Raw genomic sequence first — 144,179 nt, 5'->3', positions numbered from 1 at the left:
AACTAGTGGATAGAAAAAAGTTTGGAGAAGGAAAAGAGGTACATAATTGGGAGGGTCTAGGATGCACTTTTATCAATAATTATTTCCTTTGAAGTTTAAATGTAAAGCATAAATTCCTATAAATTTTGGAAAATACTCAATGCAAAAGTAATTTCATTATCATCACTACTAGGAAGGAATAGATGAGGAAATTTGAAGCAAGATTAAAGAAAAATAATAATGTAAGACATTCAAGTTTATTATCTTGAGGATTTATCCCAACTCATGCGTTTGGCTGTCATAGTAAAGACATTAAGATGACCTTCTTTAGATGGGTTGCATTACAAGGGTTTATAAGTGTATAGGATAGTAAATCTCACAACGCTAAAAATTAGTCTAAACACCTAGGAGGATTGAAGCATCCAATAACAACGATGACCATAACAAAGAGAGTTTTTTTTTAGGTTGGGGGTGTTCTTTACACCTCATGGCCTAAAAAGGAGGACTTACATACAAGTAAGAAGGTGCTTTAAGTGTGGCAATAAGGGCCATATGTTTTACCCTCTTTGTGCTTTAAAAGTGTGGTAATAAGGGCCATATGTTTTACCCTCTTTGGAGATATATAAGCAAGTAAAGCCCAAGATACATATTATATTGGATGTCATTAGAAACTCGAGACAATTAGAAAAAAAGAGGATGGCATGGGTAACTAGAGATAATTGGAAGAAAAAAGGAATCTTTATTGAACGAAAGAGACTCCTCTACATTCTTTAACCATTAAAATTAAGCATTTTTCTATGAAGATTCATTTGTGAACACCCCTCCTATGTTGGTATTACAAGTTGGGCCAAAAAGATCAATCATCTCAAGGAACTAATTAGTGAGATCCTTCTATTGGTAGATTGACGATGCCTGAAATACCATTGCACAATGTTGGTAATTAGTATCATGGGTGATTCCATATTAAGTACTAACGGGCTAGTTTTATTGGTCTATGTGAATTTGGGGCCATGCTAGTGTTATTGGTATGGCATGGCAAGTAAGTCCATAATGTTTCTGAGCTAGTGTTATTGGTGTTTATGTTTGTTCCCATCATATGCCATCATGTTGGGATTAATTTGTGAGAAGTCAAATAAATTGTATGTAACCAGCATGGTTGTATTGTTGAGTAATAGGGGATGAGCACTACGATGGAGCCAACTAGGACGTCATATGGGTGTTAGGTTATGCATAGCACAAATCTATCATGTTCTTAAAGCCCTTAAACTACACAAGCCTTTGTATTAAGGTTTTAAGCACCTAGTTTGCCTAAAGTTCCTTGCTTTTTCTTTTGCTTCCTTTAAGGGTCCTTTGCACCTAGTTTGCCTAAAGTTCCTTACTTTTGCTTCCTTTAAGGGTTATTTACTTTGAAGTTTAAATGTAAAGCATAAATTCCTACAAATTTTAGAAAATACTCAATGCAAAAGTAATTTCATTATCATCACTACTACAAATTCCTTTAAGGGTTATTTACTTTGAAGTTTAAATGTAAAGCATAAATTCCTACAAATTTTAGAAAATACTCAATGCAAAAGTAATTTCATTATCATCACTACTAGGAAGGAATAGATGAGGAAATTTGAAGCAAGATTAAAGAAAAAAAATTTGCAAGACATTCAAGTTTATTATCTTGAGGACACATCCAACTCATGCGTTTAGCTATTATAGTAAAGACATGTAAGATGACCTTCTTTAGATGGGTTGCATTACAAGGGTTTATAAGTGTATAGGATAGTAGATCTCACAAAGCTAAAAGTTAGTCAAAATGTCTAGGAGGATTGAACCATCCGCCGATAACAACAATGACCATAACAAAGAGAGTTTTTTTAAAGGTCATTAAAAGATCCATCATCTCAAGAAATTAATTAGCGAGATCCTTCTATGGTAGATTGGCGATGCTTGAAATACCATTGCACAATGTTGGTAATTAGTATCATGGGTGATTCCATATTAAGTACTAACAGGCTAGTTTTCTTGGTGTATGTGAATTTGGGGCCATGCTAGTGTTATTGGTATGGCGTGGCAAGTGAGTCCATAATGTACACTGAGCGAGTGTTATTGGTGTTTATGTTTGTTCCCATCATATGCCATCATGTTGGGATTAATTGTGAGAAGTCAAATAAATTGTATGTAACCAGCATGGTTGTATTGTTGAGTAATAGGGGATGAGCACTACGATGGAGCCAACTATGGGTGTAAGGTTATGCATAGCACAAATCTATCATGTTCTTAAAGCCCTTAAACTACACAAGCCTTTGTATTAAGGTTTTAAGCACCTAGTTTGCCTAAAGTTCCTTGCTTTTTCTTTTGCTTCCTTTAAGGGTCATTTGCACCTAGTTTGCCTAAAGTTCCTTACTTTTTCTTCCTTTAAGGGTTATTTACTTTGAAGTTTAAATGTAAAGCATAAATTCCTACAAATTTTAGAAAATACTCAATGCAAAAGTAATTTTATTATCATCAGTATAGGAAGGAATAGATGAGGAAATTTGAAGCAAGATTAAAGAAAAAAATTGCAAGACATTCAAGTTTATTATCTTGAGGACTTATCCAACTCATGCGTTTGGTTGTCATAGTAAAGACATGTAAGATGACCTTCTTTAGATGGGTTGCATTACAAGGGTTTATAAGTGTATAGGATAGTAGATCTCACAAAGCTAAAAATTAGTCTAAACACCTAGGAGGATTGAACCGTCCGATAACAAAAATGACCATAACAAAGAGAGTTTTTTTAAAGGTTGGGGGTGTTCTTTACACCTCATGGCCTAAAAAGGAGGACTTATATACAAGTAAGAAGGTTCTTTAAGTGTGGCAATAAGGGCCATATGTTTTACCCTCTTTGTGCTTTAAGTGTGGTAATAAGGGCCATATGTTTTACCCTCTTTGGAGATATATAAGCAAGTAAAGCCCAAGATACATATTATATCGGATGTCATTGGAAACTCAAGATAGTTAGAAAAAAAGAGGATAGCATGGGCAACTATAGATAATTGGAAGAAACGAGGAATCTTTATTGAACGAAAGAGACTCCTCTACATTCTTTATTGAACGAAAGAGACTCCTCTATATTCTTTGACCATTAAAATTAATCATTTTTCTATGAAGATTTATTTGTGAACACCCCTCCTATGTTGGTATTGCAAGTTGGGCCAAAAAGATCCATCATCTCAAGGAATTAATTAGCGAGATCCTTCTATGGTAGATTGGCGATGCTTGAAATACCATTGCACAATGTTGGTAATTAGTATCATGGGTGATTCCATATTAAGTACTAACAGGCTAGTTTTATTGGTGTATGTGAATTTGGGGCCATGCTAGCGTTATTGGTATGGCGTGGCAAGTGAGTCCATAATGTACACTGAGCTAGTGTTATTGGTGTTTATGTTTGTTCCCATCATATGCCATCATGTTGGGATTAATTGTGAGAAGACAAATAAATTGTATGTAACCAGCATGGTTGTATTGTTGAGTAATAGGGGATGAGCACTACCATGGAGCCAAACTAGGACGTCATACGGGTGTAAGGTTATGCATAGCACAAATCTATCATGTTCTTAAAGCCCTTAAACTACACAAGCCTTTGTATTAAGGTTTTAAGCACCTAGTTTGCCTAAAGTTCCTTGCTTTTTCTTTTGCTTCCTTTAAGGGTCCTTCGCACCTAGTTTGCCTAAAGTTCCTTACTTTTGCTTCCTTTAAGGGTCCTCAGCACGTAAGCCTTCACTTGAACTTTAGCTTCCCATGAAATTTCTCCTTAATTACACCTTGGCTCTGATACTACTAAACGAGATCTTTGTACAAGAAGAAATCTCTCACCACACTCTTACCTTTCAAAGTAGAATTGAACAACCATGGGCAAATAAATCTATCATTGCACACGGGTATTTTTTATATTTCCTCCAAAATAGTATAAGGAGACATTATTAGATTATCTTAGAAATTTGGGCTTATCCTTTACAAACTAACCATAAGTAAACTAAGGTTGAAACCATAAATAATAGAACTCATGTATGGATAAAATATAGCATACCCCAACTATATAAAATGGGCAGTGGACATAATAACAAAATGTCAACACAAGGCTAAATAAATGAAGTAAGTTTGCATGATACCACAAATGATAAATGAAGTAGCTCCGCATGAGGCTAAATAAACGAAGTAACTCCACACAATACCACAAATGATAAATATGTGCTATGCACAACCCTGCACTCATATGACATCCCAGTTGACTCTATCATAGTGGTCAGCACCTATTACTCAATAATACCAACCACACTAGTTACATATAGTCAATTGGACTCCTCACAATCAATCCCAACACACTATATGACATGTAGAAGAATAAACATCAATAACACTAGCTCAGTATATAACATTGAATCACCCACAATACCAATAACTCTAGCATGGCCCTAGATGTGCATACACTAATAACACTAGCCCGTGTTAGTAACATGGATTCACCCATAATACTAACTCCTAGCATGGTGCAATTGTATTTCAAGTGTCCCCAATCTACCATTGAAGAAAGCAGGGAACTCTATCTCTCAAAACAGTGCGTATCATAATACATAATGGAATTGCTATAGGCATCAAGATCTAATACATAAGGTGTTTAGAAATGTCTTGGGGGTCCCATATAAGTAAAAACATGACCATCTTGTGTGTATAGATCTCAAGAATCAAGCTCCTAAGCAAAAGACACCATATTTGTGAGTTTTCTTAATTAAAAATTTAAGGATTAAGCTTGTTAATCAAGGCTTATACTTGTACGGCTTTAAAAAAATAGCCTTTTACATTGTTTAGGGGCCCCACAATTGTGTCCTTTTCACCATTGGGGACTAAATACAAGAGGTTAATCTCGCATACAATTTTTGCATGATCTTGATGCTACCTTAATAAGGAAAAATATATTCGAAAAGCTATAAATCATCTCAGCTTTTCGAGTAGCTGTCTAAAGGCTGATTTCTTACATTATTACAAGTTCCTTGAAAGAAAATTTGACTTTTATACCACTCGGATCATGTTATTTGGAATTATTGACACTCGTCTTACGTGCTGCTACTACACCAAGCCTCTGATGGTTGTGGATGTGGTGTGGACCCTTCGATAGGAGGTAGTTGTTAGAAGTGGTTTGCACCCTATGATTGGTAAAATGAGTGCCATGACCCCATAGAATTATTAGCATGGGTAGATAGAGGTTTGGGATATCTTGGCACGATAGGGTATTATGCCTGGATCTCAAAGAGTAATGCCTAGAAATTGGCTTTTGCTTGTGAATACGTCAACTAGGGCAAGTTTTTGTTGGTGTTAAATTGGAGTCAAAGTAGAGGATTAAGCATGGAAGCTTGTTGGAGGTACCCCCAAGGTCGAGGGTTATCCAAGTGACGGGATGCTTGCACTCTCACCATGGTCCCCCCCAATCTAGAGATGTACGTGAAGGGTTGGCGTCGATATAGTTTTTTTTAAAACCTATTTTGTTTTTAGATAGTGTCTAGGAGCTAGCACAATCTTGTTAGGTAGGAAGTTGTGATGTACGTATGCTAGTCTAAAACGTTGTGTGGTGACTTGGGTGATGGCGTCTACTACACCACCAGTAGTTGAGGCCATCACCCTAGTCACCATACAACATTATAGACTAGCATACATACATTAGAACTTCCTATCTTGTTAGATAGGAAGTTGTGATGTACGTATGCTAGTCTAGAACATTGTGTGGTGACTAGGTGACTAGAACATTGTGTGGTGTACGTATGCTAGTCTAGAACATTGTGTGGTGACTAGGTGATGGCCTCTAATACACCACCAGTAGGCACACAAGAAGAAAATGTATAAGGATCAGAACTAGGGGACACTAGGATCCTAGCTCAAAAGGCACCAATCAATCAGGAATCAATCCAAACGGAAACCTTTACACTCTTCAATCCGGCTCGACTGTCACCTCCAATTGTCCTCTCTAGTCATATCAAACTACTAAGACATCTGATCTTTAGTCTAAAGGCCTCAACGACTTCCTTTGACAACCTGAATTCCCCCCAACCTCACACAGCACTGATCAAATTCTAACTGTAGTCTAGACGGATGCCTGCTGTTGCTGCTGCTGCCGATCCCAGTAAGAAACACATCCGCTTGACTCTCACAAAATGCCTTCCAACATCAGCCAGCTTCGAATATTTGACCCATAACCTTTAGAACTTGTCAATTCTTCTGACACCTTGCTGACACTAGTTTCACCTAGTTGTCTATAAACTGATTTGGAAGATTGACATGCAGAATCCGATCCGATATGAGTCCTCCTAGCTCTCTTATTGTCATCCTGTTTCATCTTACCTCAATCCTTCTACCCCCCCATAACCACGCTAATCACCTTCCTTATGCTCCATGGATCTTCTGCTGACATCAATCTGACTGGTCTTAATGGATACCGATTCGTCAACAGAGACAGAACCAGCCGACTCAGATGCCTTACCTAGATCAAAAACTTTCCCTTACTTGTTTTGCTAAATCTTCCTAATTTTATGGAGATATGACATCAAATACTCTTTGTTGTCCACACTTGACTTACAATGGACTGATTTGACTGATCTGATATCTGATATCTGATTGTTGATTGCTAGACAGTCTGATAGCTGACTCAACTAGATTAGAATTCCTTAGCTCTGAATCCTCTAACACCTCTAAACCCTCTAACACCTTAGCTCTAAACCCTCTAACACCTTAGCTCTAAACCCGCTAACACCTTAGCTCTGAACCCTCTAACACCTTAGCTCTGAACCCTCTAACACCTTAGCTCTGAATCCTCTAACACCTTAGCTCTGAATCCCCTAACACCTCTAGACCCTCTAAACACTCAAACCACACAAAGACACAACCCTATAGACATCCAGCTGATTATAATCAACTCACAGTCGACTCTGAATGATCAACCAACCTTCAAACCCAACTGTTTGAGTGCTAACTTTTGGCAGTCTTCTAACTCCCAGACTAAACTCAAAACTACTTCCTTTGAATCCAAAAGGATCATAACAACCCTTTTACCTCACCAGTTGATCCTCTAGATGCACAACTGACTCTAGCTAACACTCTTTTAACCCTATCTAACTATATTCTCTCAATAGAAGTGGATTGTTTACAGCTATGAGTCAGCTCTGACTCTCAGAACATCAGACACACACACATAGTTGTTCTGCCTCAACAAAGTTAATCAAAATAACACAAATCAAGCTCCATATCAAAAATTCTCATCAGACTTAACACGAATTCAAGCTTTGAACTCTCAGCTTTCTTCACAAAAACTAAGACTGGCTTGTCTCAACACCCCTGAGACAATGGGTTCAAACATATCAAAAGAACACACTAAAAGCTTGAGGATCTTTCACACTGATAGACCCCACCGACTATTCAATCTACAATGAATCCAACCCCCAGTGAGACTATTCAAGCTATAATGAATCCACAAGCAAAAACTGCAGGCCTTCCCTAAATAGACAGAATTTAGCACTCAGATGACTGCAACAACAATTGAGCAAGAATTGAACTATTTTACACTCAGCTGACTACAACAACAATTGAGCAAGAATTGAACTGTCATGTCTCTAATAGAGTTGCTATAGAAAAATCAAAGAGAAACCTCCTCCAACTGATTCTTTGGTCCACGACGCAATCTATGACTGCAACAACAATTGAGCAAGAATTGAACTATTTTACACTCAGCTGACTGCAACAACAATTGAGCAAGAATTGAACTGAGTCATGTCTCTAATAGAGCTGCTATAGAAAAATCAAAGAGAAACCTCCTCCAACTGATTCTTTGGTCCACGATGCAATCTCTGCTTTGATTTATCCAAATTCACCTCCATTGCATTGAACTTCACTCTATAACTGTCGAATACTAAAAGACCTTCAATCAGCAAAGTAGTCTCTTCATTGTAGTCACTCACTTCTCTCACTCTTCACTCTCTTGTTTCTCTTCTTATGTGCTCTCTCTACTATTGTTTTCCACACTATGAAAAACTTCTCAATTTCCCTTCATAGGTTCGTCCACTGCCCCGCCGCCTTTTGGATTGTTGTGTCGCTGGCTTCCCACAATCGACCATACACCTTCTATTTTTATTTTTTTGCACCTGCACTTATCCACTCTGGTTTCCATGCGTTGTTTTTCTATCTAGGATTCATTTCATCCATCTTATGTACATTAGATGTTCCCACATATCATGTTTGTTTTCATCTCTAGGCTCCTCTCACATATTGCCCCAACCCTTCAGTTGAAAGTATTTCATAGTGTGTTTCTAGCTTCACATGATTCTGATGTGATATGGCCTCAACCTTAGGCCATGTATCTGTCCTCCCAAGTCTTGCAACTGATAAGTTCCATTAGGAAACACTTCATGCATAATAAAAGGTCCTTCCCACTTGACTCTGAACTTGGTCTGAAATGTAGTATCTAGCTCAGAACCCTTCTTTAGATCTTTGCTTCCCAATTTATCATTAAATATTTCAATCCTCCTCTAATGAACTGATCATTTCATACCATCTGTTAGCTTCCTCTCTGTCCCAATAGTAAAGAGTATAAACTGTTCCATCTCTTTCTCTCTTGTTCCTCTTGGGGCATATTGTGTTGTAGCAAAAAATCAAGTGATGGAAGCATCACATTCACTGGTAATGTATAGTCTTCTCCATACACCAAATGATATGGGGTGTACCCTGTTGCATTCTTCTCAGATACCCTAAAAGCCCATACAGCTTTGTCCAAGTACATGTCCCAAGTGATGGAAGCATCACATTCACTGGTAATGTACAGTCTTCTCCATACATCAAATGATATGGGGTGTACCCTGTTGCATTCTTCTCAGATACCCTAAAAGCCCATACAGCTTTGTCCAAGTACATGTCCCAATCATTGGGGTGGTCTTCTACTAGTTTAAACAAAAGTTTTTGCAAAACCCCATTAAAGATTTCAACCAGTCCATTACATTAGGAATGGCTCTAGCCACCTTGTCAAGTAGTTCACTGCAGTGATGATATAACATTTTCTACTTCTAGTTCCTAGAAGAGGCCCTACAATATCTATTCCCCATTTCTCAAAGGTCCCATAGCTCACAATGTGATGCATGGGTTCAAGAACCAACACCTTCTTTTGAAAAGCTTGACATTCATGACAACTTCTGCACTAATGTTGGATGGCTTTGTTCATACTTGGCCACATAAGTTTTGATGTCAATACCTTTATTTTTGTAATGTTAGACCCATAGTGGCCTCCACAACCTTCTTCATCACACGCTTTAAAACAATCTTATATTTCATCCTCAAATAAAACCATTCTCAGAACACCTTATGTTCCCTTATGATATGATATGTCACCAATCAATACATATCTCATTGCTCTTCTGATAATTATCTTCCTTTTTGAAACATCCAATCCTCTTCTTGCAAAACCTATCAGAAGGACCTACTCCTCCTCACAAAAGGATTCTCTACACCCTGGTACACTGGTCCTTTGATTATCATAGCATGTAAATCCTTGGAGAAAACCTGCATTGCTAATTCATGTGCTCTCATGTTGTCTCCCCTGGATACATGCCAGATTTAAAAGACCTAGAAACAACTAAGGAGTTTCCTCACCTTAAAAAACCATGTTTTCATCTCGTCTTTATTCACTTTCCAGGTACTGTCGTGTACATGCCTTATAACAAGTAGAGAATCACCCTTTATAACCAGTTTTTTCACCTTTCTTTGTCTACTCTCTTCAAGACCCAAACTGGCTACAATACTCAACCTCATTATTGCTTTAACTTGTATCTCCCGACTGGCAGACCATAGTTCTTGACCTTGTCTCCTTACAAAAGCAAACCTAGCACCCCCTTTACCAAGACTCCTTTTAAAAGCCCCATCAAAGACCCCTTTACCAAGACTCCTTTTAAAAGCCCCATCAAAGACCCCTTTACCAAGACTCCTTTTTAAAGCCCCATCAAAGAACAGAGTCCTATCTATATCCTGCAGTTCTTCATGCAACCTGTGGTTAGGAACCACCTGCTTTTCAATATCCTTAATGGGTCTGGGCTTCACCTGTACCTTTTTATAGGTTAGCATGTCTGCCATATGAGCCCTCACACACACTTCCTTAATAAAGCTCATGTCAAACTCCTTGAATCACATGATCCACTTTTGTACCTTCGGGTTATCACCACAGATACTTCATTACATGAGGTAGAAGATTACAAGAAGTCAGAACAATAAAAGTTCTATAAATCAAACAAGGCTTCAATCTCTTTGTGGCATATACAAGTGTCCAAACTAATATCTCCACCTTATGCCAAGACTTTTCCATCTCACCTATTTCCCTGATGATATAAAAAGAAGGTCTCCTATATGACTGCTTTGTTTCTTTTTGCATCAGTATTGTTCCCACTGCATGTTTCCCAACACTGAGACTCGGATAGAAGGGTTGGCTCCAATATGGGGGCATCATTGTTGGTAGGGTAAACAACTTATCTTTGAGACTCTTAAAAGCATCCTCTTCTACCTGACTCCACTTAAAAGGATCCTACTGACTAGCTTTTTGCAAAGGGTAAACATACTCAGCCACCATACATAAATATCTAGATAGATTCCAAAGCTTTTGAACAAAGCTCATTAACTGTTTGGTTTTCCTAGGGCTTTCCATCTAGTAGTAGTAAAAACTCTACCTTTGAAGGATCTCGAGCTATTCCATTCTCACTCACCTCATGTCCCAAGAGAACTACCCTTGCCCTTTCTACCTTGCACTTTGCTAGGTTAAGCTGGTGGGCACCATCGTCTCATCAAGATTTCCTGATCTAAAATTTCATCTTGAAAGGGAAGAGGGTAATGATGTCTCTTTGTAGTAGCATTCAATGGTTTGTAGTCCACATAGATTCTCCACTTATTACCCTTCTTAGGAAAAGTCACAATAGGAGACACCCACTCTAAATCATGAACTAGATAAATAAAACCAGGCCGTAACAACTTTGTGACCTCTGTCTCTAAAATTTGCCTCTGTATTGTCCCTAATCTCCTTAATTTTTGAGCTATTGGCTTAGCTGCTTCCTTCACTTTCATCTCATGAACACCTAGTTATCTACTATAAACTGATTCGACAGACTAACCCACAGAATTTGATCCGATGAGTCCTCCTAGCCCCCTTATTGTCCTCCTGTTTCAACTGACCTCAATCCTTCTACCCCAGAACCATGCTAATCACCTTCCTTATGCTCCGCGGATCTTGTGCTGACATCAATCCGACTAGTCTTGAATGGATACTGATTTGGCTAACGAAGACAAACCTAGCCGACTCAAATGCCTTACCTAGATCAGAAACTTTCCCTTACTAGTTGTCTAATCTTCCTAACCCTTATGCTACCCTAATTTTATGGAGATATGACATCAAAAACTCTTTACTATCCACAGTTGACTTACAATGGACTAATCTAACTAATCTGATATATATGATTATTGGACAGCCTGACAACAACTAACTCAACTAGATCATAATTCCTTAGCTCTGAATCATCTAACACCTCTAAACCCTCTAAACACTCAAACTACACAAAGATACAACCCTATAGACATCCCCAGTTGATTACAATCAACTCACAACAACTGACTCTGAATGATAAACCAACCTTCAAACCCAATTGTCTAACTGCTGACTTATGATAGTCTTTTGACTGTCAAACTCAACTCAAAACTATTTCCCTTGAATCCAAAAGGATAATAGCAACCTTCTACCCCACTAGCTGATCCTCTAGATACACCAACTAACTGTAGCTAACAATATTTTGACCCTATCTGACTTTATTCTCTCAATAGAAGTGGATTGTTTCAGCTATGAGTCAACTCTGACTCTTAGAACATTAGACACACACACACATAGTTGTTCTATTTCAACAAAGTTAATTAAAATACAAATCAAGCTCCATATCACAAATTCTCATCAAACTTAACACAGATTCACTCTACACCTGTTGAATACTGAAAGACCTTCAATCAAGTAAGTAGTCTCTTCACTGTAGTCACTCACTTCTCTCACTCTTCACTCTCTTGCTTCTCTTCTTTCATGCTCTCTCTGTTATCGTTGTCCACACTAGGAAAAAATTCTCAATTTCCCTTCATAGGTTTGTTGTCGCCTCGTCGCCTTCTAGATTGTTATGTTGCTCGCTTCCCATAATCACCCGTACACCTTCTATTTCTGTTTTTCTATACCTGCACTTATCCACTCTGGTTCCACGTGTTGTTTTTCCATCTAGGATTCATGTCATCCATCTTATGTACATTAGATATTCCCACATACCATGTTTGTTTTTAGCTCTAGGATCCTCTCAAAACGTCAATGTACACTCAGCTTGTGTCAGCCAGGTCAACGTCATATGAAATCAATCTAACAGATGTGGATAAGTGGGTGAATAATAAGTTGGTCATGTTGATGTGAGGGGAGATCCAAAATAGCAAAGGCGTCAAAAAATGAAAGAGAAGGGGGAAGATCAAAGATATCGAGCGGCAATCCTTTTTTGAAGGAAGGAAGGAAAAATCATCTCTTTGGATTTTTCTATAAAAAGGCTTTGGATGAGGGTCACGGAGACATCAACGCTATGAGAGTGGATACACAGCCAGTTGTTGATGGGAGACGACGAGAGCCAGACATGAAGAACATAGCGACAGAAAGAGAGTGAGAGGGTTCTATTCTTTGTAAAAAAACATATATAAATATATGTTGTGTGGCGTTTATGGTTTTTTAAAGGTTTTTGAGTAAGATGGTCAATGAAGGAAATGCAACAATTATGGCATAATTTAAAAGGATGTTATGTTGTCTCAATCTTTTCTCTTTCATTGTGTGTCAGCGCAATCATCTCAACAAGGAGAGAGTTTAAGAGCCTGATTCAATCTGTCTATCTTGCCATCTAGTTGATGAGTACTAAGTGTCTTCATGTTTATTTAGCTTTTCTAAGAATCTTTATGTTTCATGCTGAGTTGTCAAGGATGTCTGACTTTGGTGAGTAGCATGTTGCTTGTTGATTTCCTATGAGTCAGGAGCTATTGGGTCAAGGAGGACCTAGTTGTCTATGTTTTTAAGTGGTTGTCTTTATGAGTGGAGTCAGTTGAAAGGTGTTAGATGAAAGGAAAGAGCAAAGTAATTCACCATGAGAAGAGAGTCTAGAGAGAGAAAATCTTGTAGCTTGTCAAAGTAGGAAAGCATTCAGATCAGGAGGTTTCTGGATTAGGAAGGCATTGAAGTAGTGGTGGATTAGGAAAGTATTCAGATTAGGAGGTTTCTGGATCAAGAAAGAGTTGAAGTAGTGCTGTGACTGAAGTAAGATGAGTTAAGAGGAGGGCTAACGAAACTAGGGTGGATTGGTCAAAATCAGAAAAAGTGTCAGAATCAAGAGTTTTCTGGGTCAGATTTGTACACCACAATAAGTCTCTTAGGAATTATCTGAGAAAGAACTAGTCGAAGCTAGGATGGTCATATTTTAAGCCAGACTGTTTGAAGTTTGAGATGTTGAATTAGAAGCTAGTGAGATGAGAGCTGACTGAATTAGTGCTAACTAAAGGGGGAAACATCTAAATCAGTGCTGTCTAAATCACAGTTGTTGACTAAAGGAAGTAGTGAGTGAATGTAGTTGACTAAAGGAAGTAGTGTCTAAATGTAGCTAACTAAATGAAAGCTGACCAAAGTGAGCTAACTAAATCAATGTTGATTGAAGCAAAGTTGATTGCAGAAGCTAACTAGAGAGAGAGCTGGCTAAATCAAAGCTATTAGAAGGAAGAGTCAGTTTAAAGGTCTCACATTAAGAGCTATCAGAATAAGGTGCTGACTGAGTTAGAGCTAAATGAATGAGAAAGAGTCAGGAGTAGAGAGTGAGACTGAAGAGTGCTAACTGGGACAATGATTGAAGGAGGAAGTGACAGAATCACAGCTAACTGAAGTGGGCACTCAGTTCTGAACTATCAGCTCAGAACTGTCCAAAGCAAGAGCTAAGAAAGAACTATCGGAATGAGTGTCAACGATCAGAATGAGTGTCAACTAAAGTAGGAGACATTTGGATCAGTGCTATCTAAATTATAGTTGATTGAAGTAGGAAGACTCAAGAACAGAGCTGTCTGAATTACAAAATGTCAAGAGAGGAGTTATCTGAAGCTGTTCAACTTAAAAACTATTCAAATAAAAGCTATCGAATTAGAAGCTGTTCAAATTAAAAACTATTCAAATCAAAAGCTATCGAATTAGGAGCTGTGTGAACTATCAGATCTGAAACTATTTGGATCAAATATTATTATAACTTAAGCTGTTTACGTCAAATAATGTCAAATTAGGAACTAGTCAAAGCTAAAGCATTCGCATAGCAAGAGCTATCTTAATCAAAAAAAGGATTTGAAGAGATTTAGGAGCTTACTAAATCAAAACTGGAGTTGTTGAAGTCAGATATTGCCAAATTAGGAGCTAGTCAAAGCTGAAGCATTTGGAGAAGGAGCTCTCTAAATCGGGAAAAGGATCTCAAGATTTTTAGGAGCTGACTGAATCAGAAAGGTGTCTGAATCAAGAGCTGTCACAATCAGGATATGTCTAGAGATGCATTTAAGCAAAGACCATTCAGACACCTTTCTTACTAAATCAGAAAGGTGTCTGAATCAAGAGCTGTCACAATCATGTCTAGAGATGAATTTAAGCAAAGACCATTGAGCTGAAGAGAAGCAAGCCAAGACCTTTATTTGTGTGAGTGTTGTTTGTTGGGTGTTTAGGGGTGGTGTCTTGTATACATGATCTCATCTAGCCTTCTTGCGCAATGCTAGCTAGCTATAGCTAGTGTGGGAGTTAAAAAATCTATCATAGACTGGTGCCCCCACTCCAGATGGCTCTAGATTAGGTTTAATTTGTGTGAAGAAGCTTGTACTATGGAGCACAGGTATATGCGGACCTATTTGGGAATTCCTTTGTTCTTTGGAGAGGAAGTGAAAGATGCACAGACATTTTTAGGAAATGTGGTTACTTCATGTATTCTGAGCAACAAAGATACACCAACAAATAGGAGGACTACCTTGGTTTTGGGAATGAGGAAAGAGGCTAAAGAATGGGATAATATTTTGGATAGACAGGTACAGTAGGATCAGTTGGAAACATCTTTCAAAGCTCATTTTCGCACTTGTTTTTGCAAGGGAAGAGATACAAAAATCTTATGGCAAAAGATTCTTGACCTGAAAAAGGAAATTGGATGAGTATGTTGAATATAAATTTTGAGGTTATGGGGCAAGTGGATCAGGGCCTTAACTAATCTTGGAGAGGTGGAAGATTTTTTGAAAAAGGATAGGTTCATTCTAGGTCTACATCCTCCTGAAAGTTAAAGTAGAAGAGGTTGAACCTGCTAATTTTGAAGAAGAAGAGTCTAGAGCCTTATCTAAGGCAAAGAAGTTTAAGAATAGGAAATACATGCAAGGGGCAATGGAGGATGATGGACCATCAACAGCAAAAGGGGGGGAAGTAAAAATAGAAGTCAAAGGAAGAGTAAGGTATGCAAGGAGGACATCCACATGTAGTGCAAACAATTACTCCTGAGGTAGTTGATAGGTTAAATGAGAATATGCATAATCTATCTATTAACTTGGCATAGGGCATAATAATGAGAGAAGGTGAAAGCAGAGAAGTAGGTGGAACACGTAGAAGTAGAGAAGTAGCCATGGAAAGAGGCAGAGGAGGCATCCCTAATTTGCAGTGATGGAATTGTGGGGAGTTAGGACGTGGTATGTATAATTGCCCTTGGCTTAGAATGGAGCATGTTCAAGATTTCCTAGCTTATTCACAGGTTGTTCCATAAGCACCATAGATTTCAACAAGGGGAAATCAGCAAGTACAAGGAGGAAATCAGCAGGGTAATCCACAAGCTCAAGAACTACACAGGAAACAGGAGAGAGGGTAGTGCACTTGGTTGAGTTGGAGAAGCCAAATGAAGCAATGGAAGATGATCTTTCTATGTGTTCATCCATAGATACAATGGACAAAAGTATGTCACACAGCTGAACATGATTGTAAGAGTTTAGATTAGGTGGGTGGTTTGTTTGAACTTTTTCCTATGGAAGAAGAAGATGTGTTGGGTGATGTCTACCTTAATAAGGAGGATGTCAATGTGGGATCTATGTGATAGTAAATTGATGAATGAAAGCATGGTTTCTGAGTAATTGTGTGAAGTTAATGGCTTGTTTGATGAGGATGGTGACAACAATAGTCATGGTGAGTCCATGTTAGAGATGGGGTCTAGTGTAGAGGTAGGGCCGATGGAGCCTTGTGTGTGTCTGCACAAGAAAAGATGCCCATGGTAATGGAAAGCCAGGTGATGTCAGATTTCTCATCAAAGAACAATAGCCATGAGTTTGGTAAGAAGTATGGAGAAGGAATGCATCTTGGAGCTATGTGCATTGTTATGAGAATGTTGAAATAGGTAAGCCAAGTAACCAAGACATAGATGACAAACTTGACATGCTATTGGAGGATTTGTTGGCCATGGAATCTTTGGTCAGAATGAATACATGTGGTAATTATGAAAGCAAAGATCTAGGTACCTGCATGGATGTGATTTTTAAGGAAGCTTTCAATGATGCTGAATATTTGGTCATAATGAATACAAGTGGTAATTATGCAAGCACGGATCTAGATACCTGCATGGATGTGATTTTGAAGGAAGATTTCAGTGATGCTGAATATTGTGATGAATTTTGTGCAAGCCAACATGAAGAAGCAATTATTGGGATAGGTAACCACGTGGTGAAGACAAAATGCTTGCATGTGAAAAAGAATACTCATGATTTGTGTGGTTGTTCATATGGGTTGGACACACAGATGAACCAAATTCAAATATGCTTCTAGAGACGAGGCATTGTATGACTTGATGACCTATGAGAACAGGATGGGGATCACTCCTTCTCTTCCTGTGTAGGATGAGGATGCTTTTATGCAAACTTAAGTGAATGTGAAAGTGGATTTCAAGAGAATGCGAGAATGAAAACCATTTTGGATCATGCACAACAGAACTTTATGAGTTTGGATGGGTAGAATATGTTTGATGAGGTGTTTGATGAGCATGAATATGATGCTATATTTGTTTAGGAAAACATGATGTTTGAAGATATAGACTTCTTAAAAGATAGGTATATGGATATGCCATTTGACCCTATAAGAAATGGGTACACCTATATGTTGCAGATACCTCATGAGAGTAATTATTCAGCATATAATTTGGAATTATTGGCTATTGTGCATGCATTGCGTGTATGGATTGCGTGTATGGAGGCATTATCTCCTTGGAGTTAAGTTTCAGTTTGCAAACTGATCAATCTGCTTTGAGGCATTTGTTTAGCCAAGTGGAATTGAATGCAAAGCAAAGAAGGTGGATAGAATTTTTGTAAGAATATGAATTTGAAATCACTTATAGACCAGGAAGAGAAAACAAAGTGTCCGATGCATTGAGCAAAAAACCAGAAGTTGCTTTAGTGAGTGCAATCATTGTCATATATAATAGTTTGGGAGAATAGGTAAAGAGTGAAATCCCAAGAGATTCTTTCTTCAAAATAGCTTTTGTGAGTTTGACAAACAAATATAAGTCACAAGAGAAAATAGATGCATTCGTAAAGTATGAAGTAATTGATGGAATATTATATTATGAGAAAAGTTTATGCATACCTGATGTTGTGGAGATCAAGAGAGCAAGTTGATGCATGACCTTCATGATATTGCCATAGCAGGACATCTAAGATTTCAAAAGACATACACTAAGGCTAGAAAGAGTTTCTTTATGTAAGAATGAAAGCTTATGTAAGGGATTATGTGGTGAAATGTCTAAAGTGTCAACATGTGAAATCTGAGTATGTAAAGAAACCAGGCTCTATGTTACCATTAGATGTGCCAGAGATGAAGTGGCAATGTATATCAATGGACTTTATTACTAGGCTACCAAGGACTAGAGGAGGTTATGACAACATTTTTGTGGTGGTAGATAGGCTTATAAAAGCCGCTCATTTCTTGCCTATCAAGAGTTCATATACTGCTATGGATGTGGCAAATGTGTTTGTGAAGAATATCTTCAAGTTACATGGTATGCCTAAAAGTCATTAGGAAAAAAGGGAGCTCATTTTGGGGCCTTTTACGGTTTGGAAAAATAAGCTCTCAACCAATCAACAGAGGGCCAACGTAACGTTGGAAATTCACAAAAATAAGAGAAAATAGATAAAAGAAACAATATTTTATGTAGGTACAAGCGTGCTACATTAATGTGGAGATTGGTTTTTTATTCTCACAAGATCTTTGGACATGAAGATAGAATCTAGTCTGACATTTTCTCTGACAAGGGCCTTCCCGCTTCCACCTTCCTTTGAACTTTGAAATGTTGTGTTGCCTTTCCTTCGAAAGGTCTACCATTCTACACCACTGCCTCATTGTGCAGCAACCTCTTCTTTTCCAAAACTGCTCCCTTGATCCTGTTTGGCTTAGAGTAAGATGTTTCTTGTCAACTGTCTGTCTGTCCACTTTCTCTTTCTTGAAATTTCACTTTGTTATCTTGTTTACATTACTTTGCTGTGGTTACAGATTTAGAAGGTCTCCATGGTGAATAAAAACTATGGCCGTTCTTGTGGAAGACGCTCTGTGGATGATAATGCTATGAAGGCAGAATTATACCATACATCTTTACCTCGTCGACTTGCTTTTTCTATTTCTTCGGTAGAGAATTCAAGTACAGTCAAAACGGAAGGAACTTGGGAAAGGTTTAGTGTTTCGAAAGGAGCATGGGTGCTCATGCAACCTAGCAAAAGAAAGAGACCCCAGACAAAAAACATTTTCTTGGCGTCATGGAAGGGAAGAGTACGAGATTTTAAAATCACCAGAGGGAAGATATCGGTGAAAGAAGTTTTGATTCAGCATGTGTACATGCATAAAGAACTTGTCTTGTGAGACTATCCAAATGATCTTCCGTAACACAGGCCTAATTGTATATTTTTCTATTGTGGTTTTGTTCTTTATGAGGTGTATGGATTTTTAAGATAAAGCTTCTTTCTTTGCTTATTAACATTCTTGTGTTATTTTATTTCAGATTTATACCCTTCATCGTATGAGACATGGCAAAACATCAATTGTATTCTGGGATTTATAGATGTTTTGCATGGAGGATCGATAGGAGAACAACAATACCAAGGTCGATGTGCAACAGAGCTAGCTCGATCGGGTATATTTGTTACTGATCATTTTTATCAGTATGGTGTGTTAAGAAAACAAGACCTTCCGGCATGGAATTCAGTGGATTGGCCTCTCCCACATTTTAGTGTACAGAGGCATATAGGGCCAAGCTTTTCAAAGAAGTACAGAAAGCTCTGAGGCCCAATATTGCCACAAGGATAATAAAAATTTCTTTATGCATGCCTCTCACAGTTTTTGTAGACTTGTTTAATACCTTTCCAGTGAAGGTTTCAAAAACAATGTTCACAGTTAAAGCAATAAGTCTGGCATGCATGCCATAATTTTTGGATAAAGGTTGGGATAAGAAGACATGTAGTTCAGTGTTTTGTGAGGTTGTCCAACCTTCTATGCAACTGAAGTACATGGTTGCATCACAAAATTTTATTTTTTCTTTTTATTATAAGCGTAGTCGAATGCTAGGTACAAAACTAGTCCCAATGGATCAAGATGAAGATTCTTTTGGTGCAGAAAATAAACTTCTTGATATTGATGTTGTTGAGAATGGTGATGTGCTAGTCAATATCTCATTAAGACAATGTTGCTCCCTAGCTCAATTGCGCAATGACATTCTATTTGAGACAGAAGGTTCTATTTCAAAGGACTTTTTATTTATCTACAATAAGAAGGTATACCATCTGACTTTTTATTTATCTACAACAATAAGAAGGTATACCATCTGACTTATCCTAGTCTCATTAAGCACTGCTCTTAGTTTACTTTACCCTATTGTTTCATATTGCTTTTTTGTAGGTGCTCAAAAGAAGAGAGAGTTCAATAAAATGCAAAGATATTGAAAATTTAAAAATTGAGATAACACAGACTCCATAAACAAAGGTATTATATTCAATAAAGTAAAATTTTGTACATAAGTGTTTAATTATATATGTAGAACATATTCTTGACAACCATTTTCTATTTATCTACAGGCTGATCCAGAGGCTGCTCTACATGGTCCAAGCTCACCGTATCATCTTTTTTTGGAGAATCTATTTTCTACTGCTCCATCCTGTCGTGTACAATCTCTTGGTGCTGCTCCATTGTCTCCTCTACTGCCCCTGGAGCATCTGCTTGTTGCTGTTGCTCCATCTTCTCCTCAATAACATCAGTAGAGTAGATCCTTGTTCTTGTGGCTTCTCCTCATCAACACTAGGTCCTTAATCCTGTGGCACCACATCAGCATCATCTGTGTCATCAAGGTGTATGACACCTTCTCGGACTTTAGAGCTCTCACCCAACTCGACAGTAGCTGGTACAATAGGCTTGGGGAAGGCATACTTCAAAAACTTCCAAATTGTATCAGCTCTGAAACTACATACATAGTTCGAGCTGAAGCTATCTTCTCTCATCAGCAATGAGATATGATGATTTAGAACACTTTGTACCAATATCAGTTATTTTAAAGCTAAATGAAAATTATTTTTCCTTACAAGCTCTGGCTGGCCTATCTCGAAATAGCTTGAAAGTATATATTTGGCACTAATCAGCACTCTCCAGTGTAGCTACTTGAATCATCTTGTTGTGGTGTCTGGACAGTTGGAAAGATATGTTAGAAACTGTTAATATCTGAACAAAACAAAATTATTCAATAAGTTCAAAGGCATAGCATGAAATAGACATCAATAGAGGGAACGACTTTCTACCTCTAAATCTATTGGCTCTATTGAATCCAAAAGATTGACATTAGGAGGACAGTGATCCAATGCATCTAGAAGCCTTCTAATACAACTGCAATACATATAATTGAGTTAGTGTGCATTAAATCAAAATAATGAAGTTTAAAGTTAAAAATAGCACACACACCACTTACAATTTCAGCTCTCTGTGTGTGTTTCTAAGAGAGTTGAATAAAAAGCATTGCTTTTGCTGGATGTCAATAGAAGCAAAGCTCCAGTGATCACTGCATAAGGAAAAAAGCATTAAGAAATCAAAGGCTACAAGAGTTCTCAATCTTGAAGAAAAATCCCAAAAGAAGCAGTCACCCACATACTTGTTATGGTATGGAAGTAGCAAAATATCGACCATATCAAAATCGCAATGTTTGAAACAATTGAAAATATCCATGGGAGTTTCCTTTAGATCTCTTAACTTGAAGGAAATTGCAGGATCAATAATATGAACTGTATGCTGTACAGCGTGGTTAAGCCGGCTTCTCATCATGCTACATTGGACCAAACAATAATTAGGGTAGGGTGTAAAGGAGGAGGTACAATAAGGATTGTTTTACAAACAAATGTAAAATAAAAGACACTTACTAGAGCATTGCAAGAATGATAGTATCTGAGCAATACTCATTCTTATGAGCCAATGCTGCCAAGCATGGTTTTGTCAAGTCAAAATTATTCTTTGAAGTTTCATCCTCAATATAGACAACTATGTTAGGGCCCATCTCCTGCAACCTTCTCTGTATCTGCAGGCAGCTCCATCTGTACAGTCTCCACATCTATAGCAGATTTGGATTCTTTTATTTGCTGCTTGAGTGACTCCTCATAAGCAGCTTTCCCTCTGGTGCTCTTTGAGTGGGTTACTTCAATAACCTTAACCTCATCTACCTTCAACTTTCTTGTAGGTGGAATTAATAATATGTCTCTCATTTTTATGTCCTGCCATTCCACAGGATGGACCAACTTGTCATACCTCCATCTCACTTTGGACAAAGTGTTGAAGTCTTTGGCCATCAGAGTTACCCTGTGAGCATGGGCTGCTACCAGCATTACATCTTCAAAATATTTCTCTAAGTAATCCTCTGCCATTTCCTGTAAGGAAAGAATGGCAGTCCTGTTCCACCTGAAACCAAGGTGCCAACTATCACATATGTCTCTCACTAGTCTCTGAAAAGGTGCCTTGGGTATTGCAAAGCCTATAGCTTTTTGTTGCTTCCTGATCTCCTTTAGCACACCTGCACCATGTTTCAATCTCTTGGACTTTTGCTGGAGTAGGCTCATTGGCTTCCCCTTCTTGCCATGTGCAACTCTTCCCTTTGGCTAGCTGCCCCAGCTGCTGCTGCTGCTGCAAGCCCTGGCCCCTTGCCAGCCCTCCTTGCAGCAGTTGACTTGGTTCTTGGAATGTAGTCGTTTTTTCACACGTGTGGATGGGACCCAGATCTTTTGGAGTTTGAAACTTGGCAGGTGTGAATGGCACTTTTTGCCTTGGAACTTGTGCCAATCATGATTTCATAATCAGATCCATTAACACTCTTCCCTCCCCGTCTTTCATCCCTGCCAGCATCCTCCCATCATCCTTTTCCTTCCCCCTCTGATCACTTCCTACCCAACACACTCCATCCACATTGCAACCTGCCTGAAAACTACTACCACTGCCAGATCTCCAGGTTACCTAGGCTGCAGCTCAACTCTGGAAGAGAGCAGAAGAATCACCAATGCAACTCCAACAGCATGGAAAAGGAAAAGAAAGGTCGGAGATCTATATTCTTTTCAATGTTTTTTGATATATATTTCTTCCATCCATAGAATACTTGAATCTTACTGCCCAGGAATCTGATACATCACCCTAGGATTTGATTGGAGGTGGATATCAATAGGACCTAGAAGTTTGCAACAAAATGCGAGGAGAGTGCTTTACATTTTCCAAATGGCCCTATATCGCGTTTTCCTACAAATTCGTGTATTAGTTTTGGTTTTCATTTCTTCCTCATTGTTTTGCTCTCTTTGGCCCTGGGGAATTCTTCCTAGTATCATCTATTGTCCAGGACATTGTAAGATGATCCTAGCATTTGATTGGAGATGGATGTCAATAGAAATGGAGAATTTGCAACAAAATGCGAGTAGAGCACTTGACATTTTCCAAATGGCCATGCATCGCGTTTTCTTGCAAATTCCTGTGTCCCTTTTGGTTTTCACTTCTTCCTCATTGTTTTGCTTTCTTTGGCCCTGGGGATATCTTCCTTGATGATGAGAAAAGTTTTTGCTTTGGAACAGTTGATTCTCAGGCCCCTCCTTTCAAGAGGAAGCAGGACTTTTCTGCTGTTATAATTAGACCACAGCAATCACCAGGTGATTCATGTGTGATCATGAAGAGAGTTGTTTGGTGATATCCTATACATTCCCTGATTGCATATGTTAGCATATAGAATTCATGATATATAATTTTTTGTTCAGGAAAAAGCAAGAGACTGGAGCAGAAAGGTGAGTCTTCCCTTTCAAAACAAAAGGAACCAGAAGAGGACAAATCTCCAGATTTGCTCCTATTTGACTTTCTTCACAAGTGCAAGGCTCAGAGGAACTTCCACATATACCATAGTATTTTCAACAGGGAGTTCACTATGAGCTCTGTACTGGAGCATCACATAGATTTTCTCTCAGACCATTGGGATACCTTCAAACAACTGACAGAGGCAGGAAGAATTGTGGAAGGTGAAAAGGTTTTTGTGCATATAAATCATATTGTCTCCATTGAATGACAGGCTGAGGTACCATGTGAATATAAGATTTGATAGCCTGCCTGAGGAATATAAATTCAGCTGTAACTTGCACACCAGAAAGTGTAGAGTGCTTGAGGAAACCATGGCATTCCTTATGTACATTGTCTTCCATCACCACTCTCTAGAAGAGCAAGGGCAGGAGGCTGAAGAAGAAGACACATCTGTAGTAGAGGAGAAAGAGGATGTTCCTGTGGCAACAGAAATGGCAGAGCAGGAAGAAGATATCAACCTCCAGGATGAGGGGCTGCAAGTGGCTGCTCTTGACCTTGTTAACTGAAACTCTTAGGGCAGCACAGCCAGTTGAAGATTTTGATGTTTAGAGCAGCAACTATGCAGTGCCCATGCTTCTAGATGTCTTGATTGGTGGTAAAGATTATGTTTTCCTCCATGATATAGAGTGTATGTTCAATTTGAGGGAGGACTATGCCATTTCCCTTATTGCCCAGGCTTCAAGGCTTGACAAGGAGGTTGGCATAGAGGATGACCATTCACTACTGGCTTTGGAAACAACTTTTGATCCTGCAAAGGCCCTTACTATTTGTTTCAAAGAGGCTGAAAAGTTCCAAGAGCCAGATGAAGCTACCTTCCAGCTCACACAGGAAGCTATGAATCTCTCAGCACTATACAAGGGAAAGCTTAAAGAAGAGGCTGGACTGGAGGGGAGAGGAATAAATCTTAAAGAAGAGGCTGGACTGGAGGGGAGAGGAATAAATCTTTGGAAAGATGAACAACTTATTGCTGATGAAAATGAGAAGGTATGATCTTGTTACTTCAAATCAAATACTTTATCTTGTGTTTAAATGTTTTGTAGTTGTGTATTATTGTCTCACTCCAATCTTTTGATATGTGGCAGCTACAAGTTGAGGATGACACATTCCTCTAGAGAACAAGTGGAAGCAGGCCGACTGGGTTTGGCAAAATGTCAAGCCTAGCTCATTATATTCATGATCTAGGCAGTGCTAAGATCTTGATTTACCATAGGCAGTTGAGCAACAATGGGGAAGCCATTGTTTACTTCTTTAAATGTTTGTCTAGGATTTTAGGTGGACATGATCTTCCATGGCAAAAGGAAAAGATCATTTTAATAGAGAGGTTGTCTGCCATAGATATATTTGGGGATTATGTGAATAAGTAGGCCTCTAGGGCCTCTTACTTTTTGTCTTACACTTCTTATGCATTAGTATGTGGTGTTAAGGAGCCCAAATGTCTGGAGGGCTATGGAAAGCACAAGCTCATAAGGTTTCGAGAGCCACCCATGATTGCATCAGGCCACACAATCCAAGAAGAAGAGCACGTGGAGATAGCTGAAGACAAGGATACCCCTCCCAAACAAGCAACAGAGGCAAGCATTGATAAACAGACAGTCGACATCAAGCCAACAAGGAAGAAAAAGAGTCCAATCAAGTTCAAAAGGAGAGTTCCGACTGGCAGGCCCTGGGAGTAATAGGATTTAGTCATCAAATATAGCACAAACATTATGTTGAAGTTGAACTGATTTGTACAAAGTCTTTGATCCTCATCAGTTCCTTGTCCGTACGGACGATCAGTACCCTTTTGCATTTGTCCCATCACCGTACGACACTTCAGTACTCTTCCCACACTCAATAGCTTCTAAAAGCGTTTGACACTCAGTACCTTATTGGTAAGGATCAATAGTGTGTCTAGCATAATTAAGTAATATTGATTGAATTTTTTGTGTGTAGCTCATGGATGTATTGATGCTTGTTAATATAGATCACATGTTTCACAAAAGAAATACTTTTGATGGAGTCTCAAAACATATAGGCATAACACCAAGAGTCACTTGTTCCACAGAATAAAAATCTGATTGAGTTTGAAAACATGTGGACATAACACCAATAAGTTACAAACTGCTATTCATGTTTACTTGTCCATTTATGGTTTCTAAATATCTTCGAATCCCTCCATTGTCTATGTCTCTCTGCTGCCATTGAATTGTCCAAAGTTTGTCTTCGTCTTTGCTTTTGGGCTAGAGTAAAAGCAAGCTTGACTTTGGAACTAGCAACTTTTCTTTTAGCATGCAGCCTCTGTAGAATGCCTCGGTAAAACCATTGGAAGACTTCCTTCAGACTATTTGCCTTTTGACTCCCTCCGTAGTGTTGTGTGTGTCTGAAAAATGCATTACGTGCCATGTAGTGAGACTTCTCCATGCCTTGGGTAGACCAAATTGCTGGGCATCTATACTTTTTGACAAAATAGGGAAGGTGGTTGTAGATGATATGCTATTTTCACAGAGACATAAGAATGCATAGTAAGTTATAAAAAAAAAGAGGATCACACTTAAGTAAAAGAAGAAGACAGAACTTTACCATGTAGTGAGTTATATTGTAGGCTGTCCACGCGTCTTTCATTGACTTCCCAAAATGTTTAATTGCCTCTTCAAAGTTCTTGTAATCACTCTTTGTCCATGTTACATTGTCACAGAACATGAAGAGTTGATCAAGAGACCTCCACACCTCTGCCTTCACATTTCGTGCTTCCCCATCTGCCTCATGATCTTTCACGGCATTATGGACTTGCTTCCACAATCCATAATTAATCCTTGAAACTGTTCTACCTTGCCTTACTTGCTTACTACTGTGTTTGGGTCGAGACAAGAATCTTCTTGCCTTAACACCACCAATAGAGGGCTTGATTGGTACCTCGTTGCCATTGGTAGACTTTTTAAAATCCTTTGTGATATGAACATCACCTCCATGCAGACCTATATCGGATAACACTTTTTCCAATGCTTGAAGAGCATCCTTTCTATTTTTTTCGGGATGGAGTTTCCAAGCAAATCCAATATACAAAAATACCAATTTCTCAATAATTCGACATAGAGCATGCAATGTGCATATGTGAACATTACATAGTGGAATGTGAATGGCCTTGAAGTTAGGGTCAACTTTATCTCTATTAGGTGCTCTCTTCTACCATTTGGAATCCATTACTTGAGCTGATTCTTTGCAGTAAAGACAAGGAGACTTTGAGTTGCCTCCTTTACTAACGTTATACATGCACTTAAGTGTTTTAAGATCCCCCGCCATGTGCCACTCTACTTGAAAATCACCTTTTCCTGCAACATGGAGATTCTCTCCTTGCACTTGTCTTTTAATTATTCTTGGTATTTCCGTGTGGTGAAACACCCAATCTAGTGTTTCATGGTCTTCTGTCTTCACCTGTGATTATAGAAAACAAAAGTCTTATTATAAAAGATTTGAAAACAATGACTAAAATCAAGTACGAAACAAAAAATGATCATACCTGGAACGAGCCTAACCACCATATGTGTTTCTCCGACTGCACACTAAAATACTTCGAACTCGCTTCAGTTAATGATGTATCAAGTGCTCCATTCATCAATGTAATAGTAATCCTTTCCATTTTCTTTTCCTTTACAACCTCACACTCATCCAGTTTGATAACAAATTTCAAAATGCCTTTGCACTCCTCAAATGTTATTCCATAAAACTCGACCATTCTTCTTTGAAGTTGTTGTAGATCTACAAATATATTGTTCCAAGGGTCATACACAGTGGTTCCTTTACCACCATGAAATATTTCTTCAATATGGATATATTGTCCAATAAACTCATCTATACTTTCATTCAAATGACCTCTTATCCTTCACACGGTTGCTGGATTTGGCAGTAAAACTCGTTTAATCCTTTGATCTCTCAAAGTTGAGGATATCGCATGGAAAATCGAACTATATCCCTTCCTGCTAACTCCACTAACATCAAGAGCCTCTTGGATTGTAGTACCATCAACTTGATTATTGGATATAAAGTCCTCTACAACATTGCGTTTGATTGTTTTGTATTTTTTTTCTTCAGTCAAACCTTTTGCTACACCACAAGAAAGCAATCCTTTCATTTGTTTAATAGGAAGAAGTTTGGGATCCACATTTTCTTTTGCAAGCTCCAATAGTTTCCTATAGTAACAACACAATATGCCTATATTATTCAACACCTCCAATCTTGTTTTGCGTTAATAGACAAAATAGATATAGTCATTTGAGAGCCTTTTTTAGTATAAAAAATGAAAAATTTCAAACTAGCCTTGCTTTCTGAATTCTTCGCTTGCATCCACCAGTCCCAGCCTTCAAATTTGTAATGTTTTTAATCTTCCTGCTTTGTTGTCTGTCTCCAAGCACGGTTCTCTTCCTTCTTGCTCTTGTCAACTCTTTTTTACTCTTTGAATGCTCCTCAATTTCATTCTGCAACTGCTGCTCCAATTTTGCACGAATGGCTATCTCTTGCATCCTGGCCCATCCTGGCCCCCTTTTCTTGTAGGTACATCATTTTACTGTGCTGAAATATAACCAAAAAGTCCATTTTGTCCATCGCCCAAGAGTCGCTCAAAGTCATCAAAAGAGTTATGCAGACAAGAAAACAAAGCCAAGAGAATTCAATGAGGGTGAAATGGTATTCTTAAAGGTGAAACCAAAGAAGAGTTCTTGAAGACTTGGAAAGTTTAAGAAATTGGCACCTAGATATACAGGACCTTACTTAAGAAGATTGGAACACAAGCTTATCCCCTACAACTTCCAGAAGGAGTTAAAGCACATAATGTATTTCACATTAGCTTACTGAAGAAGTATGTGACTGATCCAAATCACATACTTGGTGACAGTACAAGAATGCAAGAAGTGGGAAATTTTGAGATAGAACCAAAGACAATTTTGGACCGCAGGGTTAGAAAGCTTAGACATCGGGACATAGTTGATCTCCTAATAAAATGGAAGACTTAACTAGTTGAAGATGCCACTTGGTTGTCCAAGGATCATGTGAGGACTCACTATCCTCAGTTCATGCGTTTAAGGGACAACACTTTTTTTTAAACTCGGGAAGAATGTAACGTACTCATATGTATGTATTTTTTGGTCCCATTTGACTCGGTAATTTTTAGCATCTACATTTAATGTTAAAAAGTGGGAAATAATTAGAGGACATAAAAGATTAAGTTTGGTCACAAAATTAGTAATTTTAAAGATGTCGATTTTTGGTCGATTTTGGGGCTTTTTATGTATGTTTTGTGGTGTCATTTGTAAGCGATTTCTATTCTATACTTAACCATGTTAGATAATGTATAGGAGGGGCATAGTGAGTAGTTTAGCCTAAAGGAAACTCATATGGGGGTTTATATAGTAAATATAACCACAACGGGCACCCGAAACAGGGCCCGAAGACCAAATTGACCCTTAATTTTTAGTAATGGCCTCACATGAGGGGGTAGATAACTTATTTGTCGAAGAGAAGTACTAAATAAAGTTAGTTCATCATATGAATAACAAATTCTGTGTTTGGATGATTTAGGGATTCCGCACGGGGTGGCCGGTATTCGCGAAACGAATCCAACACCATTTTCCAGTGTTAAAAAAAAACGTATCATCTCTAATTTGGTTCAAGATCATGTTTTTAGAAGGGATTTCTATCTTTATTGTTTTCGTGTATGATAATCTACTAATTCTCGTGGGCTGTTATTTTTGGCTTCTTCTAGAGCCTTGAGGTGATTTTTGTGCAGGAGAGAGAGAGAGAGAGAGAGACAGAGAGACAGAGAGACAGAGAGACAGAGAGAGAGAGAGATTTTGAGATTCAAGCCGGCCATCCTTAGACAGAGAATGCCAGACGGAGGATGAGATTTAGAAGAGGCATACCCAGGATAGCTGCGACGTCTAGTGTGGAGGTTGGGTGGATGGGAGTCGGAGAAAAGATCTAGGTTGGCTAGATCTTTTTTTTGGTGATTCTCTGTTTGATTTTCAGATTTTGTATTGGTGATTATTCTGTTACTTTGGATTGCCAATGATTATCATTTATTGAAAATCTCTTTGTTTTTTGAAGTATGATGTGATTTTTTTCTGTAAATCTTGAGAAATTTTGTACATAGATCATGGAACAAAATATGGGTATGGTTCACTTGGTATACCTTGCCGTTCCTCTTGAGAATTCCATTCTCAATGGTAAATCTACATTTACGAGACATAAATCTAGCGGAGCTGATTCCTCATCTACTTAGCTAGCCTTATTCCATAACGATTGAACATACGGATCCATCTTTTAAGCTTCACGTGTTCTGATCTCATTCTTGATTATACTAAAACTCATTTGATACATTATATGAGATAATGCATCGGCAACATTATCTTTTCGTTCTCTATACAAGATTTCAATGTGAAACTCTCGCATCAATTTGGCCTATCTTACTCGATGGCCGAATGCATCGGCAACACATTCTCTTTTCGTTGTCTATACAAGATTTCAATGTGAAACTCTTGCATCAATTCGGCCTCGTAAATATGGTTGATTATAAAAATACTTCAATGTATCATGACAACTGTATACCTTAAACTTAGCTCCATACAAGTAATGCATCCATAGCTTGAGTGCATGTATAACTGCATATAATTCAAGGTCATGTGTGGGCCACTTGCATTACGAGCTATTGAGTTTATTACTTTCAAAAGCCATTGGTTCCTTCTTGGCTCAACACAACTCCTATGGCAATGTTGCTAGCATTTGTCTCAATGACAAAAGGAAATGATGACAGATCCACGATCTTCAACATAGGTGTAGTTGCAAACACGTGCTTTAATTCATCAAAACTTTGTTGTTGAATGTCAATCCATACATAAACAACAATAGCTTGCAACAAGTTAGTTCAATGGTGCTGATATTTCAGAGTAGAAAATAATAAACTTTCTATAAAAACCAGATAGTCCTAAGAAAGATCTGAGCACTGTAATGTCCTATGAAACAGCCAAGCCAAGATTAGTGCTACTTTCTTTGGATCCATCTTAACATCTAGTGCCGATATAATGTGTCCCAAATACTCAACTTCCTCTTAACATAGGAAAGTATTTTGTTTATTGGCATAAAACACATTTTCCATGAGCATGCCAAATACTGTAAGCAAGTGTGGTTTGTGCTCCAGTAGAGATCTATCATCAAAAAAATCCACCATAAATTTACCCATAAATGGCCTAAAGACATCATTCATTAACATCATAAATGTGGCTAGCACATTAGTAAGCCCAAATGGCATTATAAGGTACTCATAATAATGACCAAAACAAGTACGAAAAATAGTCTTAGATACATCTGCATCTTTAATACAAATCTGATGATATCCACTTTTTCAATCTATCTTGCTTAAGACCTTAGCTCCTCCTAGAGTGTCTATCAAATCATTGATCCTTGGCATTGGATATCGATGTTTTACAGTAAGTTTATATAAGGCTCTGTAATTGATACACATTCGTCGATAAGAACCATCTTTCTTCTTAACTAGCAAACTGGAGAAGTGAACAGTAAGAAACTGGGGTGAATGAGTCCTTTTGCTATGTACTCCTCAATCACCTTCGACACCTTGTTCTCCTAAACCAAACTCATTTGGTATGGAGTTCTATTAATAACAATCGCACCAAACACAAGCTCTATTCAATGCTCCATGTTTTTGTGCAGAGGCAAAGAAGAGGGCAGGTTGAATTTGAAAACATCAAAAAATTCCGTCAAAACTTTCTTTTACAAAGATTTTGTGGCATTACAAGTTGGAGTATCGCCAATTGCGCAGCTTCTATAGCTTACTTCTGTAACAATTGGTATTAGAGCTGGAGTAAGCTACAGAAGCTGCCCAACTGGCGATACTCTGAGACGGTCACCACCATCCGCTCTGCCAACATGCACATGTGCTACTGCCTGCACACCTTCACCCGCTTGCACATCTCCGTTGCGTACACATCTTTAGCTCACTGTCTCAGTCGCCTTGTGCTGCTTCTTGTAGCATTATCTCTAGGCATAGAGAACCCACAAGAACTAGAAGAGTATGGTAAACACCATTTGTTAAGGTATAAACGAAAGCCAGAACCATAGGAATTACAAAAGTCATTAGAATGGAAAGAGACATTGTAAAAGACATATATTACATCTATTTGTCCAATGATGATTAACAAAAATCTTTTGTTCTCTCCATTTGTTTTGTGCTTGTATGGCATCTGAGTTTTTAAATGCTTCGGAATGCTTCAATCTCTTCCTTTCCATATCTCCGAGTGTCTACATCAGTTTGGATGACTTCAATGGTTCCTTTTTGTGTAGTTGTTTGAAGTATGCTTCTATAGAACCATTGGAACACTTCTTGTAGGTTGTTTGCCTTACTTTTTCTACCACCATGTTGTGCGTTCCTAAAATATGCGTTTCGAGCCATATAGCGTGATTTCTCAAGCCCTTGTGTGTTCCAAATGCTAGGATCTCCATACTTGTTGATAAAGTAAGGCATGTGGTTGTAGAGAATATGCTGCATAATGTAAGTTGTATCTAGGACTAGGAAACAAGAGTAAGCTAGAAACATACCATGTAGTGTGTAATGTTGGTGTCAGTCCAAGTAGCTCTGAATGCTTGTAAGTTGTCTTGAAAACTCTTTCTGTCTTGCTAGGATGGTAGAAATGAAAACAAAACATCAAACGGTGATGACGTCGGTGGCAACAAAGTTGCTAGAAGAGAAGCGAAGGCTTGGCTGCTATCGTGTGGCTTGGCCACACGATGTGCAGGCGATGGCCATAGCAATGGCAGCAACCAATGGATGTCGACGGGCAGCAGTAATGGAACGACAGCTCGACAGACGTCGATGGCAATGGAATTTCGGAAAAAATCGTTGATCTCCACACCTTCTCCTTGTTGAAAGCAAGCTCATACCTGCTGAAAGTCTTCCCCCATAGCCAAGAACCAAAGGCTAGGATCTGATACCAAATGTCAGGCAACCAAGATCTCTCTATATCAAGCCTCATGCAAAAAAACGTGAGAGAGAAGAAGATGAACTTAAGAATAGCAAAAAACAAACCTAGCTTGGCATACCATGTTAAACCACCCAAACATTATATATACTAGTGACCTCGAGCATCCAGTGTGTACCTTCTTAGCCACACACCATGCTCATGTACCCCCTGTGTCCCCGCTGGTACCCCATGCTACATATTAGTGGGTCTTTGGCCTATAACCATCATCTAGAAATGTTACCCATTCAACTTATTATTATGTGCAATAGTATGTCACCACTGGTTTTCCCACACAATGTTCGCATGTCTCACGCATTATTGGTGTGTAAATCCCACGTAGCAGTGTGTACGCATCCCATGTTTTGCCACGTGTAAGGGTCATAGCATAATCCTTCACCTTTGAGCATACTCCGTGCCATCTTCACAACTGTGCGATCCTTGTGCTCTTCTGTAACACCATTTTGTTGTGGAGTATGAGCAACTATCAAATCCCTATTGATCTCATGCTCCTTGAAATAGGCATTAAACATGTTTGATGTGTATTCTCCTTCTCAATGTGATCGAAACTTCTTCAGTCTCTTTCCTGGCTCATTCTCTACCAAGATATGCCATATTTGAATTTTTCAAAAGCTTCAACCTTATCCTGAAGAAAATACACCCACATCTTCCTACCTAAGTCATCAATTAGTAACAAGAAGTAGGAAAAACTACCCAATGGAGTGGTTGAGATATACCATATTTGAATTTTTCAAAAGCTTCAGCCTTATCTTGACGAAAATACATCTACATCTTCCTACCTAAGTCATCAATTAATAACAAGAAGTAGGAAGAACTACCCAATGTAGTGGTTGAGATTTTACCACAAAGATCTACATGTACAAGCTCGAGAGGAGCCTTTGCACGATTCTTGCTTTCTTGTGAAAATGCACGTTGATGCTGCTTGCCCATCATAAAAGCTTCACACACATCCCACATCTCTGAAAACGCTGGTAGATGTAGCACAATCCTAGATCTTTGCATCTCTTTTAAGACTACAAAGCTCAAGTGCCCAAATTTCTCATGCCATAGCTTGCTTATCTCTCGACATGGGCTTGGGATATACAATTGCTAGCTCATAAAAGTTGTTGCAATGGATTCCTCTCCCAACGAGATTGCCACTATATATGTGATGACTACACTAGCCTTATCAAAGAGAACTTTCAAGTCATGGTCAGTTATGACCGCAACAATGGACAATAGATTCCTCTTGATGTCTGGCACGAACGTTAGACAACTTCTTAGTAACATCATTGCTATAAAAAAAAGAAATGGTACTTGAATCCATTGCTTGACATTTGGCATCGTTCTCGACTACTTTCAGGATGGACTCCCCCATAGGCCCTTTTGATTGGTCATACATCGGGATGCTCCACTATCGATGATCCATGAACCATCGAATGTTGAAGAATGTTCTACCTTTGCAGATATTGCTTCTATTACCACTAACAACTCTAATTTTGCTTAAGCATTGTTCTTAGACTCTCTCTCTTCCAAAGCTTCAAAGTGCCATTCTTCTCATTTTCTTCCTTTAGTCTACATGATTTGATCATATGACTAGTGTTATATGTACATTATGTGTGCTATGTTATATACACATTATGTGTGCATATACTAGGAGGCTAACCCACATTAGGCTTGTGAGCATGGGAGCATGGGAACAAGCTCTAGTGGAGCATGGGTTAGGACTAACCTTAAGGATTAAGGTTAGGGTCAGGCATCCAAGGGTCACACATGAGGAATGGAAAGTCAAGAGTCACTTGAGGGCCCTCCTATATAATAGGGACATGGGGCACACTCAAGGGGGCTTGGGAGGCTTGGAGGCTTGAGGCTTATGCTATGGTCTCTTGTGTAGAGATCCATATCTATTCATCTACCATTTCACACTATAGCTACATGCTATTGGATTGGAGTTATACCTCTTGATGGTATGGGACATCAAGGTAGAGGTATGATGTATTTCATTTATTATTCATGTGTGCATCCCTTGGTGGTTGGGTGGTTGAGTTTATGCCTGATTTATGCATGTTTATGCATAACAATTATCTAGAGAGATCTTAGGGTTTTAACAGTGGTATCAGAGCAATCTCTATTTAATTGTTGATTTTTTTAGTAAATTTTAATATTTACTAATAAAAATGTTATGTTGTTGATTTGTGTTGATGAATTGCACGTGGATCATCGATATGGTGATTGGAACGTGTGTAACTACAATTCAATGGACGAATCGACGTTGCGGGGAAATACCGTGAGTTAATGCTATTTTTCTCTATTTTTATGGTTAAAATCAAGCATTAATGGAATTTTTTTTAAAAATACCATAAAGTTTATGGTGGATATTTTTGAGAGAATGGATTCCCTAAATTTCTAGAATTTTTAGAAATTTTATCCTAATTTTTAAGGAATTTTTTGAGCATTTTTATGATTAAAAATGTATTTTTATACATTTTTTGCGGGTTTTTTCCGCGGAAATGCAATCAAATTTCTGTCAATTTCTACTGAAATTCAGTAGGGGACAGCGTGTTGATGCATGAGATGCTCTCCCGTGTGCGTGGGACTCTCTCCGCCTCTCAAATCTGATTTTTCCTTCTCTTTTCCGTGAGAAAATCTCTTTAAAATTATTTTTTTTAACATTAATCATAATTAATGATAATTATGATTAAGATATGTTAATTAAAAAGTTAATCAAAAGATTAAGTTAATCTTTGATTAACAGAGAAAAGAGTAGAGAAGAGAGGGAGATGTTGGAGTGGGTATGAAGAGGATAGAGAGAAGAGAAGGGAGAGGAGAGGATTATGCTACCTGCACGCACAGGCGACGGGGGGCTGCGCAGCAACAGCCGGCGGGCAAAAGTCCTAAATTTTTTTTTAAAAGCTTTAAGTTAAAAATGCTTCTAAGTTTTTTTTTGGGGAAAAAAACTTTTCTTTAGAAAAAGATATATTTTTCAAGATATTTTCATTTGGAAAAGCTTGGAAAAAAAACCAGAAAATGTGAAATTTGAGATATTTGAGATAAAAATCTCTGAAAATTTCTTCTTGAAATTTTTTTGGCTTTTCATCTTCCGAAAAACCTTTGGCTTTCCGTTTTCCTGAAACCTTTTGGTTTTCCGAATTTCGAAAAAACTTTTGACCTTCCGTATTCCAGAAACCTTTGACCTTTCACATTCCGAATTTTTTTTGTCTTTTCATTTTCCCAAAACTTTTGGCTTTTCGTATTCCGGGAAAAGCATTGGAATTCCGAAATTTTTTGACCGTTCGTATTCTAAATGCGTTCGGGGTATTTTAAAAATTTCAAAAAATTCCTAAAAATTAGTGGAAAATTAGACAAAGGTTATTTTAAATTTTGGAAAAATGTGGGGTTGGTGTTTGGCATGTGGTGCGTCCATTCGGGCGCCCATGACCATTCAAATTCCTTTAAAAATATATTTTTTGACCCAAAAAATTAGAAAAATCCATTAAAATTGAAAATTTTCATTGGATTTGAGAATTGTCGGGCGGAATTGGAAATTTCGTGAACGATGGGATTCTCAGGGAAAATTAGGAATATTCTAGATATTATATTTAGAAATCCTGAAAATTGGTATTTTAAAATATCAATGGTATTTTGGCAAATTAAATTGCTAAAAATTTTCTGGAAAAATATAGGTTTGGAATGCCATGAGATAGGTTTGGTGGAATTCAAAATTATTATATTTTGAGGCCCTATAAATTAGGAAAAATTAGAAAAAAAAGTCATGATAATTCTTTTTCTTGAGAATTTAATATTTTTAAGGATTATTTAATGTTGAAGTACGTTTCCTCGTGCTGACATTAGATAGATGCGGGTTATTCGCATATTTTTAATACGATTATACCTCGTATTAATGGATATTTATGTTTGGATTAATTCTAAACGATGTATTCATGATTTTTTACCATGATTTAGCCATTCTTTTAGGACATGTTCCTTAATTTCTTTTGATGGCTATAATTTTCGTTCAAAGTGTGTTTCACCTTTGACACTTTTCCATGATAATCTATTTTAGCACTTATTAAAGTGTGGTTTGTGCTTAATTTCTTAAGCCTCTATCATGGGTCAGTTGATCGGTTTGTTTTGGTGGATTTTTATTGGATGTTGTTTCCAAGTTTTATACGGACTCATCAGGTTCTGCCTAGATCACTTGTGTCTAGGGGTTTTCTTATTGAGTGCTACACACATGTGTTTCACTTTCTTACTTTGGAGTTTTATTTGAACAACATAACGTTCATATACTCCGGATTGATGAGTTGGCCACCAATTTTAATGCTTCTTTTGGCATGATTTATGTCCTTTAGATGGTATGCATTGATTTTTATGATCAACTATGGTTTTTATGGATTTAAGGAGCTTCTATGCTTTTATCCATGGTTTTATAAGGATCTTTTGATCTTTTGAATAATTACATGTGCTTTGAAGGTAGCATTTGCCTTCGTTTTTTGCACGTAATTTTGGAGTATATTTTTTGTACTCTTGTATATATTCCAACTCGGATACCTAGTTGCTTATATATCTAGGTGAGTTATTTGTCTACCCTAACTTTATTGTGTTTTGGGTAGTTATCATTAGAAAGGCGCCAATAATTCAATTTCTTTTCTAAATGATGTACTCATCAGAAGGATTTATTCCTTGATGTAGTCTCAAGTATATAGAGACAGGTTTTAGTATGTGAAAGTCTGGATAAGGCCATCTTATTCCTTTTATACAGGATTTTATTCATATTTTCCTAGACGGGATACTAGGGAGTTTCAAATTGTTAAGGTATGTATGGGTGGTATCATGGTGGAATGGGACGCTAGGGATCCCTCACATATATTATCGTATGGGATAATTTGGGCTCAAGATTGTTGCTTTGCTTACATCACTTAGCATGTTGACCTCAACATTCAAAGACAATCTTATTTTCTAAATTCACTAGAAGTTATAGTGTGGGCATTCTCTAGATAAACTTCTTTTATCTACAGCCTACATGTTTTGATGAGGGTAATCTCCGGCATTTTCACTTGTTGAAATCTCTTTCTTTAGAGTTCAAACAAGTTTATCTTGTTGTGTTCGGATAAGGAAATTTGGATTCTTCCTTTGCTGGCATTTCTTTCTCTAGTTCCGTACTTTAGGTGATTTACACAATCAACCTGATAGGTTTACGGATGGACATATGTGACTCATCGAGACGTTGATGACTCTATGTTGATATGGGTAACTCGAGACGTCGATTATTCCATATGCAGATGTGGGTATGTCGGGGCGCCGATGAATCCCTGGTTTCTGCTGTTATAATGCCATGCTTTCCTACTTTATTTCGAAAGGTTTACAACGAAAAAGTTACTTTGAATGTGAATTGTTCTGATCATCCGCAGTAGTCTGATGGGCAAACAGAGTGTATGAATCAGATTGTAGAGGATATGCTTCGTGCATGTCTTTAGAAAATCATCATATTGGGAAATATCTTCCAATGATGGAATTTGCCTATAACAGTTCTAAATTTATGGCTATTATTTTAGTCCGTGCATACTTATGTATGGGTATCAACTCAGGGCACCTATAACAGTTCTAAATTTACGGCTATTATTTTAGTCCGTGCATACTTATGTATGGGTATCAACTCAGGGCACCTATTGATGTCAGTCTTAAGGACATCGAGCTTGATGCATCGAGGGATTTCTTGCGAGATATGTAGGAAATTCTGACCGAAGCTCGGGATTCTATCAGGAGTGCTCATGATAGGGCACGATTTTATGCTCATAGGGGACCATCTCGGTCTTTTGAACCAGGAGCGTTGGTTTATTTTAATGTTCCTAAAGATTTTCTAACTTTGTCAATGGGAAAATGCTCGAATTTATCTCCTAGATATTGTGGTCCATGATTTTGAGTTATATATCGGATTGGCACGGTTGCATATGAACTAAAACTATCTCCAATTGTTAGAGTTCATCCAGTCTTTCATATCGATAGATTGAAAGGGAAATTGGGAGGTGATGATGACACGGTCACTCCTCAAGAACTCGTTGAAGTCGATGAATTATCCTATGTTCCACATAAACCTGATAAGGTACTTGAATTCAGGGAAAGGAAACTTTGTAGTTGACTAATCCCTGAGGTTAAAATTAGGTGAAAAGATAGGGAAATTGAGAATTCGACTTGGGAGTCGGTTGAGATTGTTCAACGCAGTTCTCCTTCTTTTCATTGCAAGAGTGCAATGTTTTGAGAGAGGGGAAGTATGTTATATGTACATTATGTGTGCTATGTTATATACACATTATGTGTGCATATACTAGGAGGCTAACCCACATTAGGCTTGTGAGCATGGGAGCATGGGAACAAGCTCTAGTGGAGCATGGGTTAGGACTAACCTTAAGGATTAAGGTTAGGGTCAGGCATCCAAGGGTCACACATGAGGAATGGAAAGTCAAGAGTTACTTGAGGGCCCTCCTATATAATAGGGGCATGGGGCACACTCAAGGGGGCTTGGGAGGCTTGGAGGCTTGAGGCTTATGCTATGGTCTCTTGTGTAGAGATCCATATCTATTCATCTACCATTTCACACTATAGCTATATGCTATTGGATTGGAGTTATACCTCTTGATGGTATGGGACATCAAGGTAGAGGTATGATGTATTTCATTTATTATTTATGTGTGCATCCCGGACTCGGGGGTGGTTGGGTGGTTGAGTTTATGCCTGATTTATGCATGTTTATGCATAACAATTATCTAGAGAGATCTTAGGGTTTTAACAACTAGGCTTGTTGTAGTAGAAACACTTTGCCTTTGATTTCTTCTTCTTCTTAGAAGCATTAGGGTTACCGAAGCCCTTCCCCTTGCCTTTCTTTGCATTTGTGGAGAATGCAGCATCACTACCATCTCTAGCATTCAAGCACATCTCCTTCTCCACCAACATTGTGCCAAACTTCTCAAAAGTAAGAGGCAGGTTGCACACCTGTCCCTTACATATTGCTAGTAATGTTGAAAACAACAAAAACATGTATAAATTATCATAAACAAACCCTTGACTTTTTACCAAAAGAAAATGAACGCCCCATGTCTTTCCTCTTACAAGCCCAACAACTCATTACATGTGGCATTCTAGCTTTTGCCATATGCTAATACATGCCTTGATGGCTCTTGCAACAAGGCATCCATTTCTCACATATTGTCTTGGATGCTTTTATACTAACACATGCATTATGGCTATTGCAATAGAGGAGGAGGAGTATCAAGGAGGGTTCTTTTTTAATTCATGCTTCTTATTCACTGCTGGATTAGTTAATGCCCGTTTTGCATGCATTAATCCATTTCGCACAATATTGCCTTGGATGCTTTATGAAATTCACATAACATGATACGATCCACCTTGACCCTCACTTAGGGTGCTCTTAAAAGTCACCTTGTCAAACAATTTAGTATATGCATAACACAACCTGGAAGGATTATAAACTCAATAGAGAGCATGTAAGCCATGGTTTATAGCAAGGAAAACATCCCCTTTTAAAAGAAGGGCTACAAATCCTAACATAAAGCACTTTGGCTATAGGGTATGCACAAAAGACACATTATATCCCATGGCCTCACATATAAGAAACTCATATGTATCACCTGCTTGTTGAGGGTTAAAAAATTAGGTTTAATAAATAGGTTTTTCTATAAATCTATATTTATCTTTTGCATGTATTTGTACTTGCAAGGTGAACATTCAATATCTTTACTGAAACTCAAACACATTAAAAGTTGATAAACAACATACCTCATGCAAATGTAAAGACTGCAAGTAGCTTTAGTTTAAAAACCATCTCCACTACACTAAGGGATCTCATACATTTTTTCCAATGATGCCCCTTCCCTCTAAATACAAGACCCATTTGGTGTTGTACCACGTGGAGAGCCACCGTGTGCTTATTAGTTTGAAGACTCGTGACCCAAGCATTGTTACACAATGGCACTTGGAAAACTTGCAAAGAGGAACACATGAACAATCATTGTGTCCGTTGCAAAGGGTTGCTTTTCTATGGAGGGCTTTAGGGATTGATTCTACACACATACTACCCCAAACTATATAGTCAATAGCCAATATGGCACCAAAATGTTTTTTTTTGCATTTCCATTAAAAAATTTGTATGAATATCTAGTCAATAGCCACTATACATAGTCAATAACATCACTCCAAGAGAAAAAAGATATTGATTTAACGAGTTTTTTTTGCAAGAGCTTGCTGAGAACATTATAAACAAAATTATAAACAACATAAAGGACTGTTAGTTGACCTGACGTCCCTGTGAAGACAACTGAGGTTTAGGCCGTGTTCAGATAAGGCGGCAGCCAAGCTGCCGCCAGCCCTGCGCTCCAATCTCAGAGTGCCCCATGGCACCTCTCGTTCATACTGGGCGGTGGAAATCCACCCCCCTTGCCACGTGATGGAAGAACGATGTTGATGTTGTGCCGACCCCCCCCCCCCGCCGAAACCATGTTCCACCCTCCACCTCGATTTTTTTGCAGGAGGAGCCCACCTTTCCCAACGTCTCAATTCTCAACGTCCAAATTTCCAACGTCCCAATTCCCAACGTTCCATTTTCCAACGTACAAACCCCCCCTCCCCCCCCTCACACCCTTCAATTTCCTATAAAATAAAGGGTTTAGGGTGAGATTTTGTACCCTCTAGAATTTCCAGAGAACATAAGCTTCACAAGTTCCATTCTCCAAGGTGCTTTTGCATGCACTTCAATCATGCTTTCTTTTTATCCACCCATTTACCTTTCTTTTAATGTTTTTGTGGTACACTTGCCATGCCTTTGACATTGTGTGCTTATGGTTTTCTTTTAGGGGTGTGCGAAAAGCGCGGGAGGCAACGTGAAGCGAGCGTATAAGGTGACCCCTCACAAACCGCATTTCCATTATCATGACTTATCTATGTGTTTTTAATTTATGTGGTGCTAATATTCTCTTCGTGTTTGATGTAGGTACTATGGATTCCAACACGAGCCATGAATTTGATTCATCGCAACAACGAGGCGACGATGATCCTATTTTCTCCCAAACTTCTCTCCCGCACTCTAATTTCTATTCATTTCCCCATCCTCCTTTTCATGTGCCACCTCATGGCTTCCAAGCCATGCTCAATTCTCCTTCCTTTTCTCCAAACTCTCCCTTCATGTTTCGCCCCCCCCATTCACCTATGGTAGCGCACGATCATCCCCCCTAGGTATCCCAAACATGGGTTCCATTCCCAATTCCCCAGGAAGCCAACCATCACCCAACTCGCTCAATAACCCCCCTTTATCTTCTCAACCAAAGCGAGTTCGTGGCATGAGGAAGGAGCCTAGCGATGAGGAGATTGTGTCAGAGACCCAACCTGCGCCAAAGAAACCCAGGAACTCCAAAAAGAAGGTGGTGGTGGACTTGGGGGAAGATGACGACAACGACAATAAGAAAAGCAAGTGGCAAGACTTTTGGGTTGACCAACTCATTCATGTCAGGGGGGGCATGAGTGAGGAGTTCAACAATCCTGGGAAACAAGGGGTCAACTTGTGGGCAAAGGTGGCCACAAAGCTAGCCGGCATTAACCCTGATTTCGATAAGGATAGTGAAAGTTGTCGCAAGAAGTGGCAAGCGGTGCTAGCAAAATATAGAGTGGACAAAGCTCACAACTCGGTATCTGGCAATGACACGAGGCACACATGTAAATGGTTCGATGTGGTGGATGAGTATTACCACGATAGAGCCACGGTCACTCCTCTTAGCCACGCTTCTTCATCAACAATGGATGATGCTACTTTCCCCGGCGGTGACAAGGATGAAGTAACTATAGCACTAGATGACGAGAAGCCACAAGCACCCATGTCCTCAAGTCGTCGAGTGACTCCCAAGTATGAGGAATCTTTGGCCACAATGGCCGATACTGGGAAACATCTATTGGACCATCTCAAGGAGACCTCTAGCCAAAATGTTGCCTTGGAGAGGGAGCGACTGAAGATATTGGCAGGATTGCATGCCACAATGAGTGAATTCCTTAAGGAAGGAAGGGGGGGCAACAAGTAGCCTTGGCGGAGGAAATTCTTGTTATTATTCTTGTATGAGTTTATAAAGTTTGGGATCTCGACGTTGCTTTGTTCCTATGCGTTGTATGGATTTATGAATGTTTCTAAGCTCCTAAGAAGCCATATAAGCTGAGAATTTAATATGTATCAACTTGTTTTGGATTTGCAGGTGACAATGGGCATGTCCAAAGACATTGCACTCTATTGTGCGTGGTTGTGTTCTATAGCGATCTATGAATTGCTTAAAGAACCAAGCATGCACAATGATGAGTGCATAGTGCAGACTTGGTTGCATGTTACCGAATGCATGGCACGATCTGTGAGGTTGAGGAAGATTGCGAACCGTAGGAGGGGTCATGAACACAGACAAGCGTGGGCATATCCACGGCCTCAAGGCTTTGTAAAATGCTATCTCCTAAGTGCTTATAGTGCTACCATGTTCAAGCGGCGCCTTAGGGTTAGCAAAGAAACCTTTCATTACCTTTGTGGGAGTCTAGCACCATTCATGCAAAAGAAAACCACAAACTTCCGTGTGCCTGTGTCTATTCAAGATAGGGTAGCCATTGCTCTAAGCAGACTTGCTACAGGAGATGGACTATTGGGCCTTGGTGACACCTATGGTTGCGCTAAGAGCACATGTTGTGAAATAATCCTTGCATTTTCCAAGGCAATTGTGAAATCGGGTCTCCGGAATATGTACATAAGATGGCCTTCAAGATCTCGGCTTGCAACTTTAGCACGAGAGTTTGAGGCACTTAGGGAATCCCCTACGTCGTTGGTGCGATAGATGGTTCTCACATCCCCATCATTGCACCCCGAGACAACCATGTTGACTACTTCAATCGGAAAGGGTTCCACTCTATTTTGCTACAACTAACAGTAGCCGCCAATTGCTCAGTATGGAATTATGATGTCGGTTGGGCCGGATCAGCGCATGACTCCTTGAACTTCTCCAGAAGTGATATAGGGCAAGCATGTGCAAGGGGCGAGCTGGGTAACTATTGTTTGGTTGGCGACTGTGCTTACCCCGCACGGCCATACATGTTAGTGCCTTTCAAAGGATGCAAGGAAGGGTTGACACGTCTAAAGTACCATTGGAATTTCATTCAATCGAGCACAAGGATGCCAGTTGAGAGAGCGTTTGGTATGCTCAAGGCAAGGTTTCGCATCTTGCTAAAAAGATGTGACATGAATCTACGTCATGTCCCAGATCTTGTTGCGGCTTGTCTTGTGCTACACAACATTTGTATCCAACATGGAGAGTCTTTTGATATGGAGTGGGTACGTGAGGCGGAAGCAGAATTGTCAGCATGCTCTGGACGTGTAGAAGAGGATCGAAGAGCAATAGCTACCTCCATGAGGGAGCTTCAAGCAATACGTGAAGTTGACATAGAGGATGCAATGGAGCGCGCTCAAGGAGGCAATGAAGGGGGTGCGAGTGACCTTGGAGTTGGCTCGGAGCGGCGAGATAGTCTTGCCCGAACAATGTATAGAGAGCAAGCAAGGCTGAATGTCCTACAAGTTTTTGGAAGGGCGGCTTTAGAGGAGCTGGACTCACCTACCAACTCCGATTAAGCCTTTGTAATACAAGTCTTTTGTCTGGCTTATTGTGGTTTGTAGTGTGGCTTCTTTATTTTATGTAGTTACACTATGCTTTGTGGACATAATATAGCTTTGTTCTATGGTTTTTGGTATGGTGTTTACTCTTTCTTCCGCCGCCCCCTTGTGTTCACAGTGGGCGGCGGAAGAAGTCAGGCTCCCTTTTACTTCCCCCTCCCTATGTGAACAGTTGGACGGCGGAAGTGTGCATTTTGTAAGAGTTCCACTTGGAAAAGTGTGTTTGAGAGTATGTTTTCCGCCGCTCCAATGTGAACCCGCCCTTAGTCAGCTGATGACTTATTTCAGGCGGGACTGTGCATAGAGAAACACAGGAAAACCCTGCAAAAGGACATGGGGAGATGGACATCCAATGGAGCAGGCACAGGTGAAAGGAAGCAGCATCAACTGAAGAAGAAGAAGAAGAAGAAGGTCTACTTCAGCCTGAGGACAAAGAGGAGGAAAAAGGTATCGAATGGAGCTGCGGCGGAAGAAAAGGCAGATGATAGCCTGCATCTGGAGAGAGGGCGCAGCAGCTATGGAGTCCAACCTCTGGGAAATTTGCTTTTCTCTGCTTTTCCCCACAACATCAGAGACTCAGGTCTGGGCTCCCTCTCCTTTCTGGGAGATGAAACCCTATGTGAGATTCTAGGGTTCCTGGAAGCCATGGACCTGGCTACCCTCTCCCTCGTTAGCAGAGCTTTCTATGTTTTCTCTCACCAGGATTTCCTGTGGAGAAACCTTGTTCTGGAGAAATTTGGAGGGAATTTCAAGTTTAAACTGGACTGGAGATGCACATATGCTGCAGCTATGGTCCCTTACTCACCACCACCATGGCCTCCTCTTAAAGTAAGTTTTGCTGTCTTTTGTAAACACCTTTCTGTTTATGTTCAAGTCTCTCCTCTATCTTTTCAATCGTGTACACATTGCTTTTTCTTTTCTGTGCTCTTTAAACTGTGTCCAGCTACTTTATACTATTTCTTTATATCCAAAAGGTACCGTGTGCCGAGTCTGCTCTTCGCCGTTGGAGAAGTGATAGAAACTCAGCTCGATGATCTGTCTATGAAGATTTGTACACTAAGGTGACATCTTTATACATGAACCTGCAACTACTCTTGGGAGTGGACGCTGCGAGTGGGGATGTCATAGCGCACAGTCTAACCTACGGATGATGGTATTGATGTCAGGTGCACACTCCACTAAGGTTGCACATGGACATGCTTCTCGCTGGAGCTGCCTAAAGGCCAATTCAGGGGCCGGATTTGGCCAAATTTGGCTGTGTTTGGGCACCCGCACAAGTAGGAAAGGGGTGCCCATGGTCAAGCTCAATGTGGAGTGATTTATTGGCTTTTTTATGGTTGTGGGTCTGTCCAATAGCTGACCAGCTCTCTAGCACCTACTTAAGGGCAGGTTGAGGGTCATTCAGGAGCATGCATGGGAGATGGAGTTTCAAACACATAACCCCAAGTGGTTCAATGACATCGAGGAGTAGCATCATCAGCAAACAGACATCTTCTATGAGTGTTTCATGGAGGACATATGGGGTTTTCGATCATCAGTAGACATGCACAACATCAGTTTATGCCATAGTTACGGAAAACGGGCAGAAATGGCTACTCAAGAAGGTCGAAATGCGTTTGGGGGGGTAGAAAACGTTTCTGTCACCGAAACATTAAGAGTGACCCCGAAATGGCTGGCCGAAACGTTTCAGCCACTAGGGGAAACGTTTCGTATTGTCGTTTCCCACTACACCATGCATTTCAGAGTTTTTCCCACCCAGTTCAACATGAATGTGTAGGAAAATGCCCGTTACATCAACTGATACCCATTTTATTCCCCTTCTATTCTCACAAACGTTAAATTTCATGTCATAATGTGATCACATGTGTGTAAAAACAACCATGTACTTTCAGCCCCTCCCCTCCCCTCCCCTCCCCTTCCAGCCATTCTTACTTACGTGGCGTTTCCGCCCTCCTAGAAATTCCGTATCCTTACCGTATCCGTTTTCGTTTCCCTCAATCATGGTTTATGCACAATATACATGGCTTAGATTTGATTCCGTTTTCGTTTCCCTCAATCATGGTTTATGCACAATATACATGGCTTAGATTTGATTTCGATCCTTGCCAATTATTGTATATAAGCATGTTTTGGCAAATATACAATAATTTAGGGTTCTTCACTTTGCCTATTAAGTTTTGTGTATTTTGCTGCAACAAGTGATTTGCATTAATATCTTAATTAGTGTTAATCTCAATTGATCAATTTAGGCATATTTAGCATGCTACATTGGTATCAGAGCTTCAGGTCAGCCTATCAGCTAGGTCTTGCGTTAGGACATCTTGAGGAATTTTTTGCATCAGCATATGCGCAGCCAACTCTAGGACAAGTTGCATAAGTTCATGCACAGTTATTGCACTAGCTGTTGGATATTCGGAGTCTAGTAGGTGGGAAAGCCCTCTTAGGTGTGAACACCCTGTATGTGTACTTGTTCTGAGCATGTGAACACTCCCTATGAGTCATAGGATAAGTGTTCTATGTGTCATTAGTGTGTGTGTGTGTCCAGTATGTGACATGTGTCTAGCTATGCGTCAAAAGATAAGGCTACTCCCTAGCTCATCTATCAATCTAATCATCATTGAGTTGTGCAATACTCTGTCCCTTGAGCTTGTCACATCTCTCTCTCTCTCTCTCTCTCTCTCACACACACACACACACACACACACACACACACACACCCCATGAATATCTTCCATACACCTTAGCTTAGGTGCACTTTGTAAACCCTAACCCTAATATCAACAATCGGTATTAGAGCTGGAGTAAGCTACAGAAGCTGCCCAGCTGGCGATACTGTGAGACGGTCACCACCATCTGCTCGCTTAGTGGAGCTACTGCTGCTTGTGGTGCCACCATCCGCCCATAAGACTGGCCCATCTTCTCTCAGCTGTTGCTGCCCGTCTCCTCCCTCTGCCAGCATGCACATGTGCTACTGCCTGCACACCTCCACCCGCTTGCACATCTCTGCTGCGTACACATCTTTAGCTCACTGTCTCAGTCGCCCTGTGCTGCTTCTTGCAATGCTTAGTAGCTTTGTTGAACGACTGAACATGTAGATACCTATGACAACAAAATTTATTTTTGCATGACTTGTTTGCGTGTGTGCCTGTCATGTCGTGCCAGTACACTGGACGGGGACGCCCCCAGTGTACCGTAGAATGCTGTTTGCTGACTTCGTGGTGTGGTGTGTGAACAGGAGGTAAGTATTACCATTTTGGCCCTTTTAAAATGTAAAATCCATAAACTATGGTTAACTTTAATGTTTATAAGCTAATGTGTTCACACACATTTAAAAAGGGGCTAGACATTTTCTTTTGGATGGTGCCCGTAAGTGTTAATTATGTATTAAGGTTTTATAACCTTTGATAAGGCTTTTGCATGAAACATTATTGGAAAATTTTCCATGTGTGGTGGGTTGGTGGATTTTCTCTCTGCATCGCCTCTTTCTCCATCGTCTCCTTGCTACTGGCTGTACTCGCCTGCTGTCCACGCCTGTACCTACTTGTGTACCTGTTGTATCTACTGGTTGCCCACGTGTACTTGCTGGCTACCCATATGTACCCGTTGTACTTGCTTGTACCTGCCTGTTGAATTCATTGTACCAGCTGTACAAACAGTATCTGTTGCACCTGCACACGTGAAGTTCTTATGTGCTGGATTGTACCTGCTACAAATTGTATCGGTTGTATCTGGATTGTACTCACCGTACCAGGTGCTCTCATACTTTTCTCATTTGAATAAATCTGAAATTTGCAAATTTAAATTCAGAGAATGCTCTAAGTTGTGTAGTGCAGGAGAAAAGCATGTATATGCTGACCATGCTTAGGAATGTTGTTCCTAGTGTGGTCAGTATATTTCCCTGTGTGGTGTTGTTAACTGCGCTCTCAGAGCTTCTGAGAGCCAGTGAAGGTTAGACTCACCAGGGAATTTGGGAGCAAAGCTCATTGGGGAGAACCAGGCCACGTTCCCTCCGCGGTGTTCTCCTTGGCTTGCGTTAGTATGGGCGTGCTTGTTGGTGCACAGTCCCGGAAGACCAGTGAAAGGCAGGTGTCCACCTAGTGAAGGTGGGAATGAGCCTATGATTTGGGGCTACTCCGACCAACACCTCTTCATCGACTTGAACCAGTTTTATTTGGTTGTTTTCACTCCCTTGTGGAGAAATCTAGCCAGTCAGGCTTGTGACACTTGTACAAATATAAATACTCCAAGAAATACAAAAAGTAGAGGGGGGGGCCGGCCCTTTCCGGCCCCAGTGCTGGTGTCATTTGTATTTTCAGTATTTTCAGTATTTGTGTTGCTGATGTTGTTTTCATTGTTTAATAACAGTTAAATTAAGTGTTCTAAATATGTGTATATTGTCTTCCGATTTGTAGGCCTCCTGTAGGGAGCGGTCACATTGGTATCAGAGCCCGGTCGTCTCTTTTCCTCAAGAGGAGACACGGAGTTTTGAGATCGGAAGCAAGTACGAACACTTAATTCAATGAACAGCTAGGGCAACCCATTGGAAGTGCCGAATTCGAGGGGCCAATCAAGTGCTTCACGGGATTCCGATGCATTGCATGGAAGGCATAAGCCTCTTGAGAGAGTCTACGACAGTGCATACATGGGACAGCCATCACGTGGTAAAGAACCCATGCACGAGGAAGAGCCCAATGCATTGAGGGTTGAGTTCGAGCACATGAAGAGGCTCTTGCAGGCAAAAGAACAAGAGCTGAAATTCTTGCATGAGGACCCCCATGGTACAAAGTGTCATAGAAGCCAAGAAAGCTAATGCTATGGTGGACATGACTTTTGAGTCTATGGCTCGAGAAGTGGGCAAGAAGCCAAGGTAGCTGGCACTCTCTTATCTTATCCGCAAGGGTGACCTTAAATAGGGAGAGGATGGACAGCTTATGTTCAAGAATCCACCCCGTTTGCAACATGGAGACTCAGCCTCTCAAAGGTTGAGATCATATTTGCATAAAGAAGAAGTATCAGTCACCTCTCGCTATGCATCCACTCCTCATGGCACAGGAGGAAACAGTGGCGGGTGCTCTCTCCGAGGTGATTCTAGTATTCGCAGTGCTGAAGGGTCCATGGTTGCGTCTTCATCAACTTATCTTCTTCAGACTCTTGCACACTATGAGCTGCAGAGGGGGTGTTAGAATTAGTGTATCTCACTGTTTTTGGGCAAACCCTATTCTGGGTATTTTATTTTATTTTCCCTTGTGTAGTAGGTCGTGAGCTGGTCGGCCTGTTCTAGAGGCAATCGGCCAAGTCATTTCTCTACTATATAAGGAGCCTCCCCATTATTTAAATGACCATCCAATCCCGTGCACATTGTTCAACATCTCTTGTTGGCTATTGCCATTGTAAAGCTGATTGCTATAATAAAAGGTGATCTTGTCCACAAGCTCTCTCTACTCTCTCTTGTTCAGTTTATGCTTCCGCCTGTGCATTCTCCAACAAGTCCAAGGTGCCGGATAAGTATCGGAGAACCCTTAGAGCAGCGGCTTGCCAATGAGAATGTCGAGGAGCTAAAGAAAACCGACTAAGAACACTGACACTGTGAAAAATGTCGGGCCTGGTGTAAGTCAAATAAATAAGAGAACCAAAACCTGATTCACTGACAACAGATGAAAACCAAGTGACGGAACATACAACACCTGGGAGGAATGCTTCCCCTATGCCGTCAGGAACTATCTCCATCCTGCCCTCACTGTGAACGGGGATAGTGGATGTATCCCCAATAAGAATGTGACCAGAATATTTGTAGAGATCCTGTAAATCTGAACGGGAAGGAGTCATGTGCCTAGAAGCACCACTGTCTAGAATCCACTCCCGAGTATCAGTTGCGGAGAATCCTCCAACCTCCTCCCTGCCTGAAGAAAATGAAACATCGGTGTCCATCACCTCCACGTGCACAAAAGCCGGAGTCTTCATGATTGCTGTTGAGGAATCTTCACCCTTCTCGGTCTTCCGCTTGGGACACTGCCTCCAATAGTGGCCTTTCTCGCCACAATCATTACAAGTCCTCTCTGCCTTTAGTTTCTCGCGGTCAGTAACAGACTTTTTCTTAGAAGACTTATCCGATGAAGCCTTCCCTTTGCCCGTGTTACGGCCTTTCGACCGCTGGCCAGTTAAGGCCTCCGAACCTCCACCCTGAGGAGGGTTCGTGAATCGTTCCTCCTGGTCCAAGACCATGGGCACAAGCTCCTCCCACGTGATGGTGCTGAGCCTGCCACTGGTAATCAAAGACGAGTAAAATGCTGAGTACTGAGAGGGCAAGTGTGACAGCAACGTTATGGCCATGTCCTCTGACGATATCTCTTTCCCAGCCTGAAGAACTTCTGCTAAAGAGCGTGCAGCTTGTTAATATGCTCCCGCATCGTGGACGACTTTGCAGGGCTCATAACCCGCATTTGTACTTCCAAGAAAATCCTCTTCATGGGCGATACCCGGTTGTAAAGAGAAGCCAAATGCTCATATACCTCTAGCCAGCGTCATATGCTTTACATGATTGATTACCTGCGGTGTGCAGTTGAGAAAGATAAGCGAACGGACCTTGGCGTTGGCACGATCCCACATCTATGCCTGTGCCTCCCGGTCCCTTCGGATCGACGGTAACTCCCCTTCCTCTACTTCCGGCCGTGGAACCCCAACAATGACGAAATCAGCGAGGTCGTAAGACTCTAGAACAGATTCCATCATAACCTTCCATATGCCGTAGTTGTTCCCGTCCAACTGACGGTCCACCGGGAACGTGGGGAGTGTCGGGATCTTCACACGCCTCTCGGCCATCTCTAACAGATCTGCCACTGTGGGGATGTCCTTTGAAAAAGGGTGGGTGGGTGGGAACAAAGAAGAACTTACACCTGCAAGTGGCTGTCCAGCAAATCAGCCCGCCGTCCTCTTGCTTCTCCTCTTCCCAAACAGTCCCGAGCAGTCCACCAATCAGCAACACAATAGTCCCCCTCTTGCTCACACAAATCCCAAGAAGTATCTAGAGCCTAAGCTCTGATACCATGTCAGAATACGCAGCGGAGATGATGACCAGATCTGGGAACACGAGCAAAACGCAATGCAGAAAATAACAGCACAAGAGAGAGAGAGAGATAAGAGGCGTGTAACTCTGTTCTATACACAAAAAGAATCCCGGAATGATACAAAAGTGGCAAGGGGTGTGGGGCCATTTTATATGGCCCCCATAGTGCAGTCGGCCTGCTCTAGGACAGCTGACAGGACACCAGAGGAGCCCACGACCTGCAAACAACAGTCGGCCAGCATAAAAGGTCCACGACCTGTCCAGACCAGTCGGCCAGCAACTGGGTCCCAGATCTGGATACACGCTTCTATCTCTCTCTCTCTCTCTCTCTCTCTCTTGTGCTGTTGTTTTCTACATTGCGTTTTGCTCTTGTGTTCCTAGATTTGGTCATCATCTCCGCTGCATATTCTGACAAATCCTGCGTTGCACAGGAGGAGGGGAGGAGGAGGAGGAGAAGCCAGGGAAGAAGGGGGTGGAGAGGCAGGGGGTAAAGAAGTTGATGGTGGAGTTGGAGTGGCCGAGGAGGAAGAAGGGACCTCGATGGTCAGCTTGGGATGAGAGAGAGAATCATTTGATGAGGGTTCAACAAAGTGAACATCGTGAGAAATTGTTAGCATATTCATCCCCATATTCTGCTCTTTTATGGTGCCCATTTGGTCCCTTTTGCATGGCCCTTGCTTGTGGGCTGGCCACCCCTTTTTTCTATTATTTTTCTGGGATTTTTCCCAGCCTTTCTGGCATTTACCAGTCGGCCATGTCCAGTAGCTCCAGGCGGCCTGTTTTGCAGCTCCAGTCGGCCAGAATTCCCTTACTATAAACAGTAGGTGCTGGCCTCTCTTTTCTCATTCAGTCTTGTACATATTATGCTCCCTCACTTATGAGAGTATTTGTGTCTCTTGCTTGGGACTGTTTTGCTTCAGTATATTCAGCATAGTTGTCTCCATATCTCTCTCTCTCTTGCACTCTCTGTTCAGCACATTCTAGTGCCACTTTGCTTCCGCTATGTGCACTCTTTCATGGTATCATCGCTCCCGGTTTAGCAACCTCTTTGCTGCCCCAGATTCAGCCCTGTTTTCAGCACCTTCTCCTCTGCGTTTTTTCTCCTAGATCCACAGCCCTTGCTGCTGCGTTTTCTGGACAGCAACTGGTCACTTCCCCTCCAGTTTTGGCTTCTCCAACAGCAGCCATCTGGCGTTTTCTAATCAGCGTTTTTTCCCACTTGGAGAGTGGACATAGGCGGCCTGTTTTCTAGAGGACAACAGCCTTCTGTGCTGCGTTTTCCTCTCCAGTGGCCCTTTCCCCTTTGCAAAGAGGGCTTGTGGTGTTGCAGGCTTTGGTGGCACTGTTGGTACCCATGGAGGACACTTCTTCAGAGTTTGTGCATTTTTTGAGATTGAGCCCAAGCTTTTGTGATGGCTGCACCGACTTCTCTTCATATGTTTGCTGAGTCTGCCAAGTTGGATGGTTCCAACTACACCCTCTGGAAGGTGGAGGTGAAATCGGCCTTGCGTGGCGTGGATCTTTGGGATTGGCTTGTTACACCAGCCAATGCCACCCCTCCCACCCTTGCTTCTGGTGGTGCGACTCAGGCGCAGATTGATATTCGGCAGTCGAATGATCGACGCGTTTTCTCCTTTCTGATGTTGAACTGTCAGGATGCTGTTCTCTCTCATGTGCGTACAGCAGATGCTGCACATGAAGTTTGGAAGGCTTTTGCAGATCTCTATGAGATTAAGTCTCCGGGTCGGATTTTGGCGTTGGAAAAGCAACTTATGAACTTATTAGTTTCTGCCTTTCCATCTTTATCTACTTTCATCTCGAAGATGAAAGATCTCCGGGACGAGCTTGTTGTTTGTGGCAAGGACATCTCCACAGAGGAAATGGCTATTCGGGTGCTCTCCAAACTTCCAGAGAGGTTTGATGCATACTTTCAGACTCTGGTTTCTTCTCCTCGTCGTGTTCCAGTTACTTGGGAGGAAGTTCTCCCCTCCGTTATGCAGATTGAGTCTCGCTTTGAGGAGTGGACTGGCACCTTTGGTGGCTCTGATGGAGCTTTGGCAGCACGAGATAAAGAGAAGACTCAACAAAAGAAAGGAAAAGGGGGTTCTGAGAAGAACTCCAAGGATTCCGACAAGGATAAAGACAACAAATCTTCAAAGAATAAGGACATTGAATGTCATTATTGTGGCAAGAAGGGTCACAAGTCACCCCAATGTCACAAGAAGAAGCGTGATGAAGCAGCAAAGAACTCTTTCTCAACGGCGGTGTCTCAACCCAAGAAGGATGATGGCATTCTTCTCTTAGCAGGTACTCGGCGTATACTTGCTCTTGTGACTTCTCAGTCACGGTCTTGGATTGTTGATAGTGGTGCTACTGCTCATATGACACCCCATCGAGATTGGTTCGAAGACTTCACTGCCAGATCAGGCGAGATCACTCTGGGTGATTCTTCTTCTGTGCAAGTGCATGGTCATGGCACTATCCCCATCTTCCGTTTTGACGAGGACAAGAGGTACTTCTCTGACGTTTTGTGTATTCTAGATTTGGCTTTTAACCTTTTGTCAGTGAGTGCTCTTACAGCTCAGGGTGCGGAGGTGATCTTTTCTCGTTATGAGATTACCATTCGTGATAAGGCGACTGGTAGCATCTTGGCTTAGGGAGTCCAAGATAGTGGTCTCTACAAGTTGACCGCTCTGCTTTCTTCTGGTGCTTCTTCTGCTCTTTGGCATGCTCGGTTTGGCCATTTGAGCTATCAGCTTTTGCAACGAGCTTCGAAGGATGGGTTGGTTGAGGGATTACCGACCATCAAGGCTCTGTCTATTGCTTGTTCCTCTTGTTTACAGGGGAAGCAACACCGAGCCGCCTTTCCGAAGGAGGCGACACACAGATCTTCGGCATCACTTGCTCTCATTCATGCAGACTTACGTGGTCCTATGAGTACCACGTCCTTGAGTAAGGCGTTGTACATGCTCGTGATGGTGGATGATTTTTCCAGATATACTTGGGTTTTCTTTCTGAAGACCAAGGATGAGACTTTTCAGCACTTCTGTGATTGGAAAGCTGAGGTGGAGAAAGAGTCCGGTCACTCGGTCAAGGCTCTTAGGGCCGATGGAGGGGGTGAGTTCACATCCCAGGAGTTTCAGCAATATTGCAAGACACATGGCATTCGGAGACAGCTTACTACATCATATACTCCATCACAGAATGGAGTTGCCGAGAGGAAGAATAGGACCATTATGGAGATGGCCCGTGCTATGCTTGAGCATTCTTCATTACCTCGACGTTTCTGGGCTGAGGCGGCTTCCACTGCTGTCTACATTCAGAATAGGTCTCCTATTGCTGCTCTTCCTGACAAAACTCCATATGAGGCTTTCCATGGTGAGAAGCCCTCCGTTGTTCATTTCCGGATATTTGGGTGTACGGCGTATGTTCATGTGCCTAAGGAGCACCGCTCCAAGTTGGACTCAAAGTCTCAGCGCATGACATTTCTCGGATACAGCACTGTGTCCAAGGCATATCGTCTTTATGATCCTCAGGCCGGTAAAGTTGTTGTGAGCCGTTATGTGGTGTTCGATGAGACTCCTACATCTTCAGAGGGGGGTGGTGAGCTTCTTCTTCCTTCACCTCCGTCTCTGCCTCCTTCTCCTGCTCCCGTTGTTTTTGTTACACCTCCAACTGAGGATACTCAATCAGATGATGATGACCCTGCTCCTCCTCCGGCGAGTTCGAGCAGATCTGTAACTGGTTGGTATTATTAGACAGTTTGTGATTGTGGGTTACGTGAGCTTCCTTCTGCTCCTCCGCCTGGTTCTCTTCGGCGGTCTTCCAGAGTTACAGGGCAACAAATTCATGAGGGCAACATGTTTGTTAATTATGCTCTTATGTCTACTATCATTAATGGTCCTTCTGATCCCACTTCTGTAGACGAGGCTCTTTCACATGAGCCTTGGCGTCGTGCTATGCAGGCAAAGCTGGATGCTATCGAATGGAATGGCACTTGGATTTTGGTGCCTCGGCCTCTGCAGCGTAAGGTGATTGGTGTGCGTTGGATTTTCAAATCAAAGTTCCGAGCTGATGGCATCTTGGACAAGCACAATGTTGGGTTTTATGCTGTGTATGCACCCAGAGGAGTGCCAGTGATCATCAGTAGATTACTGGGGCACTTTTTACTTCAGTTAGTGGAGGTTTTTTCCCCCAGTTTAGCTTAGTTTCACTTATAAGCAGTTTATAAGTGTTTTGGTCCACCCGGCACATTTTATGGCCGGACATGTGAACACATCTTTTTAGGTCACTTATTATGTGGCTATTGTACTTCACATTTTATCATTTGAATACACGAGTCGTTCTCTCTCTCTGCTTCCCACGCTTGTATTTGCAGCACCTCCAAACCCTAACCCTAACACCCCAAGTCCTTCATTTGGTAACAGAGCCATCCGTACAGGCCATAGCCACCAGCCACCCTCGTCGTCAGTTGTCCGTACGAGCTACTGTCCTTCGCTGTACATTTCATCGTACACCTGTACCTGCCCGTACACAGTCAGCGTCGCCTTCAGGTACTGTTCTGCCCGTACACGAGTACCTGCCCGTACACAGTCTGCGCTGTCTTCAGTACTATACTGCACTTGTCAGCGCCGCCTTCATTTGGTACTGTACCTGCCTGAATACAGTCGACTGTTTCAGTACCGTATTGTACTGTGGTCGCCCTGCTCCGTACAGTCCTCTGTACACACCTGCGCAAACAGCCGTACAGCTGTCAGGTGACCAGCAGCAAACAGAGTTCCGTACGAGCCAACAGTACTTGCAGAGCATTCGACTGCATTTTCTTCCTACCTCCGTACTGTACCTGCTCGCCCAGCTTCAGTACTACTTCCGTACAGTACCAATCGGCTGTACCTGCACAGTACAGTCAACTGTACTTGTTCATTTGGTACCACAACCTACTCAGTACAACTGTGGTAAGCATTACAAATTTTAATTTTTGGGCATCTCTATTTTCTCTGTGAAAATCTATAGGCAAATACAGGCAGACTTTCTTGCAAAGAAATCTACAGGTTTTTTGCAAGGTTTTGGGTGCAGTAATTTTGGGCATTTTTGGGACATTTTGGCAATGTGTAAGCCATTTTTTGCTGCTCTACTCAGTCATTGGTGCATTGAGCTGCACATTCAGAGGATTGAGAGTGCAGGCATATTTGGGTGAACTGTATTCAGTGGAGTACAGTTGCTATCAGGGTTCTTGCTATTGGGTTTTTTGATACACAGGTACAACATTGTGCATAGGCATAATGACAAATCAACAGCAGAGTGATGTATTCACGTATTTGTCTAAGGAAGACAAATTGGACGGCACGAACTACTCCTTGTGGAGTTTTATGCTGAAAAATGTGCTTGTGGCAAAAGGTCTTTGGGATTTTGTTAGTGGTGATGAACCACGTCCAGGTCCATTGGCTCTAGAGACTCCTCCCCAAGGGGGTGCTCGTGGACGAGGACAACAGGTACAGGCTCCAAGGCAGCCATTGCCTGTTCAAAGAACAAATGCTCAGAAGACATGGGATGCCAGGGATGCACAAGCCTTGTCACTCATTGCATTGTCAGTACAGAGGTCTATTATACCTCATATTCGTTTAGCTGGCTCTTCACAGAATGCATGGGTGACTTTGGAGCAGATGTATGCTGCTCGTAATGAGGCTCGGATCTCATTTTTGAAAAGAGAGCTGGAAAATCAGAAAATGCATGAAGGAGATGATATGTCTAGCCACTTAAACAAGCTGCAGGATTTGAGAGAGCAACTCATCAATGTGGATGAGATTATTCCTGAGACACAGCTTGTGTCCACCATCTTGCACTCTTTGCCAAGATCTTACTTGGCTTTTCATACCTCTTTGAACCTCAGCATGAGGAATGCTGTTGAACCCCTTAAGTATCAGGAACTTGTTGCTCTCTTGCTACAAGAAGAGCAAATGAGGAAGAATATGAATATGAACACAAGTGCTGAACAAGCATTTACTACAGGTCAAAAGGGGAAAGGAAAAACTCAGCCAAAGAGTTCAAATCAGAATTCAGGTGATGGTGGTTCATCTGAGGATACCAAGAAAGGTGATGGACAGCCCAAGAAGAAGGGCAAATGTCATTACTGAAAGAAGCCAGGTCACTACATCACAGAATGTAGAAAGAGGGTTGCCAAAGAGAAGGCAAAGGAAGCTGGGATGTCTGTAAATGATGCCTCTAAAGCTCCTCCAGAGACTGCTTCTTTTGTTGAGGACATGGATTACTGTTTCTATACATGCAGCTATGATGCCTCTTGGTCTTCACAGGCACTCAGTATGACAGAGCATGCATGTACTTGGTATTTTGATAGTGGTGCCTCAATGTTGGGGTAAAGGCGTTATGCCCACCCTTATAGTGTGTACAAGCCCATAAGTTATAGTACATAGTACACTTAGTACTTTTAATGTACTAAGTGCACTATGTGTACTAGTGCAATATACATGTGTGATAGGGGAGTCACACACTCATGCTTTTCATGAGTTGACTTATCCCCACAACTCTCTCTCTCTCTCTCCCTTGCTTCTCTGTGTATGTCTCCCATGAATGAACTCTAAACCCTAATTACAGGTTTCTCCCCATCAACTGGTATCAGAGCTTTGGTCTCCAGATTTTTCTCCAGGTTCTCCTCCCTCTTCTACTCTGCTGGTCGCCTGCTCTTGGGCCTTTTGATTCCTTGGTCGCAAGGGCTGGCCAGATAGTGCCTGTGTGTTAAGAGGCGTAGCCATCCAGTCATCGCAGCAAACAGGGAACCCAGGCATATAGCGTGGAACTGGTGAGCAGTGGAGCGAGTGAACGAAGGCAGCAGGTCAGTTCCCACAGACGGCGCCAGAAGAAGTAGCGATTCACCATAGCGCTTGGCGAAGGCTAGCGTGGCGTCAAGCTTGGAGGCGATCCAGTGACAAAGCGTCGACACAAGGCGTGTAGCGTGGCTGAGGACCAGAACCATAGCCACGCGTCATCGCTTGCAGCAAGTCGCCTAGCTGGCGCAGCAAATTAAACTCGTAGCGCTGGGCGTCGGCTGGTGCTAAGCGAAGGAGCCAGCGCTGACTGCTGGGCGTGTAGCGTCGGCTGGTCCAAAAGCGAGCGAAGGCAGCAGCCAAAGCAGGTGGCGCTCATAAGCGTGCGAATCAGTAAGCGACAGGCGAACGTCGAGCGTGGAGCACTGGCAGCAAGGCTAGTAGGCCCCGGCGCCCGTCAACTCGTGTAGCCAACCCGTAGCGTTGTCAACAGAACAAACGAGCGCCTGTAATCAGCAACACTTGTCATCTGAAGTTACAAACGCAGAGAAGGGTCCTTCAAGACCGCTGGGCTGGAGTCGCAGAGTTAAATGAAAGCCTTCTGCACAAGGCTTGGCAAGACTCCCTTGTGTCCACCTGCACAGAAGCCTGCAAGCAGCAGCATCAACAGAAATCAACCTGCAAATCAGAAAAAATCAGAAATTACAAGGTATTTGCCTCAATTTTTTTTTGGGATTTGCAATTGAGCAGGTGCAATCATTAATTGAGCAGATACAGGCGCCGAATTGCTCAATTTTTGAGCAAAATTGGCAAAATTGGGTGACATTGGTCACAATCAGGATAAATTTGCAGGAAATTGGTCAAATCAGGATCAATTTGCAGGAAATTGGATGTCGAAATTTGGGGCTTTTGATGTAATTGTGCAATTAAGCACTCATACATGCTGTATGATGTGAAAAATCGCACATTTGGGCAAAATTGCAGCAAATTGCAGCAAATTGCAGTGCAAATCAAGGGGCTTTTGTGCCGATTTGGTTGATTTGCATGCAGGCAATCGCATTTGATGCTGTGGTTAATGTGCTGATGCCTTACAAGCACTCAATGTGCCTGTAAATCAAGGGGCTTTCATGTATTTGATGTATATGTGGCCAGGGGGAAGCATCGTGAACACTCTGGATGCCTTTACGTGCGTCAATGTACCATGTATGATCAGAAATTGATCTCAAATCAAGGGGCTTTTCAAGTTTGTATGCTTGTTGAGCTTGGCAAAGCAGCAGGCAAGACATTTATGCCTTGAATCTTCAGAAATCAGCTTGCAGTCAAGGGGCTTTTGCCCAATTTCTGTTCGGGACTGTTTTATGCAGTGTACAGGACTGTAAAAGTCTGATTTTTACTCATTTGGACAGCCAGGAGAGCATTTATTGCTACTGTACCTGCTGGTACAGATTTGGCACAGCTTTGTGCATGTTTTGGCATGGCTGTACACTGTTTTGAGTGATCAAAAGGTTCAAATTCAGCTGCTGAAATTGCCGGTACAGGTTTGGTACATCATTGGAGAGCGCTTAGTACTGCTGTACAGTACTTTGGAAGGGCAAAAGAGGACATTTAAGGTGCTGTCCAAAATCTGCAGCAACCAGATTTTGGTGTTTTCATCATAAAAAGTGGGAGAAAAGTTGCATTCTTGCTTCCGCAGTGGGAGATAAAGCTTGGGAGAACATTTGTAAGCACTTTGTGTGCTTAGGGTGCAGTGTTTGCACATTTGCAGGGAGTCAGGCATTGACAGGTTGCATTTTGCTATGGCAACCACAGGTGAGAGCTCTTCATTGCTTCACATCAAGAAGCTTGAAGGCTCGCATAACTATGATATTTGGCAAACCCAGTGCTACAATGTGTTGCTCCAGAAAAAGCAGCACAAGCCTATCAAAGAAAGGGGTGTGATGCCCGCTTCTCTTACAGCTGAAGAGTGGGAAGATATGGATGAGCTGGCAAGATCTACTATCATGTTGTCTGTGTCAGACTCATTACTTTTCAGCATTCGTGAAGAGAAGACAGCTTGGGGAATGTGGCAGAGATTGCAGGACTTGTATGCCCAACAAAGTGCCTCAAGCAAAGTGTATTGGTTGAAGAAACTCATAGGTCTTCAGATGAAGGAAGGGGCGTCTATGACAGCCCATCTCAATGAGTTTAATGGTATTGTCAGCCAGGTCATCAATCAAAAGTTGGCAATGGACGATGAATTCAAAGCCACTTTTTTGTTATGCACTTTGCCAGAGAGTTGGGACACATTCAGGACAGCCACTAGCAATTCGCATGCTATGCTGTCATATGCAGATGTTGAGGGTGCTCTTCTTCAAGAAGAGATGAACAGGAAAAACAACTCTGTTGGCAAGTCTAATGCAATGAATGCACGTGGGAGATCCCAGCAAAGGGGGAAAAGCCAAGAAAGGGGAAGGAGCAAGTCTCGCTCCAAAAAGGATTTGGAATGCCATTATTGTGGCAAGAAGGGACACATCAAAAAGCAATGCTACAAATGGAAAAATGATCAAAAGGAAAAGGGAAAAGGCAAAGACAAAGACAAGGATGAAGCATACGGAATCTTGGCCATATCAGCCCTGTCTCTATCTGACTGTGGGCTGTCCATAGCACTGAGTTTCACATATGGAGGCAAAGGAGTACTAGCTTTCTTCCCCCCGTCCATATTGAACCTCTGCAAGACTTTGCCAATGTATTCCTTCTGAGACAAATACAACACATGCTGCCGGAAATTTCTATGTGGCATAGCCGGTTGGGACACATGAGTGTCAAAGGAATGGAGCAATTGTCTCGTTTGGGTTACTTGCCTTCTCTAAAGTTTTCAAGTTTTCAATTTTGTGAGCATTGTATATATGGTAGGCAACTACAGTGCCCCCACAAGAAAGCTCTTGGACAGAAAGATGCTCAGTTAGAGCTTGTGCATACAGATGTATGTGAGATGCCTCAGCTTTCTTTGGGAGGGGCAAAATATTTTGTGTCTTTCATTGATGATGCCACACGCAAGGTGTGGGTTTATCCTCTTCGTTTGAAGAGTGATACTTTCTCAGTGTTTCAGAAGTTTGTTGCTCATGTTGAGAATCAAACTGGCAAAACACTGAAGGCTTTGCGTTCCGACAATGGTGGAGAATACATGTCCAAACAGTTTCAGGACTTTTGTGATGCTAAAGGCATCAAGAGGGAGCTCTCTACTCCTTATGATCCTCCACAAAACGGGACAGCAGAGAGGATGAACAGGACCATACAGGAGAAGGTCCGTTCTATGTTGTCACATGCTGCATTACCTCATGGTTTTTGGGCTGAAGCTGTTATGACAGCCGTTCACCTTATAAACAGGTCACCTAACACGAGGCTTGGTGGGAAAGTGCCAGAAGAAGTATGGACAGGGAAGCCTCCGTCATACAAGCACTTGAGAGTGTTTGGTTGCGTTGCGTACGTGCACATACGCAGGGAAATGCGCACCAAACTTGATCCTAAGTCTCACAAATGCATATTCCTAGGATATGGTGACAGAGGTGAAATGGGGTATAGACTTTGGGATCCCATGAATAGAAAGATCATACGCAGCAATGATGTCATTTTTGATGAAACATGCATGTATAAGGAGCCTGCAAGGCAACAGGAGCCTGGCAGAGTCATCTTTGATGATGATGGACATCATGGACAACAACAAAGGGCTGTAAATCAGCCATTACAGCAGGAAAACCAGCCCTTAAATGGTGCTGAAAATGGTCCAAATGGACAGCCAGAGTTGGCAGAAGATATCCCTATGGATATACCACAGTTGGAGGAGATACCGGGCATGATTTTTCAGCCTTATGGCATGGAACAGGAGCCACCAATGGGTGATATGCAGGCTGGACAGCAACCTGCAAATGATGGTCATTGGGTACGGAGGTCCACTAGACCCTCCAGAGCCCCTGACAGGTTTGTTCCAGGGGTTGACTATTTGATGCTTACTGACTGTGGGGAGCCCTCATGTTACAAAGAGGCTTTACAGAGGGCAGACAAAGCTCTATGGGAGCGTGCCATGAAGTCAGAGATGGATTCTCTGCACAAAAATGGAACTTGGAAGTTGGTGCCTTTGCCTGCAGGCAAGAAGGTTTTGCCATGCAAGTGGGTATACAGGCTCAAAGTTGCACCAGATGCAAAGCCAAGATACAAAGCCAGGTTAGTGGCTAAGGGCTTCAAGCAGGAATATGGTGTGGACTTTGATGAGATCTTCTCTCCAGTGGTCAAAATGACCACACTTAGAGCTGTGTTAGCTTTGGTTGCGCATGATGATCTGGACTTGATTCAGATGGATGTGAAGACTGCTTTTCTTCACGGTGATCTCCATGAGGAGATATATATGCGGCAGCCAGAGGGTTATGCAGTGAGTGGAAAGGAGAAGCTTGTATGCAAGCTGAAAAAGAGTCTTTATGGGCTCAAACAGGCACCAAGAGAATGGTATCATAAATTTGATACATTCATGAAATCTCAGAAATTCAGGAGAAGTGACATAGATCACTGCTTGTACACCAAGAAAGCTTTGGATGGCAGTCTATTGATTCTCATTTTGTATGTTGATGATATGTTGATTGCCGGGAAATCTCGTAAAGAGATGGATGCTTTGAAGCAGAGGCTGCATCAAACCTTTGATATGAAGGATTTGGGTGATGCAAATCACATCTTGGGTATGCGGATACTTCGGGACAGAAATCAGCATGTGTTGTATTTGTCTCAGAAGGAATACATTGGCAAAGTCTTGCAGAGGTTCAATATGGACGGGGGGAAGAAAGCTAGTACTCCTTTGCCTCCATATGTGAAACTCAGTGCTATGGACAGCCCACAGTCAGATAGAGACAGGGCTGATATGGCCAAGATTCCGTATGCTTCAGCTTGTGGCAGTCTCATGTATGCCATGGTTGCTACTAGGCCGGACATTGCATTTGCAGTGGGAGTGGTTTCTAGATACATGGCCAACCTTGGCAAGAAGCATTGGGAAGCAGTGAAAGGTGTCATGAGATACCTGAAGGGCACACAGGATTTGTGCATTTGCTTTGGCAAACAGGATGCATTAGTGCATGGTTACACGGATTCGGATTATGCCGGTCATCCAGATAACCGGAAGTCTACTACCGGTTATGTATTTACATTCACAGGAGGTGCTGTGTCATGGATATCCAGGATGCAGAAGTGCACAGCCTTATCTACTACAGAGGCCGAGTATATTGCAGCCACAGAGGCTTGCAAAGAGGCATTATGGCTATCTCGGTTAGTGGTTGATTTGGGCTATACAGGGGATATTCCATTGTTGCATTGTGACAGTCAGAGTGCCATTCAGTTGGCAAAGAACCCTGTCTTTCATGCAAAGACGAAGCATGTGGATGTGAAGTATCACTTCATCAGAGAGGTGATAGAGAACAAGCAAATTCAGCTTGTTAAGATTCATACGGATGACAACCCGGCTGATCTGTTGACGAAGAGTTTGCCTCCGGAGCGGTTTGCTCATTGCAGACACTTGATGGGCATTGGATGAGGCCATTTTCAGCCTTGATATGGCCTTGTATATTATCATGTACATGCTGATTTTTTCTTTTCCTTTACTTAAGGGCACTTTGCCTTTAAGTGGGAGGTTGTTGGGGTAAAGGCGTTATGCCCACCCTTATAGTGTGTACAAGCCCATAAGTTATAGTACATAGTACACTTAGTACTTTTAATGTACTAAGTGCACTATGTGTACTAGTGCAATATACATGTGTGATAGGGGAGTCACACACTCATGCTTTTCATGAGTTGACTTATCCCCACAACTCTCTCTCTCTCTCTCCCTTGCTTCTCTGTGTATGTCTCCCATGAATGAACTCTAAACCCTAATTACAGGTTTCTCCCCATCACCTCAAAGCATATCACATCTCGCAGGGATTTGTTTTGTCATGTTGGCCTTGCCCCTGTTGGCAAAACTGTTCAGTGTGCCAACAATGCTTCATATCCAGTTCGTGGCATTGGGGAGATTCAGCTCACAGCCATTGATGGCTCCATTCTCTGCCTTACAGATGCCTTATATGTACCAGGGATAAAGAAGAATTTGTTGTCCATTTCTTCTTTAGCACATTGTGGTATGCAAGTCCACTTTGATGATGATAAATGCATGGTCAGAGACAAAGCTAATGCTTTGACCTTGATGCTTACTGGTACATTATGTCATGGACTTTATCAGTTGGATGCATTTCAGCCAGTGGATCAGTCTGCTTATGATGCATTCACTCTTACTCCAGCTATGGTTGATGCGGAGTTATGGCATGCTCGCATGGGGCATGTAAATTTTGGTAGTCTTATGCTTATGCAGCGACATAACATGTTTACAGATCTACCTCTCATGGAGAAGCCTCCAGATCACATTTGTGAAGGATGTATTTTGGGAAAAATGCATAGGTTTTCCTTCCCACGTGATCAGGCTCTACGAGCAACTGCAAAGTTGCAGCTTATACACAGTGATCTTTGTGGTCCCATGCAGACGAAGTCATTAGGTGGTTGCTTCTATTTTGCAACATTTATTGATGACTTCTCTCGTATATGCTGGGTCTATCCTTTGACACAGAAATCACAGGTATATGATGCATTTTTGGCCTTTGTAGCACTTGCTGAGACAGAGTCAGGATGCAAGGTTAAGACTCTCCGTTCTGACCGAGGGGGGGAATATATGTCACACATGTTGAATTCCTTTCTTGAGAGTAGAGGTATAAAACATCAGTATACTACTCCTTATACTCCACAGCAGAATGGGGTTGCAGAAAGGAAGAATCGGTCACTCATGGAGATGGCCAGATGTATGATTAAGGCAAAGAGGCTACCACATATCTTTTGGGTGGAAGCTGTCATGTGTGCTTGTCATATTTTGAATCGATGCCCCACAAAGGCATTGGTTTCCATTACTCCTTTTGAGGCTTGGCATGGCCGCAAGCCTTCTGTATCACATTTTCGTATCTTTGGGTGTCTTGCATATGCACACATACCCAAAGAGTTGAGGAGGAAGTTGGATGATAAAGCCACAAAATGCATTTTTGTTGGGTATAGCCGTGAGAGCAAGGGCTACCGGTTATATGACCCACTATCCAGGAAGATATTCACTAGTCGGGATGTGATTTTTGATGAAAAATCAGAAATATCCATGGCTGGTTATGATGCAAATCAGGCTGAAAATGATGTGTTTGAAGGTCTACTACCTATGGAGTTTCATTCCACAGTTGGTGATCCACCTCATGAGGGTACAGGACAGCCAGCAAATGATGAAGGTGGTGCAGAAATTCAGCAGCAAATTGAGCCAAATGCTGAACCAAATATGGGGCAGCAGGCACCACAGGTCAGACACATACCTAGATGGTATTTGAGGACATTACAGGACAGCCATTTAGAGGGTCCTCTTGCTGGTCGTACTCGTAGGGAGACACGGACCAATGAGCATGCACACATCATGGATTTGAATCTGGTTATGGCAGCCAGTTTACAGGATGATGATGAGCCTGATTCATTTGTGGATGCACGAGATAATGTGCATTGGAACAAATCCATGCAGGATGAGCTTGATTCTATTAAAAGGAATCAAACATGGGATTTGGTTGATCTGCCCAAAGGCAAGAAAGCAATTGGTACTAAGTGGGTCTATAAGTTGAAAAGACATGCAGATGGATCCATTGACAGGTACAAAGCCCGTCTAGTTGCAAAGGGCTATGCACAGAAAAAGGGCATTGATTATGAGGAGACATTTGCTCCTACATCCCGTATGTCGACACTTGGGTGTGTCATTGCATTGGCTGCACATCGTGGTTGGGTTGTTCACCAGTTGGACATAAAGACTGCTTTCCTACATGGGGACCTCGAGGAGGAAGTTTATGTATATCAGCCCACAGGTTTTGCAGAACATGGTCATGAAGGGAAAGTATGCAGGCTGAAAAAGGCCTTGTATGGTTTGAAACAAGCTCCACGAGCTTGGTATGCAAAAATAGATGCTTTCCTACTCACTCAAGGATTTGTGAATAGTCCATCAGAAGCCACCTTGTATGTAAAGAAAGAAGAGACAGATCCGCTGGTCATCAGTCTTTATGTAGATGATCTCTTGCTCATGGGATCTAATGATGACAAAATTGCAGCTTTTAAAAAGATACTGCAACATACATTTGACATGTCTGATTTGGGGCTTGTACACTACTATTTGGACATACAGTTTGTGCAGGATAACAGAGGCATTGGGTTGTTGCAATCTCGGTATGTTGCTAAACTTCTGGAGAAGTTTAAATTTCAGGATTGCAAGCCTATTAGTACTCCTATGGAGCCTGGGATGAAACTGTCACTACAAGATGACAGTATTTCCTTTGATGCCACTACATATGCTCAGGCTGTTGGGTGCCTTATTTACTTGTGTACTACACGGCCAGATATTCAGTGTGCCGTATCTCAGGCGCCCAAAGCTGCAAGGTATCTTTCGTGTTATTGATCTGCTCGCTGAAGCTCCCGCCCATCCCTGCTTGCGCTTCCTGCACACCTGCGCCCCCCCGCCTACCTGCCTGCTTGTCCCCTCACGCCCCCCTCGTTTCTCGCCCCTTCTCTTGCCCCCCCCGCCTGCTGTCGCTTCTGTGCCCCCCTCCCACACTGCTCTGCCCGCCGCCCCTCCTTTTGCCCCCTCCGCTTGCTTTCGCTGCTGTGCCCCCCTCCCTCGTTGCACTGACCGCCGCCCCTCCTCGCCTTCGCGCCCCCCCCTTCTTCGCGCCCACCTCCCCTCTGCGGCGCCCCGACCTCCCCCTTCGCCAGCATTTCTCCTCCCCGCCCCTCTTGCGCGCAGCTTCCGCCCCCCCCCCCCCCCCCCCTAGGGCTTCTCCTTCGCCCTTCACCCCCCCCTCCCCTTTCTTGCTGACTTCCGCCCCCAGGGGATTCTCCGGCCTTCATCTTCCGCCTCTCTGTGTGCAGCTCGTTTCTTGTAGGATGTCCGCTTTCGCCTCGCCTTCGCCTTAGCTTCAGACTCTGATGGAGGATGTCTGCTTTCGCCTTCGCCTTAGCTTCAGACTCTGATGGAGGCTCCTCCCGCCCCGCCTCAGAGGGACTCATCCGCAGCCCCCTCGCCCGCCCCTGAGGACACCCCCATCAAGCTTTCTCTTTCGCTGGAAGAGGAAGCGAGCCTCACCGCAGAGGTGGAACGCCTTTAGGCTCATTCCACCATCTGTCGTATAGTCGGCACTCGCCCCAGCAGAGGGGAGATCCGGGGTCTTCTCCAGGCCCGCCTTCTTGCAGATGTGGGCAAGATCCTGGACGTACAGCTACTGGGCCGTGGACATTATCAGATCGAGTTCGAGACCGCCGAGAGCGTGGCCAAGGTCCTTGCCATGAGTCCCCTTGACATCAGGGGTGCTCGGGCTTTCTTCGGACCTTGGGAGCATGGCTTTGACCCAGCAGCGACTGAGCAGGGAGAGCACCTTTTTCATGTTACAGTTTGCTTCCCTGGACTCCGCCGGGAGTATCTTCCGCTCCTCTCTCGGCTAGGAGCATTGGTGGGCTCGGTACTAGAGACTGGCCCCACAGCAGCTTCAGTGGTGGCCAGAGCAGCAGGGCTACCTTCCGTCAGAGTTTTGGTGTCTGACATCTCCTCCCTTCCTAGGGTCATTCAGCTACCTAGGATAGGGGGGGGATGGATTGATCAGAGAGTGGAGTTCTCGGGGCTCCCGAACCAGTGCTTCATTTGCAGGCAGGTCGGTCATCTGGCCAAGGCCTGCCCTCGCAGGAGACCTCGACCCTCACCACAGCAGCAGGCCCCTGATGGCCCACCCACAGATGCGGCACGGCAGGCTGCCTCCGGGACACCTGCTCAGGCCACAGAGACCTCAGAGTGGCAGCCTGGACAGGGGCGCCACCGAGGGAGACAGCCACAGCAGCATGCCCAGAGACCGCTGCAGCAGCAGCCAAAGTCTCAGCCTCACTGGGTTCGCGTGAGGAACAGCTTTGCTCCCCTCCAGGAGGAGACCCCTACGGCGACGGTTGAGGACCAGGAGATGCCAGCACCCCCTCCTTCACCACCTCCACCCCCGTCCCCTCCCACCGCCTCGCTTCCACCTTCGCCTCCTCCCGTCCCCGCTCCGGTTTCGGCAGCGGCTCCCTCTCCACCCCCCTCGCCCCCCCCTCCTCCCCCCCCACCCGCCTCGCCTTCCCGGGAGGCCCTGGCAGTCCCCTGGCGTTCGCCCGCAGTCCGGAGGGCGCTGAGCACCGACCTCGCTCGAGCACCATAGAGGAGACCTACCATGCCGATTCGGGCTTCACGGATATCATCTATCTGCATTCGGCTGAGTTGCCTCGGTGTTAGACAGCGATCGGAGGCTTTTGATTACGCCTTCACTCGGCTCTTTGGAGCAGAGGGTCCCCATGAGCCAGCACCCATCCGAGTTCATGTAGTGATACCTCCGGCCCGCGGGGAGGAGGCACTTGATTCAGCGGTGGCCTTCTCGTTCCCTCTATGTGGCCCTTGCGACCGGGAGTGGACTCTAGAGCTCGCTCTTAGCACTTTGAAGACTCAGGCAGTTGAGTTTTCTCATCATGTGAGCGATCTGGAGGTGACAGATGTGATAGGCCGGCTATGGGAGTTGGCTCATTTTTTCTTGGATCCCGGGAGTGTGGATGCCTCAGGGATTCGTCATTTGGTCGTGCGTATAGTGGCAGACTTAGCACGCGACCCTGGATATGTATGTATACACGAGGTTGCTCTGTCAGAGCGGGAGGCAGTCGCCATGGGCCACAGCCACTGGCGCCTGATCCGTGATTCTTGCAGTACACCGGGTGGGCAGATTCGTAGCCGCTCGGATGGGGACTACTCTCCATCCAAGCCGCTTGCAAAGGCCCGCCGTACGGCTGAGACAGCATCCACCTCAGCAGGTCATCCATGAGGATCATCTCATGGAATGTACAGGGCGTGGGCGGAGCACATTTTATACGCTATCGTGGTTGCTTGAGGCAAGAGCTTCAGAGATGCCTGGCTGGTGGCAGCATTGATATTTTGATGATGCAGGAGCACCACTTGGGTGAGAGCAGGATCCGGAGATATGGTTCGGTGATGCCTGGTAGATGGGATACCTTTTGGTCTGCAGGGTTTGGTCCTTTGGGTGGACAGGGAGGAGTATGCATGGTCATTGCAGATGTATGGCGGCCGGCCATTGTGGATCGAGGGATCATTGTGCCTGGTAGAGCACAGTACGTCATTCTGAGGATGCATGATGAGCTATTGGGCATGCTCAACGTCTATGCGCCTAATCATGCTAGTGCCAGAGCAGAGTTCTGGACCCAGGTTACGGATGCATTGCCAGAGGCCGCACATTGGTGTGTCGGGGGAGACTTCAACAACCCGACCGATAGGGTGGGAGGCAGTCATGTTACAGTGCACGGCATGGAGCTTGCAGCTTGGGACCGGTTTTGCATGTCACTGAGGATCACTGATGCATGGCATCATGGGGCCTTCTCCCGCTCTCAGGACAGTCTTAGTTTCTCTCGGTCAGATTGCCGACAGGGAGGGACTAATCTATCACGGATTGATTGCTTTTATGTGGGCGACTGGTTAGGGGAGCGAGGGGGCTCCGTCGGCATTCTCGCTGGCACCTCATTTTCAGATCATGCGCCAGTTATCCTGACATTGGAGGAGAGGACACGGGAGCCCAGCTTGCAGTTGAGGATCCCAGAGAGGGTACTTACAGATCCCAGTCTCGCTGAGGACATTGAGAGGATCTGGCATGATAGTCAGTGCTCTGACCAGGATGCAGCAGGCCAGTGTGCCCAGGGACTCATCGAGGTTAGCTCTTTTCTGCACGCTGCAGCTTTGACACGGATGGGAGAGATTCGCGAGCGGGAGCATTGGCTAAGACGCAGCCTTGCTTCGCTACAGCGCCTTCAGGAGCAGTAGCCTGCATGTGAGTGGTTGGCGTCACAGCTGAGCCAGGCACGTCAGGAGGTTAGAGAGGCAGAGGAGCAGAGACATGAGTTTTACTATCGTCGTCAGGCCTCTCAGTGGACGCAGCTTGGTGATAGAGTGACTGGGGAGTTTTTTGAGATCACTGGACCCCGCCATGCTCGGGCAGGAGTCCGTCAGCTTGGTAGACCGGATGGATCGGTAGCTACTGAGCCTGGGGAGATCAGAGCCATTGCCACTGCATTTTATAGAGACCTGCTTTCAGCGGAGCCAGCCACTGAGGATAGAGATGCTTGCAGACAGACTGTGTGGGCCCATGTGCAGAGGCGGGTCACAGATCGTATGCGTACAGTTCTTGGTGCGCCTCTTTTAGAGATTGAGCTTGCCGAGGCCTTGAGGGTCCTGCCGCGACATAGTTGCCCAGGGGAGGACGGACTGATGCCGGCCTTTTTTATGCGCTATTGGGACCTTTTGGGGCCAGGCCTCCGCAGGGGCTTTCAGTATGTTTTGGACACTGGGGTGATGCCACAGAGCTTTTCAGAGGGCTTGATCTTTCTTATCCCCAAGGGGGAGGGAGTATCAGATGATATTCGGCATTGGAGGCCTATTACGATTCTCAACACTGTCTACAAGGTCTTAGCAAAGGCCTTGAGTTTGAAGATCCAGCCCTTTTTGGGGGAGTTGATTCATGCTACCCAGACAGGATTCGTCAAGGAGCGCAGTATCCTTGACTTTACTTTCTGGGAGGCGACGGCCCGAGCTAGATTTCTTGGCGAGGACTTGGTCGTGATGCTTCTCGATTTTGAGAAGGCATACGATAGAGTTGATTGGGGTTTCTTAGAGGGCACTATGCTTCGCCTGGGCTTTGAGCCAGGATGGATCAGAGGGGTGGCGGCTCTATACTCCACAGCTCGTAGCCAGGTGTTGATTGCAGGAGGACGGGGGCCGAGTTTTGAGCTGACCAGATCAGTCCGACAGGGGTGTCCCCTCGCCCCTTCTCTTTTTCTCTTCTTTGCGGAGGCTATGAGCATGTATTTGACGGAAGAGGAGGTTGGTTTGAGAGGACTCCAGCTCCCAGTCCGGGGGGAGGACCTGCTTGATGCTGAGTTTGCAGACAACATGGGCTTATTTTTGCATGGCCATGAGGCCAATCTTCTTCGGGCAGAGCAGTCGCTCCAGGTTTTTAGTGCAGCTTCGGGAGCATTGATCAATTGGCGCAAGACAGTGGCCTTTTGGATCAGTAGTGCTCCCACTCCGGCATGGAGCCCGGACCCCGGTTTTAGATGGATTCCTCCTGGCACAGCAGTGCGGTATTTGGGATGCCAGATTGGACTAGATTTGTCACCTGAGCAGCAGATTGCCCCGCTTCTTCTGAGCATTCGGAAGAAGCTTTTGTATTGGAGTACAACCCGACTATCCTTGGTTGGGAGGGTGGTGGTGGCAAATCAGGTGCTGTTAGCGACCATGTGGTACATTACGTCTTGCTGGATCTTCTCGAGCTCTTGCATCAGCCAGGTACAGAGGCTGATCAGGAACTTTCTTTGGTCTGGGCGGGACGGTCAGCCAGCCCGGGCAAAGGTTGCATGGGCAGTTATTACACTTCCGCTGGCTCAGGGAGGCTTGGGCATTATAGATCCAGTCGATCAGAGTAGAGCCTTATTGGGGAAGCTTATTGTTCGGGGGCTGCTTCCAGGCGCTGAGCCTTGGAAAGAGCTTCTCTTGTAGCGGCTGCAGACTCGGGCTCCCCCAGCAGGGGGCACTTGGGCACCAGAGATTCGCTGGATCTTCATAGAGATGAGGAGGACAGGCCTCAGTAGAGGATGGGAGGACAGATTTGCTTTGAGTATCCTGAGAGCTTGGGAGTTGCTGAGACCGGGGCTCTCTCAGCGACCTCCTTGTTGTGTTGAGGAGCGGGCCAGACAGCCGCTCATCTGGAGCCCAGCGGTTCGCATAGAGCAGGGTCATATGCTGGGTTCTTGGCCTCGTCTAGCCTGGGGACCTTTAGCGGCAGGCCCAGCACGCAGTTTTGGAGACTGGCAGGCCTTCTGCAGTCTCCCTGAGGAGATCCAGGTGGAGAGGCTGAGTCACTTTAGAGGGGGGTTGATTATGAGGGATGATATTCAAAAAGCACTCACAGAGGAGTGGTTCACGCCTTTCGAGCCAGTGGCCCCACGGTGGATGGGAGCCTTTGCTCAGTTGGAGATCCTGATTGCTGTCAGAGCTTGCACTGAGGATGACAGATGCCTCTACTATGAGAATCAGGATGAGGGCAGACTTCAGAGAGTGGAGGTGGAGTCGCCTTTGGGTTGCAGAGTGCACCTTTCAGAGGATACGGGTAGTGGCTGCCGCTTCTCGAAAGTGGCATATTGACCCCGACCCTGCTGATGTGCTCCCGGATTGGCGCATATGGGCATATGCAGCGCGCCCCTTGGCCCGGTTACAGTGGGACCCGGGGGAGTATGAGTGGCATGATCCTTATGCATCCCTTGAGGCCACAGAGATCACCTTTTTCCGGTATACTGTTTGGCTGGGGAGGCATATTTTGACGGCGAGGAGGATGGTCTCTCCAGCTGCAGCGGGGCATTGGCGGCTACAGGGACTCTCACAGGAGTTCCTGGAGGATTTCTGGGCTCGGCTCTGGGCTAGTCGACAGGCCCGCAGGATCTCGACTTTCGAGTGGCTGGTCGCCCACAGGGGCTCAACAGTTGGCACCTGGCTTGTTTACAGCGGTCTTCCGGCGGCCTGCGTCTGATGCGGCCACCCTATGGAGACACAGAGACATTGCCTTTGGGATTGCCCTCAGGCGGCGCAGCAGATTTGGCTAGAGGGTATGTTTACATGGGGTGCCGTTGCTTGGTCGACTTCGCCAGGGCCTGCTATGGGCTATGAGATGGAGCAGGACAGTCAGGCCATCAGATTCCGGCACCGGATTTCTCGTCCGCCAGCTGGACACAGCAGAGGGATTTACGATGGGAGCTCCTCAGCAGCCTCACCATCTGGTTCACCTGGAGGGCCCGGTGTTTCACGGCCTTTGAGGGGAGACATGAGCCACCAGCAGAGACTGTACGGGGGATTTGGCAGGAGTTGATCCACACCCTGTGAGGACAGTACGACCGCATCCGGGGCGACTCGGACGAGGCGATCTTGCGGCGCCAGGCCTTTCACACCACCTGGCGCAGCGGCCCCTTCTACACCTTTTACACGGGATCCCCCCGTCCACCTGTTTGGCTATTCCCCCCCCCTATTGTATGATTTAGCCCCTCAGTCCTTAGTACTGATGCTTGTATTTTGCAGCACCTAGGGAGAGTCTCCCGGGCTGCCTTGCTGTATTCACTGCTCTGTTTCTCTTATGAGCAGGAGAGATCTTTTGTAGCCCTACGGGCGTTTTTATATAACTAATGAAAGGATCTTTTCTCGGAGAAAAAAAAAGTATGCCGTATCTCAGTTGAGCAGATTCATGCATAGCCCGCGGTTGTCACATTGGCAAGCTGTGAAGCGTGTATTCCGATATTTGCAGGGTACCTTGTCTCTTGGATTGCTTTATCATGAGCGAGGTGACATGCAGTTATACGCTTACAGTGATTCAGATTGGGCTGGTGATTTTGATACCAGACATTCCACTAGTGGAAATTGTTTCTTTCTTGGCTCTTCATGCATTTCTTGGCTAAGCAAGAAACATTCCACAGTGGCCACTTCGTCTTGTGAGGCAGAGTACAGAGCAGCCTACACTACTACTGTTGAGTGTGTTTGGCTGCGTCGTCTCATGACTGATATGGATATTTCAGTGGAGGAGCCTACACCTATCTATACTGATAGTCAGAGTGCCATTGCTGTGGCCAGGAATCCTGTGTTTCATGCTCGCACGAAACACATTGAGATTCACTATCATTTTGTTCAGGAGAGACTCTAGGCCGGTGATATCAGTCTGATCTACTGTCCTACAGATCAGAATGTGGCAGACATCTTCACCAAGGCATTACCACGTCCGAAATTTGAAGCATTCCGCACTGCTTTGAATTTGTTTCCTTTTGGTGGATGATGTACAGTGATCACATATCACTCCAGGGGGGTTTGTTGGGTTTTATGCTGTGTATGCACCCAGAGGAGTGCTAGTGATCATCAGTAGATTACTGGGGCACTTTTTACTTCAGTTAGTGGAGGTTTTTTTCCCCAGTTTAGCTTAGTTTCACTTATAAGCAGTTTATAAGTGTTTTGGTCCACCCGGCACATTTTATGGCCGGACATGTGAACACATCTTTTTAGGTCACTTATTATGTGGCTATTGTACTTCACATTTTATCATCTGAATACACAAGAGTCGTTCTCTCTCTCTCTGCTTCTCACGCTTGTATTTGCAGCACCTCCAAACCCTAACCCTAACACCCCAAGTCCTTCACACAAGGCGAGGTTGGTTGCCAAGGGTTATGCTCAGCGCCCTGGTGTCGACTTCGATGAGACCTTCGCTCCGACGACTCGGATGACTACCATTCGCACGGTTCTTGCGCTTGCAGGACATCATAGATGGCCCGTTTTCCAGATGGACATCAAGTCGGGGCCTCTTGCATTATTTTCTTGGCTTTGAGATTTGGCAGACCTCGAAGGGCATTTTCTTCTCTCAGCAGAAGTACACTCGGGAGATTCTCGATAGATTTCAAATGACTGGGTGCAAACTAGTATCTTCTCCTATGGATATTGGTGAGAAGCTTTCTTCACTTGATGCTTCTCCAAGGACTGATCATGGACAATATCGGGTTCTCGTCGGTTGTTTGGTATGGTTGACCTACTCCTGATTGGACATATGCTTCGCAGTCAGTTTATTGAGTTCCTTCTCATCCAAACCCCGTCAGCAGCATTGGCGGTGTGCTCTCAGAGTTCTTCGGTACTTGCGTGGCACTCTGGATTTTGGCATCTTTTATGGCCAAGGACGCACTCTTGTTGGATGGTCTGACTCAGACTGGGCTGGAGATCTAGATACACGGCGTTCGACCACTGGTTGTGTTTTTTCACTTGGGTCTGGAGCCATTTCTTGGAGCAGTAAAAAGCAACCTACTGTGGCGCTTTCCTCTACTGAGGCGGAGTACCGTGTAGTTTGTTGATATGGTTGCGGAGATTATTGGAGGAGCTCGGCTGTCCTCCTATCGGATCTACTCTTCTTTGGTGTGACAATCAGAGTTGCATCGCCATTGCCGTGTTTCATGCTCGTACGAAACACATTGAGATTCAGTATCACTATGTTCGTGAACGGGTTCTTGCTGGAGATTTGCGTTTGGAGTATTGTCCTTCCGCGGAGAATGTTGCAGATTTGTTCACCAAGCCGGTTTCTCAGGCTTCCTTGGCTCCTCATCTTTGGATTCTTGGAGTTTGTTCAGCATCTGGTGCTGAGAGGGGGTGTTAGCATATTCATCCCCAGATTCTGCTCTTTTATGGTGCCCATTTGGTCCCTTTTGCATGGCCCTTGCTTGTGGGCTGGCCACCCCTTTTCTCTACTATTTTTTGGGATTTTTCCCAGCCTTTCTGGCATTTACCAGTCGGCCATGTCCAGTAGCTCCAGTCGGCCTGTTTTGCAGCTCCAGTTGGCCAGCATTCCCTTACTATAAATAGTAGGTGCTGGCCTCTCTTTTCTCATTCAGTCTTGTACATATTTTGCTCCCTCACTTATGAGAGTATTTGTGTCTCTTGCTTGGGACTGTTTTGCTTCAGTATATTCAGCATAGTTCTCTCCATCTCTCTCTCTCTCTCTCTCTCTCTTGCACTCTCTGTTCAGCACATTCTAGTGCCACTTTGCTTCCGCTCTGTGCACTCTTTCAGAAATCACCAAGGATCACGACTTTGGATTCCATAATGAGCAAGCTTTGGAATGAGAGCTATATCACTTCTTGGGCTTGGGATCAAATTTGGATCTGTTAGTATCAGGGATATGAACATAGGCATTGCACCCAAAAACCCTGAAATGAGAGACGGAAGGTTTCTGTCCAGTAAAAGCCTCCTTTGGAGTCATGAGAAACTGCCTTTGTAGAAGAATGGTTGATGATCTAAATAGCAACGCTCACAGCTTCTCCCGAGAAAGAGGGAGGAAGATTAGAAGAAGAAAGCATAGTACGGGCCATCTCTTGAATAGTCCTATTCTTGCGTTCAACCACACCATTCTGTTGATGAGGAGTGTGAGATGTGGAAAATTGATAGCTGAGATGAATTCTCCTCCATTGTCGGAATGGACTTGTCGAACCTTCTGTGTGGTCTGTCACATGCACTCTGCACTCGGTGCATGGTGACAAACTGGCTCATCATCAACAGTGCAACATTTGTACATTATTAGAACCCAGTAGGATGATATTTGTCGTACGCTGTGACCCCATTGTACATCCTCAGTCCAGGATAAGTCAGGCACGAGCTACGTAGGTCATTCCTCAGCCTTAGCGGGTCAGTCAGTCAGTCAAGTCCCTTAACCCACTTGGAGAGAATCATTCATGCATGTAGAGCTAGTAGAAGCCTTAGGGTTTGCATCAGAAAGCACTTTGCATCTTGCATAATATGCATTCATATGCTTGTGCATCATTTAGAACATCCCAAAGCCTTAGGGAATTTACTAGGATTTATCTGGTATTTTTTCCATAATTTATGGTATTTATTTAGCATTTATTGTCATTTATAAACATAAACTTTATTAAATAAATGACAAGCCAACTTGACCAGCCCCTAGTTAGTATAAATAGGCTTGCATAGGGCTCAGTTCTTCATTCAATCTTAAGAAGCCAGGGGCCTCTGATCCTCGGCCTTAGGAGCATCCACGCTTGTAGCCATAGACTCATCCAGCCCCTTGGAGCTTTTGCGTTTGCTTCTCCAGCCCCTTGAGAACCTGCGTTGCTGCTTCAGTTAGCCCTAGCAGTCCAACGCAGCAGTACAGCATCCCTTGTACTCCAACACAGCAGATTCAACAGTGCCATACAGCAGTACAGTCCCTTCAGACCATAGGCGCAGCCATCTGTACCCTAACGCAGCAGTTCTGTCCTTTCAGCCTACAGGCGCCTGCATACAGCACTCTTTCAGGCCCCAGTTCAGTAGATACCCTCTACGTTTGAGCATAGATCACCACCAGCAGGTATTCAGGTCAGTTCAGTCCTGACCAGCTTGCGTTTTCAGTCTAGCATCAGTTCTACAGCAGTACCCCGCCTTCTATGCATCATCCACACATGCTCCAGCCATTTGGTGAAGGTAACACAGCATTCATAAGCATTTTCAGCATACTTTCATAGCTTAGAACAGTCCACCGCAATCTTTTCTCAGCCTCAGGTGTGCAGCCCTTCCTCATGCCCTTGGGAAGAGTGCATAGGCTCGAGATCAGTTCATTGAGGTGTTTCTACAGCCGTGTACAGTTCAGCCAGGCTTCAGATCCTCCGAGATCTTGCGTTTGGCTTATCTGCAGTCCACAGTCATTCTCTCTAAAGTAATAAAGCAAATACTATCTCGTTATCGGGATAGGGGGCCCTTTAGTGGGTAATTTGGGACCCAATCTGGTGTACAGTTCTCATATCTCTTTAAAGTTTGAAGTATTAAAGTGGATCGCTAAACTCACGAAACTCAGGATACAGAAGACGGTGTGAGCATTTGTGTGACAGGATCCTCCGATACAAAGACTTCTGTTGCATATCACATGGTCGCAGTCTCGACCAAAGTCACCCACTCTTGGAAGTGGGAGAAGGCTTGAGATTTTTCTACCAAGAGATAAACCCAAACTTTGCGTGAGTAATCATCAATAATAAGCATAAAGTACATGGCTCCTCCTTGGGTAGTAGTCTGCATGGGGCCGCACGGGTCCATATGAATGAGCTCCAGAATATGAGAAGCCCGATGAGAAGCCTCATGAGGAAAGGCATCTCGGTGTTGCTTGCCATGAAGACAAGCCACACAAGTGGAGTGGGAGGGTTTTAGTGGTGGAAGACCCTCCACCATCCTAAACTCATGGTTATATAGGCCTAAATGGTGCATGATCTTCCAACTTCAGCTCCTTAGACAGGGATCCAAGGTTCACTTGAGGTTTTTGGAGGGCCTTATTCTATGGTTTAGGGATGAATTAACAACTCAATACCGCCTTTCATCTCCGGTCAAACGGCCAAAGACTATGATCATGGTGCTGTGATGTTATTGTCAAGAGCAAACTCTTAGGGAGGAGTTCTTGCCATTGGTGGAGCATGCCAGCAATGATACAATGCAAGCATTGACCAAGAAGACTCCCTTTGAGGTGGTATATGGTCGTCCGGTTATTAACCCAGCACTCGAAACTTCCACAGGGAACTATGGTGCAGACTAGGTGGTTCAGGATTTGGACCAGGCATTGTGGCAAGCTCAAGAAGAAATATGGAAGGCACAAATGAAGCAAGTTAGGGAGGCTGACGAACATCTTCAGTATAGTACCTTCAAAGAAGGAGATAGGTTTTATTTGAAGATCATGAAGCAGAGGCTCAAACAGTTTGGAGAAGTTACTTCCAAACTAGCTCCGAAGAAGAAAGGCTTGTTTGATATCATCCCCTTCTTGCTCGCTTCCTGTTTGGTGTCCTATTTTAGCCTCTAGGGCTGACCATGTTAGCTAGGGGGGTTGGTCACCCCTCACATATGTTTTCCCATATTATTCCGCATTTTATGGAGTCTTGGGTATTTTTCCCAGTCGTGGAGGATTTATTCCCTAGTCGGCTACCTTCATATGGGCATATATATAACTGGCTTGCCTTCCTCATTCTTCACTACTTGCTTAGCATTGTTTGCTGCAGTCCCTCACATACGAGGTTTTCTCCCCTCTTGCTCGGGACATGTATTCTTGGTGATGATATTGAGGGCAGGTTCTCACCTGTGTTTCCTCTCCATCTCTCTCTCTCTCACTCTCTCTCTTGTGTTTCCTCTTTTCCTTCTTCCGCTGCACATTCTATCGTGGTATCAGAGCGCTAGTGATCTTCAGTGTTGGATGCACCCTCCTCTCCCTCCTGCATTTTTGCGTTTTCAGCAAGGTGGACAGATTTGCGTTTTTTTCTCAGAAGTTGCTGCTAGTCGCCTGCCTCTTCCAGGCGTTTCTTCTCAGCAGCCCGTGGTCATCCATAGTCCGTTTGACCTCCTGAGACTTCCTTCACACCTGTTTTTTTGCATTGTTTCAAGGCAGCAACACCTAGTGTGCTGCGTTTTTCTACAGGTGGCGGTCTACAACGGTTTCTACAAGTAGTTTTCAGCATTTTCTTCAGCATCTACACCCCCCCCCCCCCTTTGTAGTGCTGGCTGCCTATTCTGTGCAGGACAGCAGCAGCCTACATGCTGCGTTTTTTCCTACAGGTTTTCTGATGCCGATTTGTTGATCTGAGGCTTGGGTGTACCTATTTCTTCTGCGTTTCCAGTATTTGCTCTTTCTATTGCCCTGAATACCTCTGCGTTTTCAGATCTGCAGCCATGGTTGCTGCGTTTTTCCTCATAGGAGGTGTGGACACTGGTTGGCCTGAATTTTCAGGTTTGTAGCCCTTGTTTGGCTACGTTTTCTTCTCCAGTGGACACAGATCACTTGCAGAGGGGGTTTCTTGTTTGGATTGTGGCTTTGGAGGCAGTTTGGTACTTGAGGAGGATACTGAATTTCTATTTTCAGTCAGCGTTTTGCTGATTTTTGGAGCATCTATACCTGTGTTTTGTTCCTAGCCTACACAGTTACCCGGTTTCTTCATATTCCTTGCCTTCTGTTGGCAGTGGAGTGCTGTTTTTTGCTGGACAGTAGTGTTTTTGGCTGCGTTTTGCTTCCCATGGAGTTTTCTACACTCAGAGGGGGTCCATCTCCAGCTACTTCACTTGAGGATCAGTTTCGGGAGCTATTTTGTATTTGTGGAGACTTTCTTCTGTGACAGGAGTTTACAGATTTTGGAGGAGAGCAATGATCTTTTTAGAGATCTTGAGCAGAGTTTATTTTGTCCGAGCCTGTGTTCTTTGCAGTGTTTGCAGAACAAGGAGGGTGTTTTGCCCTTGAGGTGTGATTCTTTCACGTGGATCATTTATTTGTTGCTGATTCTTGGGATCTGATTCTACTTATGGAACAGTCTTCTGCTATTAGTGATGCTTTTGAGAACTTTGTTACCACTACAGTTTATATTCCTGCTTCCCTTCCTCATTGTGGGGAGTCTACCTTTGCCTCTCTTTGTGATGCTTCTGAGGATGCCCCTCCCCCTGGCACTTTTGCAGGTTTGTTGTCTTGGAGGATGGTTTTTTGGACGCTGCTTTGGATCTGTGGGGTTGCTAACCGTGCCTGGGACACAGTGGTACTTCCAGAGTTTCTTGGATTTGGATAAGAATTAGGTTGGGCTTGTACCAGTCCGACGATATCTTTTTTCAGAGGGGGTTGTGGAGTCTTTTCATCTTGCGATGCCCACCTTAGTGGTACGGAGTTTTAGCAGATGGACCCTATCTTGTCTACAGAGTCTTTATGTACAGCATTGGGCAACTCATGGCGTATACTTATATGTACAGCATTGGGCAACTCATGGTACGGAGTTTTAGCAGATGGACCCTATCTTGTCTACAGAGTCTTTACATCTTGCGATGTTGACCTTTTCAAAGGATGCTTTTGTACTGCGTTTGGCTACTCTTGGTACAGAGTTGGAGCAGATTGACTCTATTTCTTTTGAGGATTTCAGTGAGGAGCAGTTTACTTCTCCCAGGATTGATTATCTACAGGATCTGATCTTGGTTGGTTATGAGGTTTTTCATACCTTCTCCAGGTTGGATACACGACATTCGACTTCGGGGAGTGTTCTTACACTTGGGTTTGGAACCATTATTTGGAGCAGCACGTCACAGCCCACATGGTTGTTTTCTTCCAGAGGAGCAGTATACCTGGTAGCTTGTTTTGTTGCTTTTGTAACTGAGTTGTTGAGGAGATTGCTTGTGGAGCTTTCTTGGTACCTGTTTCCGCAATCTTTCATCTTTGATTGAGGACGGTGTCTCTGGCTTCTTGGAGTTCTCTCAGCATCCGGTGCTGAGAGGGGGTGTTAGATATCATCCCCTTCTTGCTGGCTTCCTGTTTGGTGTCCTATTTTAGCCTCTAGGACTGACCATGTTAGCTAGGGGGGCTGGTCACCCCTCACATATGTTTTCCCATATTATTTCCCATTTTATGGAGTCTTGGGTATTTTTCCCAGTCGTGGAGGATTTATTCCCTAGTCGGCTGCCTTCATATGGGCATATATATAGCTGGCTTGCCTCCCTCATTCTTCACTGCTTGCTTAGCATTGTTTGCTGCAGTCCCTCACATTCGAGGTTTTCTCCCCTCTTGCTCGGGACATGTATTCTTGGTGATGATATTGAGAGCAGGTTCTCACATGTGTTTCCTCTCCATTTCTCTCTCACTCTCTTTCGTGTGTTTCCACTTTCCCTTCTTCCAGTGCACATTCTATCAAGGCTCATTCAAGATTATCAAGAAGCTTAGTGATTTAGTCTTCAAGCACGAGTTACCGAGCCATTGGAGGATGCATTCAGTGTTTCATTCGAGCAATTGTGTAGAGTATCATGGGCTCGAGCTGAGCGCTCTGCCGGATGCGGATGAACCTGAGTTGGTGGATGATGGAGGATTTCAAGAGGGTTGTTTTGCACCAATACAAGTGGGGTTCTCGTTGAAATTAGCTGAAGTATCTCCTCAAGTTAAAGGGCTACCCAATCTAGCAGGCAGTCTGCTTTGATGAGGATCAGTTGACGGAGGAGTCTCGCCCATTGTCGAGACCTTATCAAGAGGCCATGCAGCTAAGGAAAATTGCGATGCAAGTAGGGAAGAATGTGACAAGCCTATGAGTATGCAGGGCACAACTGGACAACCGACATGCAGAGTCGGACGGTGCAAGTGACAATTGGCATTGCCACATGGTGGTGGTGATGTGGAGTTGATGACGTGGTAGTTGGGTATAGGTGGCCGACAACATTACTACTGGTTGACTAGGAGCATTGGTGCATATACATACGCAGGTAGCATTTTCACCTGCTTTCCTCAATGTTGGACTTCACATAACATTTGCGAAGTGCTAGCCAAGAGTGTATAGTAGGTCACATGGCTGTGATTTGACGTCTTCATTCTCAGCCACATCTTGTACTTGAATTTCAGTTGTATTACTTTCTTTCTTGTGCATAATATAGAGCAATAGTTTAGGACTCGTGTGTGCTGTATGTCACACTCTTCTTTCTATCTTTGGAAAACCCTATCACATAGGCACAAGTGTTCTACATGTCTTCTTGTCTTCTATTCTTTGGAAATGTAGCCGTGTGCAACAACACACTCTTCTTGCAAGACTATTCAATTGATTTAAATCTAAATATTAGCATCTGTGACGTGTTACCAAGTTTGGAATTTGAGGGGGAAGCTACGGTGGATAAGATAAGATTGGGACCTATTATGACAAGAAAAAAGATTTTCAATCTCTCTTGAGGGAGAGTCTTGTGATGGGTCACATGAGCCTTGTGTCTCTCTATGAGTTAGGCTTGTGTTTAAACCAATAAAAGGGTGTATGTGACATAAACATAAAATGCTTGCTTGCCTCCAAGGCATGTTCACACACTGAAAGAGCAAAGATAATATAAGGCTCTTATTCAATCAGATCCTACAATATGCAGCCTCACTATCATGTGCTTGTGCTCACTATCATGTGATTTATTGTTAGCAATCATCTCCTGTCTGTATATTTACACCAGGGCCTCTGTTGTGGGTGTGCCCGCCCGATTTAGGTGTTTTCTCATTTTTCCCCACTCTCCATATTTTTTCCTATTTTTTCGAGGTGTGGGAGGCTCCTGGCTGATCCAAATGGTGGCCGACTGAGTCTACTGCCCCCAGGTTGTCCTCTGTAGTAGCTGGCCGACTTGATCCAGATGTTGGCCGATTGACAGGAATTGGCCGATTGGAGCTGGAGCAAGTCGTGTGCTGTCGGCTGTCTTTTCTTCTAGCCAACTGCACACGTGGGGACATATAAAATGGCCCCTTGGCCCCCCACTCATTGTATTCAGTCACCAGGATTTTCTTGTGTATATATAGCAGAGTTACATGCCTCTCTCTCTCCTTCTCTATTGCTGTATTTTTCTGCAGTGCACTTGCTCTTGTGTTCTCAGATTTTGTTGTCATCTCTGGTGCATATTCTGACATGGTATCAGAGCTCTAGGCTCTTGATAAATCTTGGGAACTGTGTGAGCAAGAGGGGGGCTGTTTTGTTGCTGATTGGTGGACTGTTTTGGACCGTTCGGGAAGAGGACAAGCAAGAGTAAGGCGGGCTGATTTGCTGGATAGCCACTTGCAGGTTTAAGTTCTTTTTTTGCCACCCACCCACCCTTTTCAGTTACTCCCCCGCGATGGCAGATCTACTTGAGATGGCTGAGAAGCATGTGAAGATCCCAACACTCCCCATGTTCCCAGTGGACCGTCAGTTGGACGGGGCATATGGAAGGTAATGATGGAATTTGTTTTGGAGTCTTACGACCTTGCTGATTTCATTGTTGTTGGGGTTCCACGGCCGGAGTTAGAGGAAGGGGAGTTACCCTCGATTCGGAAGGAACGCGGGGCACAGGCATAGTTGCGGGATCGTGTCAATGCCAGGGTCCGTTCTTTCATTTTCCTCAAGTGCACACCGCAGGTAATCAATCATATTAAGCATATGACACTGGCCAGAGGTATATGGCAGCATTTGGCTTCTCTCTATAACAGGGTATCACCCATGAAGAGGATTTCCTTGGAAGTACAGATGTGGGTAATGAATCCTGCAAAGTCATCGATGATGCGGGAGCACATCAACAAGCTGCAGGCTCTTCAGTAGGAAGTTCTTCAGGCTGGGAAGGAGATATCATTTGAGGATATGGCCATCACATTGTTGTCGCATTTTCCCTCTCAGTACTCAGCATTCTACTCTTCTTTGATTACCAGTGGTAGGCTCAGCACCATCACATGGGAGGAGCTTGTGCCCATGGTCTTGGGCCAGGAGGAAAGATTCACGAACCCTCCACGGGGCGGAGGTTCAGAGGCCTTAATTGGCCAACGGTCGAAAGGCCGGAATAATAACAACAAGGGCAAAGGCAAGGCTTCATCGGAGAAGTCTTCTGAGAAGAAGCCTGACGCAGAATGAGAGAAATTGAAGGCCGAGAGGACTTGCAATGATTGTGGTGAGAAAGGCCACTATTGGAGGAAGCGTCCTAAGCGAACTGGGAAGAGTGCTGATTCTTCAGCTTCAGCTGCAAAGACTCGAGCCTTTGTGCACTTAGAGATGATGGACTCAGATGCTTCATCTTCTTCGAGCGAGGAGGCAGTTGGCTTCATCGCAAAGGATACTGGGGAGTGGATTCTCGACAATGGTGCTTCACTCCTTTCCGTGACTTCCTTTTGGATCTGAAACGACAGTCAGGTCGCATTTTCATTGGCGACAATTCCACAATTCTGATACACACTGAGGGCCGGATGGAGATCATTCCCGATGGCAAGGGGAGTAAGCATTCCTCTCATGTTCTTTACATCCAAGCACTTGGTTTTCATCTATTGTCAGTGCATGAGGTATGCAAGACTGGCTTCCGGGTGGAGTTTGAGGAGCATTCAGTTGCTCCACGGGACCGCGAGACTGGCTAGGTTGTTTGGGAAGGCAGCGTGGAGAATGGTATCTACAAACTCTCCGCACTCTCCTCGTTGATAGGTTCTCAGGTTGGTGACTTGTGGCACTTTCGGTTTGGCCACTTAAATGTGGATGCGCGCTGCGGCGAGCTTTCCGGGACCAGATTGTGGTTGGCTTGCCAGATGTTGGCAGCAGGCAAGGACGTTGTAGTTCTTGCATACGTGGTAAGCAGATTAAGGAATCCTTTCCGAAGCAGGCTTCCAGGCGCGCTTCGAAACCGTTGGAGTTGGTTCACACTGACTTGTGTGGACCTATGCAGACACCATCCTTGGGAGGATCTCTATATTTCATGCTTCTTGTTGATGATTGTTCCAGATTCACATGGGTCTATTTCCTTTCTCATAAGGACCAAGCTTTTGCTCGGCATGTGATGGTGGAGAAAGAGTCTGGACTGCAGGTGAAGATTCTTCGGGCTGACAAAGGAGGTGAATTCTCTTCAAATGCTTTCGTGAGATTTTGTGCAGATCATGGCATCAAGAGGGAACTAGCTAATACAGGTTGCCCATCAGAGAATGGAGTTGTAGAACGCAAGAACAAGACTGTGGTGGAGATGGCGAGGACGATGTTGGAGCATTGTGATCTTCCTCGCCCACTTTGGGGAGAGGCTGTGGCTACGACTGTCCATATCCTCAATCGGTCTCCAACGACTTCAGTACCTAACATGACTCCCTTTGAGGCATACTTTGGCAGGAAACCTGATGTCTCCCACTTCCGTGTGTTTGGGAGCGATACGTATGTACACATTCCGAAGAAGCAGAGGGGGAAGCTCGACTCCAAGTCCCAAAAGCTTATATTTGTGGGATATAACTCTCTTTCCAAGGGATACAGGTTGTTTGATCCAGAGAGGAATGAGATTGTTGTCAGCAGGGACGTCGTCTATGATGAGCATGTTCCGGTTTCCACTGTTGATGAACCGCCACTTCTTGGAGACCCAGAGGATTCTGCTGATGATTCCCAGTCTATTGTTCCAGCTGGACAACCACAATCAGTTCAAGAGGTTGAGCTCGCAGCTGGAGTTGAGCCCCCGCAGCAGCAGGAGGCTCCACGTTCTGTTCGAGTACCCATGTGGTTAGTTGACACCCTTCGGGAGTCAGGTGTCACGGAGCTTCCCTCCGAATGGACCACAAAGGACGGACCTCGAAGATCGCATAGAGTCCGTGATAAAAGTTATTCAGTGGAGCTTTTACAGGTAAACTATGCTTTGATGTCTCGTATCATGCGGGACAAAGAGCCCACTTCCGTCAAGGAAGCCCTTGCACAGGATACTTGGAGAAAAGCCATGCAGGTGGAACTGGTGCCATCGAGAAGAACAACACTTGGGAGTTGGTACCGAGGCCGTCAAAACGGTCAGTCATTGGTGTCAAGTGGGTCTTTAAGACCAAATATGTGTCGGATGGGTCGGTGGACAAACACAAAGCCAGACTCATGGTTAAGGGTTATGCTCAGCAGCCAAGCATCGACTATGAGGATATCTTTGCACCGATAGCGAGGATGACCACGATTCGGACCGTTCTTGCTCTTGCTTCTTCTCAGAGGTGACCTGTGTATTAGATGGATGTCAAATCTGTGTTCCTTAATGGTGACCTGCAGGAGGAGGTGTATGTTGAGCAGCCTCCAGGCTTTGTGGTTCGAGGATCAGAAGGGATGGTTTACAGATTAAGGAAGGCCTTGTATGGTCTTAAACAGGCTCCCAGGGCTTGGAATCAGAAGATTGATTCATTCTTTCTGCGGACTGGATTTCAGAGATCGGTTGCAGATCCCAACCTGTATCTCTTTTGGGAACGCGGCATGGTTACGTTAATCATCCTTTATGTGGATGATCTCATTCTCACCGGCGGTCATGTGGAGCACATTGGAGTGACGAAGGCTGCCTTGTCAAAGGAGTTTGAGATGACGGACTTAGGCTTACTCCACTTCTTCTTGGGATTGGAGATCTGGTAGACCCAGAAGGGTTTTTTTGTCTCTCAGCAGCGGTATGTTCATGAGTTGCTTGAGGCCTTTGGGATGGAGAACTTCAAGCCTATTACGTCGCCGATGGACCCGAACACAAAGTTGACAATGAATGATCCTTGTGAGTCAGTTGATGCCTCTTTGTATCGGAAGCTGGTTGGTTCATTGATCTGGTTGCTGAACACCAGATTGGACTTGAGCTTTTCCGAGGGGCTGTTGAGCTCATTCATGCAGACGCTGTTGAAGTCTCATTGGGACGCAGGATTGCGGATCTTGCGGTATCTGCAGAGTACGAAGGATCTTGGACTCTCCTACATAGGAGGTGGATTGATGGATGGAGTCAGACTCCAAGGTTGGAGTGACTCAAATTGGGGAGGAGATCCAGACACGAGGAGATCTACATCAGGCTACAGTTTTACCCTCGGCTCAGGAGCGGTTTCTTGGAGTAGTAAGAGGCAGCCAACTATTACCTTATCATCGACAGAGGCAAGAGTACCGGGCTGCTTGTGGTGCTACTTGCGAGGTTGTGTGGCTGCGGAGGTTGCTTGGTAAGATTGGGTTTCCACAGAAGGAGCCCATAGTCATCCAGTGCGATAACCAGAGCTGTATAGCTATTGCTCGGAACCCGGTCTTCCATGCCCGGACCAAGCACATAGAGATACAATATCACTTTGTACGTGAGAAGATCTTGGCTGGTGACATCTTGCTTCTTTATTGTTCGACGGAGGACAATGCGGCGGACCTCTTCACGAAGTCTCTACCTCAGGCTATGCTCCAACGGCACTCCAGCTCCCTAGGGTTGGTTCCACATCCAGGAGTTGAGAGGGGGTGTTAGCAGTCATTTCTTGTCTGTATATTTACACCAGGGCCTCTGTTGTGTGTGTGCCCGCCCGATTTAGGTGTTTTCTCATTTTTCCCCTCTCTCCATATTTTTCCCTATTTTTTCCCTATTTTAACCAGGTTTGGGAGGCTGTTCCGTGGCTCCTGGCTGATCCAGATGGTGGCCGACTGAGTCTGCTGCCCCCAGGTTGTCCTCTGTAGCTGGCCGACTTGATCCAGATGCTGGCTGACTGACAGGACCTGGCCGACTGGAGCTGGAGCAAGTTGTGCTGTCGGCTGTCTTTTCTTCTGGCCGACTGCTCATGTGGGGCCATATAAAATGGCCCCTTGGCCCCCTACTCATTGTATTCAGTCACCGGGATTTTCTTGTGTATATATAGCAGAGTTACACGCCTCTCTCTCTCCTTCTCTATTGCTGTATTTTTCTGCAGTGCACTTGCTCTTGTGTTCTCAGATTTTGTCTTCATCTCCGCTGCATATTCTGACATTTATATTTAGTACCAGTAATCCACATACACATATACATAATACACATACACACGTAAGATTCGAGTCGAAACAGGACATATTCTCAAGACATTTTGCTCTTAGCATCAGCCACCCTGTATTCTCTTTGATTGTGTACTTTTTCCTTTTAGTGCTTTTATATCCTCTGAAGGTAAGCCTTGCTGTAAGCATGTGTCCTCTCAAAGTAGCCTATTTACATATTGAGATCTTAAACTTTAAAGTTGGGCATACATAAACTAACACCTACTGTCGGGTGCTGGTGACATTGTCCTTGCTTGTGGTTAATGAAAAATTCAGTTCTAAGGGTTTATGTCTTATGTAGTATGGTCGCGAGAAGAAATTATTATGGTTGCTACATTCCCTTCCCCTTCTGTTATGCTGTCTGGCATGGTCCATGGCTAGCCTTTCTGACACATGAGCAGGTGGCAGGGTTTTTCTCAGATTACCTCTTTCAAAGCTGGCTCTGCAGCAGCTTGAAAATGAAAGAAGAATGGCTGTTGGTGGAAAACATTGACAGGCGGAACAATCTCTCTGTGCAAGAGTTCATCGAGAGATACGAGGAGCCAAATAAACCGGTAATCATTACAGATGCCTTGTCTAACTGGCCAGCATTGGGGAAATGGAGTAAGGAGTATCTGGTCAAAGCAGCTGGAGACGTCAAGCTTGCCGTAGGCCCGGTGGAAATGAAAATGGATGACTATTTTTTGTATTCAGACACTGCTTGTGAAGAGCGTCCATTATATCTCTTTGATCCAAAATTTGGGGAAAAGATACCTATTTTGAATGAAGATTATGAGGTCCCGATCTACTTTAAGGAGGATTTATTCTCCATTTTGGGGAAGGAAAGGCCCGATTATCGCTGGCTCATAATTGGGCCAGCTAGATCGGGATCCTCTTTTCACATTGATCCCAATAGTACGTCTGCTTGGAATGCTGTGGTAAAGGGTGCAAAAAAGTGGATTCTCTTCCCTCCGGATGTTGATCCTCCTGGTGTGCATCCGAGTCCGGATGGTGTGGAGGTGGCAGCTCCTGTGTCAATCACAGAATGGTTCATGAACTTCTATGAGCAGACGAAACAGTGGAAGAAACGGCCTGTAGAATGCATATGCAGAGCAGGCGAGGTGATGTTCATTCCAAATGGGTGGTGGCATCTGGTAATAAATTTGGAGGACTCCATTGCAATCACACAGAATTATGTGAGCAGGTACTGTATCATACTATTTTGCAGACAAATACACATAATTCCCAAAATTTACTTTTCTTAGTAATCATCTGCACACACCTACGGTCACAGGCGCACATACATGCATGTAATTTGCACGCACGCACGCACATGCAGACATTAAGGAATGATGAGCATGCGGATACACACTGAAGAATCTGTACTCCTGCAATCATGCATGCACATACATACACTAAGGAATTACGAGCATGCGTATACATACACTAAGGAATGTGTACCCCTGTGGTCATGCATGCACATGAATACACTAAGGAATGATGAGGACGCGGATACATAAACTATAGAATATGTACCCCTGTAGTCACACATGCACAGAACACGCATACATGCACATGAATACACTAAGGAATGATGAGGACGCGGATACATAAACTATAGAATATGTACCCCTGTAGTCACACATGCACAGAACACGCATACAATTTGCAAGCATGTGGATGCAAACACAAAGGAATGTGTGCCACTCTGGTTACAATGTAATTTGCAAGCATGTGCTAAGGAGTGAGGAGCATGCAGATACACGGGTTGATAATGACAGCCCTGTGGGCGGGCTACCCAATAGCCTTGGGCAGGCAATCTTGCCGGTCTGGCAGGAATATCTGTAAAGGCCCTAAGAAGAACCCTCTCTAAAGCTGTTTATGGATTTATAGAGTTGTCTAAAACAAACATACTGCTTATTTTCTCTCTTTTTTTTTGTCCTAAAAAAAAAGCAGGAGCAATCTCCTCAATGTATTGGAATTTCTCAGCCAACCGAACTCTGCTCAACTGGTATCAGGTACAAGAGACCGTGTTAATTTATATGACAAGTTTAAGAGCATGTATGAGAGATCGTTTCCTGGTACCATTAAAGAACTTGAGAGGAAAGCTAAGGAGAATGCCGAGCACAGTAAAACTGTCTCGTTTTGGGAGACCATAACTGATGCTAAAGTTGGTGGCTTCAAATTTGGTTTCTGAACTAGGTTATATGATCAATAACAATTTGGCGGTTTCCTTATTGTGCACAGAGGCTCTCTTTGCATGCGCTTGTCTTTTTTTACTAAGTGCAGTCATGGACTGAACAAATTATCAAGACGCTTTGAGCAAATGATGCTTTGCTATTTTTTCTTTTCGTTTTGCTGGGTGGGAAATATTTATGGATGTGCTTTGTTGGTGAGGGAGAGATATATCAGCTAGAGGGCCTTCTCAAGGTCAGTTGCTTCATGCACATGTCTACTGTTAGCACGAGAAAACGCTGTTATAGGCTTGGCGTGGTTGGAGTTAGATATTTGTTTCGTTGTAATACTTAAGTGGGCGAGCTCCGCTGCTACCTGAAACTACTAGGATGTAGGCCCTTTCGTGCCCAAGATATAGCCCGTCCTTCCTGCACGAGCAAGATCAATCATGCATATTCATCACTAGAAATCACTCAAAATAGTGAGCACACAGAATGCAAAGGATATAGAGAACTTGAAATCACTCAAAATAGTTAGCACACAGAATACAAAGGATATAGTTGCAACCAATTCATATTGTGTGTTGCAACCAATTCATATTGTGTTAATTCTTTCCATCTGTAGTGGTGCAGATGCTCTATCAACTACTTTTATGTTGTAATAATTCTTTCTATTTGTTATGATCCTTAGTGCTAGGCTTTATTATGGCTGAGTCTACCTTGTATCTCCGAAGCTTTGACAACACAGACCTTTGTATGAATGTATGCTCTTCTGTGTGCGCGTGCACGTGTGGGGGGTGTGTGTGGGAGCATATATTGATACCAAGTTCTACACCCACTATTGGGCACTGATGATGTTAGTGGGGATGTCATAGTTTCTAGTCCATACTATGCATATTGAGTTGATGGTTTATTGTCTTGTAGATGGCCATCATGAGATTATAAATTGCACTTTCTTATAAGGTGAATTTGGGCATGTTCTTGGATTCATCTAGCTGTATCTTTATGTTGTATTAGCAAACATGATCTCCATATTGTTGAAAAGAGCTCCCAAAACAAGGTAGACGTGTGAGGGTTTTGATCATTGATAATGGACTTCGGTATTCCATGATGCAGGATCTGTTTCATATGTTTGGCGTGTGCTTGTGTTAATCACTCTCTTGGTTAATACGGTTTTGCCCGCTTGACATATCGTAAGGCGCTTTGCCATTGCACTTGCCTAAGTAAGTAGCCTCACCATGCACTAAATATCAAATAGGAAAAGTCTACGAACTCCATGTATATAGTTGCTTAAGACTACTAATAGACACCGGTCTATTTTTAAGTTTGGTCGGACTAGTGTGAAAACTAGTAATTTGTGTATAAGTCATTTTAAATAATAAGCAATAGACAATCATTGCCTTGCAATAGTTTTCTTGTGAGCTCTCCTTTCCTCTTCTTGTTTGTTTGCATACTATAGAATCTTGCTTGCTTGATGGATGCATGCTAAATAAGTTGATTGTAGGTTTTCATCTTGCATTAACTTCTCCCCTGTCCTTTGTGAGAGGGAACCACCATGAAACGGATCTCTTATTGCTTTCATCAAGGCATAGAGAGCTCTGCCTTGTTAGCACACCCTTAATGGGAAGTTGCATTTGCGGCCCATAGGCAACAAGACTTAGCGACATATGCTTTGGTAAGACCAAGGTAAGTTCTTGACTTGAACATATTTGGCGCCATTGTCGAGGATACCATTCTAGGGTTTAGCTCCGTTTTTCCATCCATTCTATGCTATTGGGATTATCTAATATTATCGGGCGTTGATTAGAAGCTAAACTATCAAAAAATACTTAATTAGTTACACTCTGGCATGAGCCTAGCCACTAGCCGCCTGTAGGTGGGGCTATGACTGGTACTGCTACAATACGATGGTGAGAGACTTTAAGGGCTAGCCCTCCCCCATCCTCCTCATAAGCCTTGACACCGTCCATGAGCTATCTAACCACATGGATAGCTTCTATTAATATCAAAGAGAGAAAAAGCAAAAACCTTGTTTATGAATTACTTGCAAAGGCTTGTGCCAAAATACAAGACGTCCAAGCCTCATATATTATAACCTTACAAAGAAATCTATAAAGCTAGCTCTAATACTAAGGATATGCTAAATACGTGAGATACCAGAGATATATTACGATAATCTCCGTCAATCAAGATGTGTCAAGATGGATCCTCTACTACCTCAAGGTGGGAGAGATCTTACAATTCTGAAACCCAACGATCTAAACCTTCGACAGTGGTGCTCAGAGATCCTCTTATGTGGCCTCTTGGGTGGGAATCAGCTAGGCCACAAACCCAATCGAGAAGATCGCTAGAGGGAGGAGTTTTTCATGAAGAACTAGGACCCATAGGGCGATATCACTCGGAGGCAGATAGCCATCTCATAATGTGGTCTCCCCCCTCTTCAGTTCTCTACTATATTTTCCTTTCTCTAACTCCAAAGGATATTAATAGAATCAAATAACGATGATGAGAGACCTGAGGGCTAGCCCTCCCCCATCCTCTTCATAAACCCTCCCCCATCCTCCTCTTAACGGAAGCTATCCTCTGGAGTTAAAGAAAGGAAAAGATAGTAGAGAACTGAAAAGAGGGGAGACCACATTATGAGATGGCTATCTCCCCCAGTGATATCGCCCTATGGGTCGGGTTCTTCATGACAAACTCCTCCCTCCAGCAATTCGCGATCTTCTCAATCAGGTTTGTAGCGTGGCTGATTCCCACCCAAGAGGCCACAGAAGAGGATCTTTGAACACCACTGTCGAAGGTTTAGATCGTTGGGTTTCAGAATTGTAAGATCTCTCCCACCTTGAGGTAGTAGAGGATCCATCACAATTATAACTAAGGTTAGAACCATTAATCACCTTATCAAGTCTAAAAAATCACAAAAACCACCAAAAATAAGCTAAACCAACTCTTGGGCAGGGATGTGAGGCCATAGTCCCATGCAAAAAGACGTGTCTAGAGAAATGAGCTTGGACACGTGAGCCGTGAGTCTAGAAGCGTGAGCTATGAGCTTGGACACATGAGTTTGGAGATAGGTATACCTAATATAGTTCGTACTAATTATTACTACCATAAAGGCTCGTACAGACACACCTACCTATGTTCTTAGATTATTTTTTGTCATACAATTTGTACAAACCACAAATTTCAAGAAAAATTCTTGTTTTGTTTATAATTATTAGAGAATTAAGTACAATTATTACCCAAAATTGTGCACCAATCTTGTCATAGACCTAGGTCCTAGATTTTCGTATCCCAAGTAGACTCATTTCATATAAGGAAAGTATGTGAACTGAGTTTATACAAAAAAGGCATAAGGCATGAGTTTGCAAACGTGAGTCTAGAGGTGTAAGCTCAAACACATGAACCTCCAAAGGTAAGCATGTAGACGTGATCTTGGTGATGTGAGTCTTGAGGCGTGAACCTAGATACGTGAGCCTAGGCATGTGAACCTACAGACGTGAGCCAAGTATATAAAAAAAAATCAACAAAAAAAGTGTATGAAATCATTTTCAAATCAGATTTAGCAACACTACGAACTTTTGATGCAAACTCGATTTGGATTAATTATTGGAAATGATAATATAGTCGATTACAGCATATTAAGCCATAACTCCTCAAACCCACCAAGCCTTTGATCTTAGCAAATAACCAAGACTTGACAGAGTGCTCTCCTGTTAAGAAGGCTAGACTCCTTCGAATCCACCTCAGGCAAGGAGCTTTGGGAGAAAATGAGTTAACAAAACACATACGTGAGTGGAGAAAGAATGGAACACCTAGAAATAAGAGTTGCCCATGATCCTCTGAACTCCAAATTCACCAATTGGATTTGTGAACGCCTTGAGTTTTATGAAGAAGGCCTTCAACTACCCTGTTGTTGGGTGCAACTCCAGTGAAGGAGTGGGAGCAGGACCTGGAACCTCAAGATTCACTTCCACAGGAAGTGATCAAACCATATATGCCATAATGTTCAAACATTTGGTGTCGATTCGGGGTTGGTTTTTTCCCACGTAGACCACGGTTGACAAGCAGCCCAACCATCACACAGTTACCACAATCGGGACATGTCTCTTTTGTTGTATCACCAAGGATAAATGTTCCATAGTACATGCAACAATAAGTGTACATAGTGTAAGAAAGAGTTTCGCTCTCCATAGAAGTTCATTATAGAAGTTAGGAGCAAATTTCAGTTCTTGTTCGTTTAAACGAGAAATTGGGAATGTCGGGAAAGGTGAAGAGCCAATGTCTGGGAGTACCTCAAAGCAAAGGGATCCACAAGAGCAATCGTATAACGTGTCCTCAACCGCAACGAGCCTTTAGACTCAAGGCTAGGTTGGCAAAGGACAAGCACCATTGGAAACAACATAACCCAACCCCATATAGGGCAAGAGATTCTATACCCTAAAATAGAGGGTTTTGCATAAACATCTCTTTACATTCCGCTGCCACATAAATACACAAAAGATATACTGAGGATGGTGTTTGAAATGGGAAGGGGGGTTACAATATAGCACCTAGAGGCTCATAGTTGGGCAAAACCAAGCCAATCCATATCTCAAGGATGATGACCAAATTTTATGAAACTGGAGATCCTATTCATTACCTAACGAAGTTCGATCAAATTTATGAGGCCATGGGAAGGATTGATGATCCAAAAGATCTGTTCGTTTGGACTTTGCCTTGAAGGCAAAGCAAGCTAGTGGTTTATATCTCTAAACCCACTAGAAAAGGCTAGCTACGAGGCCATGAGACACACTTTCATAGTGGGATTCTCACCTTGTGGAGATAGATGGAGCTCATTTCCATAGATATACAACCTTAAGCAGGAGGGAGAAATAATACAGGACTACATTGTCAGAACCAAGTATCTCCACATGAGATACAACACCGGCGAAAGATTGGATGACCTATTGCTCATCAATCGATTTGTAATTGGTTTCAAGAGCAAGAGGCTTTATGACCATCTCTACAGGTTTAGGCACTTCATCTTTGATGAGTGCTGCCTACACGAGGCAGTAGACCTGGGAGATAACTTGCAAGACAAGGATGTAGAAATCGGCCACCTTAACCAAGAGATAGGAGATGCATCATCCAAAACCTCATCATCAGCCAAGGGTGCCTAACTATAGTCCTTGTTAAGGACATGAGTATATAGAGAATTCGCTAAATTGTTTAGGCGATCTCCAGCCAACACCTTAAGCAGGACACCCACATCTATTCCCCAGGAAGAAATCATACAAGTAAAATAGTGTTCAATGCTGAGGCCTAGAGAATAACAATTTTGTGCTCATTGCCAGCGCCATGGGAGTCACGATGCAACCCATTATTGGTACGAGGTAAACTTGGCACCACAACCTATACTCCTAGTGCCAAAGAAACCACTAGACCTATCGCCCATCCCAAATGCTTCTCAATCGGTGCTCAACCAGTGCATAATCTATCACATTCATGATGAGAACCCCATACCAAAAGGGATGTACAGACCACTACTGATGCCATACCCACCTCCGATATTACCACCCCAACCGGTTCCACCACACTAGTACAATAATGCTTAGAGGTGACATTACCGATGGACTCAAAGAGTCCAAAATAGCAGAGCTATGAGTCATATGAGCAATATGATTCACATGGATCTCCAAAACAACCTCTAGCCATAGACTATACCTCTCTGTTCGAAGCCATGGTGCAACAAAGAGCAAAAGACCTCAACAATATGGCATGCAGGCAACCGATACAATGTTTCCATTGTAGGGACTGCATTGTGTGCTAAGTGTTCTCGTAGAACCTTCACACATAGTGCCCCAACTCCATTTTCAAATCTAGGGTCAAACCCCAATGTCATTCCACACGGAGACACATGTCCTTGACCCCATCTTAGAGCCAATGTGATAAAACCAATGAGGGAACCTTAGTGCCTACCAAAGGCCTTGATCGAGATCCTAACCATTCTAAAGAGGCCACGAAAAGAGCCAATTCTAGAGCCTCTACCTCTAGAACTGATTGGTTGAACCAACCCGATCAAATTTCACATTGCTAGATGTAATGAACGACTCAGTGGGAGGTGAAAGTTCACCTTTGAGGGGTCATCATAGTCACCATAATATTTTCTTTGATGTGATAGACAACGACTTCATTTTGACCCCATCAGAGGCATTGCCTCCTAGGAAGGGATTAGTGCACATCCCTACACATTGAAGCTTCTCTAAGTCGATTAGCCTTTCAACTAATGCATTCTCCGTCAAACATTCTTGCACTGCAATCCTTAAGCTTGGAACTAGGTACTCCATAGGCATTACTGCCTCAACACCATAAGCTAGAGGGAAGGGAGTATATCCCGTCGCTACCTTATATGATATTCGATATGCCCATAGAGCTGATGTCAGCTTATGTTCCTAATCCGGTTTGACTTGCTTCCAAGGTTTTTATCAAGATAGTACACAAAATTTTGTTTATACTCTGTCTTGACCATTAGCTTGTGGATAATAAGGTGATGATTTTTGATGGACCACTAAGAATCTAGCAAGTAAATAATTAATCACCTCATTATTAATAAAATGTGAGTTGCGGTTACTAATTCTAATGGGCAACCGAACCTCGAGATAATTTGCTCGTATAAGAATTTTGCTGTTGTTCGTGCATCAGCTCGCTTCAAGGCTTTGGCTTCTGCCCATTTGTGAAATAGTCCGTGGCCACACGATCACATATCGGGCTTGTGATGGGTGTACCATAGGACTAATAGGTCCAACAAAATCTACTCCCCATTTTTTGAAGGGTTGTCTTACACAGTAATAGGGGTGAGCGGCATCTTGTCCCTTTGTTGTGGGATACCGAAACGCTGACATTCTTTGCACCTTTTAACAAAATTCTATGGCGTCTCCGAATAACGTATGCCACCATAATCCTGCTTGAAGTACCCTACGAGCCATAATCTCTCCAGAAAAATGCCCGCTTGCTATCCTTGAATGAGCTTCATCCAATATCGTGATGAACTCATCTTCTCTCACACATCTTCTTAGTACATTATCTTTACCTAGCTCATATAGTTCTCCCACAATCAATTGATAAGGTGCAGCAAGCTTGATAAGCACATTTTCTCTTTGTTCAAGGGTATTTCCTGCAAAAAACCATAAGCTAAATAATTTTATCTTTGTTCAAGGGTATTTCCTGCAAAAAACCATAAGCTAAATAATTAAATATCTCCTCGCTCCATTCGGGTACCATGTCCAGTTTTTGAACAAACAAGCATCCGGGAGGTCATCATCAACACCAGTTGCTTAAGGTGTTTGAGCGATGTTGATGGTTTGCCCATCGAGAGTGTGCACACAGATCATCAATAAATACCTCCAACCACTTTTGCAAGTAGTCTTTGAAGGCTATGCACATCAATTGTTGGAATTTTGCTGGGGCATTGGTGAGACCAAAGGGCATGACGTTATATGCAAATTTTCCCCAAATTGTATTGAAAGTTGTCTTATGCTGGTCTTCTAGTGCTATTGACACCTCATTATAGCCTGAAAATCCGTCCAAGAAGCTGCAAGCTTCTTCACCCACACCGCCACTCTCTCTCCAAAACATGTTCCATATAGAGTAATGGATAATGGTCTTTCCTAGTAGCTGTGTTGACCTTTTTAAGATCGACACATACCCTAAGTTTTCCATTCTTTTTTGGCACTATTACGATTGGTGACAACTACTCCATGTGTTCTATCTCATAGATGAAATCTGCAGCAATGAGCTTGTTTATTTCCTCCTTTTACAATTGCCACATACTTAGGATTCATCTGGTATGGTTTCTACCTGGTTGGCCTTGATCCTCCCATGATTGGAATGGTATGCTGTACTACCTCAGGTGGTGGTACACCCTTCATCTTCTTGTAATTTTAGGCAAAACAGTCCTTAAACTCCTTAAGGAGGGCAATGAGCTCCTCTTCTTCTATCAAAGTCAAGTCCTTTTAGCAATGGATACGGGTCTAGCTTCCTCCCCCCTGGTCCCACAATATCAACTTCCTTGACCTCCGTCGGGCCATCGTATGATGTGTGGATAGCCCATCCTCAACCCTTGTTGCCGTCAGTCGGACCACTTTCCGCCGTTTGTCAACAGCGTAGGTTTTGAAGTGGTCTGGTACTGAGAGCAAGTCTGGTTTATCGTCATTCTCACTTTTTGTTTTGTCCATGACTTTTCTAGCCTCACGTTCGGCTTCTGCTGCCAAATCCCCAAACCCAGAATACCTCAGCCCTTCCTCCCCATGGACTCTTCACTACTAGTTTCAACGGTGGTCAGGTTCCTTAAGACACTCAAGCGAGTGCTTATACTAAACCCACACATTTTTGATAGGAAGATCCTGGGTGATTCGATGCACTATCGTCAGGTGTAAGATCGTCTCCAATGAGCTTTCTTGATCTTAAGTGCATGTATGTATGATTTGATAAGCTACTTTGATGACCCAATTAAGTTTTGATTAGATTCTGTTGATCTGTTTCTGAGGTCGTGAGATTGCAGAGAATAGTTCATGGCATGAAGTGTCCGAAAACAATTCACATCGAACAAATTTTTACACTTTCACGTGTTCAAATTGTTTTTGCTCTTGGGGTCAGAATTCCTCGTCCTTGTTGTAGTTATCACTCCTTTCCAGACCTTCGTAGCCTTAACCTGACTATACCAAACTCATGCGTTGGATTGGACTAAGTTGTGAGTTTGCAGGAAAAAGTTCAGGTCATGAAAATATAAGGTTTCACGTCTCGAAAAATAATGGATTCACGTCGTGAAAGTTTTCTACTAAAATGGTTGTCGTCTCGTGAACAAAAAATGGTTCATGCCGTGAAGAGTTCTAAAATAGTTCACGTCGTGAACGATTTTTGGCACCTTCACGATTCTTGATTTTGTCAGATCTCGTGGCATCAAAGGTGTCAGGATCCATTCATTTCCTACACAATACACTACCAAAATGCAAAGGCAATCATGAATCTTATGCAATGGGAGCTGAAACTCCAAGAGGAAGGAAGAAACAAAGGTGTTTCCCCGGCAGCGGTGCCAAAAATGTTATGGGCTAGCTCACCTCCAAGAGGGAACTCAATGCATTCACCTAAAGGATGAGCAATAGATCACAACCGTCATAATTCACTTACCAATTCTTCGAACTTGAGTCCCTTGAGGCCTCCAAGCTCACTTGTTAAGCTCCAAACCTCCAAGCTCCACCTCCACGCTGTCACCCTAGAGTCGCTCACACCGTCGCCATAAGGCAATCACTCTCTCTCAATCTCCCACACAAGCATGAATCATACAAGCATAGAAGAGGCACAATGCTCTATAGAATGCTCTCTCTCTCTCTCTCTCCATCTCTCTCAAGACACAAAGAAGGGTCTTCTATAGCACAAAGGGGGATTGTGTCTTTTCATTTATGAGAAAATGCCTTATATACATTTGGCCCTTATTCACACTTGGGTGCCCAAAACTTACTTAACTAGGCCTTGAGGTGGCCAATATCTCATAATGTACAACTTTGATAGTGCTATTTCATGACACTTATTAATGTCGTGAATTGGAGGAGTATACTTGTTAATCCAAAATGGGATTAACAATACCCCAAAAAAGGATAGCTAAAAGTAGCCACCATGAACAAGGTGGGACACTCCTCCTTCTAGAGTGATGAAATGATTGTCGTGTTACCTATTGTTTATAAAAGAATGATGGTCTTCGCAAACTTAGATGGCGGTATTGGTGTCAACATAATTACCAAGGATTGCAGGGAGGCCTAGGCACACGCCTCGAGGTCAAGCTTGCCAATGGGAACACATCTAAAACTTTATAGGCATCCTTTATGATGCAAAGATTAAGACCTTCGAGCTGATAAACTCCTGGTGATGTGTTTTCAAAGAAGAGGGTCATACACCATGATCCTTGGAAGGCCTTACATGAGAGACACAAGGTTGGTTCATGTTTGAGAAACCAATCACATTTACACATGCAAGGGTAACCAACCCTTGAATATAAGCTTGAAAACAGGGAAGACTCATCCCATGGTAGAGGCATTCTTGTTGCCAATGAGTCTAACTACTTCAACTGCTCGGATCGCTTAAGTCAATATTTGTAGAGCATGGAATGTGGAAGCTCGCATCACATCGATTGATATTTATAGAACTTGTAAATACAAGATGCTGGACAATGAAGATGAGGACCAAGAATATGAGCCCCTCCCAGAGCCTATTGACACAAGTCTAACTACTTCAACTGCTCGGATCGCTTAAGTCAATATTTGTAGAGCATGGAATGTGGAAGCTCGCATCACATCGATTGATATTTATAGAACTTGTAAATACAAGATGCTGGACAATGAAGATGAGGACCAAGAATATGAGCCCCTCCTAGAGCCTATTGACTCCCAGGACTAGATTCATGTTCTTGTACAATTGATACTCTTCCACATAACTTGGGGACAAGGTTTACACAATTGGACGGTGTCAAAATCACATCCCTATTTGTGCTATGGATAAATTTGAAGGGCACATTTGAAATAGAACCATTGGTGGAATTAGCTCGCCTTGAGTTAGAGTTCCCCAAAAAAGATTATCTAGTTACATGGTTTGCCTTGGTTGATACCGGTGCTAGTCACAATGTGTTGTCTTTTGGAGACGTGGACCTTGTTAGGGGACCCACCCCTTGCACCATCCGCGAAAGCAACCAGTACCATGGTAAATAATCCCCAATCTATGACCGTCGATTGTTTTGAAGTGGAGTTTCTAATTGGATCTAAACCTGTCTCGTGCAAGTTTTATGTGACCCTCATAGGTACATTGAAAGAGAGCGTCATCCTTTGGAGGGGATGGATTGCGGCCATGGATTACATCCCTAGTTGTGGCGAAGGACCGTGATGCTTGAGCTCCCCTTTGGAATGGTTATCATGCCCTTGGTGGATGAGGGCACCTGGAACCTATCAACATCTCAAGCCTTGTCCTCCACTTATAAGCCACCACCACTACAGATAACCTCTAACACTCTCACCTCGTTGCATCGCCGCGACCACCCCGTCAAACCATTATGGAGAACGAAAACCTCGTTGATGTTGATGGAACCAATCCCCATATTTTAACCCGAGCAACCCTTCGAGGGAGGTCACCAAGAAAGAATGGGTACCCAAGAGTATCGTGGCTAGCAAGGGAAAGTACGATGTCCATGCAAGGACCCAATAGCAACCATTTGGCTCAAACCCCAACGTGAGCGGACATATGTTTGATTACTAAGACCTGAATGTTGAGTTCATCAAGAGTAAACTTTTACTTAAAAGTTCAAGTCCATCCGGCATGAAAAGCCAGAGTTTTTCACAGCGGGCTAACTCAAGTTATTCACGCATGACTATCTAATTATTCAAGCTATGATTATCTTTTGGAATTGTGGATGGTACTTAATCTAATCAACTGTGCGGGACAATACTAGTCTATATTATCACCTTGAATTTGAATGATAAGTGAAATTTTTAGATGTGAAAAACCATAATTATTCCCTTAGTGAATAGCAGGCACCCCAAGCAAGAATATTTAAAGTTGCACAATGTAGAAGCAAAACATAGGAGAGAACGAGAGTGGCAAAGAGAGAGAGAGACATCAGACAATGAACATCATATTATGTAGCAAGAGGCTTTTACAATGGCAATACTAGCGAGCAGATGTGTAGAGAAGAAGTGTCTATAAATAGGTTCAATGGATTGCAAGTGATGAAGAAAAGTGGCCTTTCTATAGGGAGGCATCTGATTGCCCCTATGGACCTATGGAGCTAGCCGTCTGTAGTAAAATAGCCCATGACTACGAGAAAATGCAAGGCACCAATAAAAGGTCCAAATCCCGACCCACAGTGAGATGCACAATTCTAACACCCCCTTTGCACTTAAAGTGTGCAAAAGTCTTGAAGAAGTAAGCTAATGAAGATGCAACCATGGACCCTCTAGTACTGTAGATATTGGAATCACCTCAGAGAGAGCACCTGCCAACTTGTTTTTTTGAAACACACTGCCACCACGAACAAGAAAGGTGCCCAAGAAAAAGTACAGCAAGTGGGGCTGAAAGGATATGTCAAAGCGATTGATTACCATGTTAATACTAAAATTTGTGTAGAGCATTTGGTAACATCTAATCATGATACCAAAAGGGGTATTGTAACCTATCTGGAAAAGTGCCTGTCTTGGTCACAAAACAACTCATACAAGATGCTTTGCAGTTACCAAAAGGGGAAGATCCACCTATTTCAGAAAAAAGAACATGGATTGCAAAGACATCTTCTCTATAGTTGAATAAGGTTATCAATAATGCGGCGGAGTTTTCTATCACACTAAAGATAAAAGGTGGAAAATGCATGCAAGTCAACAACCATGATCATGCAAGTTAAGCCCATTGATAGGTATAATCGCATAGACTTACATCAGTTGTACAGGTTGCACAAGGCCGAGAAGGATGATTGGGCAAATGCAAAGATTTCAATGCATACATCACTAAGCATAGATAAAAGGTGGTAAAACCTTACCTGATGTGACCACGATCCTTAGGCATGCTGTAGATACCCCTTTTTTGGATGAACCACTTGGATCCTCTTCACCTGAGCCCCTCGATAACAAAGAAATGAAGCAAGATATGAGTGTATGTGTAATAGTTCTCGCCTGACACAAAAGATTTGATGAAACAAATAATTATGGTTGAGCAATAGGAATAACTACAACAAAAACTCTTGGAGGAGCAACGAAACAATATCAAGGCTGCCCAAGACAGACAGAAGCAGTAAGCTGATCCGAAGAAACTAATTCGGAATATAAAGAAGGTGACATGATGTCAGGAATAAACTTAAATGCTCAGTTTAAATTGTGTAGACATCTCCAAATCCTCAAATGATGAAAATATCTCACTGTGATTTCCTCACGAAATTCACAGCATGAGTATGTAAGAGATAGTCACGTGTGAAAAGTTGAGATAGTCACGACCGTGAAAAAACTCTAGTTTTTCATTGGCCGAAATTTTTTAAGGATAAAAGGATAAGATTTTCTATTTTAGGCAATGTAATCCCACAAATCATGATGGGATTTTAGGGACTTTTTTATCGGCATGAATTTCTCTAATTTTTTACAACAACTGTGAAAAAATCCCAAGAGTGAAAAACCAAGGATTGATTTTGATCAAATTTTTGAAGGTCCAAATCTTGTTTTTACCTGCTCATATGGTGCATTTTGAGTCTACATGCTATAGCTAATGCAATGATACTTTCAGAAAATCTTAAACAATAATTTTTTTTATGTTTTTATGCTTTAAAAAAAAGCAAAACACCCAACACACTAATTTTTCATGTAAAAAAGAAAAATGTTGCAGAACCTAAAAAACCAAACAAAAACTTATTGGAATGCCTCCTTCTAGGTTACCCAAGCTCAATCTTTCCACCAAAAACAACAAAAAATATGACATCCATACTTTTCTTCACTCTATAGAGCAACCTTGTACCTTCACAACTTCACTCAAAACCTTAACAAAACTAAAAGAGATGGAAGAAGCATGCAAGGACGAAGTAGGGCACTCAAAAGAGATGGAAGAACTCTCCCATTATAGAAAGCATTAAAATAGACTACAACCGTCATGGGATTCTTACCTTGCTTCTGGCCCATGATTTTTTTGACCTCCAAGCACCACCAGTAATTGCTAGCTCCAATTTGCCAAAACTCCTCCTTTTGTTATTATCACCTCCAAGAAGTTAGCTTCACTTCCTTACAAGGACTCACCTCTCTCACTCTTGCTCACTCTCACATAGCAAGTAAGAGGCACATGCACCAAGAATCATACACACTACTCTCAACCCTCTAACTCTCTCTCTCTCTTTCTCTCTCTCTCTCTCACACACACACACACACACACACACACACACACACACACACACACAAAAGACTAGACAAGAGGGCAAGCATATAAGCAATAGTCAACTGGCACAAAGGGGATTGTTTGTTTGAATTATGAGGACTTCACCTATATACAACTGGCACATATTCACAATTGGGTGCCCAAACTCAACCCTTATCTACTAAGCTCAGTCATTTGCCAGCTTTGCTCATAATATATATAATGTTTTATAGCGCCATTACATAACACTTATTATGCTACTCCTGTTTGTAGTAGGGAGTGCCTTTGTTAAGCCCAAAATGGGGTTAACACCTAGCATCATATGATTGCAAATTTGTTTTGTTAAGTGTGCAATATCTTTTCTAGCTTCACAATTGGGTGCCCAAACTCAACCCTTATCTACTAAGCTCAGTCATTTGCTAGCTTTGCTCATAATATATATAATGTTTTATAGCGCCATTACATAACACTTATTATGCTACTCCTGTTTGTAGTAGGGAGTGCCTTTGTTAAGCCCAAAATGGGGTTAACACCTAGCATCATATGATTGCAAATTTGTTTTGTTAAGTGTGCAATATCTTATCTAGCTTCACAAGGCCTTGGTTTTATTTCCTAGCATACAAATTGTAACTTTGCATTGTCTACCTTCAATGCACATAACTTCTCTTCATTCCAAGTCTCATGTGAAATCAAATACCATGTTTCACGTTTCATCAATGGTTACTCTCATTGACTATCCCTTTGATGGTACTCTTATGCTCCAATGTGCTTTCATCATTTATTTTCAAAACTTCTTGATCGATACTCCTTGAAGGTAGTATTTGCGATGGGTACATAGGGAAGAGAGAGAGGGAGGAGGAGAGATATATGGCAAAAAGGTCAAGGAGCTCCAAAATTGATTTGGAGTATTCCCAAACCTTGCAACAAACCACAACACACGGGAGGGTGTAAAATTATTTCAACATGGGAAGTTGCAAAATTCCTTGGACATCAACCCAATTTTTGATGGAATGAAAGAAACATTTTGGCCACCAAATTCCATGAAATTTCTGTAGAAATTATCGTCTTAGGAACACAAAAATGGTTGGTCGTATGATGTTTTACACAAGCTTTTTGGAAAAAGAAATTTAAAAATTAAGGTTGTAAATGGCAAGGGATGATGCCTCTTATGGTGGGCAATCTTCCTTGTGTGAAACAGTCTGATCTTTGGGCATCGCTTCCTTGTGTGAAACAGTCTGATCTTTGGCCCAAAGATCAGACTGTTTCACACAAGGAAGTGTCTTCCCTTGGAGCAGTGACAGGCAGCCCAAGGAGGAGCTCCACGTGCTGCTCATCGTCATCGTCATCGTCATGAAGGGCGGAAGGATCACCTCATGATCCCTCCCAGTGGTGGGACAACAGAGATCAAAGTAAGTACCCATTTCCATGTTTGCATCGCAATAGATTGGGTCTGTGTTGTGTCGCACAGATCCCAAGGGCCCCAGATTTCAAGCATACACTCAACAAGGTGTCTCTATGCAAGCTGGATCCAAGACATGCTTCGCAGATGTGAGAGAACAGAAGAAGAGTCTTCTGGGGATGCTTAAAGTGAACAGAACAACAACGGTTGGGATATGCTTGGCTTAGAGGAGGCACTCTCTTCTTTGGAAGCAGGTTTGCTGCCCCAGCCTTCCTATGATGACCTTGCATGTCTCTTGCACAAGTGCAGAAAGGAGCGAAACCACGCTCATGGGATGCACTTGCATGCCTACATGTGCCAAGCTGGACTGGATGCCCATCCATCATTCGGTAACCACCTCGTCTCGATGCTCATGGAAGTTGGAAGCATGTGCCATGCCCAGCAAGTCTTCGACAGGCTGGTGTATTGGAACGAGAGCACCTGGAATGCTCTCCTCACGGGTTATATTAGATGTGGGGAGTCACGTCGCGCTCTCATTCTGTACCAGAAAATGCAAGAGCATGAGTCTTTACATCTGCATACGATTGTGGCCCTCCTGAAGGCTTGTGCTGAGCTCAAAGATCTGGAGAGCGGTCGCAAAATACATGCTGACATATCTAGAAAGGGGTTTCTTGAAAGAGATGTTGTTGTTGGCAATGCGTTGGTTGGTCTGTATGCCAAATGTAGCTCTCTTGCAAAAGCACAAGAAGTTTTTGACAAGCTTTCAGTTCGAAATGTGGTGTCATGGAATACACTAATTGCAGGATATGCCATCCATGGGCATGGTGAGGAAGCACTCAAGTGTTTCGAACAGATGCAACATGATTGTGTTTCTCCAAATGCTGTCACCTTTCTTTGCTGCTTGAAAGCTTGTGGCACCATAGGAGCCACAGACAAGGGCATAGAAATTCATGCTGAGATTGCCACGAAAGGTTTGTTGGAAACAGACTTTCGTCTTGGGAGCACTTTGGTAGATATGTATGCCAAATTTGGTTTCCTTGACAAAGCACAGGAAGTGTTTGACCAGCTTTCAGTCAGAGACGTAGTCTCGTGGACTGCATTAATTGCAGGATATGCTGAACACGGGTGTGGTGAGGAAGCATTGAACTGTCTTGAACAGATGAAACACGACGGCATCTCCCCTAATTCTGCCACATTTGTTTGCAGCTTGAAAGCTTGTGGCAGGATAGGAGCCACTGGCAAGGGCCACGAAATGCATGCTGAGATTTCCAGAAAAGGATTATTAGGAAGAGACATCCGTGTTGGCAACGCCTTGGTGGATATGTATGCGAAATGCGGTTTGCTTGCAAAAGCACAGGAAGTGTTCGACAAGCTTCCAGCCCGAAACGTAATCACATGGACTGCACTAATCGCAGGATTTTCCCAGCTTGGAGAAACTGAAAATGTTTTTCTTATTTTGGACAAAATGATAGGAGAAGGTATGATGCCAAATCTGGTCACATTTGTTAGTGTGCTTAATGCATGCAGTCATACAGGTCTAGTGGATGAGGGTCAAACATACTTCAAGGCCATGAGCAAAGACTACAGTATCACACCAACACTCGAGCACCACACTTGCATGGTTGATCTCCTTGGCCGTGCAGGCCAATTAGAGAAGGCAGTAGCAATGATCAAGAAGATGCCAGTCCATCCGGACCTCAAATTGTGGCATACTGTGTTGGGAGCTTGTCGAATGCTGGGTAATGTGGACCTCGGAAAACAGGCCTTCGAACATGCAATACGATTGGATGAAAAGGATGATGCAGCTTATGTCTGTATGTTTAACATCTATGCAGATGCTGACATGCAGGAGGACGCGAAGAAGGTGGAGGCAATGAGAGTGGAAAAACAAACATGGGAGAAGTCAGGCATTGTGCATTCATTTCTGGCTGGAGATTAAATGCATTCTCCAAGCAAAAATATTAATGCTAGGCTAGAACGTTTTCCCCCCAAAATGAGGAAGGTTATCGGTGCCACTGGGTGATTCTGATGTTGCAAAGGACATGCCATGTCAGCACAGTGAAGTTGGTTATCACATTTTCCCTTATTGACACACCAAGGGGACACTTATAGGGGTTGTCAAAAATATCTGGGTTTGTAATGACTACCATTCTGCTATGGCACTTGTATCAAAGCTAGAGCTGAGAATAATTTTTTTGAGGAAGGAAAGTGTGCCTATGGGGACCATTGGTGATAATAGTGCCGTTTTCATTGTCGTTACCCTTTTCACTTGAATTGTTGATGCCACATTGACGGCGAGAGAGGCAGGGATTTCAGATGAGGAGGATGAAAGTGAGTTGGATCATGTGTGCTTTATTGAATTATTAAAGTCGGAACGAGTATGCACATCACAGGTAAAAGTTATGATCTAGTGGACTGCGAGAACCCTCTACCCTAAGTACCAATTACAAACAGTACCGCAGCATTCTCAGATTTATCTGTGAAATTATTGAAAATGGGAGTCCATGTCTAATCTATTGAATCTGGTATTAATATGGAAGAACACCAAAATCTCATGTTGATTAACAAGCTTATCTATATAGAGTTAGTTTGGGGTCTACCTTATCTTTTGTCTCCTTACTCTCCCTGCTCAAGTGGTGATCCCTTTGATTTCTCACCTCTACTCTCTCTTCTCTACTGGTGGTCCTTTTATTGCCTTCTCGCTTCTCTCCTTTTTCCATCACTGTTTCCCTTCCTTAGTGTTCCTTATGTTTGATAGTTTGTGTTATTGCGGGGTGGTTCCTTTTACTTGTCCATCTTCTCCAAGTATGGGGAGCTCATCTATTTTCTGTTCAATCTCGCGCCCCCATACGAACTCTTGAACTTTTCATTCGCTTTATTATATCCTCCCTCTTTTTCATGAGGATCAATACCAAGTCCAATTTTGCCACACTCTATGAACCTTGTGTAGTGCTTCTCTTCTTTTTAGAAGGTGACGTGAATTTCCTTTGATGGTCAAGCCTTTGGCTTCTTTCTATTTTTTGTGTGGGTACTTATAGATTTTGTCAACTTGCCCTCTTTTCCGTTTTAATTTCAATATGATAAACCCAAGCACATGATCATCAAGGGTGTTCATGGACATGAAAGGAAAGCTAGATACCAATGCATCCATCTTGTGTTGACATAAGTGTTTCCAACTATAATGTTTGATTAAGATTGGCAAAGTATGGCTTATAATTGTCATGGGAATATATCATATCGATGTTGTATGACATGAGAAGAACATGTTTTAATTTCTTCGACTTGGGAGTTTGTAATTGTCATGGGAATACATCATGCAATTGTTGTCAATTCATAAGGACTCCTTGTGATTTGAACATGCTTTGATGGTTTTGGAATTGTTTTTGTCATGGAATTATAGAATATAAATGCTTTTAATGAGGAACATTTAGAATATAAATTGTTTTTGCCATGGAATTATAGAATATAAATGCTTTCAATGAGTTAATTTTCAATGGTTTCGTAAACGTTTATATTGAGATTTGTCATGGGACTATGTGGTATCAAAATTGTCAAAGAGGAAGGACTTATCATAATAAGAACATGTTTAGAAACCAAGCAATTCCATATAGCATGTGTTCACTTCGCAACCACAAGTTTGTATGGGCTAGTTTCCACGCTTTACTGGTTGCCAAAAAGAAAAATTAGTTGTAGTTTTGGAGAGGAATAAAGTGGATCAAGATAAAATAGCCTAACATTTGTGTGATTGTGAGCCCAACACATAGGATTAGCGTAGTGTTCGCTAACAACCATTTACCAACACACTTGCTTCTTTGAATCTACTACTAGGTCATCTTTTAAGAATAGCATAATTACAGGCATCAAAACATCGACTTTGAGCTAACCACAACTTAAGTTGCTATGAAAATAAATACATTCTCTACATTTTTAACACCTAAAGTGCTTTTCTAACAATGAAAGGGCATGTTCTCCTATGTTTATAATTTTAAGGAGAGAATTGTGCCACCATCTTTCAACCAGACCTTGTGTATGGTCTTTTTCTTCTTTTTTTAGACTCATATATACATGCACAAAATAAGTGTTACTGTAGTCAAAACAGTTAACTTAATCAAGTACTGGTGTTGATTAACATGGTATGCAAGGGTAGTGGGAGAGGTTTCTCCTATATTCAATGACGACGATGGGTCATCCACCTTATTCTTGATATCTAGTCTCAAAATTCTAACAACTTCACTTCTAATTGCATTCTTGTTTTCGTATTGGTAAACAATTGGAATCAATTTTTCTTTGTATGGTCTTATGGTATTCCATTTAGTTGTTTGTATTTTTACAAAGTAACACTGGCATTGAAACATCAACCTATTCATGTTTATAAATGTGGAATAATTTACATAGATTTATACAATTTTTAAACATAATAAGTAAGCTAGATCATGGCTCAATATGCATGTTAATATACTCTCAAATTTATGCATCTTCCTAGTACTTTATATTTAAAATGTACATGAGAGACAATAGGCACACAACTGTGTTAAGATATCGAGCACAACTAGTGTTGTAGACATTGATGACTTGCATGGGTGATAGTTTTCACACTTATGCCATTGGCACAGTTGGTGAGATTATGATTGATATGCCGCCATTAGATGACAACCATGTTGAGATATCGAGCTCAACTCGTGCTATGGACATTGATGACCCACTTGAGTGATAGTTTCTGCACTTATGCCACAAGCACAATTGGTGAGATTATGGTTGATATGCCACCATTAGATGACAGGCTTTGTTGACAGCCACATTTGGATTACTAAAGTATGGCATAATTATAGCCCCAGCTCATATAATCGGGTCCACACTATGGACCGACCATTGTATGTTATAGTAGGAAAATGCTTTTTCTTATAGTATGACTTATCTCTTTAGTTTGTGGTTATAGAGAAGAGAAGAAGATATAAGAAAATTCAACCATCCATCCCTCTCCTGTGTCTTGCTCTCTTTTGTGTATTTATATGTTTTTGCTTCAAGAAACTCAAGCTCTCCCTCTCCCTAGCATTCTCTTTATGATATCAGAGCTTTGATTCATGTAAGAGATGATGAGGCAAGCGAGAGGCAAGAATAAGGCAAGCAAGGAAGCGGTACCACATAGGTAAGGGTATTTATTTCTCTTTCTCTTTAATTTTAGTGAACCATTAATAGCTGTGAGAGCTACAACTAGACAAGAAGTCACTGTCTCAGATGGAGCCATCCTTCCAACTCCACAACAGGTGCTAGCATATAAAGCATGGCATGAAAGAGCCAGAAAGGTGCTATATTAGTTGTCTGTTAGTGTGAGATTTTATTATTGTGCATATATAGAATACACAAATGCCTAAGGATGCTTGGGACACCTTGGTGAAGATGTATGGTACAAACACCTATAAGCTCAAAAGATGCAGCTAAAGTAGGAGCTACATAATGTGACAAGAGGGAAGCTCAGATCAAACGATTACTCATCAGTAAAGGTTAAAGGGCTTGAAAATTCCCTTACTTCACGTAGATCATCAGTTGATGATGATGGTATGGTTTCCATGAACTTGAATGGTCTTGGCAAAGAATACAACTAGTTTTAGACCTCCATTAGAGTTCGAGAGGACTTTCTTGATTTTCAGAAACTAATTGCTCACCTCTTCTATGAGGAGATGAATATTAAGGGAGGTTCATCCTTTGGAAATTCACATGATTAGGCCTTCTACTCAGATACAAGTAGAGTAGAGCTAGAGCATCATTTACAGGCCAAGGTGTAAACCGTTTTGGAAATAGAAATAATGGGCACCAACAATAATAGGAATCTAATGTACTAACAGGTGGAAGAGGCCACTCTAGAGGTAGGGGGAGTCAACAAGTTGTAGGTACTATGTTACATTCAATGATAATCACACTGGGAAAGTGTGGTTTTATTTCATAAAGGCTCACTTTTAGAGATTTGAAGTGATGATCACACTAGGAAAGTGTGGGTTTATTTCATGAAGGAGAAAACCCACCCTAGGAGATTGTGGGTTTATTTAACGAAGGAGAAAAGTGTGGTGTTTTCTCACTTTTAGAGATTTAAAGTCTTGGCGAAAAGAAAAAATGTATGAAAATAAAATGCTTGAGATCAAATGTACCAACTATTGGTGACTTTCGAGCCCAAATTCTTAAAGAAAGTCATGATAGTCCAAGTGCAGGTCATCCTGGGATTCAGAAGACCTATGCACTAGTAAAAAGACAATTTTATTGGCCTAGTTTGTTTAAGGACGTCCAGACTTATGTGCTGAAATGCAATAAGTGCCAGGTCAATAAACACGAATGTCTTAAGGTTGGAGGACTACTCCATCCGCTGGAGATTCCTCAGGGAAAATGGGAAAGAATTTTCATGGATTTCATTATCGATTTACCCAGAGGGAATGACTCGGTGTGGGTGGTAGTGGACAGGTTAACTAAAATGGCAACTGTTAAAATGCCAGAGTTGGCAAAACTCTTTATCGAACATCTCTACAAGCTATATAGCCTGCCCGCAAATAGTGTCGGATAGAGATAGAAAGTTCAACAATCATTTTTGGAGGGAAGTCTTCAAAAAGTTGGATACTACTCTGAGTATGAGTACGACAGATCATCCCGAGTCTAATGGTCAAACTGAAAGAGTTAACCAAATTCTAGTGGATATGTTACATTCTTATGTTAGTAAGAAGCAATCTAATTGGGAAGAATACTTGCCCTTATTGGAGTTTGCCTATAACAGCTCCAAACACTTAGCAACTGGATTTACACCATTCATGTTAATGTATGGATTCCAGCCAAGATCTCCGATGGCTGTAGGCCTAGAAAAGGAGAAGATTCAATCTGTCAAGGATTTCCTTGAAGATATGAATGATATGCTCAGAGCCGCACGTGAGAGCATTCGTAGCGCTCAGGATCGCGCTAAAACTTATGCGGATATAAAAGACGTAGAAAGGTGACCTTTGCAGAAGGTGACTTTATATTCCTCAAGGTTCCTGCACAGTCAAAAACCATGAAAACGGGAAGGTGTGATAAACTTTCTCCGAGATATTGTGGTCCTTTTTAAATCCTTAAGAAGATTGGGGATGTAGAATATAAACTTGAATTACTGGAGAGTTCTCAAGTCCATCCTGTCTTCCATGTCAGTAAACTGAAGAAATCAGTTCATGGGTTAGAGAACGCAGTTTCTCCAGAGATTTTGGTGGACTTGATAGAGCCACCAAAGATACCACATGAACTTGAAAAGATTCTAGAGTATCGTGACACACAAACCCGACATAAAGTGTACTAGGAGGTACTTGTTAAATGGACAGACACAAGGATGAGGAGGCAACTACTTGGGAATGTCGTAGTGCAATTTCCAAGAGGTTTCCCCAGTTTGTTTTCGAGGATGAAAACTCTTCTTAAGGGGAGAGTAACGTCACGTAGGCTGTAACGCCTGTGGGACTGACAGTGGGCAGACCGAATGGCCAGACGGGGCTTTAGCATCAACGCCTCGGCCGGAGCGTCGAGGACATGGCCATCCGGGGTTCAGTGGGAGAGGACGCCCATCCGGAGTCATGGATGGCCAGGCTAGTGTGGACGATAGGCCAAACACTATATAGCCTGGGGGATGAGGGGCAATCCTCATTCTTCCTCTGCGATGGTTGGGTGGTGAGCCAGAGGCCGTCCCCTCCTGTGCTAGCACCCGTAGTGGTGTTACGGTGATCTAACACTTTCCTTGCTCCTTGATTCCAATCCTTGAACTCTTTTCTATCCGTAGTAGTTGGATTAATCTCTGGTATCTCTGGTGCCTCCTCATGTTCACCTTTAATGTAGTCCCAGTAACCTTTTTCCATTAGGAAATTTGTCAATCTAAACCTCCAAGCATGGAAGTTATTCTTATCAAGCTTCTCTACAACAATCTGGTTTATTCCATCATTCTACATCTTTTCTACAATACAAATTTACCTGCACAAACTGTTGTATTCTATGCAGCGGTACTATACTGCACCCAAACTGTCACAACCAGTGACCTTACTTTGTATACATACACCCAATGGCAACTTTGAGACCTTTTTGCAGCACACACAGTGTCTGCACAACCAATTGCCCTTCCTACAGTTCCAAAAACAGAGTTTTGCAGAGAATTGAAACTTATCCGCAGTGCTTGTGTGAACACCTGCGAACTAAAAAACAGAGATCCAGATGCACCCGAAACGCCTTTTTGGCCCAAAAAGTATTGTCCAATAGACAAACGAATAGTATAGTTACCATGTAGCTCTCCTCCCATATGAAGAAATCTCCTCAATTAGAGTTCGTTTGCCGGTGCCTCCTGAAGAGCTCCTGAGAAGGGTGTAGTAGCCAACACAAATGGGGAAGAGTAGATGAAGCTCTTACCCTCCATGATTCACTGCTACGCTAGCTTTGCCAATAACCTATAGTTAGTTATACTTATTTTGGTGTGCTTGGGAAGAAGATAGATCATATCCAAATAAAATATGAATTTCTTTTGCCTGTTTGCGTTAGAATAGGTGGCGACATAGTATTCCTTACTAGCTTTGGAGAGCTCCTCTACAATTTCCACATTATAAGAGTTAGTATTGGGTGATGCACACTATTGCTTCATATCTTAAATGTGTGACCCTTTGGTGTATCTATCATGACTCCTTAATATAAGATAATGGCGGTAAATCTTGTTAACCCTAGGAATGGGTTAACATCCCACCCTTCTTCCTGATGGCGATCGCCTCCTCGTGATCGCGTTGAAGACCTTTTTGTGGGGAGAATGGATAAGCTTTATCGATGGCTTTGATATTGAGTGACCTTCAATGGTCTTTGTTCCTCCAGAAGGAATAAAAAAAGCTAGTTTAGTGAATGAAAAGGTTAGCGGTTTATTAGGAATTCCTAACGAGGTGGGGGGTGGGGTTTTTTGCAAGTGATTACATTTTTATATTTTTATGAGCTCTTTTTTTTGCTCACTTTATTTTTGACAATCATAAGAAATGTTACATGTGATTTGTGTTAGTGGGAAAACTAAGAGATGTTAATAATGGGAGAGAAGAGAGGGAAGGAATCGAAGGAACGTAGACATTATCATCAGAACAAGATGGTGATTCTTAGTCCCTCATTTGATTCATTGAAGTGACATTCATTATTTGAAGAAATTAGCCTTCGATGATGACCCTTTGTGTGGCAGGATTCTTGTCAAATGTTGTTGAGAGGAGAACTTATTCCTGCATGCTTCTTCTCATGTGCTTTTTATGTTTTTATGTACATTTAAGTGCTCTTTATGAAGTAAATATACATGAAGTGCAAGAAGTGAGTCATGTAGACTCTTATTGAATTGCTATGTGTTGAAGTAGCTGCTTGTTGGAAAGGATTGAAAGAATTATGTCCACTTGCGAGGCTAATATAGATATCTTCTCACTAAGGATTGAAGATCATTGATTTGTGAGGATGGTAGCATCATTTGGAGAGGTTTGTAAGGAAAATTCCAGGTGATGGGTTGTACCATTGACCACGCATTTGCCCACCATGGCCACTCCATCTAGAGATGTACCTAGAAGTTGTTGATGCTGAGGCTTTGGTGCAAATGTCCTCCAGTGCATGAGTCTGGATATGTACTCTATTCCCCTCTCTGAAATAAAAGAAAGATTCTATTTTACCCTATTTTGGCCTGGAGAGAGAAAATGTCTAGAGGGAGGTGATTCAAAATTGAGATATTTTTGGATATAAAAATCCTCCTAGTGTCTAAAATGGTTTTTCCTCAAACAAAAATTCAAAAAGAACTTTCCAATATGCAATTGGAATTATTTGAAAATAGGTATAAAGGACCTTAGCCTAAGGGTCCAGATTTTCAGAAGTTTTTGGATTATGGTCCAATTAAGGTTCCTATGGAACAATAAAATTAATCCAAATGTAGCAAGGAGTTAAATTGAACAATAAAAGAAAAACCCTCCAAAAATGAGTAAATTCTCACATAAGATGAAGAGTGGACTAAGGACCAAAGAAAACAATTAAAAAACTAAATTTTGACACCTCAGTGTGGGGATCTCTCCTCATGAAGTAGGCACCTTTTTCTCATCATTACTCCCAATTCTTAATCAATAAAATGAGATATTTTCATCTCTCCTCTCTACTATTTCAAAACTAGATCCAAAAAGTAAGCTGAACTGACCCAAAAATGGTCAAAAATTGACCAAACTGATCTGGAAAATTCTAGAATCAATTTGCTTGGTTAGAGGCTCACTTTTTCCTATAAATAGAAGCCTCCCCCTTTGTAAAAGCTTAATGGTGTTTATGCACTGTTACTCTGCTCCTGTCCTGAGCCATCTACATTGAATTTTTTAATAATTCAAAATTTTTTGGCCTAATCCTCTCCAAAGTGAATTGGTGGCCACTCTTGCTTCAAACAAGAGTAGGACCCTCAATCCCTCAAGCCAAAGGAGAGCTTACAAGCTCCATGTAAGCTGATTTTCTTACTTGTTTAATAAAAAATCTATGCTTTTCTTAATTTTTATGCTTCACAAATGTTGAATTAAATTCAAATGCTATGCCTTTGATAAAAAGGCCACTCCCCTCTCTTCTTTACATTCCAACCCTTCTTAACCCTAGAAAGATTAACTAAGGGGTTATTTAACCTCTTCTTATTGTTTACTCTCTTGAATTTAGAAAATTATATAGATTAGAGTTCTATAAATCTAATTTGGGTTAATTTAATTTAAATAAAGAATGATAAAAATGAGAAATGGTCAGCAATACAAAGGAGGTTATGGCAAAATTTTTTAAAATTTTGTGAAAAAGAAAGTTTATTTTTATGCTATTCCAAAAGAGTAATTCCCACCATTTTTTGCATCTAAAAGAAATATTCTAATTACTCCATGTACATACTCACCTATGAATATGCATTGATATCATTGATATTAATTATTAAATTTGATTTCTATGCATAGAAAAATGCATAATGAAATTTTTTAATTATAAAAGTGTTATTTTTACTAAATTTGATTTCTATGCAAAGAAAGATGCATAAAGGAAATTTTTTAATTATAAAAGTGTTATTCTTATTAAATTTGATTTCTATGCATAAATAGAAAGATGCATAAAGGAAATTTTTTTATTACAAAAGTGTTATTCTTGTTAAATTTGATTTCTATGCATAGAAAGATGCATAATGCAAATTTTTTTATTACAAAAGTGTTATTCTTATCAAATTTGATTTCTATACATAGAAAGATACATAATAGAATTTTTTTAATTATAAAAGTGTTATCTTTATTAAATTTGATTTCTATGCATAGAAAGATGCATAAAGGAATTTTTTTATTACAAAAGTGTTATTCTTATTAAATTTGATTTTTATGCATAAAGGATTTTTTTAAATTACAAAAGTGTTATTCTTATTAAAATTGATTTTTATGCATAGAAAGATATATAAAGAAATTTTTTTAATTATAAAAGTGTTATTCTTATACAAATTGATTTTTATGCATAAAGAATTTTTTTTAATTTTAAAATGGGACGAGTCCCTGTGATGATGTTCATAACTGGAATGATGATAATGACTTTTAAGTTAAATAAAGAATGATAAAAATGAGAAATGGTCAGGAATACAAAGGAGGTTAGGACAAAATTTTTCAGAATTTTGTGGAAAAGAAAGTTTGTTTTTCTGTTATTCCAAAAAAAGAGTAATTCCCACCATTTTTTGCATCTAAAAGAAATATTCTAATTACTCCATGTACATATTCACCTATGAATATGCATTAATATCACTGATATTAATTATGAAATTTGATTTCAACGCATAGAAAGATGCATAATAGAATTTTTTATTATAAAAGTGTTATTCTTATTAAATTTGATTTATACGCATAGAAAGATGCATAAAGGAAGTTGTTTTAATTATAAAAGTATTATTCTTATTAAATTTGATTTCTATGCATAGAAAGATGCATAAAGGAATTTTTTTAATTACAAAAGTGTTATTCTTATTAAATTTAATTTCTATGCATAGAAAGATGCATAATGGAATTTTTTATTTATTACAAAAGTGTTATTCTTATTAAATTTGATTTCTATGCATAGAAAGATGCATAATAGAATTTTTTTAATTATAAAAGTGTTATTATTATTAAATTTAATTTCTATGCATAGAAAGATGCATAAAGGATTTTTTTTAATTACAAAAGTGTTATTCTTATTAAATTTGATTTTTATGCATAGAAAGATGCATAAAGAAATTTTTTTTAATTACAAAAGTGTTATTCTTATTAAATTTTGATTTTTATGCATAGAAAGATGCATAAAGGAATTTTTTTTTATTATAAAAGCGTTATTCTTATAAAAATTAATTTTTATGCATAAATAGATGCATAAAGAAATTCTTTTTATTTTAAAAGTGTTATTCCTATTAAATTTGATTTTATGCAATAGATGCATAAAAGGATTTTTTTTAAAATAAAAGTGTTATTCCCACTGAAGTTGATTTTTATGCATAAATAGATGCATAAAGAAATTTTATATCAAAATTGGAATTCTCTTAAATTCTATGTTTAAATTCTATGAGTATTTGATTAACTGAATAATTAAATACTCTAAGAGAGAAATTTCTATCATTTTATATTTACACGGATTATAAAGAAATCTATCGAGATCGAAATATTCAGATAAATGATTAATCTATTCCTCATTGAAATTTGTAACTAATTTAGAAATCAATTAAGTGAATATTCACAAAGAAAGAAATTCAATAAAATAGTAACTGAATTATCAAATCTTTTCGAGAAAGATAGATCAAGAAAAATCTTATCCGACTCGAACCTTGAATCAGACTATGACCAAGACCAAACTCTTTCGTCAGTTTCGAGAAAAGAAGGTGTGAACAGTTTAGAAAAATACACTCAAATCTCTCGCCAAATCTGAAACTAAGTTTGAGACCCTTCGAATTGTTCTGTTGATCAAGGTTATAGAATTCGAGCAATTCTGGTATGAAATTAAAAATTACGATCAAGAAGTCTTGGGAATACTGATTCAAGAAATATCCCTTGTATTCAAAAGAAAATCAAACTGAAAACTTGCATAAAAACCCTGTTTTCTTAAAAGACTATCTTATGCCAGAATGCTGGAGGGAGTATAGATGTGAATGAATGGATAAGATGTAATGTGATGTGAATCGGGATGTGAATGAATGAGATGTGATGACATGTGAATCAAATAGATGTGAATGAATGGATAAGATATAATGTGATGTGAATCGGGATGTGAATGTGTATGTGAAGAATGGATGTGAATGTGTATGTGAAGAATGGATATGGATGTGTATGTGAAGAATGGATGTGGATGTGTATGTGAAGAATGGATGTGGATGTGTATGTGAAGAATGGATGTGAATGTGTATGTGAAAAATGGATATGGATGTGTATGTGAAGAATGGATGTGAAAAATGGATGTGGATGTGTATGTGAAGAATGGATGTGGATGCGTATGTGAAGAATGGATGTGGATGCGTATGTGAAGAATGGATGTGGATGTGTAGGTGAAGAATGGATATGAATGTGAATGTGAAAAATGGATATGGATGTGTATGTGAAGAATGGATGTAAATGAGTATGTGAAGAATGGATGTGAATGAGTATGTGAAGAATGGATGTGTATGTGAAGAATGGATATGGATGTGTATGCGAAGAATGGATGTGGATGTGTATGTGAAGAATGGATATGGATGTGTATGTGAAGAATGGATGTGAATGTGTATGTGAAGAATCTATGTGAATGTGTATGTGACGAATCTATGTGAATGTGTATGTGAGACTCAATTCTGTTATAGTACGATAGATGAAGTAAATCCCGGATAAAAATTATTCTATGGAAAAGAATCAATGGCTATGCCTCTCAATGAGGAAAAAAGCGTTGGTCTCTATGATTCAAGTGCAAGTCTTTTCCTTGATCTGACTATGGGACTTACGGATTCGGTCAGATCAGTTCTGTTAGTTAAGGCTCTTGACTACGTTAGAGTAAAAATATCCTGGAGGAATCGCTTGTGCTTTTCGGACGAGGAAAGTTTTTTCGGGTTCGGTTTTGGAAGAACTGAGGAGGGATTAGTCTCTTGTCCGGATATCCGTGTGGTAGGCGAGGCCCCGGACGAGTGAGGGACCCTGCCCCACACAAGAAGTGCTACTCCCGCTGCTAGCACTCCTGGATTCATTGCGCGGAGGGAACATGGATCTTTCAGCTGGTATCAGAGCAAATTGGCTAAAGTGGATCAATCGAGAAACCAGAAATGTCAAAAATTTATGAAGTAGCAGTAAAAGGTTGTAATTGTGATGAAATTCGTACAAATTGATATTTAGAATGAAGATTCATAAATAGGTAATTGGGTCTTCAAATGGAAGTACCGCAATTGTATGGAATCCCTTACTTGCTTAAGGCCTAGACATGATGGTATTTACCTTAAAAATCCAAGGATCGTGACTACCCGTATATAATACCGAGGATATAATTGCAACTCAAAAATGCTATCTAGATGATGAATTCGAATGTGTTGATATGACTTTAAAATTCTGGTTGAGAACTAATGAGTTGATTTGGATTTTGATTGAAAAATGATGATTCTTGAATTTTGGTTGAAAAGTGATAAGCTGAGCAAAACCACAATGAGGATGAATGGGACGAGTCCCTGTGATGATGCTTGTAATTGGAATGACGATAATGACTTCAGCAAATCACTATGAGATTAGTGGATTCTGCTCGGGAACAGATTGCTACTGCTAACACTTGACCCAGTGGATCAGGTTAAGGGTTGACAAATTAAAAACCTATAAAATTGAAATTTGATTTCTATGCATAGAAAGATGCATAAAGGAATTTTTTTTATTACAAAAGTGTTATTCTTATTAATTTTGATTTCTATGCATAGAAAGATGCATAATGGAATTTTTTTATTACAAAAGTATTATTCTTATTAAATTTGATTTATATACATAGAAAGATGCATAATGAAATTTTTATTATTATAAAAGTGTTATTCTTATTAAATTTAATTTCTATGAAAGATGCATAAAGGAATTTTTTAATTACAAAAGTTTTATTCTTATTAAATTTGATTTTTATGCATAGAAAGATGCATAAAGGAATTTATTTTATTACAAAAGTGTTATTCTTATTAAATTTGATTTTTATGCTTTATGCATTTTTATAAAAGCATAATTCCCATTGAAGTTAATTTTTATGCATAAAGAATTTTTATATCAAAATTAGAATTCTCTTAAATTCTATGAGTATTTGATAACTGAATAATTAAATACTCTAAGAGAGAAATTTCTATCGTTTTATATTCACACGGATTGTAAAAAGAGAATTCAAGAAATCTATCGACATTGAAATATTTAGATAAATGATTAATCTATTCCTCATTGAAATTTGTAACTAATTTAGAATAAGTGAATATTCAAAGAAAGAAATTCAATAAAATAGTAACTGAATTATCAAACCTTTTCGTCGAGAAAGATAGATCAGGAAAAATCTTATCCGACTCGAACTTTGAATCAGACTATGACCAAGACCAAACTCTTTCGTTAGTTTTGAGGAAAGAAGATGTGACTAGTTTAGAAAAATACACTCAAATCTCTTGTCAAATCTGAAACTAAGTTTGAGACCCTTCGAATTGATCTGTGGATCAAGGTTATAGAATTCGAGGAATTCTGGTATGAAATTCAAAATCCCGATCAAGAAGTTTTGGGAATACTGATTCAAGAAATACCCCTTGTATTCAAAAGAAAATCAAACTGAAAACTTGCATAGAAACCCTGTTTTCTTAAAAGACTGTCTTATGCCAAAATGTTGGGAGGGAGCATAGATGTGAATGAATGGATGAGATGTAATGTGATGTGAATCAAGATGTAAATGAATGAGATGTGAATGAATGGATGAGATGTAATGTGATGTGAATCGAGATGTGAATGTGCATGTGAAGAATGGATGTGTAATGTGAATCGAGATGTGAATGTGCATGTGAAGAATGGATGTGAATGTGTATGTGAAGAATGGATATGGATGTGTATGTGAAGAATGGATGTGGATGAGTATGTGAAGAATGGATGTGGATGTGTATGTAAAGAATGGATATGGATGTGTATGTGAAGAATGGATATGGATGTGTATGTGAAGAATGGATGTGGATGTGTATGGAAGAATGGATATGGATGTGTATGTGACGAATTATTGTGAATGTGTATGTGAAGAATGGATGTGAATGTGTATGTGAAGAATGGATATGGATGTGTATGTGTATGTGAAGAATGAATGTGAATGTGTATGTGAAGAATGGATGTGAATGTGTATGTCAAGAATGGATGTGAATGTGTATGTGAAGAATGGATGTGAATGAGTATGTGAAAGAATGGATGTGGATGTATGTGAATTATTGGATGTGGATGTGTATTTGAATGAATGTAATGTGATGGATGTGATGTAAATGAATGTGATGGATGTGAATAGATGTGATGTGATGTAATCGAGATGTGAATGAATGAGATGTGATGTCATGTGAATCGGGATGTGAGTGAATGAGATGTGATGTAAATTGGGATAGATGTGATATGTGATGTGAATGAATATGATGTAATGAGATGTGGATATGGGTAGATGCGAGTGGATGAGATCTGATGCGGATAAATGAGGAAAGATGTGATGAGATGGAAAATGATGTGATAAGAATAGGAATACATATGAAATAAATGATGTGATGAGAATGGGAATACATATGAAATAAATGAGGATTGATGTGGAACAATGTGGAAAGACGAGAGTTCGTTATAGAAACTGTATTTATGACCTGTCTTTAAATGACTGTTTTATGTTAAGAATGCTGGGAAAGCATTTTGATCATCTTGTGAATGAGGTCGTGGAGACCTAACTGATAAAGTTGCAACAGCTGAGGACGGAGAGTCAACGGTGGTGGACGTCTCGCGTAGCAGCCAAGGTCTTGACCTCAATTTAAATGGTGAGCTTCCGGTACAGTGGATGAGGGACTAAGGAAGCGGCCTATGAGTGAAGCGCTAGGTGACCTGCGAAGGATCCTAGAGGGTGCTCACCATACGGTGCTCGGGCTCTAGATCGCCGAAGATACATACACGTACGTCATGGAAAATATTGGAACAAGGAGTAAAAGTTGTTTTCTGAAATCGGGCATGGATCTGGTTGATTGACCTTGCTGGTCCTCAACGGATAAGTCCATGGCTCTTTTATATGGATCTGTTGGTTGATCTTGCTAATCTTCAATGGAGATTCCATTTTGATTTTTATAAGTGAACATATTACCAGGTACTATGAGCTAGGAACTATCAAAAAGGCCCATATGAGTGGACAGGTGGTGAACGTTCTGGTTGGCCAATGATGCCATAGGTACAACGATGAAGGAGAATTTAAAAATTAGAATTCAACCGGATTAATTTTGGAGGATTATGATCAATGATACTATAGTTTCATTAAAAGATTGTTTTTAACGACAGCTGAATCTGTGAAAAAGGCAATTTCATATTGGGTGTGTAAGTGATGTGACTAGTTTAAAGTTTGCATGAATATCCGGCTAGGGGGCCTGGGAACTCTTTTCCCTGGTACCCGCGATAAAATCTAACCAAATTATTAAATGGATTACATCACTATAGTGGTTGGGTGGTTGGCTAACCCATGAGACTGAGGCTGGACTGATGGATCCCTAATATGAGACTCAATTCTGTTATGGTACGATAAATGAAGTAAATCCTGGAAAAAAATTATTCTATGGAAAAGAATCAATGGTTGTGCCTCTCAATGAGGAAAAAAGCATTGGTCTCTATGATCCAAGTGCAAGTCTTTTCCTTGATCTGACTATGGGACTTACGGGTTTGGTCAGATCAGTTCTATTAGTTAAGGCTCTTCACTATGTTAGAGCAAAAATATCCTGGAGGAATCGCCTGTGCTTTTCGGGCGAGGGAAGCTTTTACGGGTTCTGTTTTGGAAGAACCGAGGGATTAGTCTCTTGTCCGGATATCCGTGGGCGAGGCCCCGAGTAGTGAGGAACCTTGCCCCGTGCAAGAAGTGCTACTCCTGCTACTGCTAGCACCCCTGGATTCGTAGGCAGAGCGGAGGGGACAACGATCTTTCAGCTAGTATCAAAGCGAATTGGCTAAAGTGGATCAACCGAGAAACCAGAAATGTCAAAAATTTATGAAGTCGCAGTAGCAGTAAAAGGTTGTAATTGTGTGATGAAATTCATAAAATTGGTATTCAGATGGGTCTTCAAATGGAAGTACCGCAATTGTATGGAATCCCTTACTTGCTTAAGGCCTAGTCATGAAGGTATTTACCTTAAAATTCCAAGGACCATGACTACCCGTATATATCGAGGATATAACTGCAGCTCTTTACTAGTAGTACATACGAGTAATCCTAACACTTGAAATTATAAGCAAAAATGCTATCCAGATGATGAATTCGAATGTGGTTGTGATAAGCTGAGCAAAACCACAATGACGATGACTGGTTGAAAAGTGATAAGCTGAGCAAAACCACAATGACGAGTCCCTGTGATGATATTCGTAACTAGAATGATAATAATGACTTCAGCAAATCACTATGAGATTAGTGGATTGTGTTGTGTGACAGATTGCTACTGTTAACACTTGACCCAGTGGATCAAGTTAAGGGTTGACAAATTAAAAACCTGTAAAATTGAAATTTGATTTCTATGCATAGAAAGATGCATAAAGGAAAATTTTTTATTACAAAAGTGTTATTCTTAATAAATTTGATTTCTATACATAGAAAGATGCATAATGAATTTTTTTATTACAAAAGTGTTATTCTTATTAAATTTGATTTCTATGCATAGAAAGATGCATAATGGAATTTTTTATTATAAAAGTGTTATTCTTATTAAATTTGATTTCTATGCATAGAAAGATGTATAAAGGATTTTTTTAAATTACAAAAGTGTTATTCTTATTAAATTTAATTTTTATGCATACAAAGATGCATAAAGAAAATTTTTTTATTACAAAAGTGTTATTCTTATTAAATTTGATTTTTATGCATAGAAAGATGTATAAAGGAAATTTTTTTACTTATAAAAGCGTTATTCTTATAAAAATTGATTTTCATGCATAAAGAAATTCTTTTTATTTTAAAAGTGTTATTCCTATTAAATTTGATTTTATGCATAAGGAGATGCATAAAAGTATTTTTTTAAATAAAAGTGTTATTCCCACTGATGAAGTTGACTTTTATGCATAAATAGATGCATAAAGAATTTCTATATCAAAATTAGAATTCTCTTAAATTCTATGTTTAAATTCTACGAGTATTTGATAACTGAATAATTAAATACTCTAAGAGAAATTATATCGTTTTATATTCAAACGGATTGTAAAAAGAGAATTTAGGAAATCTATCGAGATCGAAATATTCAGATAAATGATTAATCTATTCCTCATTGGAATTCGTAACTAATTTAGAAATCAGTTAAGTGAATATTCAAAGGAAAAAATTCAATAAAATAGTAACTAAATTATCAAACCTTTTCGAGAAAGATAGATAAGGAAAAATCTTATCTGCCTTGAACCTTGAATCAGACTATGACCAAGACCAAACTCTTTCGTCAGTTTCAAGGAAAGAAGGTGTGACAAGTTTAGAAAAATACACTGAAAACTCCCGCCAAATCAGAAACTAAGTTTGAGACCCTTCCAATTGATCTGTGGATCAAGGTTATAGAATTCGAGGAATTCTGGTATGAAATTCAGAATTCCGATCAAGAAGTTTTGGGAATACTGATTCAAGAAATACCCCTTGTATTAAAAAGAAAATCAAACTGAAAACTTGCATAGAAACCCTGTTTTCTTAAAAGACTGTCTTATGCCAAAATGCTGGTGCTGCCAGGAGTTTTTAGTACGTAATAGCTTCACTAGATCGGGACCCCGATGTTTACCTTCGGCAGATTTAGCATGGTCTTTTATTAACTCTAGGGATTCTTCCCCCCAGACTGTAGGATTTTGGTCTTCCTTCAACAAATAGCGTAAAATCGTATTCCAGCCTTTATGGAAACTTACGTTGCACTGGTGACCTTCAAATTCTGAAAATAATTTACGTATAGTTTGGCAAGTCGTGTATTTGCTCGTGTTTTCATTCCAAATATCCAAACGGACACCACCTAATGAGCTATGGCTCTCCTTGCTAATAACGATACTCTTGTAAATAAATGTCTCTACCTTTAGTGATATCACTAATTCTGCCGATAAGTTCTTACGCTTTAAGGTCTTTTTCGCATGAGAGAGGGTTACTGGAGGGAGCATAGATGTGAATGAATGGATGAGATGTAATGTGATGTGAATCAGGATGTGAATGAATGAGATGTGATGACATGTGAATCAGATAGATGTGAATGAATGGATAAGATATAATGTGATGTGAATCGGAATGTGAATGTGTATGTGAAGAATGGATGTGAATGTTTATGTGAAGAATGGATGTGAATGTGTATGTGAAGAATGGATGTGAATGTGTATGTGAAGAATGGATATGGATGGATGTGAATGTGTATGTAAAAAATGGATATGGATGTGTATGTGAAGAATGGATATGGATGTGTATGTGAAGAATGGATGTGAATGTATATGTGAAGAATGGATATGGATGTGTATGTAAAGAATGGATGCGAATATGTATGTAAGGAATGGATATGGATGTGTATGTGAAGAATGTATGTGAAGAATGGATGTGAATGTGTAGGTGAAGAATGGATGTGGACAAGTATGTGAAAGAATGGATGTGGACAAGTATGTGAAACAATGGATGTGGATGTGTATCTGAATGAATATGATGTGATGGATGTGATGTAAATGAATGTGATGGATGTGAATAGATGTGATGTGATGTGAATCGGGATGTGAATGAATGAGATGTGATGTTATGTGAATCGGGATGTGAGTGAATGAGATGTGATGTAAATTGGGATAGATGTGATATGTGATGTGAATGAATATGATGTGATGAGATGTGGATATGGGTAGATGCGAGTGGATGAGATCTGATGTGGATAAATGAGGAAAGATGTGATGAGATGGAAAATGATGTGATGAGAATAGGAATACATATGAAATAAATGAGGATTGATGTGGAACAATGTGGAAAGACGAGAGTTCGTTATAGAAACTGTATTTATGACCTGTCTTTACATGACTGTTTTATGTGAAGAATGCTGGGGAAGCATTTTGACCATCTTGTGAATGAGGTCGTGGAGACTTAACTGATAAAGTTGCAACAGCTGACGGAGAGTCAACGGTGGACGTCTCGCGTAGCAAGGTCAGCCGAGGTCTTGACCAGCCTTGGTTCGATTTAAATGGTGAGCTTCTAGTACGGTGGATGAGGGACTAAGGAAGCGGCCTATGAGTGAAGCGCTAGGTGACCTGCGAAAGGATCGTAGAGGGTGCTGACCATATGGTGCTCGGGCTCTGGGTCACCGAAGATACCCACATGTACGTCGTGGAAGATATTGGAACAAGGAGGAAGAGTTGTTTTCTGAATTCGAGCATGGATCTAGTTGATTGAACTTGCTGGTCCTCCATGGATGATATATGGATCTATTGGTTGATCTTGCTGATCTTCAATGGAGATTCTATTTTGATTTTTATAAGTGAATATATTACCAGGTACTATGAGCTAGGAACTATCGAGGAAAAGGCCCCTGAGTGGACAGGTGGTGTTTTGGTTTTGCCAATGATGCCATAGGTACACCAATGAAGGAAAAATTAAAAATTAGGATTCAACCGGATTAAATTTGGAGGATTATGATTGGTGATACTATAGTTTTATTAAAAGATTGTTTTACCGACAGTTGAATCTGTGAAAAAGGTAATTTCATATTGGGTTGTGTAAGTGGTGTGACTAGTTTTAAGTTTGCATGAATATCCGGCTAGGGGGCTTGGGAACTCTTTTCCGTGGTACCCGGGACAAAACCTAACCAAATTCTTAAATGGATCCCATCACTACAGTGGTTGTGGGCGATTGGCTAACCCACGGGACTGGATGGGGTTAGGCTAGACTGATGGATCCCTAATATGAGACTCAATTTTGTTATGATACGCTAGATGAAGTAAATCCTAGATAAAAATTGTTCTTATGGAAAAGAATCAACGGCTATGACTCTCAATGAGGAAAAAAGCGTTGGTCTCTATGTTCCAAGTGCAAGTCTTTTCCTTGATCTGACTATGGGACTTACGGGTTCGGTCGGATCAGTTCTATTAGTTAAGGCTCTTGACTACGTTAGAGTAAAAGTATCCTGGAGGAATCGCCTATGCTTTTCGGGCGAGGGAAGTTTTTTCGGGTTCTGTTTTGGAAGAACTGAGGGATTAGTCTCTTGTCCGGGCGAGGCCCCGAGTGAGGGACCCTCCCCACGCAAGAACCCCATGCAAGAAGTGCTACTCCCACTGCTAGCACCCCTGGATTGTTGCGCATGGAGGGGACAGGGATCTTTCAGCTGGTATCATAGCAAATTGGCTAAAGTGGATCAACCGAGAAACTAGAAATGTCAAAAATTTATAAAGTAGCAGTAAAAGGTTGTAATTGTGTGATAAAATTCATACAAATTGATATTCAGAATGAAGATTCATAAATAGGTAATTGGGTCTTCAAATGGAAGTACCGCAATTGTATGGAATCCCTGAATTGCTTAAGGCCTAGACATGATGGTATTTACCTTAAAATTCCAAGAACCGTGACTATCCGTATATATTGAGGGTATAACTGTAGCTCTTTTACTAGCAGTATATACAAGTAAATCTAAGACTTGAAATTATAAGCAAAAATGCTATCCAGATGATGAATTCGAATGTGGTTAATATGATTTTAAAATTCTGGTTGAGAACTGATGAGTTGATTTGGATTGTGATTAAAAAATGATGATTCTTGAATTTTGGTTGAAAAGTGATAAGGTAAGCAAAACCATAATGAGGATGAATGGGACGAGTCCCTGCGATGATGTTTGTAACTGGAATGACAATAATGACTGCAGTAAATCACTATGAGATTAGTGGATTGTGCTGGAGGACGAATTGCTACTGTTAACACTTGACCCAGTGGATCAAGTTAAGGATTGACAAATTAGAAACCTGTAAAATTGAAATTCCCATGGAGGAATGTTTAGATGGAAATTTTGGTCTAATGGACCATTATTGTGTGAAGGATATGAATGATATGATGTGAATGAATTGTTATCTGATGATGAGTTCTATATAAGAGATCTTTATCCCAGGATTCTGTTGGGTTCACCAGACTATAAGTAACTCCAGAATCAGTTGGATCTTAAGGGAAAGAGTTGTCCTCTAAATTGCGAGATAAGGACATCTCACGTTTTTTTTTGTGGGGTAGGATGTAAGATTCCTCCCTCCAGCTTTTGAGCTGTGTACGTATAAGAACCTCTCCTTCTGATCTTATAATTATTCCCCTCTCTGAAATAAAAGAAAGATCTTGTTTTACCCTGTTTTGGCATGGAGAGAGAAAATATCTAAAGAGAGATAATTAAAAATTAAGATATTTTTGGATATAAAAATCCTCCTAGTGTCTAAAATGGTTTCCCTTGAAACATAAATTCAAAAAGAACTTTCCAATGTGCAATTGGAATTAATTGAAAATAGGTATAAAGGACCTTAGTCTAAGGGTCTAGATTATGGTCCAATTAAGTTCCTATGGACCAATAAGATTAATCAAAATGTAGGGAGGAGATAAATTGAAGAATAAAAGAAAACCCCCCCAAAAATGAGTAAATGCTCACATAAGATGAAAAGTGGACTAAGGACCAAAGAAAACAATTAAAAAACTAAAATTTGACACCTCAGTGTGGGGATCTCCCCTCATGAAGTAGGCGCCTTTTTCTCATCATTACTCCCAATTCTTAATCAATAAAATGAGATATTTTTATCTCTCCTCTCTCATGTTTCAAAACTAGATCCAAAAAGTAAGCTGAACTGACCCAAAAGTGGTCAAAAATTGACCAAACTGATCAAAAAAATTATAGAATCAGTTTGCTTGGATAGAGGCTCACTTTTTCCTATAAATAGAAGCCTCCCCCTTTGTAAAAGCTTAATGGTGTTTATGCACTGTTACTCTACTCCTCTGTTGTCTTGAGCCATCTACATTGAATTTTTTAATAATTCAATTATTTTTGGCCTAATCCTCTCCAAAGTGAATTGGTGGCCACTCTTGCTTCAAACAAGAGTAAAACCCTCAATCCCTCAAGCCAAAGGAGAGCTTACAAGCTCCATGTAAGCTAATTTTCTTACTTGTTTAATGAAAAATCTATGGTTTTTCTTATTTTTATGTTTTATAAATTTGAATTAAATTCAAATGCTATGCCTTTAATAAAAAGACCACCCCCTTCTCTTCTTTACATTCCAACCCTTCATAATCTTAGAAAGATTAACTAAGAGATTAATTAAACTCTTCTTAATGTTTACTCTCTTGAATTTAGAACATTGTGTAGATTAGAGTTCTATAAATCTAATTTGGGTTAATTTAAGTTAAATAAAGAATGATAAAAATTGTGTAGATTAGAGTTCTATAAATCTAATTTGGGTTAATTTAAGTTAAATAAAGAATGATAAAAATGAGAAATGATCAGCCAAAGGAGGTTATAGCAAAATTTTCTATAATTTTGTGAAAAAGAAAGTTTGTTTTTATGTTATTTCAAAAAAAGTAATTTTTACCATTTTTTGCATTTAAAAGAAATATTCTAATTACTCCATGTACATATTCACCTATGAATATGCATGGATATCACTGATATTAATTATTAAATTTGATTTCTATGCATATAGGAAGATGCATAATGAAACTTCTTTATTATAAAAGTGTTATTCTTATTAAATTTGATTTCTATGTATAGAAAGATGCATTAAAAAAATTTATTATTATAAAAGTGTTATTCTTATTAAATTTGATTTCTATGCTTAAAAAGATGCATAAAGAATTTTTTTTAATTACAAAAGTTATATTCTTATTAAATTTGATTTCTATGCATAGAAAGATGCAGAATGAATTTTTTTTAATTACAAAAGTGTTATTGTTATTAAATTTACTTTCTATGCATGGAAAGATACATAATGAAAATTTTTTATTATAAAAGTGTTATTCTTATTAAATTTGATTTCTATGCATAAAAAGACGCATAAAGAATTTTTTTTAATTACAAAAGTGTTATTCTTATTAAATTTGATTTCTATGCATAGAAAGATGCATAAAAGAATTTTTTTTATTACAAAAGTGTTATTCTTATTGAATTTGATTTTTATGCATAAAAAGATGCATAAAGGAATTTTTTTAATTACAAAAGTGTTATTCTAATTAAATTTAATTTTTATGCATAAAAAGATGCATAAAGAAATTTTTTTAATTAAAAAATATTATTCTTATAAAAATAAAATTTTATGCATAAATAAATGCATAAAGAAATTCTTTTTATTTTAAAAGTGTTATTCTTATTAAATTTAATTTTATGCATAAATAGATGCATAAAAGGATTTTTTTTATAAAAGTGTTATTTCCAGTAAAGTTGATTTTTATGCATAAATAGATGCATAAAGAATTTCTATATCAAAATTAAAATTCTCTTAAATTCTATGTTTAAATTCTATGAGTATTTGATTAACTGAATAATTAAATACTCTATGAGAGAAATTTCTATCGTTTTATATTCATACGGATTGTAAAAAGAGAATTCAGAAAATCTATCGAGATTGAAATATTCAGATAAATGATTAATCTATTCCTCATTGAAATTCGTAATAAATTTAAAAATCAGTTAAGTGAATATTCAAAGAAAGAAATTCAATAAAATAACTGAATTATCAAACCTTTTCGAGAAAGATAGATCAAGAAAAATCTTATCCGACTCAAACCTTGAATCAGACTATGACCAAGACCGAACTCTTTCGTCAGTTTCAAAAGGAAAATAGGTGTGACCAGTATAGAAAAATACACTCAAAACTCTCGCCAAATCTGAAACTAAGTTTGAGACCCTTCGAATTGATATCTGGATCAAGGTTATAGAATTCGAGGAATTCAAGTATGAAATTTAGAATTTCGATCAAGAAGTTTTGAAAATATTGATTCAAGAAATACTCCTTGTATTCAAAAGAAAATCAAACTGAAAACTTGCATAGAAACCTTGTTTTCTTAGAAGTCTATCTTACACTAGAATGCTGGAGGAAGCATAGATGTGAATGGATGAGATGTAATGTGATGTGAATCAGGATGTGAATGAATAAGATGTGATGACATGTGAATCAGATAGATGTGAACCAGGATGTGAATGAATAAGATGTGATGACATGTGAATCAGATAGATGTAAATGAATGGATGAGATGTAATGTGATGTGAATCGGGATGTCAATGTGTATGTGAAGAATGGATATAGATGTGTATGTGAAGAATGGATATAGATGTGTATGTGAAGAATGGATATGGATGTGTATGTGATGAATGGATATGGATGTGTATGTGAAGAATGGATGTGGATGTGTATGTGAAGAATGGATGTGAATGTGTAAGAATGGATGTGGATGAGTATGTGAAAGAATGGATGTGGATGTGTATGTGAAGAATGGATGTGGATGTATGTGAAAGAATGGATGTAGATGTGTATCTAAATGAATGTGATGTGATGGATGTGATGTAAATGAATATGATGGATGTGAATAGATGTGATGTGATGTGAATCGGGATGTGAATGAATGAGATATGATGTCATGTGAATCGAGATGTGAGTGAATGAGATGTGATGTAAATTGGGATAGATGTGATATGTGATGTGAATGAATATGATGTGATAAGATGTGGATATGGACAGATGATGCGAGTGAATGAGATCTGATGCGGATAAATGAGGAAAGATGTGATGAGATGAAAAATGATGTGATGAGAATAGAAATACATATGAAATAAATGAGGATTGATGTGGAACAATGTGGAAAGACGAGAGTTCGTTATAGAAACTGTATTAATGACCTGTCTTTATATGACTGTTTTATGTCAAGAATGTTGGGGAAGCATTTTGACCGTCTTGTGAATGAGGTCGTGGAGACCTAACTGATAAAGTTATAACAGCTGATAGAGAGTCAACGGTGGACGTCTACCCGCGATAAAATCTAACCAAATTCTTAAATGGATCCCATCACTATAGTGGTTGGGCGGTTGACTAACCCACGGGACTGATGGATCCCTAATATGAGACTCAATTTTGTTATGGTACGATAGATGAAGTAAATCCTAGATAAAAATTGTTCTATGGAAAAGAATCAACGGCTGTGTCTCAATGAGGAAAAAAGCGTTGGTCTCTATGATCCAAGTGCAAGTCTTTTCCTTGATCTGACTATGGGACTTACGGGTTCGGTTAAATCAATTATGTTAGTTAAGGCTCTTGACTACGTTAGAGTAAAATTATCCTAGAGGAATCGCCTGTGCTTTTCGAGCGAGGGAATTTTTTTGGGTTCGATTTTGGAAGAACCGAGGGATTAGTCTCTTGTGTCCAAATATCCATGGGCGAGGTCCCAAGTGAGGGATCCTGTCCCGCGCAAGAAGTGTTACTCTCGCTATTAGCACCCCTGGATTCGTTGCGCGGAAGAGACAGGGATCTTTCAGCTGTGGTATCAAAGCGAATTGGCTAAAGTTGATCAACCAAAAAACCAGAAATGTCAAAAATTTATGAAGTAGCAGTAAAAGGTTATAATTGTGTGATGAAATTCATACAAATTAATATTCAGAATGAAGATTCATAAATAGGTAATTGGGTCTTCAAATGGAAGTACCGCAATTGTATGGAATCCCTGACTTTCTTAAGGCCTAGACATGATGGTATTTACCTTGAAATTCCAAGGACCATGACTACCCGTATATACCGAGGATATAACTATAGCTCTTTACTAGCAATATATACGAGTAAATCTAAGACTTGAAATTATAAGCAAAAATGCTATCCAGATGATGAATTGGAATGTGGTTAATATGATTTTAAAATTCTGGTTGAGAACTAATGAGTTGATTTGGATTCTGATTGAAAAATGATGATTCCTAAATTTTGGTTGAAAAGTGATAAGTTGAGCAAAACCACAATGAGGATGAATGGGACGAGTCCTTGTGATGATGTTTCGTAAACTGGAATAACGATAATGACTTCAACAAATAACTATGAGATTAGTAGATTGTGCTAAAAATAGATTGCTACTGTTAACACTTGACCCAATGGATCAAGTTAAGGGTTGACAAATTAGAAACCTATAAAATTGAAATTCCCATGGAGCAATGTTCAGATGGAAATTTCGGTCTAATGGACCATTATTATGTTAAGGATATGAATGATATGCTCTGAATGAATTTTTATTTGATGAGATGAGTTCTATATAAGAGATCTTTATCCCAGGATTCTGTTGGGTTCACCAGACTATAAGGAACCCCAGAATCGGTTGGATCTTAAGGGAAAGAGTTGTCCTCTAAATTGCAAGATGAGGACATCTCGCGTTTTTTTTTTGTGGGGTAGGATGTAAGATTCCTCCCTCCAGCTTTTGAAGTGTGCAAGTATAAGAACCTCCCCTTCTGATCTTATAATTATTCCTCTCTGAAATAAAAGAAAGATCCTATTTTACCTTGTTTGGCTTGGAGAGAGAAAATATCTAGAGAGAGATAATTCAAAATTGAGATATTTTTGGATATAAAATCCTCCTAGTGTCTAAAACGGTTTTCCTTGAAACAGAAATTCAAAAAGAACTTTCCAATGTGCAATTGAAATTCATTGAAAATAGGTATAAAGGACCTTAGCCTAAGGGTCTAGATTTTCAAAAATTTTTGGATTATGGTCCAATTAAGGTTCCTATGGAACAATAAGATTAATCCAAATGTAGCGAGGAGATAAATTAAAGAATAAAAAAAAACTCCCAAAAATGAGTAAATTCTCACATAAGATGAAGAGTGGACTAAGGACCAAAGAAAATAATTAAAAAACTAAATTTTGACATCTCAGTATGGGGATCTCCCCTCATGAATTAGGCACCTTTTTCTCATCATTATCCCCAATTCTTAATCAATAAAATGAGATATTTTCATCTCTCCTCTCTCTTATTTCAAAACTAAATCCAAAAAGTAAGCTGAATTGACCCAAAAATGGTCAAAAATTAACCAAACTCATCTAAAAAATTCTAGAATCAATTTACTTGGTTAGAGGCTCACTTTTTCCTATAAATAGAAGCCTCTCCCTTTGTAAAAGCTTAATGGTATTTATGCACTGTTACTCTGCTCCTGTCTTGTGCCATCTATATTGAATTTTTTAATAATTAAATTATTTTTGGCTTAATCCTCTCCAAAGTGAATTGGTGGCTACTCTTGCTTCAAACAAGAGTAGAACCCTCAATACCACAAACCAAAGGAGAGCTTACAAGCTCCATGTAAGCTAACTTTATATTTGTTCAATGAAAAATCTATGATTTTTTTAATTTTTATGTTTTACAATTATTGAATTAAATTCAAATGCTATGCCTTTGATAAAAAAGCCACCCCTTCTCTTCTTTACATTCCAACCCTTCGTAATCCTAGAAAGATTAACTAAGAGATTAATTAAACTCTTCTTATTGTTTACTCTTAAATTAAGAAAATTATATAGATTAGAGTTTTATAAATCTAATTTGGGTTAATTTAAGTTAAATAAAGAATGATAAAAATGAGAAATGATCAGCCATACAAAAGAGGTTATGGTAAAAAAAATTTAGAATTTTATGAAAAAAAAGTTTATTTTTATGTTATTCTAAAAATAATAATTTTCACTATTTTTTGCATCTAAAAGAAATATTCTAATTATTCCATGTACATATTCGCCTATAAATATGCATGGATATCACTGATATTAATTATTAAATTTGATTTCTATGCATAGAAAGATGCATAATGAAATTTTATACTATAAAAGTGTTATTCTTATTAAATTTGATTTCTATGCATAGAAAGATGCACAAAATTTTTTTTAATTATAAAAGTGTTATTCTTATTAAATTTGATTTCTATGCATAGAAAGATGCATAATGAAATTTTTTCAATTACAAAAGTGTTATTCTTATTAAATTTGATTTCTATGCATAATGAAATTTTTTAATTATAAAAGTGTTATTGTAAGAAAGCATTATGGGACCAAGGCCATGGACAACTAGTAAGTAGGTGTGAACTCTTGGGTGGAGTATAAATACCAATGTAAATGGGATTATGGCTTATTCATGATAATGTTATCTGTTCCAAGAATCAATGGTGAGCTTCTCCCGTGAGATGCTAAGTGGTGACTCCTTCATGAGCCACTCCCTTGGTGAGGGACTAACCCACCCCTGTTACTTTCTTTCATTGGTATCAGAGCATGGCTTTTGATCCATGATTTTTAATTTTTCTTTTCTTCTTCTCATTTCGTGAAATTTCTGCTTCATTTGATTCATGGGGGAAGGGGATATGGCTAAGGTAGAGTTTGTGGTTCAAATCTGAGCACATGGACCTAATTTTTTTGAATGAGTGGATCAAATTGGGAAAAATTCACTAATCTTGATTAGCAGTTGTTAATCAAAAACGTTTTTCTGTTTGGGAGCTTTCTTGCAAACCCTAGCCATGGAATCTCAACATGAGCAAAGGGCATTGAGTCTCCAAGTCAATTGGGAGTGAAAGCAACTTTTCAAGCACACCAAAGAGCACCAGAAGAGGGGCGGCGAACTGCAGCAGCCCGCCTCAAAAAATGCGATTTTTCAAGCTCACAAAGAGCTTGGCTTACTAAGCCAAGCTCCCCATTGAAGCTTGGGTATGTTCTCTCATGTATGTAGCAATGTTTTATGAAGTATTTCACCTATTTTCCATGAGCAATGGGGCTCCCAATGTGGCTGAAAATCACTACCAAAGCTGCCCACGTTTTTCACCAAAGTGACCCTAATCTTCATCTCCTTCAACAAATTCAAGCATTAAGGCTGGTTCTTGGATTACTACAATAAAATCAAATCCTTTTGAGCTTTAAAATCATGAAATAAGGTGCTTTCTCTTTTAAAGTATATAAATAGGATAATCTAACCTAATGCAAAATAAGCTTCAAAACAAAATCAAAATAATAAATTCAATATATCAAAAGCTCTAAAATCAGATACCTTTTGGAGTGTGACCTCCAATCAACATCGGTAATATTGGGTAGTCGCAATAGCTTGGAATGGATAAACAAATGGAGCTAAGCCCTAGGCTAGTTTTCGTCGATGATGCCAAATATGTTCACGATAATAACTTACCTTAGCCTTTGCCAAAATATGTTCATGACAATATCTTAGGCCTTTCCATAATAAATGTTGTTTGGTCTTTTATCGTAAAGCTGCAACTTCTTGATGTGGGTGCGTTAGAAATGGAAGCCCTAAAGGCCATTGTAAAGGAACATATAGTGGAGGAAGGAAAGTTGAATATACAGGAGGGCCTAAGGATAGAGTTGGTGTAGGTAAAGGCTACAAGCAATAAATTGTGGAAATAACTGCAAACCACCAAGAAAGATTGGGTGGAGGTGGTGAAGAAGCACAAACCCCCACAAAGCATCATACATGAGACTCTCAAGGAGAATAAATGTATGAAGGATAGGGCCCTCCATGTGCGAGTGCCAAGGCTACGGGTGGGAACTCCCCCAAGGCAGATGCCATGATGCTATGCTAGATACTAAGAGTGGATGGGACCCCCTCCCTTTTTGCAGATACATGGAGGGGCAGGGAAGGATATGACACTAGATCGGCCCCTCATCATTAGATTTTCTAATGCCATTAGTAAATAGGCTTTCTTAGATTGATGGGTTGCCCTTAAAGGCACACACGTGTACATGAAGGATGATCTCACCCTAGCACATGGTGTCTTTGCCATCATTGAGTTATACTTCTCGTTTTGCCCATTGGATGTGGTAGTTGTTGGTGTAAATCCATATTCATCCAAGAAGCATTTCCTCTTCCATTTTCCCTACAGGCATAACAAACACCTTCCAAACCAAGGGATTAAAGTCCTATTATATGTGTAATAGAGGGATTCACACTTCGAACCTCGGCAGTAGTTACCTCTAGGGAGGGTTTGTTTAAAGCTACCCATGTCTCATAGAAAATCAAGTTATGACTTGACCCTGTATTAATGAGTGCGATGCTTGTTGCATGGCCCTCCTTTGTAAAGACCTATACATTGAGTCGGCAAGTTCAATATCCAAGTCATCCTTGTCAAGCAAGGTGAGTGAAACCATGTTTACGTGTAGCATTCTCCCTTGGAGTCTTTGTTTTTCCTTGGCTGCCCTCGCCTCTTGAGCTTGTTTGATCTTTGTCTTCTTGACTCGCTCCTTTTTTTATTTTAGGAGATGCTCTTATGTGAGCATTTCCTAGGTCAGGGGTCCATAATATTTCTTGAGTTTACTCCCATTTGTGTACCCTTCCATTTCTACCCCTTCAATAGTTTCAAGGCGGACTAACCCTTGAGGGGTGATTTCGGACACTCTAAAAGTTCTTAACCTTCTGTATTTTAGTTTATTTTTCTTGGTGCTTCCCACACCATACATGAGGACGAGGTCTCCTGTTTCCAGTTCTTTATGTTTTAAGTTATAGTTAAACGATTATTTTCTCCATAGTTACCTCTAGGGAGGGTTTGTTTAAAGCTACCCATGTCTCAGTCGGGTTTCATCGAGTTTTTCCAAGTCAACTAATCTTTCAGCTAACACATTTTCAGTGTCTTTCCTGTATAGGTTGGGAACTAAAAATTCCATAGGCATTACTGCATCAATTCCATAATCTAGGCGAAAGGGAGTGTATCCCGTTGCTACCTTATATGATGTACAATAGGCCCATAGTGGTACAGTCAGCTTGTGTTCCCAATTTGTGCGACTCGTTTCTAAAGTTTTCATCAAGATAGCACATAAGATCTTATTTGTGCTCTCTACTTGGCCATTTTCCTGTGGGTAATAAGGTGATGATTTGCGATATACTACAAGGAATCCTGTAAGTAAGTGTTCAATCACCTCATTAATGCAATGTGAACCTTGATCACCGACTAATTGGAGCGGAAAGCCAAATCTGAAAATGATCTATTTATATAAGAAGTTGGCCGTAGTTCAAGCATCAGCTTGTTTAGAGGCTCTTGCCTCTACCCAGTTAGTCTATGACCATGATCACATAACGTGCTTGGGATGGATAGGCTACCGGACTAATGGGTCCAACAAAATTGATACTCTATTTTTCAAAGGGTTGTCTCACAATCACAAGGGTGAGCGACATTGTGTCCTTTTGTTGTGGAATAGCAAATCATTGGCACTCCTCGCATCTCTTTACAAATTCTATAACATCCCAGAGTAACATATGCCACCACAGTCCTGCTTGAAGCACCTTGCGAGCTATATCTTCTCCTGCAAAATGGCCTCCATCTATTTCTGCGTGTGCTTCTTCTAAGATAGTGATAAACTTATCTTCTCGCACACATATCTTCAGAATATCATCCTTGCCTAGCTTATATAATTCTCCAGCAATCAATTGATATAAGGTGCGGCTAGCTTAATAAGCCGACACACATCCATAGATTGACAAATCTTGATCTGCTTCCTTAAACATTCTTGCCATGAGGTCACTGTGAGTCCCCTCCTCGAACTCTTCTAGGATTGGAATAGACACGTCCAATCTTCTTTCCCTTATCAGCTCATTTCTTGGATACATTGTATCCCTAGCCCGATTAACTCTTAACTTGGCTCCGTGATTTTGTTGACACTCCTCAACCAGGACCTTAGCTTCTTCAAGCTTTCTTATTTCTTCTTCAGCAAATTGGATATTCTCCAATCCCCTTAGGGGTTGTTGGTCTCTCTCTTGCAGATTCTTGGGCATTCCTATCCAATTTTGGCACTTGGTCACCTTCTTCCTTTAATTGGATGGATTCGGTGTCCCAATGGTATCTTCTTTGGATCCATCTTGAATTGTGACCATGGTATCGACGCCACGCCACTTCACACATGAAAGTGTAGGCATGACGTTGGTCTGTGATGCGACCTTGGCCAGCATTGGCCACATTCTTATGAGGATACTCCGCTACTCGATGAGGTCCATTACAATGAAAACACTATATATGTCCCCTTCTCACAATTGAGTTTATGTCTTTTCCTTTCCATTGTACCGTGGTTTGAAACAGTGATACTGGCATATTGTTTTGTAAGACATAATACTCTGGTGTGGTGATATGAGTGGACTCCTCGTAGTAGTAGTTATTATTAACTTCTACCTCACTCCTCAATCAACACTTGGTTGATTTTAGCCTCTGGTGGCTGTGGGGGAAGAACAGGTGGCGACAAAGACAACATGTCCTGCATCCGAAACATCCCTCTCGGTAGGTAAGTATTTAACTACCCTGCAGCAGCAGCCACATTGGTGGTTTGCACTAGTGGTGCTAGCAAGGCTAGCGGCACTCTAGGTGCTGGTAGTTATGCTAAGGGGTGGACTCTCGGATACCTGCACATGGTAGTGTCATGGTTTCCCAATCTTTGACAGTGAGCGCAATAGAGTAATTGCCTTGGCATTAAGTGAGGACATTCAGTGCTCGTTTGATTTTATCTCCAAATAGAGCACCAAATCAATTCTCTTTGAGGGTAGAGATGAGTGTTTCCTAATGTTTCTCTCCCATCCCTGACCTTTTATTTCTCTAAGATGGCATTAGTGAGTCCTTCCACTGTCATATTGCCAACTTGCTTGTTCTTGGTTCTTGTGTCCTGATGACTCGAGACTCACGATGTTATCACTTCTCAAGCTGCCTTGGCATCTTCTGGTTGCCGTAACTCAAGCATATTGTCTTCATATTCAATTGCCACCTTACAATAAGTATCTAGTGTAGCTAGTCAAGCTAACACTAGATAATCATGCATCTTATGATCTCGGACTCCTCTTCAGAAGCAAAGCGGTAAACTGATATCAGTTAGCCATTCCCTCAACTTACATCTTGAATTCAAGTGCTTGAGCCAACAAACATAATCCCGCATGGACTCATTTTGCTTTTGCTTGATATTATGGAGTTGAGCTACAAGACTCCATTTATCACCACTTTGAGAAAATCTCAGTATGAACACATTTTTAAGTTGAGTGAAATTAACTTTATCCTCAAGTTTTAGTGTTTGATACCATTGATGAGCCTTCCCTTCTACGGTCAGGGAAAAAGCATCTATCATGGTTACATCACTCACTGGCCCACATGTTTCACAGGAAGACTCAAAGATCTCTACATGTTGGATCGGGTCACCATTACTGATAATTTTTGCACAAGCTTTGAAATAATATGTGACTTCATCTGGGATGGTCTGGATTCTAGGACAATGCCCAGCTCCCTAACCATACCTCGACAAATTTTCGTGGCCATATTTAGTAGGTCCGCCCTTGTGACTACGTTTAGGTCTGCGTTAGGATCCACGATTGGCCTCTGAGGAGCTACTCCCTCCTACCTAGATCACGTTATCTTCCTAGATAAATTCTTCCATTTAATTCAGATCTATGGCTAGGTCCAGTTAATTCCTCTTTGCCTGGCTCATTATTAGCAGCCTCCACCCGCCTTTGTTCAATCAAGAGTTCCATACTCCGCAATAAGAACGCGAGATCATTGATCATTTCTAGCATATCCCCTCTTGTATAGAGACGATTCTCACCACCTATAGGTGCTCTAGGTAGATTATCCTCCTCTTCTTGTGTCTGAAGGCTTTCATCAACCCTTGGTTTCTAATTGAGATGGGTTCTAGAGTTGGTATCGCTTCTTGTGTTATTCCCATCCACATACTATCAATGGCATTTCTAGATGTTTCTAGTCCTTTGCCGCGTGGTCGAAATGAATTGAATTTGCCGCGTGGTCGAAATGAATTGAATTCCTGCATTTCCTGTTGTTCCACCCTTGTTCTTCGAGTATGGAGCTCTTGTTTTCTTAAGCTCAATTATCGCTCTGCCTCCGCCCTCTTCAATTCCATTTCCATTTCCTTCGATGTCCTGGCGACACTTTCCTTATCCCTTCTAACCCTGTAGGTCATCCCACTAATCCTTACTGTGTTAGTATGCCTAGGGCCAAAAGGTTGGGTTGGTAATTTCGGTCTTAGACCGTGTCTTACATTGGTTGACGAGCATATGCTCGCAAATTGCGCTTCATCTTCCGTGCCGTATTGGAGACCGAAAAATCCCCTGGCCATATCAAAGATTCTGTTGGATCTAGCAAGGAAAGAGGGTTTTTCTTTCTTTCCAAGGCCAAAGAATCTGCGGACTTCTTCCATGGATTCCTCACTACTTGTTTCTATGGTGGTCAGATTCCTCCAAGCTAGAACACTCAATTGAGTGCCCCCGAGCAACCTGAACCAACACTCCTTTGGTGGGAAGAACTAGATGATTTGATGCACTGTCGTCGGGGGTAAGGTCATCTCCAATGAGTTTACCAAACCTCAAATGCATGAGAATGTATTTCGACAAGAGAAATCACTACTCAAATCATTTCACCTGTTTTTCTACCGAATTGTCTTTCTTGGTCATGAAATAATAGATATCCGTGAAACCGCCGCGGAGAATGATTCACGTCATGAAGTAGCAGGCAGCAGTTCACGTCGTGAACTATTTTTCACGCTGCGATAACTGATGTTTCACGTTTCAAAATTTTCCCTCAAAATTACTTTCAATTTGAGTCAGATAGACTCCAATAGTGTATTCAGGGTACTTCTCTTACCGCCGGTCCAACAACCCTTAATTCGTAAACTAGCAATCCATGAAAGCTTAACTCGTGAACTACTAACACGTGAAGCTCTAAGGCGTGAAAGATTAGCCCGTGAGAAGTAGCAGGTTACGGTTCACGCCATGAAGTATCAAATGCTTCATGTCGTGAAACAGAATATGATCCACACCAAGAAACAATGTGGTTTACGTCGTGATATGCTTCGCTGCTATTTCACGTGATAAGATTTTTTATTTTCGTTATATCCGATGTGTCAAGATAAGGAGGTAATTGTGAGATTCTTGATGCTGATGATTACAAAAAATGTTTCACTGCGTAAAGTAACAAGTTATGTTTCACATGCGTCATGAAACATTTCTTGCACTTTCACATGTTAACATCCGCATCGATAGAATGATGTTAGAAGGAGATTTCCCTACCCAAATGATCTAACATCTTGTGCCAAGGATGGGGAATGCAATGATGGCTCTTTGTTTTTGTAGTTTTCATGATTTCATGAAAAACAGAAGAAAGTGTGTCACCACCTGCTAGCTCACGCTACAGGAATTGGTGACGAAAAACAACAAAATTGAATGTAAAACTAAGTGTAGATTTCCTTTAGGTTCTCCCAAGTACTCAACCACACTTCCAACACACGATTTTTTTATAATTTCTTCTCTGCCACTCAAACCTTATCTACACAGTTTCTTCACATTGCACCTTCCAAATGCAAAGACAATGGTGAATCTTGCATAGTGGGAGTTGAAGCTCTAAGAGGATGAAAGAAACAATGGTGTTTCCCCAATAGCGGTGCCAAAAATGTTATGGCTACCACACCTTCCAAGAGAGGAAACTCCACACAACCACAAACCAAAGAAGCAATAGACATAACAATCGTTGGGTACTTACCAATGCTTCACGATCATGTCCCTTGAGGTTCCCGAAGCTTGCTTTGAAAGCTCCACTCCTTCAATATCCACCTCCATGCTATCACCGCAGAGTCGCTCGCACCACGATGCAGGACAATCTACCTCTCTCACACACATGCATGAAAGAGGAACATGCACTAAAGTACTCTCTCTCTCTCTCTCTCTCTCTCTCTCTCTCTCTCTCTCAAAAGACAAGAACAAGAGCTCTCATAGCACAAAGGGAGATTATGTCATTTCTTTATGAGAATTACGTTTTATACAATTGGCCCTTATTCACTTGGGTGCCCAAAACTTACAAACTAAGGCCTTGGCTAGCCAGTAACGCAAAATGTATAACTTTTATAGTGCCTTACATGACACTTATTAATGTCTTTAATTTAAGGAGTATCTTTGTTAATCGAAAATGGAATTAACACTATGAGATCTAGAAGAGGTTTCTCTGTCTAATTTGGCTCAGTTTTCATGATCATTAACTTCACATACCAAAATGTACAACTTTCATAGTGCCTTTACATGACACTTATTAATGCCCTCAATTGGAGGATCATCTTTGTTAATCCAAAATGGGATTAACACTATGAGATCTACAAGAGGTTTCTCTGTCTAATTTAGCCTAGTTTCCATGATCATTGACTTCACATACCAGGGCTCTTCCATCTCGAGCTGTGCAAAAACAGAAACACTTTCTTAAGAGAGCTTTGGCCCCAACCACCCTTACCCCTCCCTCACCAACCAAACATCATTAGCTTCTTCAAGACCAAGGAGGAGGGAGACACCCATACAAGAGATCCCGTGGACCCACCTCAGGCTGTTGGGAGACCCACCCAACTTGAGAAGAGTTACCTCAAAAACCAAGCCTCCGCATTCCTATGTGCTTGATGTCCCCGACCCCCGGTCCTTGTCCATGATCCCCTCATAAGATCCAAATCTAAGACATGCTCCATCACCATTGAGCTACCTTTTCATGTGATGTAGCTAAGGGAGACCTCTCGGCCATACTCATTAGCTCCATACTTGATATTTTGAAGAGTGGTGCACCATTTGTTAGGGAATCTCATGTTTCATGTTCCTTGTATTCCATGATGAGATTTCCATGGACAATTTGGTATCACTCCAGTGAGATGGTTTTCATTTGTTCTAT

General features: G+C 41.4%; 2 protein-coding genes across 2 annotated transcripts; both read left to right on the top strand.

The window, feature by feature from the left end:
- The first annotated feature begins 40,702 nt into the window (after nt 1–40,702).
- LOC147635353 (transferring glycosyl group transferase) lies at nt 40,703–90,129 on the top strand. The gene is made up of 4 exons (XM_086802596.1): nt 40,703–40,797; nt 44,420–44,980; nt 88,315–89,096; nt 89,849–90,129. Exons 2-4 carry the CDS (start codon nt 44,486–44,488, stop codon nt 90,087–90,089), a joined length of 1,518 nt encoding a protein of 505 aa, XP_086658722.1. The 5' UTR covers nt 40,703–40,797; nt 44,420–44,485; the 3' UTR covers nt 90,090–90,129.
- Nucleotides 90,130–105,344: 15,215 nt separating this feature from the next.
- LOC147635352 (pentatricopeptide repeat-containing protein At1g15510, chloroplastic-like) lies at nt 105,345–107,309 on the top strand. Its single transcript, XM_086802256.1, has 4 exons — nt 105,345–105,380; nt 105,567–106,136; nt 106,224–106,442; nt 106,530–107,309. The coding sequence occupies exons 1-4, from the start codon at nt 105,345–105,347 to the stop codon at nt 107,307–107,309; spliced, it is 1,605 nt and encodes a 534-aa protein (XP_086658382.1).
- Nucleotides 107,310–144,179: the final 36,870 nt, after the last annotated feature.

Source organism: Cibotium barometz, chromosome 9 (genome assembly GCF_041138505.1).
Source record: "Cibotium barometz isolate CiBa-2024 chromosome 9, ASM4113850v1, whole genome shotgun sequence".
Lineage (NCBI taxonomy): Eukaryota > Viridiplantae > Streptophyta > Polypodiopsida > Cyatheales > Cibotiaceae > Cibotium > Cibotium barometz.
This window is presented reverse-complemented; position numbering and strand designations above follow the sequence as displayed.

Bases quoted from the DNA above. Each gene is read 5' to 3' on its own strand.
- LOC147635352 (XM_086802256.1), top strand. From the start codon at position 105,345: ATGATCCCTCCCAGTGGTGGGACAACAGAGATCAAA. The intron at 105,381-105,566 runs GTAAGTACCCAT...TAAAGTGAACAG, and splicing joins GTGGGACAACAGAGATCAAA to AACAACAACGGTTGGGATAT. The intron at 106,443-106,529 runs GTCAGAGACGTA...TGTCTTGAACAG, and splicing joins AAGTGTTTGACCAGCTTTCA to ATGAAACACGACGGCATCTC.
- LOC147635353 (XM_086802596.1), top strand. From the start codon at position 44,486: ATGGGGAGATGGACATCCAATGGAGCAGGCACAGGTGAAAGGAAGCAG. The intron at 44,981-88,314 runs GTAAGTTTTGCT...ACACATGAGCAG, and splicing joins CACCATGGCCTCCTCTTAAA to GTGGCAGGGTTTTTCTCAGA. The intron at 89,097-89,848 runs GTACTGTATCAT...AAAAAAAAGCAG, and splicing joins ACACAGAATTATGTGAGCAG to GAGCAATCTCCTCAATGTAT.